At 41.5% G+C, this 142,336-nt stretch overlaps 3 protein-coding genes and 32 non-coding genes across 35 annotated transcripts in view; all 35 read left to right on the top strand.

Annotated features, from left to right (window-relative positions):
• The window catches only part of LOC149970637 (uncharacterized), an 11,772-nt gene extending 1,737 nt beyond the window's left edge, over nt 1–10,035 (top strand). Inside the window, exons 1-3 of the mRNA XM_090226273.1 lie at nt 1–1,915; nt 4,527–7,915; nt 9,805–10,035. The exon at nt 1–1,915 is cut by the window's left edge and continues 1,737 nt beyond it. Coding sequence (XP_090082399.1) covers nt 1–1,915; nt 4,527–7,915; nt 9,805–10,035 — 5,535 coding nt within the window. The remainder of the gene's footprint in view (nt 1,916–4,526; nt 7,916–9,804) is intronic.
• An 11,710-nt stretch (nt 10,036–21,745) lies between these two features.
• On the top strand, nt 21,746–21,817 carry trnat-ugu (transfer RNA threonine (anticodon UGU)). Its single transcript has one exon. It is a non-coding gene; the product is annotated as a tRNA-Thr (tRNA).
• Nucleotides 21,818–36,464: 14,647 nt separating this feature from the next.
• trnat-cgu (transfer RNA threonine (anticodon CGU)) lies at nt 36,465–36,536 on the top strand. Its single transcript has one exon. It is a non-coding gene; the product is annotated as a tRNA-Thr (tRNA).
• Nucleotides 36,537–38,725: 2,189 nt separating this feature from the next.
• trnat-cgu (transfer RNA threonine (anticodon CGU)) lies at nt 38,726–38,797 on the top strand. Its single transcript has one exon. It is a non-coding gene; the product is annotated as a tRNA-Thr (tRNA).
• A 2,190-nt stretch (nt 38,798–40,987) lies between these two features.
• On the top strand, nt 40,988–41,059 carry trnat-cgu (transfer RNA threonine (anticodon CGU)). Its single transcript has one exon. It is a non-coding gene; the product is annotated as a tRNA-Thr (tRNA).
• Nucleotides 41,060–43,250: 2,191 nt separating this feature from the next.
• Nucleotides 43,251–43,322, top strand: trnat-cgu (transfer RNA threonine (anticodon CGU)). Its single transcript has one exon. It is a non-coding gene; the product is annotated as a tRNA-Thr (tRNA).
• Nucleotides 43,323–44,996: 1,674 nt separating this feature from the next.
• trnaa-cgc (transfer RNA alanine (anticodon CGC)) lies at nt 44,997–45,068 on the top strand. The gene has a single exon. It is a non-coding gene; the product is annotated as a tRNA-Ala (tRNA).
• Nucleotides 45,069–46,253: 1,185 nt separating this feature from the next.
• On the top strand, nt 46,254–46,325 carry trnat-ugu (transfer RNA threonine (anticodon UGU)). Its single transcript has one exon. It is a non-coding gene; the product is annotated as a tRNA-Thr (tRNA).
• A 15,560-nt stretch (nt 46,326–61,885) lies between these two features.
• Nucleotides 61,886–61,957, top strand: trnaa-ugc (transfer RNA alanine (anticodon UGC)). The gene has a single exon. It is a non-coding gene; the product is annotated as a tRNA-Ala (tRNA).
• Nucleotides 61,958–62,398: 441 nt separating this feature from the next.
• Nucleotides 62,399–62,470, top strand: trnat-cgu (transfer RNA threonine (anticodon CGU)). The gene has a single exon. It is a non-coding gene; the product is annotated as a tRNA-Thr (tRNA).
• Nucleotides 62,471–64,121: 1,651 nt separating this feature from the next.
• trnaa-ugc (transfer RNA alanine (anticodon UGC)) lies at nt 64,122–64,193 on the top strand. The gene has a single exon. It is a non-coding gene; the product is annotated as a tRNA-Ala (tRNA).
• A 441-nt stretch (nt 64,194–64,634) lies between these two features.
• Nucleotides 64,635–64,706, top strand: trnat-cgu (transfer RNA threonine (anticodon CGU)). The gene has a single exon. It is a non-coding gene; the product is annotated as a tRNA-Thr (tRNA).
• A 2,167-nt stretch (nt 64,707–66,873) lies between these two features.
• trnat-cgu (transfer RNA threonine (anticodon CGU)) lies at nt 66,874–66,945 on the top strand. The gene has a single exon. It is a non-coding gene; the product is annotated as a tRNA-Thr (tRNA).
• Nucleotides 66,946–69,135: 2,190 nt separating this feature from the next.
• Nucleotides 69,136–69,207, top strand: trnat-cgu (transfer RNA threonine (anticodon CGU)). The gene has a single exon. It is a non-coding gene; the product is annotated as a tRNA-Thr (tRNA).
• Nucleotides 69,208–71,397: 2,190 nt separating this feature from the next.
• trnat-cgu (transfer RNA threonine (anticodon CGU)) lies at nt 71,398–71,469 on the top strand. The gene has a single exon. It is a non-coding gene; the product is annotated as a tRNA-Thr (tRNA).
• A 2,190-nt stretch (nt 71,470–73,659) lies between these two features.
• On the top strand, nt 73,660–73,731 carry trnat-cgu (transfer RNA threonine (anticodon CGU)). The gene has a single exon. It is a non-coding gene; the product is annotated as a tRNA-Thr (tRNA).
• A 2,190-nt stretch (nt 73,732–75,921) lies between these two features.
• On the top strand, nt 75,922–75,993 carry trnat-cgu (transfer RNA threonine (anticodon CGU)). Its single transcript has one exon. It is a non-coding gene; the product is annotated as a tRNA-Thr (tRNA).
• Nucleotides 75,994–78,183: 2,190 nt separating this feature from the next.
• Nucleotides 78,184–78,255, top strand: trnat-cgu (transfer RNA threonine (anticodon CGU)). The gene has a single exon. It is a non-coding gene; the product is annotated as a tRNA-Thr (tRNA).
• A 2,190-nt stretch (nt 78,256–80,445) lies between these two features.
• Nucleotides 80,446–80,517, top strand: trnat-cgu (transfer RNA threonine (anticodon CGU)). Its single transcript has one exon. It is a non-coding gene; the product is annotated as a tRNA-Thr (tRNA).
• Nucleotides 80,518–82,707: 2,190 nt separating this feature from the next.
• On the top strand, nt 82,708–82,779 carry trnat-cgu (transfer RNA threonine (anticodon CGU)). Its single transcript has one exon. It is a non-coding gene; the product is annotated as a tRNA-Thr (tRNA).
• Nucleotides 82,780–84,969: 2,190 nt separating this feature from the next.
• On the top strand, nt 84,970–85,041 carry trnat-cgu (transfer RNA threonine (anticodon CGU)). Its single transcript has one exon. It is a non-coding gene; the product is annotated as a tRNA-Thr (tRNA).
• Nucleotides 85,042–87,231: 2,190 nt separating this feature from the next.
• On the top strand, nt 87,232–87,303 carry trnat-cgu (transfer RNA threonine (anticodon CGU)). Its single transcript has one exon. It is a non-coding gene; the product is annotated as a tRNA-Thr (tRNA).
• A 2,190-nt stretch (nt 87,304–89,493) lies between these two features.
• trnat-cgu (transfer RNA threonine (anticodon CGU)) lies at nt 89,494–89,565 on the top strand. Its single transcript has one exon. It is a non-coding gene; the product is annotated as a tRNA-Thr (tRNA).
• Nucleotides 89,566–91,754: 2,189 nt separating this feature from the next.
• On the top strand, nt 91,755–91,826 carry trnat-cgu (transfer RNA threonine (anticodon CGU)). Its single transcript has one exon. It is a non-coding gene; the product is annotated as a tRNA-Thr (tRNA).
• A 2,193-nt stretch (nt 91,827–94,019) lies between these two features.
• trnat-cgu (transfer RNA threonine (anticodon CGU)) lies at nt 94,020–94,091 on the top strand. The gene has a single exon. It is a non-coding gene; the product is annotated as a tRNA-Thr (tRNA).
• Nucleotides 94,092–96,284: 2,193 nt separating this feature from the next.
• trnat-cgu (transfer RNA threonine (anticodon CGU)) lies at nt 96,285–96,356 on the top strand. The gene has a single exon. It is a non-coding gene; the product is annotated as a tRNA-Thr (tRNA).
• A 2,190-nt stretch (nt 96,357–98,546) lies between these two features.
• On the top strand, nt 98,547–98,618 carry trnat-cgu (transfer RNA threonine (anticodon CGU)). The gene has a single exon. It is a non-coding gene; the product is annotated as a tRNA-Thr (tRNA).
• A 2,190-nt stretch (nt 98,619–100,808) lies between these two features.
• trnat-cgu (transfer RNA threonine (anticodon CGU)) lies at nt 100,809–100,880 on the top strand. The gene has a single exon. It is a non-coding gene; the product is annotated as a tRNA-Thr (tRNA).
• Nucleotides 100,881–103,070: 2,190 nt separating this feature from the next.
• On the top strand, nt 103,071–103,142 carry trnat-cgu (transfer RNA threonine (anticodon CGU)). The gene has a single exon. It is a non-coding gene; the product is annotated as a tRNA-Thr (tRNA).
• A 2,183-nt stretch (nt 103,143–105,325) lies between these two features.
• trnat-cgu (transfer RNA threonine (anticodon CGU)) lies at nt 105,326–105,397 on the top strand. Its single transcript has one exon. It is a non-coding gene; the product is annotated as a tRNA-Thr (tRNA).
• Nucleotides 105,398–107,582: 2,185 nt separating this feature from the next.
• Nucleotides 107,583–107,654, top strand: trnat-cgu (transfer RNA threonine (anticodon CGU)). Its single transcript has one exon. It is a non-coding gene; the product is annotated as a tRNA-Thr (tRNA).
• A 2,189-nt stretch (nt 107,655–109,843) lies between these two features.
• On the top strand, nt 109,844–109,915 carry trnat-cgu (transfer RNA threonine (anticodon CGU)). The gene has a single exon. It is a non-coding gene; the product is annotated as a tRNA-Thr (tRNA).
• Nucleotides 109,916–119,784: 9,869 nt separating this feature from the next.
• On the top strand, nt 119,785–119,866 carry trnas-gga (transfer RNA serine (anticodon GGA)). Its single transcript has one exon. It is a non-coding gene; the product is annotated as a tRNA-Ser (tRNA).
• An 8,429-nt stretch (nt 119,867–128,295) lies between these two features.
• LOC118945330 (equistatin-like) lies at nt 128,296–130,106 on the top strand. Its single transcript, XM_036968112.2, has 5 exons — nt 128,296–128,375; nt 128,885–128,948; nt 129,584–129,715; nt 129,807–129,899; nt 129,983–130,106. The coding sequence occupies exons 2-4, from the start codon at nt 128,897–128,899 to the stop codon at nt 129,884–129,886; spliced, it is 264 nt and encodes an 87-aa protein (XP_036824007.1). The 5' UTR covers nt 128,296–128,375; nt 128,885–128,896; the 3' UTR covers nt 129,887–129,899; nt 129,983–130,106.
• Nucleotides 130,107–141,508: 11,402 nt separating this feature from the next.
• Nucleotides 141,509–142,336, top strand: part of LOC118936257 (equistatin-like) — a 1,835-nt gene continuing 1,007 nt past the window's right edge. The window contains exons 1-2 of the mRNA XM_036968111.2: nt 141,509–141,637; nt 142,147–142,210. Of these exons, the coding sequence (XP_036824006.1) occupies nt 141,524–141,637; nt 142,147–142,210 (178 nt within the window). The 5' untranslated portion in view covers nt 141,509–141,523. The remainder of the gene's footprint in view (nt 141,638–142,146; nt 142,211–142,336) is intronic.

Here is a 142,336-nt window from a genome sequence, read left to right as displayed (position 1 = left end):
ACCTTACTAGCTGAAGCCGACGCTGTGCGCCCAGACAGAGTGCAAGATGTGTTTCGCTGGTCCAGCCACCCCTTTGACAAAGCCTCTGACTCCAACAAAGTGGTCATTAGCTGTCAGGCTACTGTTGACCCCCCATCTGGTGCTTTATCAAGACATGAAGTTGCAGCTGTTCTTCATTCACACAGGTGCTGGGTGGGGGAAGTGGGCTCACATGCACTGCTGTTGCCACAGCTCCCACAGGCTGTTATGCCATCAGAGCAGACCGATGTCAATGTTCTGCCACACGACCTACTGATGAGTAAGCAGCGTGATGACAACGTGATCAGCAAAGTCATCTTCTTTGTGGAGAGGGGGAGAAGACCATCCCGGAGAGAGCGTGCCCATGAGAGTGTTGAGGTTTTGTGTCTTCTCAGAAGTTGGGACAAGTTGACCATGAAGATGGGTGTACTGTATCGTGTTTCGAAGAATGTGGTTACAAAGAGGAAAATGTATCTGTATGTGGTTCCAGCCTCCATGAAAGCAATGGTGTTGAAGGGTGTCCATGATGAAGCGGGCCACCAGGGCCAACAGAGAACAGTCTACCTGACAAGACAGAGGTTATTCTGGCATGGCCTGGAGAGGGAGGTAAAAGCTTATGTGAAGTGCTGCAGGAGATGCGTGGTGAGCAAGACTCCTGATCCGGAAGCAAGAGCTCCTCTTGAGAGCATAATAACAACTGAGCCTCTTGAACTAGTGTGCATAGACTTCTGGTCTGCAGAAGATTCTTCAAACAAATCCTTGGATGTGCTCGTTGTTACTGACCACTTTACCAAATTGGCTCATGCCTTCTTGTGTCCGAACCAGTCTGCTAAGTCAGTAGCTCATCAGTTGTGGAACAACTATTTCTGTGTCTATGGGATGCCTCGACGTATACACTCAGACCAGGGAGCCAACTTTGAGAGCGCTTTAATAGACGAACTGTTGAGTGTTGCAGGCGTTCAGAAGTCTCACACCACGCCGTACCATCCGATGGGGAACGGGTCCTGCGAAAGGATGAATAGGACTTTGGGAAATATGATCCGGGCCCTGCCAACGAGAGCAAAGCACAGATGGCCTCAGGCGCTGAAGTCCCTTACGTTTGCATACAATTGTACAATCCACGAGACCACAGGCTTTGCCCCTTTCCTGCTAATGTTTGGGAGGACGCCAAGACTGCCTGTTGACATAGTCTTTGGCTCTGTCATAGAGAACCCAGAAGTTGTCGACTATGACCAGTTTGTTCAGTCTTTGAGGAGAGATCTGAAAGAAGCCATGAATGCAGCACAGGCATCTGCAGCGAAGCAGTTGAAGAGGCATGCTGACCTTTATGACAGAAGAGTCAGAGGAGCACCAGTGGAGATTGGGGATCGAGTATTGCTGGCTAACAAGGGGGAGCGGGGAAAGCGGAAGCTCGCTGACCGTTGGGAGGATACTGTCTACCTTGTCACTGGATTGAATGCTGACAGTCACACTTTTAAGATTCAGAACAGCTCCACTGGACGGGAGAAGACGGTACATTGCAACCTGATAATGCCAGTCAACTTTCTTCCTCTTCCCCATGCTGCTGTTGAGGATGGAACAGACATGTCTGGATTAACAGAGTCTGAGGACATGAATGACAGCCTTGTGGTCTCAGCTGCCATGGACACTGCAGTGGATGATGGTGCTGAGTACAGAACCAGAGTGTGGGTGTCAGAGTTGTCTTCTGAAGGAACAGGTGACACAAGCTTGGAGGGTGATGTGCGATCCTTGGATGCTCAGGATATTCCACCTTTGGATTCCGTGGATGATATACTGCAGCTGGAAGGTCTGCCTCGATCAGAGAGTCTTCAAGAATCTGACCGAGACTGTAACAGTGTAGTGAGTGAGCTAATTGACCAGTCTGCTTACGATATCTGTACTGACCTACCAAACGCGGACCATTCCTTACCTGATCAGTTACGTACTGACTGTGTTGACGGACACACTATTGCAACAGTACACAACACTGTTACCCCTTATACAGTTGAAGGTAGTCGGGGTCATATTAGGTCAAGGGCAGGAAGGCTATTTAAACCAGTGTCAAGACTGATTGAGATTATGAATCAGCAGAAAGTTAGCTCTTGAAGGTTAAATATGTGAATAGAGGGGCAATGGTATTGACATCTTTTATTTGTTTTGCTTTTACATCATTGTGACCATGATTAGAGGTTGCAGGATGGTAATGTGACGGATATGATAAAGTCTCTTATGGTGGTTTATTTTATTACTTGGATGTTTTAAAGTCACAGAGTGTACTTAACATGTGACAGGCATGTTTACCTATGAGGGCTAAGGGGTTTGATCAACCGCTTTTCACTCTAATTCTCAAGGAGAATAGTCTAATGACTGGAATATTTAGTGACTGATTTAAAGCAGGGTCTGCATCCTTGATATACACAGCTTTACCTTTTAGTTTTCTCTATTAGGTAGTTTATATTTATATATTTTTTTCTTCTCTGGATTATTCTGTACATATGTTGAGTGTCTCTGTATCTGGTATATTTGCACAGTGCCGTTTTGTATTTTTTGTTATTTTTCTTGGCAAGTGGAATTCAGTAGGGGGGAGTGTAACAGGGTTATATTGGTGATTCCCCTTGCCACTTTATTGTTAAGCCAATGGGTTTTTGGTTTGAGTTTGTTTTGCCTTCACCTACTCAACATGGCATCTTATTGGCTGGTTTGCGAAGCTTGCTTACGAGGGGGGATGTTCCAGTTAGAATCGTCCCAGTGAACAAGCACCAAACCAGCGGTAAGTTGTTGGTTGCAAAGCACTGTACATCAAAAGTTATTTTTACACTCTCAAGTGATGATTTAAATGTACAATTTATATCAAATTGTTTGTAAATGTTATTCGAACATCACACATAAGATGCAGCGTTTTTTTAGAATATTTGTTGTGCATTTTGTTGTAGAGAATTCCTGCCAGTATTAGCTAGCAACTTACTGTGTCTGGTGGGGGGTTCATATATTTTGTACAGTGCGTGAGTGCAGAGTTGGAGGGTGAGACGTGCATTGCATGACGTGCAATTTTGTGTCGTTCTTATCAGGTACATTGTTAAAGATATTATATTGTATATTGTAATTGTATTATTTTGGTAACTAGCCCAGTGAACAAGCACCAAACCAGCGAATAAAGCTACATGACTGGTGCTACATGTTGGAGTTCCGTGTCGATGACTGATTGTACACAACGCAAGACGAGTACTGTTACAGTGGTGCCGTGACCGTTCTTCTGGATCAGATCATCCTTCACTGGATTTCCATCTCAGAACTTCGCCGTTCTGAGATGTAGCTGGCCACGCACGCTCTCAGTGCCCCAAGGCCACAGCTCTGAGCACAGCTGGTGGAGTCCCTACAGTAATCACTGCTCAGCTTCCGGAAAACTAGTAGGCCTGCATGTAGAAGGGGAGAGTGTTGGGCCTTTTGTAGAGTCCCCATCAGTGAGAGCTGTTGATTTGGAGTCTGTATATAAAAGTGTTTGTGACGAAATGGAGACTGAGAAGAGTATCATAATGCAGAACACACAGAGACTTACCCCGTATGATGATTTATTCTATGCCAAGGTGTTAATAGGAGGAGAAGTAGAAGTGAGAGCTATGCTTGACAGTGGATCCATGGCTTGTACCTTGAGCTCTAGGGTCTTACCTGAGCTGTTGCATGCAGGAGTGTTGAAAAGTCCATCATTGAGTCCTACAGAGGTAGTCTTGGTTGGTTGTGGTGGGTTGAAGACGAGGCCTTTGGGAGTATGTGAGCTGGAGATGGAGGTGTACGGATGTAGAGTTGCTGTGCCTACACTGGTGGTGGAAGGCCAGAGTGATGACCTCATCTTGGGCAGCAATCTCCTAAAGCACTTGATTCGCCACCTGAAGACGGATGGTGATCTCTGGAAGAGGGTTTATACTCCTGTGTGTGACGGGGCTGAGGAGAGCAAGCTAATCGATATGATGGCTAATGGCTAATGTGGAGAGACAGTGAAGTACCTGACAAAGTTGGAACTGTGAGACTAAAAGGGGCTGTGACTCTAGAGCCTATGCAGGAGCACTTAGTCTGGGGCAGACTACGAAACACTCAGAATCTATCAGCTGGCAGTGCTGTTGTCATTGAGCCCAGCAGTTCAAGGTCAACACCAAGGTCAATACTGGTAGGGAGGACAGTAGCTCTATTGCGGGGGGATGGGTGGCTCCCTGTTAGAGTGATAAACCCTTCTCAGAAGACAGTGACATTGAGACGTAACGCCACTTTAGCCGATGTCTTTCCTTGCATGGCTCTAGAGGACTTTGACTGTTCGTGTGTGAATGATGATTCATCAGCAGCTTTCCAGCAGCAAGTGCAGAGAATGGCTGATATACTCACTGACTGCCAAGATGACTTGACACTGACTGACGGTTCCAGCCAACTTCACGATACTGACGGACCTGACAGTTCAAGCGATCCTGAGGTCTTACGTGACTTAGGTTTGACTGATATTGATGTCTCCTCCTGTCAAGCGTCTCCTGCTGGTAAGAAGAAACTCATCCAGCTCATAGCTGAGTACCAGTCTATTTTTTCCAGGCACAAGTTGGATTGTGGAAAAGCTTCCGGATGTCTTCACCGCATTCAACTGAGTGATGAGAAACCCTTTCGGATGCCCTACCGACGCCTTTCACCAAATAATTATGAGAAGGTCAAACAAGCATTGAATGAGATGGAAGAACGTGATATCATAAGGAAGTCAAGTAGTGAGTTCGCCTCTCCCCTTGTCCTTGTATGGAAGAAGTCTGGAGACCTGAGACTCTGTACTGATTTTCGTTTGCTCAATGCTCGCACCATCAAAGACGCCCACCCACTCCCTCACCAGGCTGACGCGCTGGCTGCGTTAGGTGGAAATGCCTTTTTCTCGACAATGGACCTCACCTCTGGCTACTACAATGTGGAAGTGCATGAGGATGACCGGAGATTCACAGCTTTTACGTCGCCATTTGGATTGTACGAATACAATCGAATGCCACAGGGGTTATGTAATAGTCCGGCAACCTTTATGAGGATGATGCTAAACATCTTTGGGGATCAGAACTTTCTTAGCCTGCTGTGTTACCTTGACGATGTCTTGGTCTATGCGCCCACTGAAGATCTGGCTATACAGTGCCTGGAAATGGTTTTTGAGCGTCTCAAGGCTCACAACCTGAAGTTGGCGCCAAAAAAATGTAACTTTCTGCAGAGGTCTGTGAAGTTTCTGGGGCATATCATTAGTGCGGATGGTGTAGCTACAGACCCTGAGAAGGTGAGGGCCATTACAGGAGTAACAGAAGCTGATCTGATGAAAGATGGCACTGACATTCCATCTCAGAAGAAATTGAGGTCATTCCTTGGGATGGTGGTGTATTATCAACAGTTCATTGAAGATTGCTTGACCATTGCAAAGCCTCTCTTTGGATTGACTACTGGACACAAGGCTCCACGCTGGAAAAAGAAGCGAAGCTCACCTGTCAGGAAGTTGACGGCTGCCGACTGGACAACAGAATGCAGACAGGCCTTATTCCAGCTAAAGCAAGCCTTACTGGACCAGGTTTTGTTGGCCCACCCCAACTTCGAAAAACCATTTCTACTCTCGGTGGATGCATCCAGCAATGGCTTAGGTGCTGTGCTATCTCAGGTGCAGGAACCGGGAACTACAGCGAGACCTATAGCCTTCGCGAGCAAGTCCCTCAGTTATGCACAGTCAAGGTATCCTGCGCACAGGCTCGAGTTCTTTGCCATGAAATGGGCTATCTGTGACAAGTTCCACCACTGGCTACGGGGAAAGCAGTTCACGGTATGGACGGATAATAATCCCTTGACATACATTCTGACCAAAGCAAAGCTTGATGCTTGTGAACAGAGATGGGTCGCCAAGCTGGCACCGTACGAGTTTGACATCAAGTACATCCCTGGAAAAATAAATGTTGTTGCAGATGCTTTGAGCAGAGAGCCCTTCGTACGACCCAGTGCACTCCATCGCCTGACAAGGGTACCGTACGAGACCTTACTAGCTGAAGCCGACGCTGTGCGCCCAGACAGAGTGCAAGATGTGTTTCGCTGGTCCAGCCACCCCTTTGACAAAGCCTCTGACTCCAACGAAGTGGTCATTAGCTGTCAGGCTACTGTTGACCCCCCATCTGGTGCTTTATCAAGACATGAAGTTGCAGCTGTTCTTCATTCACACAGGTGCTGGGTGGGGGAAGTGGGCTCACATGCACTGCTGTTGCCACAGCTCCCACAGGCTGTTATGCCATCAGAGCAGACCGATGTCAATGTTCTGCCACACGACCTACTGATGAGTAAGCAGCGTGATGACAACGTGATCAGCAAAGTCATCTTCTTTGTGGAGAGGGGGAGAAGACCATCCCGGAGAGAGCGTGCCCATGAGAGTGTTGAGGTTTTGTGTCTTCTCAGAAGTTGGGACAAGTTGACCATGAAGATGGGTGTACTGTATCGTGTTTCGAAGAATGTGGTTACAAAGAGGAAAATGTATCTGTATGTGGTTCCAGCCTCCATGAAAGCAATGGTGTTGAAGGGTGTCCATGATGAAGCGGGCCACCAGGGCCAACAGAGAACAGTCTACCTGACAAGACAGAGGTTATTCTGGCATGGCCTGGAGAGGGAGGTAAAAGCTTATGTGAAGTGCTGCAGGAGATGCGTGGTGAGCAAGACTCCTGATCCGGAAGCAAGAGCTCCTCTTGAGAGCATAATAACAACTGAGCCTCTTGAACTAGTGTGCATAGACTTCTGGTCTGCAGAAGATTCTTCAAACAAATCCTTGGATGTGCTCGTTGTTACTGACCACTTTACCAAATTGGCTCATGCCTTCTTGTGTCCGAACCAGTCTGCTAAGTCAGTAGCTCATCAGTTGTGGAACAACTATTTCTGTGTCTATGGGATGCCTCGACGTATACACTCAGACCAGGGAGCCAACTTTGAGAGCGCTTTAATAGACGAACTGTTGAGTGTTGCAGGCGTTCAGAAGTCTCACACCACGCCGTACCATCCGATGGGGAACGGGTCCTGCGAAAGGATGAATAGGACTTTGGGAAATATGATCCGGGCCCTGCCAACGAGAGCAAAGCACAGATGGCCTCAGGCGCTGAAGTCCCTTACGTTTGCATACAATTGTACAATCCACGAGACCACAGGCTTTGCCCCTTTCCTGCTAATGTTTGGGAGGACGCCAAGACTGCCTGTTGACATAGTCTTTGGCTCTGTCATAGAGAACCCAGAAGTTGTCGACTATGACCAGTTTGTTCAGTCTTTGAGGAGAGATCTGAAAGAAGCCATGAATGCAGCACAGGCATCTGCAGCGAAGCAGTTGAAGAGGCATGCTGACCTTTATGACAGAAGAGTCAGAGGAGCACCAGTGGAGATTGGGGATCGAGTATTGCTGGCTAACAAGGGGGAGCGGGGAAAGCGGAAGCTCGCTGACCGTTGGGAGGATACTGTCTACCTTGTCACTGGATTGAATGCTGACAGTCACACTTTTAAGATTCAGAACAGCTCCACTGGACGGGAGAAGACGGTACATTGCAACCTGATAATGCCAGTCAACTTTCTTCCTCTTCCCCATGCTGCTGTTGAGGATGGAACAGACATGTCTGGATTAACAGAGTCTGAGGACATGAATGACAGCCTTGTGGTCTCAGCTGCCATGGACACTGCAGTGGATGATGGTGCTGAGTACAGAACCAGAGTGTGGGTGTCAGAGTTGTCTTCTGAAGGAACAGGTGACACAAGCTTGGAGGGTGATGTGCGATCCTTGGATGCTCAGGATATTCCACCTTTGGATTCCGTGGATGATATACTGCAGCTGGAAGGTCTGCCTCGATCAGAGAGTCTTCAAGAATCTGACCGAGACTGTAACAGTGTAGTGAGTGAGCTAATTGACCAGTCTGCTTACGATATCTGTACTGACCTACCAAACGCGGACCATTCCTTACCTGATCAGTTACGTACTGACTGTGTTGACGGACACACTATTGCAACAGTACACAACACTGTTACCCCTTATACAGTTGAAGGTAGTCGGGGTCATATTAGGTCAAGGGCAGGAAGGCTATTTAAACCAGTGTCAAGACTGATTGAGATTATGAATCAGCAGAAAGTTAGCTCTTGAAGGTTAAATATGTGAATAGAGGGGCAATGGTATTGACATCTTTTATTTGTTTTGCTTTTACATCATTGTGACCATGATTAGAGGTTGCAGGATGGTAATGTGACGGATATGATAAAGTCTCTTATGGTGGTTTATTTTATTACTTGGATGTTTTAAAGTCACAGAGTGTACTTAACATGTGACAGGCATGTTTACCTATGAGGGCTAAGGGGTTTGATCAACCGCTTTTCACTCTAATTCTCAAGGAGAATAGTCTAATGACTGGAATATTTAGTGACTGATTTAAAGCAGGGTCTGCATCCTTGATATACACAGCTTTACCTTTTAGTTTTCTCTATTAGGTAGTTTATATTTATATATTTTTTTCTTCTCTGGATTATTCTGTACATATGTTGAGTGTCTCTGTATCTGGTATATTTGCACAGTGCCGTTTTGTATTTTTTGTTATTTTTCTTGGCAAGTGGAATTCAGTAGGGGGGAGTGTAACAGGGTTATATTGGTGATTCCCCTTGCCACTTTATTGTTAAGCCAATGGGTTTTTGGTTTGAGTTTGTTTTGCCTTCACCTACTCAACATGGCATCTTATTGGCTGGTTTGCGAAGCTTGCTTACGAGGGGGGATGTTCCAGTTAGAATCGTCCCAGTGAACAAGCACCAAACCAGCGGTAAGTTGTTGGTTGCAAAGCACTGTACATCAAAAGTTATTTTTACACTCTCAAGTGATGATTTAAATGTACAATTTATATCAAATTGTTTGTAAATGTTATTCGAACATCACACATAAGATGCAGCGTTTTTTTAGAATATTTGTTGTGCATTTTGTTGTAGAGAATTCCTGCCAGTATTAGCTAGCAACTTACTGTGTCTGGTGGGGGGTTCATATATTTTGTACAGTGCGTGAGTGCAGAGTTGGAGGGTGAGACGTGCATTGCATGACGTGCAATTTTGTGTCGTTCTTATCAGGTACATTGTTAAAGATATTATATTGTATATTGTAATTGTATTATTTTGGTAACTAGCCCAGTGAACAAGCACCAAACCAGCGAATAAAGCTACATGACTGGTGCTACATGTTGGAGTTCCGTGTCGATGACTGATTGTACACAACGCAAGACGAGTACTGTTACAGTGGTGCCGTGACCGTTCTTCTGGATCAGATCATCCTTCACTGGATTTCCATCTCAGAACTTCGCCGTTCTGAGATGTAGCTGGCCACGCACGCTCTCAGTGCCCCAAGGCCACAGCTCTGAGCACAGCTGGTGGAGTCCCTACAGTAATCACTGCTCAGCTTCCGGAAAACTAGTAGGCCTGCATGTAGAAGGGGAGAGTGTTGGGCCTTTTGTAGAGTCCCCATCAGTGAGAGCTGTTGATTTGGAGTCTGTATATAAAAGTGTTTGTGACGAAATGGAGACTGAGAAGAGTATCATAATGCAGAACACACAGAGACTTACCCCGTATGATGATTTATTCTATGCCAAGGTGTTAATAGGAGGAGAAGTAGAAGTGAGAGCTATGCTTGACAGTGGATCCATGGCTTGTACCTTGAGCTCTAGGGTCTTACCTGAGCTGTTGCATGCAGGAGTGTTGAAAAGTCCATCATTGAGTCCTACAGAGGTAGTCTTGGTTGGTTGTGGTGGGTTGAAGACGAGGCCTTTGGGAGTATGTGAGCTGGAGATGGAGGTGTACGGATGTAGAGTTGCTGTGCCTACACTGGTGGTGGAAGGCCAGAGTGATGACCTCATCTTGGGCAGCAATCTCCTAAAGCACTTGATTCGCCACCTGAAGACGGATGGTGATCTCTGGAAGAGGGTTTATACTCCTGTGTGTGACGGGGCTGAGGAGAGCAAGCTAATCGATATGATGGCTAATGGCTAATGTGGAGAGACAGTGAAGTACCTGACAAAGTTGGAACTGTGAGACTAAAAGGGGCTGTGACTCTAGAGCCTATGCAGGAGCACTTAGTCTGGGGCAGACTACGAAACACTCAGAATCTATCAGCTGGCAGTGCTGTTGTCATTGAGCCCAGCAGTTCAAGGTCAACACCAAGGTCAATACTGGTAGGGAGGACAGTAGCTCTATTGCGGGGGGATGGGTGGCTCCCTGTTAGAGTGATAAACCCTTCTCAGAAGACAGTGACATTGAGACGTAACGCCACTTTAGCCGATGTCTTTCCTTGCATGGCTCTAGAGGACTTTGACTGTTCGTGTGTGAATGATGATTCATCAGCAGCTTTCCAGCAGCAAGTGCAGAGAATGGCTGATATACTCACTGACTGCCAAGATGACTTGACACTGACTGACGGTTCCAGCCAACTTCACGATACTGACGGACCTGACAGTTCAAGCGATCCTGAGGTCTTACGTGACTTAGGTTTGACTGATATTGATGTCTCCTCCTGTCAAGCGTCTCCTGCTGGTAAGAAGAAACTCATCCAGCTCATAGCTGAGTACCAGTCTATTTTTTCCAGGCACAAGTTGGATTGTGGAAAAGCTTCCGGATGTCTTCACCGCATTCAACTGAGTGATGAGAAACCCTTTCGGATGCCCTACCGACGCCTTTCACCAAATAATTATGAGAAGGTCAAACAAGCATTGAATGAGATGGAAGAACGTGATATCATAAGGAAGTCAAGTAGTGAGTTCGCCTCTCCCCTTGTCCTTGTATGGAAGAAGTCTGGAGACCTGAGACTCTGTACTGATTTTCGTTTGCTCAATGCTCGCACCATCAAAGACGCCCACCCACTCCCTCACCAGGCTGACGCGCTGGCTGCGTTAGGTGGAAATGCCTTTTTCTCGACAATGGACCTCACCTCTGGCTACTACAATGTGGAAGTGCATGAGGATGACCGGAGATTCACAGCTTTTACGTCGCCATTTGGATTGTACGAATACAATCGAATGCCACAGGGGTTATGTAATAGTCCGGCAACCTTTATGAGGATGATGCTAAACATCTTTGGGGATCAGAACTTTCTTAGCCTGCTGTGTTACCTTGACGATGTCTTGGTCTATGCGCCCACTGAAGATCTGGCTATACAGTGCCTGGAAATGGTTTTTGAGCGTCTCAAGGCTCACAACCTGAAGTTGGCGCCAAAAAAATGTAACTTTCTGCAGAGGTCTGTGAAGTTTCTGGGGCATATCATTAGTGCGGATGGTGTAGCTACAGACCCTGAGAAGGTGAGGGCCATTACAGGAGTAACAGAAGCTGATCTGATGAAAGATGGCACTGACATTCCATCTCAGAAGAAATTGAGGTCATTCCTTGGGATGGTGGTGTATTATCAACAGTTCATTGAAGATTGCTTGACCATTGCAAAGCCTCTCTTTGGATTGACTACTGGACACAAGGCTCCACGCTGGAAAAAGAAGCGAAGCTCACCTGTCAGGAAGTTGACGGCTGCCGACTGGACAACAGAATGCAGACAGGCCTTATTCCAGCTAAAGCAAGCCTTACTGGACCAGGTTTTGTTGGCCCACCCCAACTTCGAAAAACCATTTCTACTCTCGGTGGATGCATCCAGCAATGGCTTAGGTGCTGTGCTATCTCAGGTGCAGGAACCGGGAACTACAGCGAGACCTATAGCCTTCGCGAGCAAGTCCCTCAGTTATGCACAGTCAAGGTATCCTGCGCACAGGCTCGAGTTCTTTGCCATGAAATGGGCTATCTGTGACAAGTTCCACCACTGGCTACGGGGAAAGCAGTTCACGGTATGGACGGATAATAATCCCTTGACATACATTCTGACCAAAGCAAAGCTTGATGCTTGTGAACAGAGATGGGTCGCCAAGCTGGCACCGTACGAGTTTGACATCAAGTACATCCCTGGAAAAATAAATGTTGTTGCAGATGCTTTGAGCAGAGAGCCCTTCGTACGACCCAGTGCACTCCATCGCCTGACAAGGGTACCGTACGAGACCTTACTAGCTGAAGCCGACGCTGTGCGCCCAGACAGAGTGCAAGATGTGTTTCGCTGGTCCAGCCACCCCTTTGACAAAGCCTCTGACTCCAACGAAGTGGTCATTAGCTGTCAGGCTACTGTTGACCCCCCATCTGGTGCTTTATCAAGACATGAAGTTGCAGCTGTTCTTCATTCACACAGGTGCTGGGTGGGGGAAGTGGGCTCACATGCACTGCTGTTGCCACAGCTCCCACAGGCTGTTATGCCATCAGAGCAGACCGATGTCAATGTTCTGCCACACGACCTACTGATGAGTAAGCAGCGTGATGACAACGTGATCAGCAAAGTCATCTTCTTTGTGGAGAGGGGGAGAAGACCATCCCGGAGAGAGCGTGCCCATGAGAGTGTTGAGGTTTTGTGTCTTCTCAGAAGTTGGGACAAGTTGACCATGAAGATGGGTGTACTGTATCGTGTTTCGAAGAATGTGGTTACAAAGAGGAAAATGTATCTGTATGTGGTTCCAGCCTCCATGAAAGCAATGGTGTTGAAGGGTGTCCATGATGAAGCGGGCCACCAGGGCCAACAGAGAACAGTCTACCTGACAAGACAGAGGTTATTCTGGCATGGCCTGGAGAGGGAGGTAAAAGCTTATGTGAAGTGCTGCAGGAGATGCGTGGTGAGCAAGACTCCTGATCCGGAAGCAAGAGCTCCTCTTGAGAGCATAATAACAACTGAGCCTCTTGAACTAGTGTGCATAGACTTCTGGTCTGCAGAAGATTCTTCAAACAAATCCTTGGATGTGCTCGTTGTTACTGACCACTTTACCAAATTGGCTCATGCCTTCTTGTGTCCGAACCAGTCTGCTAAGTCAGTAGCTCATCAGTTGTGGAACAACTATTTCTGTGTCTATGGGATGCCTCGACGTATACACTCAGACCAGGGAGCCAACTTTGAGAGCGCTTTAATAGACGAACTGTTGAGTGTTGCAGGCGTTCAGAAGTCTCACACCACGCCGTACCATCCGATGGGGAACGGGTCCTGCGAAAGGATGAATAGGACTTTGGGAAATATGATCCGGGCCCTGCCAACGAGAGCAAAGCACAGATGGCCTCAGGCGCTGAAGTCCCTTACGTTTGCATACAATTGTACAATCCACGAGACCACAGGCTTTGCCCCTTTCCTGCTAATGTTTGGGAGGACGCCAAGACTGCCTGTTGACATAGTCTTTGGCTCTGTCATAGAGAACCCAGAAGTTGTCGACTATGACCAGTTTGTTCAGTCTTTGAGGAGAGATCTGAAAGAAGCCATGAATGCAGCACAGGCATCTGCAGCGAAGCAGTTGAAGAGGCATGCTGACCTTTATGACAGAAGAGTCAGAGGAGCACCAGTGGAGATTGGGGATCGAGTATTGCTGGCTAACAAGGGGGAGCGGGGAAAGCGGAAGCTCGCTGACCGTTGGGAGGATACTGTCTACCTTGTCACTGGATTGAATGCTGACAGTCACACTTTTAAGATTCAGAACAGCTCCACTGGACGGGAGAAGACGGTACATTGCAACCTGATAATGCCAGTCAACTTTCTTCCTCTTCCCCATGCTGCTGTTGAGGATGGAACAGACATGTCTGGATTAACAGAGTCTGAGGACATGAATGACAGCCTTGTGGTCTCAGCTGCCATGGACACTGCAGTGGATGATGGTGCTGAGTACAGAACCAGAGTGTGGGTGTCAGAGTTGTCTTCTGAAGGAACAGGTGACACAAGCTTGGAGGGTGATGTGCGATCCTTGGATGCTCAGGATATTCCACCTTTGGATTCCGTGGATGATATACTGCAGCTGGAAGGTCTGCCTCGATCAGAGAGTCTTCAAGAATCTGACCGAGACTGTAACAGTGTAGTGAGTGAGCTAATTGACCAGTCTGCTTACGATATCTGTACTGACCTACCAAACGCGGACCATTCCTTACCTGATCAGTTACGTACTGACTGTGTTGACGGACACACTATTGCAACAGTACACAACACTGTTACCCCTTATACAGTTGAAGGTAGTCGGGGTCATATTAGGTCAAGGGCAGGAAGGCTATTTAAACCAGTGTCAAGACTGATTGAGATTATGAATCAGCAGAAAGTTAGCTCTTGAAGGTTAAATATGTGAATAGAGGGGCAATGGTATTGACATCTTTTATTTGTTTTGCTTTTACATCATTGTGACCATGATTAGAGGTTGCAGGATGGTAATGTGACGGATATGATAAAGTCTCTTATGGTGGTTTATTTTATTACTTGGATGTTTTAAAGTCACAGAGTGTACTTAACATGTGACAGGCATGTTTACCTATGAGGGCTAAGGGGTTTGATCAACCGCTTTTCACTCTAATTCTCAAGGAGAATAGTCTAATGACTGGAATATTTAGTGACTGATTTAAAGCAGGGTCTGCATCCTTGATATACACAGCTTTACCTTTTAGTTTTCTCTATTAGGTAGTTTATATTTATATATTTTTTTCTTCTCTGGATTATTCTGTACATATGTTGAGTGTCTCTGTATCTGGTATATTTGCACAGTGCCGTTTTGTATTTTTTGTTATTTTTCTTGGCAAGTGGAATTCAGTAGGGGGGAGTGTAACAGGGTTATATTGGTGATTCCCCTTGCCACTTTATTGTTAAGCCAATGGGTTTTTGGTTTGAGTTTGTTTTGCCTTCACCTACTCAACATGGCATCTTATTGGCTGGTTTGCGAAGCTTGCTTACGAGGGGGGATGTTCCAGTTAGAATCGTCCCAGTGAACAAGCACCAAACCAGCGGTAAGTTGTTGGTTGCAAAGCACTGTACATCAAAAGTTATTTTTACACTCTCAAGTGATGATTTAAATGTACAATTTATATCAAATTGTTTGTAAATGTTATTCGAACATCACACATAAGATGCAGCGTTTTTTTAGAATATTTGTTGTGCATTTTGTTGTAGAGAATTCCTGCCAGTATTAGCTAGCAACTTACTGTGTCTGGTGGGGGGTTCATATATTTTGTACAGTGCGTGAGTGCAGAGTTGGAGGGTGAGACGTGCATTGCATGACGTGCAATTTTGTGTCGTTCTTATCAGGTACATTGTTAAAGATATTATATTGTATATTGTAATTGTATTATTTTGGTAACTAGCCCAGTGAACAAGCACCAAACCAGCGAATAAAGCTACATGACTGGTGCTACATGTTGGAGTTCCGTGTCGATGACTGATTGTACACAACGCAAGACGAGTACTGTTACAGTGGTGCCGTGACCGTTCTTCTGGATCAGATCATCCTTCACTGGATTTCCATCTCAGAACTTCGCCGTTCTGAGATGTAGCTGGCCACGCACGCTCTCAGTGCCCCAAGGCCACAGCTCTGAGCACAGCTGGTGGAGTCCCTACAGTAATCACTGCTCAGCTTCCGGAAAACTAGTAGGCCTGCATGTAGAAGGGGAGAGTGTTGGGCCTTTTGTAGAGTCCCCATCAGTGAGAGCTGTTGATTTGGAGTCTGTATATAAAAGTGTTTGTGACGAAATGGAGACTGAGAAGAGTATCATAATGCAGAACACACAGAGACTTACCCCGTATGATGATTTATTCTATGCCAAGGTGTTAATAGGAGGAGAAGTAGAAGTGAGAGCTATGCTTGACAGTGGATCCATGGCTTGTACCTTGAGCTCTAGGGTCTTACCTGAGCTGTTGCATGCAGGAGTGTTGAAAAGTCCATCATTGAGTCCTACAGAGGTAGTCTTGGTTGGTTGTGGTGGGTTGAAGACGAGGCCTTTGGGAGTATGTGAGCTGGAGATGGAGGTGTACGGATGTAGAGTTGCTGTGCCTACACTGGTGGTGGAAGGCCAGAGTGATGACCTCATCTTGGGCAGCAATCTCCTAAAGCACTTGATTCGCCACCTGAAGACGGATGGTGATCTCTGGAAGAGGGTTTATACTCCTGTGTGTGACGGGGCTGAGGAGAGCAAGCTAATCGATATGATGGCTAATGGCTAATGTGGAGAGACAGTGAAGTACCTGACAAAGTTGGAACTGTGAGACTAAAAGGGGCTGTGACTCTAGAGCCTATGCAGGAGCACTTAGTCTGGGGCAGACTACGAAACACTCAGAATCTATCAGCTGGCAGTGCTGTTGTCATTGAGCCCAGCAGTTCAAGGTCAACACCAAGGTCAATACTGGTAGGGAGGACAGTAGCTCTATTGCGGGGGGATGGGTGGCTCCCTGTTAGAGTGATAAACCCTTCTCAGAAGACAGTGACATTGAGACGTAACGCCACTTTAGCCGATGTCTTTCCTTGCATGGCTCTAGAGGACTTTGACTGTTCGTGTGTGAATGATGATTCATCAGCAGCTTTCCAGCAGCAAGTGCAGAGAATGGCTGATATACTCACTGACTGCCAAGATGACTTGACACTGACTGACGGTTCCAGCCAACTTCACGATACTGACGGACCTGACAGTTCAAGCGATCCTGAGGTCTTACGTGACTTAGGTTTGACTGATATTGATGTCTCCTCCTGTCAAGCGTCTCCTGCTGGTAAGAAGAAACTCATCCAGCTCATAGCTGAGTACCAGTCTATTTTTTCCAGGCACAAGTTGGATTGTGGAAAAGCTTCCGGATGTCTTCACCGCATTCAACTGAGTGATGAGAAACCCTTTCGGATGCCCTACCGACGCCTTTCACCAAATAATTATGAGAAGGTCAAACAAGCATTGAATGAGATGGAAGAACGTGATATCATAAGGAAGTCAAGTAGTGAGTTCGCCTCTCCCCTTGTCCTTGTATGGAAGAAGTCTGGAGACCTGAGACTCTGTACTGATTTTCGTTTGCTCAATGCTCGCACCATCAAAGACGCCCACCCACTCCCTCACCAGGCTGACGCGCTGGCTGCGTTAGGTGGAAATGCCTTTTTCTCGACAATGGACCTCACCTCTGGCTACTACAATGTGGAAGTGCATGAGGATGACCGGAGATTCACAGCTTTTACGTCGCCATTTGGATTGTACGAATACAATCGAATGCCACAGGGGTTATGTAATAGTCCGGCAACCTTTATGAGGATGATGCTAAACATCTTTGGGGATCAGAACTTTCTTAGCCTGCTGTGTTACCTTGACGATGTCTTGGTCTATGCGCCCACTGAAGATCTGGCTATACAGTGCCTGGAAATGGTTTTTGAGCGTCTCAAGGCTCACAACCTGAAGTTGGCGCCAAAAAAATGTAACTTTCTGCAGAGGTCTGTGAAGTTTCTGGGGCATATCATTAGTGCGGATGGTGTAGCTACAGACCCTGAGAAGGTGAGGGCCATTACAGGAGTAACAGAAGCTGATCTGATGAAAGATGGCACTGACATTCCATCTCAGAAGAAATTGAGGTCATTCCTTGGGATGGTGGTGTATTATCAACAGTTCATTGAAGATTGCTTGACCATTGCAAAGCCTCTCTTTGGATTGACTACTGGACACAAGGCTCCACGCTGGAAAAAGAAGCGAAGCTCACCTGTCAGGAAGTTGACGGCTGCCGACTGGACAACAGAATGCAGACAGGCCTTATTCCAGCTAAAGCAAGCCTTACTGGACCAGGTTTTGTTGGCCCACCCCAACTTCGAAAAACCATTTCTACTCTCGGTGGATGCATCCAGCAATGGCTTAGGTGCTGTGCTATCTCAGGTGCAGGAACCGGGAACTACAGCGAGACCTATAGCCTTCGCGAGCAAGTCCCTCAGTTATGCACAGTCAAGGTATCCTGCGCACAGGCTCGAGTTCTTTGCCATGAAATGGGCTATCTGTGACAAGTTCCACCACTGGCTACGGGGAAAGCAGTTCACGGTATGGACGGATAATAATCCCTTGACATACATTCTGACCAAAGCAAAGCTTGATGCTTGTGAACAGAGATGGGTCGCCAAGCTGGCACCGTACGAGTTTGACATCAAGTACATCCCTGGAAAAATAAATGTTGTTGCAGATGCTTTGAGCAGAGAGCCCTTCGTACGACCCAGTGCACTCCATCGCCTGACAAGGGTACCGTACGAGACCTTACTAGCTGAAGCCGACGCTGTGCGCCCAGACAGAGTGCAAGATGTGTTTCGCTGGTCCAGCCACCCCTTTGACAAAGCCTCTGACTCCAACGAAGTGGTCATTAGCTGTCAGGCTACTGTTGACCCCCCATCTGGTGCTTTATCAAGACATGAAGTTGCAGCTGTTCTTCATTCACACAGGTGCTGGGTGGGGGAAGTGGGCTCACATGCACTGCTGTTGCCACAGCTCCCACAGGCTGTTATGCCATCAGAGCAGACCGATGTCAATGTTCTGCCACACGACCTACTGATGAGTAAGCAGCGTGATGACAACGTGATCAGCAAAGTCATCTTCTTTGTGGAGAGGGGGAGAAGACCATCCCGGAGAGAGCGTGCCCATGAGAGTGTTGAGGTTTTGTGTCTTCTCAGAAGTTGGGACAAGTTGACCATGAAGATGGGTGTACTGTATCGTGTTTCGAAGAATGTGGTTACAAAGAGGAAAATGTATCTGTATGTGGTTCCAGCCTCCATGAAAGCAATGGTGTTGAAGGGTGTCCATGATGAAGCGGGCCACCAGGGCCAACAGAGAACAGTCTACCTGACAAGACAGAGGTTATTCTGGCATGGCCTGGAGAGGGAGGTAAAAGCTTATGTGAAGTGCTGCAGGAGATGCGTGGTGAGCAAGACTCCTGATCCGGAAGCAAGAGCTCCTCTTGAGAGCATAATAACAACTGAGCCTCTTGAACTAGTGTGCATAGACTTCTGGTCTGCAGAAGATTCTTCAAACAAATCCTTGGATGTGCTCGTTGTTACTGACCACTTTACCAAATTGGCTCATGCCTTCTTGTGTCCGAACCAGTCTGCTAAGTCAGTAGCTCATCAGTTGTGGAACAACTATTTCTGTGTCTATGGGATGCCTCGACGTATACACTCAGACCAGGGAGCCAACTTTGAGAGCGCTTTAATAGACGAACTGTTGAGTGTTGCAGGCGTTCAGAAGTCTCACACCACGCCGTACCATCCGATGGGGAACGGGTCCTGCGAAAGGATGAATAGGACTTTGGGAAATATGATCCGGGCCCTGCCAACGAGAGCAAAGCACAGATGGCCTCAGGCGCTGAAGTCCCTTACGTTTGCATACAATTGTACAATCCACGAGACCACAGGCTTTGCCCCTTTCCTGCTAATGTTTGGGAGGACGCCAAGACTGCCTGTTGACATAGTCTTTGGCTCTGTCATAGAGAACCCAGAAGTTGTCGACTATGACCAGTTTGTTCAGTCTTTGAGGAGAGATCTGAAAGAAGCCATGAATGCAGCACAGGCATCTGCAGCGAAGCAGTTGAAGAGGCATGCTGAGCTTTATGACAGAAGAGTCAGAGGAGCACCAGTGGAGATTGGGGATCGAGTATTGCTGGCTAACAAGGGGGAGCGGGGAAAGCGGAAGCTCGCTGACCGTTGGGAGGATACTGTCTACCTTGTCACTGGATTGAATGCTGACAGTCACACTTTTAAGATTCAGAACAGCTCCACTGGACGGGAGAAGACGGTACATTGCAACCTGATAATGCCAGTCAACTTTCTTCCTCTTCCCCATGCTGCTGTTGAGGATGGAACAGACATGTCTGGATTAACAGAGTCTGAGGACATGAATGACAGCCTTGTGGTCTCAGCTGCCATGGACACTGCAGTGGATGATGGTGCTGAGTACAGAACCAGAGTGTGGGTGTCAGAGTTGTCTTCTGAAGGAACAGGTGACACAAGCTTGGAGGGTGATGTGCGATCCTTGGATGCTCAGGATATTCCACCTTTGGATTCCGTGGATGATATACTGCAGCTGGAAGGTCTGCCTCGATCAGAGAGTCTTCAAGAATCTGACCGAGACTGTAACAGTGTAGTGAGTGAGCTAATTGACCAGTCTGCTTACGATATCTGTACTGACCTACCAAACGCGGACCATTCCTTACCTGATCAGTTACGTACTGACTGTGTTGACGGACACACTATTGCAACAGTACACAACACTGTTACCCCTTATACAGTTGAAGGTAGTCGGGGTCATATTAGGTCAAGGGCAGGAAGGCTATTTAAACCAGTGTCAAGACTGATTGAGATTATGAATCAGCAGAAAGTTAGCTCTTGAAGGTTAAATATGTGAATAGAGGGGCAATGGTATTGACATCTTTTATTTGTTTTGCTTTTACATCATTGTGACCATGATTAGAGGTTGCAGGATGGTAATGTGACGGATATGATAAAGTCTCTTATGGTGGTTTATTTTATTACTTGGATGTTTTAAAGTCACAGAGTGTACTTAACATGTGACAGGCATGTTTACCTATGAGGGCTAAGGGGTTTGATCAACCGCTTTTCACTCTAATTCTCAAGGAGAATAGTCTAATGACTGGAATATTTAGTGACTGATTTAAAGCAGGGTCTGCATCCTTGATATACACAGCTTTACCTTTTAGTTTTCTCTATTAGGTAGTTTATATTTATATATTTTTTTCTTCTCTGGATTATTCTGTACATATGTTGAGTGTCTCTGTATCTGGTATATTTGCACAGTGCCGTTTTGTATTTTTTGTTATTTTTCTTGGCAAGTGGAATTCAGTAGGGGGGAGTGTAACAGGGTTATATTGGTGATTCCCCTTGCCACTTTATTGTTAAGCCAATGGGTTTTTGGTTTGAGTTTGTTTTGCCTTCACCTACTCAACATGGCATCTTATTGGCTGGTTTGCGAAGCTTGCTTACGAGGGGGGATGTTCCAGTTAGAATCGTCCCAGTGAACAAGCACCAAACCAGCGGTAAGTTGTTGGTTGCAAAGCACTGTACATCAAAAGTTATTTTTACACTCTCAAGTGATGATTTAAATGTACAATTTATATCAAATTGTTTGTAAATGTTATTCGAACATCACACATAAGATGCAGCGTTTTTTTAGAATATTTGTTGTGCATTTTGTTGTAGAGAATTCCCGCCAGTATTAGCTAGCAACTTACTGTGTCTGGTGGGGGGTTCATATATTTTGTACAGTGCGTGAGTGCAGAGTTGGAGGGTGAGACGTGCATTGCATGACGTGCAATTTTGTGTCGTTCTTATCAGGTACATTGTTAAAGATATTATATTGTATATTGTAATTGTATTATTTTGGTAACTAGCCCAGTGAACAAGCACCAAACCAGCGAATAAAGCTACATGACTGGTGCTACATGTTGGAGTTCTGTGTCGATGACTGATTGTACACAACGCAAGACGAGTACTGTTACACCAACTTCAATTGCATCATTTTCAAAAACTGAAGTTCATGGGTTAGATGTCCATACTTGCTTGTATTTAGAATTGCTGCTATCATTTCACTGTAGCTTCAATGGAGTGGTGTATATAAAAAGTACATTGTATTAATATTGCATTTTATCTGCAAATAAAATGGGATCGAAGCTCAGAGGGGGAGTGCATGCTATTTTAGTATGACGTCCATGGTTCAATCCCAAGGTTCACTGAGTATTTGTGTGCCAAATTCACATTACACAACTCCTACTTTTCAGAATGTTAAAATTCTCACAGGAAACAGAGATGTTATTTGTGTGCCAAATTCACATTACACAACTACTACTTTCCAGAATGTTGATAAATATCTTGCAGCATAGAGTGGCATGGTGGCCAAGCGGTAAGGCGTCGGTCTTGTAAACCAAAGATCATGGGTTCAAATCCCATCTTTGCCTTACTGAAAGATAGCTGGTACCATGGGAAGGTTCTTTCACTGGAGGACTTTGAAACAAAAAACATTTTCTCAAAATGGCAACCCTGCCATTATATAGTAAGGGGATGTGCCTCTACGGTAGAGCTAATACTTGAAATGCATGCGCTCTGAAGTTAATCCCCAAATTCTCTGATGAGTATATTTAGTTGTGAAATTAGCTTTTGCACAACTCTACTTTCCAGAATGTTGACATTTTAAGAAGGAAATAGATGTGCTAAGTCATCTGTTTTTGTAAACTGAAGCACATGGGTTCAATCCTTGTTCGACGTTTATGGAAGCTAGATGATATTATGGAAATTTACTTTCATTAGAACAGTGTAAAGAAAGGCTCAATTGTATTGATATGGCCACTACGACCTGTATGCTCTAGTCGGCTGGCTCTCGCTACATATTCGTCGCCAGACCCACTGGCTCCAGGTCATCTTTTTAGTCTATGCTAGGTAAAGCTCCGCCTTATCTCCCGTAGTACGCGCTCCAGCAGGTATATCTCACTGGTCATCCCCAAAGCCAACACCTCCTTTGGCCGCCTTTCCTTCCAGTTCTCTGCTGTAGCCACTGTAGAGAACAAATCCCATGCTTTTGTTTGAGGTTAACATTTTGTGTAATTCCACTAAGATTTATAGGGTGAAAATGCAAGCTTGTATAAGTTAGTAACACACACTGTCCGCATTAGGGAAATTTGCGCAATATACAATTTACTATGGCAAAGAAATTCAACATGTCAATTTAAGATGATTGTATTTGTTGCCTACTCACAAAGTATTACCAAAAGTACAGTGTAGGATTGGAGGTGCTGGGGAATGGAATGGACGGACCCCGATCTGGACGTCCGCGGGTGGCCAACAGGTTATCCAGCTGGTCGAGGGTAAGGGTGGTGTCCCTGCAGGGCCCTCTCATTCCATCCCACGCTGGCAGCCAGGGTCCTGAAGTCCAGGTGACGGAGGAGTGGACAGCGGTGTGGGTCGTGGTGTTGGTTGGGGTGAAGTTGATGGAGGTGTGGGAGAACCCCCTCTCTCCCATCGTTCCTTGGTGAGCAGCACAGGTCGTGACACAACTAAACACCCTGGATTATTTACACACACATTGAAAGGCAAAACTTTTGAATCATAAGACCAAAGTACAGATTTCCACCAGTCTAAGGTCCATTGCTCGTGTTTCTTCGCCCAAGCAAGTCTCTTCTTATTATTGGTGTGCGTCCTTTAGTAGTGGTTTCAATGGAGCAATTCGACCATGAAGGCCTGATTCACGCAGTCTCCTCTGAACAGTGTATGTTGAGATGTGTGTTTCTTGAACTCTGTGAAACATTTATTTGGGCTCCAATCTGAGGTGCAGTTAACTCTACTGAACTTATCCTCTGCAGCAGAGGTTACTCTGGGTCTTCCTCATGAGAGCTAGTTTCATCATAGCACTTCATGGTTTTTGCGACTGCACTAGAAGAAACTTTCAAAGTTCTTGAAATGTTCCATATTGACTGACATTCATGTCTTAAGTAACGTTGGACTGTTGTTTCTCTTTGCTTATTTGAGCTATTCTTGGCATAATATGGACTTGGTCTTTTACCAAATAGGGTTGTCTCAACAAAACCTATTGGCTCAAACGCTTTAAGAAGGAATGAAATTCCACAAATTAACTTTTAAGAAGGTACACCTGTTAATTGAAAAACATTCCAGGTGACTACCCCATGAAAAGGGTTGAGAGAATGCCAAGAGTGTGCAAAGTGGTCAAGGAAAAGGATGGCTACTTCGAAGAATCTATATTTTGATTAGTTTAACACTTTTTTCTTACTACATGATTACAATTGTGCTATTTCATAGTTTTGATGTCTTCACTATTATTCTAAAATGTAAAAAATTGTAAAAAGAAAGAAAAACCCTTAAATGAGTAGGTGTGTCCAGACTTTTGACTGGTACTGTATATATTGTGATATTGCAAATATGGTACAATCCAAGGGTGCAAAGCTTTTGGAGACTTACCCAGAAAGACTCAGAGCTTTAATCGCTGCCAAAGGTTATTCTAACATGTATTGTGAATACTTAAATGTGAATACTGTGTGAATATTGTAAATGAGATATTTCTGTATTTAATTTAATACAATTGAGAAAAAATTAAAAACATATTTTCACTTTGTCATTATGGGGTATTGTCTGCAGCTGGGTGAGATGATAAAAAAACTATAATATAATCCATTTGGAATTCAGGCTGTAAGAAAACAAAATTAGGAATAAATTAAGGGGTATACTTTCTGAAGGCACTGTATATCTGCAAGAAAGTGATTAATGAGCGACTCTTTGAAAGGGGGTCATATAAACATTGCCTTATTTAAAAAGTATAAAAAATAGCAATCATGCTATAATCGGCATAGTTTCTCAGACCAAATCTTCATTCTGGTTTAAACAAAGCAATCTGATCATACTCCAGTAAAATACACGCTACAAGGAATGCAAAAAAAAACTGGAGAGATTGTGTATTTCAGGACTATGGACAGCAGCGATATTGGCAAAGCGATATCTGTCATCCAGCACCACATGACAGTAGACAGCGGCCATCTCATGTGAAGTTGGCACTGGGGAAATCCCATGTAATGAAAAACGAGGCCAAGGAGGAAAAAAGACTGAACTCTATGCTAAACTGTTCTGCCACATTCATTTAAAATGTTACATCTTTCAATTTGTAAATAATAGGGAATACATCTGCAAATAATTGAAACTGACTACTCAAACTACACTGTAGAGCTTTAGTGTGTCTGTGCATTATTTATTTTATTTAACCAGGAAGGGCTCATTGAGATTTTAAATCTTTTTTTCAAGAGCGTCCTGGCCAAGATAGGCAGCAACCAAGTCATTACAAAAATTACAGACAAACAACATGAAAAACTACAAGTAATCTAGTAAAAACCATATAATTCACAAGATTATAACAAAATCAAAAACAGCAAATTAAAAACATTGACAGGTCGGGGAATCAGTCTCAAGATCATTCATCAGTGATTTAAAAATACCAATCGGGACAGGTTCTTCCAGTTTAAAAGTATTTTGTAAGGCGTTCCAAGACGATGACACAGAGGACATAAAAGCCCTTTTACCAAATTCCGTTTGGACATTTGGAACAGTTAGCAGGATAAAGTCCAGCGAACGAAGAGAGTACCCACCACATTTCTGAACAATAAAAATGCCCAAATAAAAAGGTAGTAAATCCAAAATGGCTATGTAAATAAAAGTATACCAGTGACTGAGCCTACGAGTGACTAGAGAAGGCCAGCCAACCCTGTTATACAAAGTGCAGTGGTGGGTAAGGGTTTTGCAGTTTAAAATAAATCTCACAGTGCCATGGTAAAGGGTGTCAATTGATCTCAAACACTGAGCGGAAGCATTCATATATAAAATATCCCCATAGTCTAGTAAAGGCATAAATGTAGCTTATTACTAGCCTCCTCCTGGCTTCAACAGAAAAACAGGCCTTATTCCTAAAATAAAATCCCAATTTCAGCTTCAAGTTGTTGAATAACAATTTAAAAGAGAGGCCATCATCAATTAAAATTCCAAGTTATTTGTATGAGGTTACAACTTCAATCTCCTTGCCCTGACAGGTAGTAATAGTTGAAAGGTTCAGAGGTCTATTTCTTGCTTTAGAAAACACCATTAGTTTAGTCAGTATTGAGGATAAGCTTCAATTGACACAAGGTATGTTGAACAGTATAAAAAGCAGTTTGCAAGTTCTGGGAAGCTTTTGAAAGAGATGAGGCACAACAGTAAATAACAGTATCATCAGCATAAAAATGAAGTTGTGCATTTTGAACATTTTTGTCTAAATCATTTATATAAATAGTGAATAAGAGAGGACCAGGAAAAGAGCCTTGGGGCACACCATTAAAGACAGACAATTTAACAGACATAAGCCCATCACTGAGTTCTATCAGACAGATAGTTAGCAAACCATGCAACTGCATGCTCTGAAAGACCTACACTCGACAATCTCTGCCTTAGTATAGCATGATCAACTGTATCAAAAGCCTTAGAGAAATAAATAAAAAGTGAGACAGACACAGTGCTGTTTTTTGTCAAGGGCTTCAGTGGTATAATTTACAACCTTCATGGCTGCTGTAATTGTGCTATGCTTCTTCCTGAAGCCCGATTGGTACATTAATACAATAGAGTTAGAAAATAAAAACTAATTTAGCTGTTCACTCACAAGGGTTTCAAGTATTTTCACCAGGGGTGACAGCTTTGAGATTGGCCTATAATTATTTAAAATAGTTGGATCTCTCCCTTTTAAAAGTGGTAGGACAAATGCTGATTTCCAGATCTTTGGAATTTCATTACATTCCAGGGTTAGATTGAACAGATATGTAAGTGGTTCAGCTATGAAATCAGCTGCCAGATTTAAAAAGAAGGGATCCAAAAGATCAGGACCTGCAGGCTTTCTCTGATTTAAGGATTTCAGGGCTTAAAGTACCACCTGCACTGAGAATGGCAAAAAGCTAAAAGTTTGACCCGCTCTCACTGGTTCTTCCACACAGGGTTGTAGAGAGACAGAGGACACTGAATCAAACAGCCCACCAGATGATACAAAGTAAGTCATTGAAACTATTTAGTTTTGTCATATACAGCAACAGAGTCCTTCAAAAAACATGACGGTAATTAATTAACATTACTGTTACCAGACATAGACTTAATAACCTCCCAAAACATTCTAGGTTCTGTAACGATTGTCGTCGGGAGAAGGAGAAGAGGACCAAGGTGCAGCGTGGTAAGTATTCATAATACTTTTAGTAAATACGAATACTTGAACAAAAACAACAACACAACAAACGAACAGTTCTGCAAGGTGCAATACACACAAAACAGAAAACAACTACCCACAACCCATAGTGGGAAAACAGGCTGCCTAAGTATGGTTCTCAATCAGAGACAACGATTGACAGCTGCCTCTGATTGGGAACCATACCAGGCCAAACACATAGAAATCTAACACACAGAACAAAACATAGAATGCCCACCCCAACTCATGCCCTGACCAAACTAAAATAGAGACATAAAAAAAGGAACTAAGGTCAGGACGTGACAGGGTCATTCAGGTTATCAGTGGTAACAGACATCAAATATTCAGATTTAGCCTTCCTGAGAAGAAAATAACACTTGTTTCATAACTGCCTAAAAATAAGCCAATCAGCATCAGAACATGATTTCCTTACTTTAGCCCAGGCTAGATTACGGTTGTGAATAATACAAGACAGCTCAGAAGAAAACCATGGATTAACCCGCCCTTTAACCCTGAACCTGCGGAATGGGGCATGTTTGTTTACTATTTGGAAAAAACCACCATGAAAGAATTTCCCAGCAGTTTCCACATCAGGGATAAACTCAATCTGCTCCAGTCAAAATAAAACAAATCATGACAGAAAGCCTGCTCATTAAAACACTTCAAATTTCTCTTACGAATAAAACGTGGGTTTGTTTTAGGAACCTTAGTATTTCTAACAACAACAACAGCACAATGGTCACTTACATCATTACAAAAAACACCAACCGCAGAATATTTATGTGGAACATTTGTCAATATCAAATCAATCAGGGAAGATTGATCTGGGCATTTAAGATTTGGGCGAGTGGGTGAGTTAATCAATTGGGTAAGATTCATAGAATTACAAAACATTTTTAAATCATCAGACACAGGCTTTAACAAACACCAGTTGAGATCACCAATCAAGATAATTTCACTGTAAAGAAGTTTAGACATAAGGTGAGTCAAAGAAGAAAATGCATCACCAAGAGCACAGGGGGGTCTATAACAGCCAATCACAGTTATAGAGAGACCCTTTGAAACCTCAATATTCAAAGCAAGAAATTCCAACTGTTAACATATAGTTTCAGACTTTGCCACGCTTACAGGGAATGTGGTTTTTACATAAATAGCCACACCCCCACATTTCTTAACCTGATCAGTGCGATAAACATTGTAACCACTTATACATTTATCAAAAACAGACTTGCTGAGCCAGGTTTCAGAAAGCACAATTACATCAGCATCAGTTGATTTAGCCCAAATCCTAACCCCTTCAATGTTTGACAACAGGCTGCGTACATTTAAATGAAAAATACTTATCCGCTTGACTCAAGTCATTGCACGCACCCCTGTTCGAACAGGAAGCACCCTACCCCCAGCCATAAACTGCCAGTTTCAGTCCCTACCTCACGATCCCCTGACACACAAATACCTTCTTGCATAAACACACACACTCCATCCCCCCTCTACTGGTCGGGTGCCCAGAGCAGAAGGCTCTGCTGTGCACCATAGGGGCTCCTGCTCTGGCTGGAGCAGGTCCGCCTCCAACCCTTCGGGACCAGTCAGAAGACCACCACGACAAGACTCCACCTACATTATTCTATGTATAAAAACTGTTGTAACCTTTGTCTAAGACCTTTTTCAGCTAACTCCATTTTGAGTTATATGAATCAGGTCCGTGCACATTAAAACTGCAGGACAAGATATATTTTGACTCAATAAACTGCCTTTTTGTTACAACTGAAATCCACTCTGTCCAGCGTCCATGATTTGGTCTCACTCTCCTGTAAGTAAATTATCAACAATACCAAAACCAGATCTTGATTTAAAATCATAGGGGGTTTGGAGACATTGTATATCAGGGCCAGGGTTAGGTTGCACGTTACCTGATATCAACAAAAGAAGAATAACTAGGCACCTCGGTTTAATAACATTGTACGGCTTCTCTTTTTTAAGAGACCTACCTCAAGCGAATTCTACAAGTGAGTTTCCAGACAATACAAAACAGTCATTTAAAACCATTAGACCTTGGTAGTGACACAAATTCGTACTGTTCACATCATGCCACAAATACATTGCCACTTGGACGAGTGGACCGAGTGAAAAAGAGCGAGTTCCTGCAGACAAAATGTCTAATGGACGGGAGAGCACATTGTCAGATGTCCTCACCCAGCGGCAATGTTCGTTTTCTCCAGAGTTCAGTAAAGTCAGTGCACAAAGCAATCCCACGAAAGTTGTGATTTCCTCTGACAAATGTAAAAAATAGAGTCCAAAGAAGGTAAGGGGAGAGAAGGACAGCTGATGAGTCTGAATGTGAGTATTTGTGCGTGAGTAGATTGGGTGTTGAGGTCGTAGGTACAACTGTAAGCAATTCCGTTCTCAAATGTCTGTTTAATGTGAGAAACAAAATGAAAAACACCTGTTAGACCATTACAATGCGGACTGTCGTGCAGTTTTACTATTACCAACAAGACAACGAAGACGTGTCATGGAGACTTATAACGGACACTTTCCAACACCAAAAGTTCCCACGCTGAGCGATATTGGTTACTACACTATTATGCATACAATCCAAGTCATACGTTTATTGTCATTCATACTCTTATTTTTAACCGACTATCTTTGCAAAAGTGTTCATTGTGTCAATTCAGAGCTCGGAAATATTGGAATAATGTGTTTAAGGGGACTGACATTCAAGGCGCACAACAGGAGAACACAACAACTACATTTTCAATTGACAATCATTGCTTTAAATGGATGTGGTCGATAGATTTGTATAGGCATATATAAACAATGTATTTAACTTGTAAACCAAGGTTGGATTAGTAGGTCTAACCAACATGCACCTGGATAATCGCGTTATGAATCGGGACGGGCTCCCACGTCCTCAAAAACACATTATGACATAATAAAGAGTTTAATCTTTCACGAATAAAAGACATAGAAGCATACCCATTCATACAGGTTCTACACATTCCATTTCTCCATGGCAATAGAATGTAAACATTCTATTTTGCGCCAAACATCGCCTACAACTCAATTCTAAGTGCAGCATATTGGACGACTCCACAGTCATTGATCATTCGCGACTTTAAGTAATTCCTGTTATCTCTAGAGCATCCCGTGTATCTATAGCGCTGCATTTCTTCCTCATCTTACCATGGATAGGGTTTGGTGCATTCCGGAGTTCACTTATGGTCCCACAAAGGTAATCTTAGGAGAAATTAATTTTAGCATACTGTAAATGCCTGTGCATAATGTGCATAACAAAGCATCATTATTTTCATTATCTTCAAAGGAATTCTGTAGGAGCAGCCTTAATTTTCAGACTCTGCAGGCCTGCTGGAAGGAAAATATTACAATAAACAGGTAAGATTCATCCCACAAAAACATAAACAACAGAAAGAGAGTTGTATTTCAAGACAGTTTAGAGAAGGTGATCATAAGAGTTCTTAATATCACTTGCAAATTGTGAGGCATGAGCAGTTGTGAAATATTGCGTGAGGCCCTTCTGAAAGCACATGATATGGTATTTCGTGGCACGGTCTCACACCTTACCTCATCTTGCAGAAGAAGCTCATGGTCCACGATCTGCTGCTCCAGAGTCAAGGCAAGGTCCCGCCCCATGTCACAACGGAGCACATGAGCAACTGGCTGGTGTCTCAGGGCAAAAAATCCCTTAGGGAGAGGTGAGTACCACGTCAGCACTCACCTTCACTGCCATTCCCTGCCAACAGCAGCACTCCAGGAGGTGTGGGTAAAATAAACAACAGCAAAATCAGAAGCCAGGAAAGTTGAATTACTCTGTGTTTTATTTGAAGGGTGTGGAAGGAAACCCTGGAGGAAGGAAACAACCTCGCTCGGCTGGTAATAGAATGAGAGTTAGAGACATACTACAAGTTAGTGAGCTCTTTACTAGCCTTTCAACAACGAGTTAGCACAGCAGAAGACAGTGTTCTCTGTGAGCACATTGCACATCGTTTAGCTTTGTCTTCTCCTTTTTGTTGATTTCAGCGATCCTAAGGTCCACAGCGTCGTGGAAAGAGCTGTGAGGAGCATTCTGGGCGAGCAGTCCAATGAGCCCCATAGCAACCTGCTCAGCCCATCTCAGGTGGTGGTGGAGGTGGTGCCCAGGCTCCTCCTGGCCCTGTGGCTTCAGCCAGAGGAAGGCCATTCAGAGCACCCAATCCTAATAAGCGGGATTGCCGTGGGCATGGTGGCGGCCGTAGTGGAGAAGCTATCCTGCATGTTAAAAGACCCTTCCCCTCACATCCCTTTCTCCCGGGCTGCTGCTTTTGACTCTGTGCAGTCGATCCTTGGGAGAATCAGTCAGTCCTTCTCCACCGATGACCTGCAGAGCCCTTTTTATATGAGCTCTGTCTGTGCCTTTGTGGTGGACGAGGTGCAGAGCTGCTTCCAGCCCCCTGCAGCCACCCTACCAGTTCCCCCTGTTCTCGCGGTGGCCGTTTCCACCACACTACCAGCTGACATCCAAGCAAGTGAGTGGCAATGATAGAGAGCACTCTGACAGACGCCTGTTCTGATGACATCTTGCTGCCTTGTAGTAGTAGAGCTCATCAGGATTGTTGTTGTCACCCATAACACAGACCCGGCTTCTTCCCACCTGGAGGTTGTGGACATCACCCCTAACAGAGAGGCAGATCAGGATTCTTCCCACCTGGAGGTTGTGGACATCACCCGTAAGACAGAGGCAGATCCGGCTTCTTCCCAACTGAAGGTTGTAGACATCACCCCTAACACAGAGGCAGATCCGGCTTCTTTCCAACTGAATGTTGTAGACATCACCAGTAACACGGAGGCAGACCCAGGTTCTTCCCACCTGACAGTTGTGGACATCACCTCTAACACAGAGGCAGACCTGGCTTCTTCCCACCTGGAGGTTCAAGACATCACCCCTAACACAGAGGCAGATCCGGCTTCTTCCCACCTGAATGTTGTGGACATCACCCCTAATACAGAGGCAGAGCCCATCTCTTCCCTCTTGGAGGTTGTGGACGTCACACCTGAAGAAAGGACTCTCACGTTGGCCGTCTTCGCCACTCTGCCAGCTGACATCCAAGCAGGTGAGTAACACTTAGAGAGCACTCTGACAGGTGCCATTTGTCATGACATCTTAGTAGAACCTTTCAACTGGCCAGTGTTTAGAAGCTACGGTTTGCATTTGTTTACATTCTGGTCCTCTTTTTTCCCTTTCCAGAGGATGTTGCTGTGGTCATCCCGGATGTCACCCCACACGTCACCAAGGACGTGACACTGGATGTTCCATGCAGAGCTAGGAAAGGGGCAGTCCGGTGATTCTTTTGCAGGCTTTGGAGGGCAGTGTGCTGCTGCGCCTGCCACAATGAATAGGACGAACAATATGAATTATTCATCAGACCTTCAGAAATGGGTTGAACCATAGACCATTAAATTATTCGCATTATAATTGGACTCAATTCTGCTTTTCTTCTGTTTACTACTTAATTTCAGAACTTTTCTATAAACTTTCACTTTGCAAGTGTGGAGTAGGTTGTGTAAATAAGTGGGAAACATCCCTATTTTAATGCTTTTAATAATTTACTTTGTATATTTAAAAAAAATATGTATTATTTGACAACAAAAAAAACAGAGGGCACTCAACTAACGTTGAGTTGAGGTGCAACCAAACATTTTAATCATCATAGAAAAGGAAAAAGCCCAACTCTTGCTCACTATAAAAAAAATGCATTGTTTTATTCAGGCAAGGTTAAAAGATTAACGTTTCGGCCTAGTTTTTGACGATATGCAAGTTGTGTTTACCCAGTAAAAGGGTGACCCACACTCACCCTGGTTCTTGAGGGTTGAAGACAGTGAAATATGATCATTAAGTAAATGGGACTTTTCAATTCTTGAATAAAAATCTTTAATGAACATGAATTTAAATACAATTGACTTGAGGATCAGAGCAGGCAGGCTGACTGGCTAGCCCTGAAGGCCCTCTGCCTCTACCTCTGTGTGGTTCATCTCAACCAAGAGGTTGTGGGTTGTCTTTCTCTCTGTGGGTGTGAATCACTATGACCTCTCCCTCTGCCTGCCATTCGGCTGATCAGAAGCCTTCTGCTCTTTCTTGCTCACATGAACAGGAGGAATGGCCTCTGGGGTATCCTCCTCCTCTATCTAATGTCTCTTCCACCTCCTCTTTCTGACCGTGTTCGACTGAGGTTACTCGTTCTCTCTCCCTGGATGTTGGATAGTTCCTCCTCCTCTGTGTCTTTGTGAGTTTGGAGAGAGTTATCCTGTTCCGGCTCCCTCTAAGGGTGTGCACCGTAATCTCTTTCGGTGTGTTGAGGGGTTCAGTGGTTTTGGAGGGAGTCTGAAGTTCGATCTCTAGCGATGAGTGTGGGGGCTGTCCCGTGGTGGTGTCCCCCTCCCTCCTAAGGAGGAGCCACTGAGACATGTGATGAGGCCAAGGAAGATCCCTCTGCAAGGACGGGATAGGACACATCACAACACTGCTGCTCATTCATATTCAAACGCACCTCAGAGTATGGACACAAACATGGATGCCCCCCACACACAATGAACTTACCTGTACATATCAGAATCATACATTCGACAGACACCTCTTCCCCCACATGTATTGATCACCCACCTCAAACATGTTGAGTCAATTCCAGATGCTGGAATGGTGCTGGAATGCAGGTGCAGTAGGGCCAAGTATGTCATGATGTGATACCATGTGTACCCCATATCCTGTGTTTGTGTTGATGTTTTTTTTTTTATTGAACTTATCTTTAAACAGGGTTTAAGAGTCACACTGAGATGAAACATTTATTTTACAAGAGTACCCTGTAAAAGTTGAAGTCATATTGAACAACTACCAGAGAGAACCTTCTCTACATAGGAATTGCATACCATATATTTTCCATACATCAAAATAATACTTTGTCAATCAGCAATTACTAACTTAGATAAGGCCTCAACAAGGCCCCAGTTAATGGTTGAAAATAACTTATGCATATCAAGCATTGATCAATGACACTCTTAGGGATTTGTTGGATCGGTTCGTCTTTGTTTACCTGGACGACATCCTGATCTTCTCCAAAAACCCTTCCCTGTCCCACCTCACTCAAGCAGGTTTTTGCGGGAATCCCGAGACTGACAGGGCATTCATAGAGCTCAAGGGACGTTTCACCTCCGGACCCATCCTCGTTCATCCTGATTCTACTAGCCCCTTTGTGGTAGAGGTGGATGCCTCGGACACCGGAGCTGGTGCGGTACTTTCGCAGTGGAAGGAGGAGGACAAGGAACTGCACCCATGCGTCTTTCTCTCCAAACGGTTCTCGCCAGCGGACTGCAACTACGATGTAGGCAACCGGGAGCTCTTGGCAGTTAAATGGGCCCTTGAGGGATGGAGACACTGGTTGGAACCACTGCTTCATCATCTGGTCTCTTCACTGCACCTGGGTCCAACCTTACCATGTCAAAGTTATAGCATCTCTTAATTAATCCCTTCTCTTAACATGTATGGCCCCAAAACATAATCAAGCAGCTGACCAATTACGCAAGACTTTAGTTCTAAGTTAACTGATAATAATCAACAACTGGATAAATTTCTTAATTTCTAAAGTGAAACTATCCTCCGCATTGGAGTACCTCTAAAAGTACAAGTTTAACCAGTATTTCAGTTGTTGAAGTGTGGCAGGCCTGTGAGCCTGGGCCGGTGCAGCTTTGCCCCAAAATGGCTGACCACAGCCAGGAACAGCAGGTTACCTGCAAGAAACCACAACACTACAGTAGCCAGGAATCTCAAATTATAAACGCTGGGTTTTTTTAAAACTATAAATGGCATATCAGTTTGGATACTAGGCTGCAACTGGGACAACATTTCATTTTACAGGGGGGTGAATATGTAAGGGGCTTAATACAGTTGTATTCCAGCCACTAGGGGGTACTCTGGTGAAGCCCATGGGAAATAAAGAAATATAGTTGAAGTGAATTGGGAAGAGTAAGAATGAAAAACTAAAGAAAGACTGTAAACGGCTGTTACCTGTGCTAACATGATTTAAAGTAAAGTAAACCATACTTTTCGTATTGTAGTTTATATGATAAGCTCATTGGAAGGGTAACATATACAGGATGTACATAAATGGGCATAAACACGTGACACAGAAAATAAAAATATTGACATTTAGGAAATCAAAATGCATCTAAATATAGTTTGTTCTGTCTATGAAAAACTTTTTTTTTAATTGTTAAAAAAAAAATATGTATAAAATATACTTGTCTGTACAGTAAGTAAATGTTGGAAATCCAAAACGCACAAAAATATGTTTTTGTAAAGTCTAAAATAAAATATATGTGTATAATACACTGCTCAAAAAAATAAAGGGAACACTTAAACAACACAATGTAACTCCAAGTCAATCCCACTTCTGTGAAATCAAACTGTCCACTTAGGAAGCAACACTGATTGACAATTTTCACATGCTGTTGTGCAAATGGAATAGACAACAGGTGGAAATTATAGGCATTTAGCAAGACACCCCCAATAAAGTAGTGGTTCTGCAGGTGGGGACTTCTCAGTTCTTATGCTTCCTGGCTGATGTTTTGGTCACTTTCGAATACTGGCGGTGCTTTCACTCTAGTGGTAGCATGAGACGGAGTCTACAACCCACACAAGTGGCTCAGGTAGTGCAGCTCATCCAGGATGGCACATCAATGCGAGATGTGGCAAGAAGGTTTGCTGTGTCTGTCAGCGTAGTGTCCAGAGCATGGAGGCGCTACCAGGAGACAGGCCAGTACATCAGGAGACGTGGAGGCCGTAGGAGGGCAACAACCCAGCAGCAGGACCGCTACCACCGCCTTTGTTCCTTACTGAGGAGTTGGCAACACTGCTAACTTTAAACATCAGCTATCTGAGCAGCTAACCGATCGCTGCAGCTGTACATTGCCCATCTGTAAATAGCCCACCCAATCTACCTACCTCATCGCCATGTTGTTTTTATTTACTTTCTGCACTTTTGCACACCAGTATTTCTACTTGCACATCATCATCTGCTCATCTATCACTCCAGTGTTCATTTGCTAAAATGTGATTACTTCGCTACTATGGCCTATTATTGCCTTTTTAAAAAATGTCCCCTTCTATTTTGTTTTTGACTGTGCGCTTGTTTGTTCCATGTGTAACTCTGTGTTGTTGTTTGTGTTGCACTGCTTTGCTTTATCTTGGCCAGGTCGCAGTTGTGTATGAGAACTTGTTCTTAACTGGCTTACCTGGTATAATAAAGGAGAAATTTAAAAAAATAAGAAACCATTTTTTTTTTCCTAAGAAAGGGGTTGTAGCTTAGTGGTAGAGCGCATGCTTTGCATGTATGAGGTCCTGGGTTCAATCCTTAGCTTCTCCATGTTTTTTTTTGCAAAGACCCAACTTCTACTTTCCAGAATGTTGAAATTCTAAGCAGGAAACAGAGATGTGCTAAATCATTTGGTCTTGTAATCTGAAGAACATGTTTTCAATCCCTGTTAGTACATTTATAGAACAGAAGTGGCATGGTTGCCAACTTTTATGGCATCATTTTCAAAAACTGAAGTTCATGTTTTCGATCCCTGTCCGTACCTGTTTTAAGAATTGCTGCTATCATTTCATTGTAGTTTCAATGGAGTGGTGTATATATAAAGTACATTGTATTGATATTGCGTTTTATCTGCAAATGAAATGGGATGGAAGCTCAGAGGGGGAGTGCATGCTATATATGAGGTCCTTTCTCCTCTGAGTTTGTGTGCCAAATTCACATTTGCACAACTACTACTTTCCAGAATGTTGATGTATATATATAGCATAGGGTGGCATGGTGGCCAAGTGGTAAGGCATCGGTCTCGTAAACCGAAGATCATGGGTTCAAATCCCATCCGTGCCTCTATAGAAAAGACTTCAATTTCCCTGGAAATGTTCATTCATTGGTGGACTTTGTAGAAAAGTCATGTTGTATCAATATTTGAACACAACTATTATATTAAGGGGAAGTATCTCTACGATAGAGCCACTTTACATGTTTGCTGTCCTACAGTATTCCCCAACTTGTCTTGTGAGAGTATTCACTTGTTAAATTAGCTTTTGCACAACTCCCACTTTCCACAATGTTGACATTCTAAGAATGAAATAGATGTGCAAAGTCATCTGTTTTTGTTAACTGGAGCACATGGGTTCAATCCCTGTTCGACGTTTATGGTAGATAGCTGATATTATGGAAATTTACTTTCATCACAACAGTGTAAAGAAAAGGTCAATTGTCTTGATAGGGCCACTGCGACCTGTATGCTCTAGTCGGCTGGCCCTCGCTACATATTCGTCGCCAGAACCACTGGCTCCAGGTCATCTGTAAGTCTATGCTAGGTAAAGCTCCGCCTTATCAAAGCACTAACAAGCGGCTTAGTCCTCGCGCAGCAGTCCCTTCCAGCTGCAGTCAGAGCAGGAGATGTTCACCCCTCCGCTTCCAGACTGCAAATCAATCCCGCATGTGAGAAGCCGCCGCTGGCTGATCCCGCCCTATCCTACTTAAAAAAAACACAATTAATCTGAATTAGGGCCAGACTAGTTCCCATCATTTTCTCACATTGCCATTGAAAGTTTTTTCTATTGTCTCTTTTTGGTCCATTTAGATTGTTAATGTAGACTTGTATAGATTTTTTTTAATTTTAAATGTTATGGTTAAAATGTTAATGTTTTACTGTGACTTGTTGTAGGCTCCTAAGTGGACCATAAGGTTAAAAACCAAACCAAATTAAGAAAACTAAACTGAAAAACAAAAAAATACAATTAAAAATACAATTAAAAACTAAGTTGCTCCGCCAGAGTGTCTCTTTTGGGTCACTTTTGTTGGTCCCAAGCCCGGATAAAGGAGGAGGGTTGGAATTGTGACATTAAAAAAAAGAAGAATCGACAGAAGAAAGTTAATTTGTAGTTCTAAACATATTTAGGGTGTTTTTTACTCACTTCTTGTCTCTCCCACGGAGTTATTCCTCTCTCCAACAGCGTCCATCACAATTACATGATCATGGCCAATTATGCAAATTAGGTGATGACGTCATGTAGCGACTTCTAGCGTCTTTTAGGACAGCCAATAGCTACTTTCCTTACTGAGGATTTGGCAACACTGCTAACTTTAAACATCAGCTATCTGAGCAGCTAACCGATCGCTGCAGCTGTACATTGCCCATCTGTAAATAGCCCACCCAATCTACCTACCTCATCGCCATGTTGTTTTTATTTACTTTCTGCACTTTTGCACACCAGTATTTCTACTTGCACATCATCATCTGCTCATCTATCACTCCAGTGTTCATTTGCTAAAATGTGATTACTTCGCTACTATGGCCTATTATTGCCTTTTAAAAAAAATTCCCCTTCTATTTTGTTATTGACTGTGCGCTTGTTTGTTCCATGTGTAACTCTGTGTTGTTGTTTGTGTTGCACTGCTTTGTTTTATCTTGGCCAGGTCGCAGTTGTGTATGAGAACTTGTTCTTAACTGGCTTACCTGGTATAATAAAGGAGAAATTTAAAAAAATAAGAAACCATTTTTTTTTTCCTAAGAAAGGGGTTGTAGCTTAGTGGTAGAGCGCATGCTTTGCATGTATGAGGTCTTGGGTTCAATCCTCAGCTTCTCCATGTTTTTTTTTGCAAAGACCCAACTTCTACTTTCCAGAATGTTGAAATTCTAAGCAGGAAACAGAGATGTGCTAAATCATTTGGTATTGTAATCTGAAGAACATGTTTTCAATCCCTGTTAGTACATTTATAGAACAGAAGTGGCATGGTTGCCAACTTTTATGGCATCATTTTCAAAAACTGAAGTTCATGTTTTCGATCCCTGTCCGTACCTGTTTTAAGAATTGCTGCTATCATTTCATTGTAGTTTCAATGGAGTGGTGTATATATAAAGTACATTGTATTGATATTGCGTTTTATCTGCAAATGAAATGGGATGGAAGCTCAGAGGGGGAGTGCATGCTATATATGAGGTCCTTTCTCCTCTGAGTTTGTGTGCCAAATTCACATTTGCACAACTACTACTTTTCAGAATGTTGATGTATAGATATAGCATAGGGGGCATGGTGGCCAAGTGGTAAGGCGTCGGTCTCGTAAACCGAAGATCATGGGTTCAAATCCCATCCGTGCCTCTATAGAAAAGACTTCAATTTCCTTGGAAATTTTCATTCATTGGGGGACTTTGTAGAAAAGTCATGTTGTATCAATATTTGAACACAACTATTATATTAAGGGGAAGTATCTCTACGATAGAGCCACTTTACATGTTTGCTGTCCTACAGTATTCCCCAACTTGTCTTGTGAGAGTATTCACTTGTTAAATTAGCTTTTGCACAACTCCCACTTTCCACAATGTTGACATTCTAAGAATGAAATAGATGTGCAAAGTCATCTGTTTTTGTTAACTGGAGCACATGGGTTCAATCCCTGTTCGACGTTTATGGTAGATAGCTGATATTATGGAAATTTACTTTCATCACAACAGTGTAAAGAAAAGGTCAATTGTCTTGATAGGGCCACTGCGACCTGTATGCTCTAGTCGGCTGGCCCTCGCTACATATTCGTCGCCAGAACCACTGGCTCCAGGTCATTTGTAAGTCTATGCTAGGTAAAGCTCCGCCTTATCAAAGCACTAACAGGCGGCCTAGTCCTCGCGCAGCAGTCCCTTCCAGCTGCAGTCAGAGCAGGAGATGTTCACCCCTCCGCTTCCAGACTGCAAATCAATCCCGCATGTGGGAAGCCGCCGCTGGCTGATCCCGCCCTGGCCTACTTAAAAAAAACACAATTAATCTGAATTAGGGCCAGACTAGTTCCCATCATTTTCTCACATTGCCATTGAAAGTTTTTTCTATTGTCTCTTTTTGGTCCATTTAGATTGTTAATGTAGACTTGTATAGATTTTTTTAAATTTTAAATGTTATGGTTAAAATGTTAATGTTTTACTGTGACTTGTTGTAGGCTCCTAAGTGGACCATAAGGTTAAAAACCAAACCAAATTAAGAAAACTAAACTGAAAAACAAAAAAATACAATTAAAAATACAATTAAAAACTAAGTTGCTCCGCCAGAGTGTCTCTTTTGGGTCACTTTTGTTGGTCCCAAGCCCGGATAAAGGAGGAGGGTTGGAATTGTGACATTAAAAAAAAGAAGAATCGACAGAAGAAAGTTCATTTGTAGTTCTAAACATATTTAGGGTGTTTTTTACTCACTTCTTGTCTCTCCCACGGAGTTATTCCTCTCTCCAACAGCGTCCATCACAATTACATGATCATGGCCAATTATGCAAATTAGGTGATGACGTCATGTAGCGACTTCTAGCGTCTTTTAGGACAGCCAATAGCTACTTTCCTTACTGAGGAGTTGGCAACACTGCTAACTTTAAACATCAGCTATCTGAGCAGCTAACCGATCGCTGCAGCTGTACATTGCCCATCTGTAAATAGCCCACCCAATCTACCTACCTCATCGCCATGTTGTTTTTATTTACTTTCTGCACTTTTGCACACCAGTATTTCTACTTGCACATCATCATCTGCTCATCTATCACTCCAGTGTTCATTTGCTAAAATGTGATTACTTCGCTACTATGGCCTATTATTGCCTTTTAAAAAAAATTCCCCTTCTATTTTGTTATTGACTGTGCGCTTGTTTGTTCCATGTGTAACTCTGTGTTGTTGTTTGTGTTGCACTGCTTTGTTTTATCTTGGCCAGGTCGCAGTTGTGTATGAGAACTTGTTCTTAACTGGCTTACCTGGTATAATAAAGGAGAAATTTTAAAAAATAAGAAACCATTTTTTTTTTCCTAAGAAAGGGGTTGTAGCTTAGTGGTAGAGCGCATGCTTTGCATGTATGAGGTCCTGGGTTCAATCCTCAGCTTCTCCATGTTTTTTTTTGCAAAGACCCAACTTCTACTTTCCAGAATGTTGAAATTCTAAGCAGGAAACAGAGATGTGCTAAATCATTTGGTATTGTAATCTGAAGAACATGTTTTCAATCCCTGTTAGTACATTTATAGAACAGAAGTGGCATGGTTGCCAACTTTTATGGCATCATTTTCAAAAACTGAAGTTCATGTTTTCGATCCCTGTCCGTACCTGTTTTAAGAATTGCTGCTATCATTTCATTGTAGTTTCAATGGAGTGGTGTATATATAAAGTACATTGTATTGATATTGCGTTTTATCTGCAAATGAAATGGGATGGAAGCTCAGAGGGGGAGTGCATGCTATATATGAGGTCCTTTCTCCTCTGAGTTTGTGTGCCAAATTCACATTTGCACAACTACTACTTTCCAGAATGTTGATGTATAGATATAGCATAGGGTGGCATGGTGGCCAAGTGGTAAGGCGTCGGTCTCGTAAACCGAAGATCATGGGTTCAAATCCCATCCGTGCCTCTATAGAAAAGACTTCAATTTCCTTGGAAATTTTCATTCATTGGGGGACTTTGTAGCAAAGTCATGTTGTATCAATATTTGAACACAACTATTATATTAAGGGGAAGTATCTCTACGATAGAGCCACTTTACATGTTTGCTGTCCTACAGTATTCCCCAACTTGTCTTGTGAGAGTATTCACTTGTTAAATTAGCTTTTGCACAACTCCCACTTTCCACAATGTTGACATTCTAAGAATGAAATAGATGGGCAAAGTCATCTGTTTTTGTTAACTGGAGCACATGGGTTCAATCCCTGTTCGACGTTTATGGTAGATAGCTGATATTATGGAAATTTACTTTCATCACAACAGTGTAAAGAAAAGGTCAATTGTCTTGATAGGGCCACTGCGACCTGTATGCTCTAGTCGGCTGGCCCTCGCTACATATTCGTCGCCAGAACCACTGGCTCCAGGTCATCTGTAAGTCTATGCTAGGTAAAGCTCCGCCTTATCAAAGCACTAATAGGCGGCCTAGTCCTCGCGCAGCAGTCCCTTCCAGCTGCAGTCAGAGCAGGAGATGTTCACCCCTCCGCTTCCAGACTGCAAATCAATCCCGCATGTGGGAAGCCGCCGCTGGCTGATCCCGCCCTGGCCTACTTAAAAAAAACACAATTAATCTGAATTAGGGCCAGACTAGTTCCCATCATTTTCTCACATTGCCATTGAAAGTTTGTTCTATTGTCTCTTTTTGGTCCATTTAGATTGTTAATGTAGACTTGTATAGATTTTTTTTTATTTTAAATGTTATGGTTAAAATGTTAATGTTTTACTGTGACTTGTTGTAGGCTCCTAAGTGGACCATAAGGTTAAAAACCAAACCAAATTAAGAAAACTAAACTGAAAAACAAAAAAATACAATTAAAAATACAATTAAAAACTAAGTTGCTCCGCCAGAGTGTCTCTTTTGGGTCACTTTTGTTGGTCCCAAGCCCGGATAAAGGAGGAGGGTTGGAATTGTGACATAAAAAAAAAGAAGAATCGACAGAAGAAAGTTAATTTGTAGTTCTAAACATATTTAGGGTGTTTTTTACTCACTTCTTGTCTCTCCCACGGAGTTATTCCTCTCTCCAACAGCGTCCATCACAATTACATGATCATGGCCAATTATGCAAATTAGGTGATGACGTCATGTAGCGACTTCTAGCGTCTTTTAGGACAGCCAATAGCTACTTTCCTTACTGAGGAGTTGGCAACACTGCTAACTTTAAACATCAGCTATCTGAGCAGCTAACCGATCGCTGCAGCTGTACATTGCCCATCTGTAAATAGCCCACCCAATCTACCTACCTCATCGCCATGTTGTTTTTATTTACTTTCTGCACTTTTGCACACCAGTATTTCTACTTGCACATCATCATCTGCTCATCTATCACTCCAGTGTTCATTTGCTAAAATGTGATTACTTCGCTACTATGGCCTATTTATTGCCTTTTTAAAAAATGTCCCCTTCTATTTTGTTATTGACTGTGTGCTTGTTTGTTCCATGTGTAACTCTGTGTTGTTGTTTGTGTTGCACTGCTTTGTTTTATCTTGGCCAGGTCGCAGTTGTGTATGAGAACTTGTTCTTAACTGGCTTACCTGGTATAATAAAGGAGAAATTTAAAAAAATAAGAAACCATTTTTTTTTTCCTAAGAAAGGGGTTGAAGCTTAGTGGTAGAGCGCATGCTTTGCATGTATGAGGTCCTGGGTTCAATCCTTAGCTTCTCCATGTTTTTTTTTGCAAAGACCCAACTTCTACTTTCCAGAATGTTGAAATTCTAAGCAGGAAACAGAGATGTGCTAAATCATTTGGTCTTGTAATCTGAAGAACATGTTTTCAATCCCTGTTAGTACATTTATAGAACAGAAGTGGCATGGTTGCCAACTTTTATGGCATCATTTTCAAAAACTGAAGTTCATGTTTTCGATCCCTGTCCGTACCTGTTTTAAGAATTGCTGCTATCATTTCATTGTAGTTTCAATGGAGTGGTGTATATATAAAGTACATTGTATTGATATTGCGTTTTATCTGCAAATGAAATGGGATGGAAGCTCAGAGGGGGAGTGCATGCTATATATGAGGTCCTTTCTCCTCTGAGTTTGTGTGTCAAAATCACATTTGCACAACTACTACTTTCCAGAATGTTGATGTATATATATAGCATAGGGTGGCATGGTGGCCAAGTGGTAAGGCGTCGGTCTCGTAAACCGAAGATCATGGGTTCAAATCCCATCCGTGCCTCTATAGAAAAGACTTCAATTTCCCTGGAAATGTTCATTCATTGGGGGACTTTGTAGAAAAGTCATGTTGTATCAATATTTGAACACAACTATTATATTAAGGGGAAGTATCTCTACGATAGAGCCACTTTACATGCTTGCTGTCCTACAGTATTCCCCAACTTGTCTTGTGAGAGTATTCACTTGTTAAATTAGCTTTTGCACAACTCCCACTTTCCACAATGTTGACATTCTAAGAATGAAATAGATGTGCAAAGTCATCTGTTTTTGTTAACTGGAGCACATGGGTTCAATCCCTGTTCGACGTTTATGGTAGATAGCTGATATTATGGAAATTTACTTTCATCACAACAGTGTAAAGAAAAGGTCAATTGTCTTGATAGGGCCACTGCGACCTGTATGCTCTAGTCGGCTGGCCCTCGCTACATATTCGTCGCCAGAACCACTGGCTCCAGGTCATCTGTAAGTCTATGCTAGGTAAAGCTCCGCCTTATCAAAGCACTAACAAGCGGCTTAGTCCTCGCGCAGCAGTCCCTTCCAGCTGCAGTCAGAGCAGGAGATGTTCACCCCTCCGCTTCCAGACTGCAAATCAATCCCGCATGTGAGAAGCCGCCGCTGGCTGATCCCGCCCTGGCCTACTTAAAAAAAACACAATTAATCTGAATTAGGGCCAGACTAGTTCCCATCATTTTCTCACATTGCCATTGAAAGTTTTTTCTATTGTCTCTTTTTGGTACATTTAGATTGTTAATGTAGACTTGTATAGATTTTTTTAAATTTTAAATGTTATGGTTAAAATGTTAATGTTTTACTGTGACTTGTTGTAGGCTCCTAAGTGGACCATAAGGTTAAAAACCAAACCAAATTAAGAAAACTAAACTGAAAAACAAAAAAATACATTTAAAAATACAATTAAAAACTAAGTTGCTCCGCCAGAGTGTCTCTTTTGGGTCACTTTTGTTGGTCCCAAGCCCGGATAAAGGAGGAGGGTTGGAATTGTGACATAAAAAAAAAGAAGAATCGACAGAAGAAAGTTAATTTGTAGTTCTAAACATATTTAGGGTGTTTTTTACTCACTTCTTGTCTCTCCCACGGAGTTATTCCTCTCTCCAACAGCGTCCATCACAATTACATGATCATGGCCAATTATGCAAATTAGGTGATGACGTCATGTAGCGACTTCTAGCGTCTTTTAGGACAGCCAATAGCTACTTTCCTTACTGAGGAGTTGGCAACACTGCTAACTTTAAACATCAGCTATCTGAGCAGCTAACCGATCGCTGCAGCTGTACATTGCCCATCTGTAAATAGCCCACCTAATCTACCTACCTCATCGCCATGTTGTTTTTATATACTTTCTGCACTTTTGCACACCAGTATTTCTACTTGCACATCATCATCTGCTCATCTATCACTCCAGTGTTCATTTGCTAAAATGTGATTACTTCGCTACTATGGCCTATTATTGCCTTTTTAAAAAATGTCCCCTTCTATTTTGTTATTGACTGTGCGCTTGTTTGTTCCATGTGTAACTCTGTGTTGTTGTTTGTGTTGCACTGCTTTGCTTTATCTTGGCCAGGTCGCAGTTGTGTATGAGAACTTGTTCTCAACTAGCTTACCTGGTTAATTATAGGTGAAATAAAAAAAAAAGAAACATTTTTTTATTTCCCAGAAAGGGGTTGTAGCTCAGTGGGAGAGTGCATGCTTCGCATGGATGAGGTCCTGGGTTCAATCCCCAGCTTCTCCATTGAAATTTTTGCAATGGCCCATCTCCTACTTTCCAGAATGTTGAAATTCTCAGCAGGAAACAGAGATGTGCTAAATAATTTGCTCTTGTAATCTGAAGAACGTGCGTTCAATCCCTGTTCGTACATTTATGGAACAGAAGTGGCATGGTTGCCAATGTAACAGGGTTATATTGGTGATTCCCCTTGCCACTTTATTGTTAAGCCAATGGGTTTTTGGTTTGAGTTTGTTTTGCCTTCACCTACTCAACATGGCATCTTATTGGCTGGTTTGCGAAGCTTGCTTACGAGGGGGGATGTTCCAGTTAGAATCGTCCCAGTGAACAAGCACCAAACCAGCGGTAAGTTGTTGGTTGCAAAGCACTGTACATCAAAAGTTATTTTTACACTCTCAAGTGATGATTTAAATGTACAATTTATATCAAATTGTTTGTAAATGTTATTCGAACATCACACATAAGATGCAGCGTTTTTTTAGAATATTTGTTGTGCATTTTGTTGTAGAGAATTCCCGCCAGTATTAGCTAGCAACTTACTGTGTCTGGTGGGGGGTTCATATATTTTGTACAGTGCGTGAGTGCAGAGTTGGAGGGTGAGACGTGCATTGCATGACGTGCAATTTTGTGTCGTTCTTATCAGGTACATTGTTAAAGATATTATATTGTATATTGTAATTGTATTATTTTGGTAACTAGCCCAGTGAACAAGCACCAAACCAGCGAATAAAGCTACATGACTGGTGCTACATGTTGGAGTTCTGTGTCGATGACTGATTGTACACAACGCAAGACGAGTACTGTTACACCAACTTCAATTGCATCATTTTCAAAAACTGAAGTTCATGGGTTAGATGTCCATACTTGCTTGTATTTAGAATTGCTGCTATCATTTCACTGTAGCTTCAATGGAGTGGTGTATATAAAAAGTACATTGTATTAATATTGCATTTTATCTGCAAATAAAATGGGATCGAAGCTCAGAGGGGGAGTGCATGCTATTTTAGTATGACGTCCATGGTTCAATCCCAAGGTTCACTGAGTATTTGTGTGCCAAATTCACATTACACAACTCCTACTTTTCAGAATGTTAAAATTCTCACAGGAAACAGAGATGTTATTTGTGTGCCAAATTCACATTACACAACTACTACTTTCCAGAATGTTGATAAATATCTTGCAGCATAGAGTGGCATGGTGGCCAAGCGGTAAGGCGTCGGTCTTGTAAACCGAAGATCATGGGTTCAAATCCCATCTTTGCCTTACTGAAAGATAGCTGGTACCATGGGAAGGTTCTTTCACTGGAGGACTTTGAAACAAAAAACATTTTCTCAAAATGGCAACCCTGCCATTATATAGTAAGGGGATGTGCCTCTACGGTAGAGCTAATACTTGAAATGCATGCGCTCTGAAGTTAATCCCCAAATTCTCTGATGAGTATATTTAGTTGTGAAATTAGCTTTTGCACAACTCTACTTTCCAGAATGTTGACATTTTAAGAAGGAAATAGATGTGCTAAGTCATCTGTTTTTGTAAACTGAAGCACATGGGTTCAATCCTTGTTCGACGTTTATGGAAGCTAGATGATATTATGGAAATTTACTTTCATTAGAACAGTGTAAAGAAAGGCTCAATTGTATTGATATGGCCACTACGACCTGTATGCTCTAGTCGGCTGGCTCTCGCTACATATTCGTCGCCAGACCCACTGGCTCCAGGTCATCTTTTTAGTCTATGCTAGGTAAAGCTCCGCCTTATCTCCCGTAGTACGCGCTCCAGCAGGTATATCTCACTGGTCATCCCCAAAGCCAACACCTCCTTTGGCCGCCTTTCCTTCCAGTTCTCTGCTGTAGCCACTGTAGACAACAAATCCCATGCTTTTGTTTGAGGTTAACATTTTGTGTAATTCCACTAAGATTTATAGGGTGAAAATGCAAGCTTGTATAAGTTAGTAACACACACTGTCCGCATTAGGGAAATTTGCGCAATATACAATTTACTATGGCAAAGAAATTCAACATGTCAATTTAAGATGATTGTATTTGTTGCCTACTCACAAAGTATTACCAAAAGTACAGTGTAGGATTGGAGGTGCTGGGGAATGGAATGGACGGACCCCGATCTGGACGTCCGCGGGTGGCCAACAGGTTATCCAGCTGGTCGAGGGTAAGGGTGGTGTCCCTGCAGGGCCCTCTCATTCCATCCCACGCTGGCAGCCAGGGTCCTGAAGTCCAGGTGACGGAGGAGTGGACAGCGGTGTGGGTCGTGGTGTTGGTTGGGGTGAAGTTGATGGAGGTGTGGGAGAACCCCCTCTCTCCCATCGTTCCTTGGTGAGCAGCACAAGTCGTGACACAACTAAACACCCTGGATTCTTTACACACACATTGAAAGGCAAAACTTTTGACTCATAAGACCAAAGTACAGATTTCCACCAGTCTAAGGTCCATTGCTCGTGTTTCTTCGCCCAAGCAAGTCTCTTCTTATTATTGGTGTGCGTCCTTTAGTAGTGGTTTCAATGGAGCAATTTGACCATGAAGGCCTGATTCACGCAGTCTCCTCTGAACAGTGTATGTTGAGATGTGTGTTTCTTGAACTCTGTGAAACATTTATTTGGGCTCCAATCTGAGGTGCAGTTAACTCTACTGAACTTATCCTCTGCAGCAGAGGTTACTCTGGGTCTTCCTCATGAGAGCTAGTTTCATCATAGCACTTCATGGTTTTTGCGACTGCACTAGAAGAAACTTTCAAAGTTCTTGAAATGTTCCATATTGACTGACATTCATGTCTTAAGTAACGTTGGACTGTTGTTTCTCTTTGCTTATTTGAGCTATTCTTGGCATAATATGGACTTGGTCTTTTACCAAATAGGGTTGTCTCAACACAACCTATTGGCTCAAACGCTTTAAGAAGGAATGAAATTCCACAAATGAACTTTTAAGAAGGTACACCTGTTAATTGAAAAACATTCCAGGTGACTACCCCATGAAAAGGGTTGAGAGAATGCCAAGAGTGTGCAAAGTGGTCAAGGAAAAGGATGGCTACTTCGAAGAATCTATATTTGGATTTGTTTAACACTTTTTTCTTACTACATGATTACAATTGTGCTATTTCATAGTTTTGATGTCTTCACTATTATTCTAAAATGTAAAAAATTGTAAAAAGAAAGAAAAACCCTTAAATGAGTAGGTGTGTCCAGACTTTTGACTGGTACTGTATATATTGTGATATTGCAAATATGGTACAATCCAAGGGTGCAAAGCTTTTGGAGACTTACCCAGAAAGACTCAGAGCTTTAATCGCTGCCAAAGGTTATTCTAACATGTATTGTGAATACTTAAATGTGAATACTGTGTGAATATTGTAAATGAGATATTTCTGTATTTAATTTAATACAATTGAGAAAAAATTAAAAACATATTTTCACTTTGTCATTATGGGGTATTGTCTGCAGCTGGGTGAGATGATAAAAAACTATAATTTAATCCATTTGGAATTCAGGCTGTAAGAAAACAAAATTAGGAATAAATTAAGGGGTATACTTTCTGAAGGCACTGTATATCTGCAAGAAAGTGATTAATGAGCGACTCTTTGAAAGGGGGTCATATAAACATTGCCTTATTTAAAAAGTATAAAAAATAGCAATCATGCTATAATCGGCATAGTTTCTCAGACCAAATCTTCATTCTGGTTTAAACAAAGCAATCTGATCATACTCCAGTAAAATACACGCTACAAGGAATGCAAAAAAAAAACTGGAGAGATTGTGTATTTCAGGACTTTGGACAGCAGCGATATTGGCAAAGCGATATCTGTCATCCAGCACCACATGACAGTAGACAGCGGCCATCTCATGTGAAGTTGGCACTGGGGAAATCCCATGTAATGAAAAACGAGGCCAAGGAGGAAAAAAGACTGAACTCTATGCTAAACTGTTCTGCCACATTCATTTAAAATGTTACATCTTTCAATTTGTAAATAATAGGGAATACATCTGCAAATAATTGAAACTGACTACTCAAACTACACTGTAGAGCTTTAGTGTGTCTGTGCATTATTTATTTTATTTAACCAGGAAGGGCTCATTGAGATTTTAAATCTTTTTTTCAAGAGCGTCCTGGCCAAGATAGGCAGCAACCAAGTCATTACAAAAATTACAGACAAACAACATGAAAAACTACAAGTAATCTAGTAAAAACCATATAATTCACAAGATTATAACAAAATCAAAAACAGCAAATTAAAAACATTGACAGGTCGGGGAATCAGTCTCAAGATCATTCATCAGTGATTTAAAAATACCAATCGGGACAGGTTCTTCCAGTTTAAAAGTATTTTGTAAGGCGTTCCAAGACGATGACACAGAGGACATAAAAGCCCTTTTACCAAATTCCGTTTGGACATTTGGAACAGTTAGCAGGATAAAGTCCAGCGAACGAAGAGAGTACCCACCACATTTCTGAACAATAAAAATGCCCAAATAAAAAGGTAGTAAATCCAAAATGGCTATGTAAATAAAAGTATACCAGTGACTGAGCCTACGAGTGACTAGAGAAGGCCGGCCAACCCTGTTATACAAAGTGCAGTGGTGGGTAAGGGTTTTGCAGTTTAAAATAAATCTCACAGTGCCATGGTAAAGGGTGTCAATTGATCTCAAACACTGAGCGGAAGCATTCATATATAAAATATCCCCATAGTCTAGTAAAGGCATAAATGTAGCTTATTACTAGCCTCCTCCTGGCTTCAACAGAAAAACAGGCCTTATTCCTAAAATAAAATCCCAATTTCAGCTTCAAGTTGTTGAATAACAATTTAAAAGAGAGGCCATCATCAATTAAAATTCCAAGTTATTTGTATGAGGTTACAACTTCAATCTCCTTGCCCTGACAGGTAGTAATAGTTGAAAGGTTCAGAGGTATATTTCTTGCTTTAGAAAACACCATTAGTTTAGTCAGTATTGAGGATAAGCTTCAATTGACACAAGGTATGTTGAACAGTATAAAAAGCAGTTTGCAAGTTCTGGGAAGCTTTTGAAAGAGATGAGGCACAACAGTAAATAACAGTATCATCAGCATAAAAATGAAGTTGTGCATTTTGGACATTTTTGTCTAAATCATTTATATAAATAGTGAATAAGAGAGGACCAGGAAAAGAGCCTTGGGGCACACCATTAAAGACAGACAATTTAACAGACATAAGCCCATCAAATTGAGAGCACTGAGTTCTATCAGACAGATAGTTAGCAAACCATGCAACTGCATGCTCTGAAAGACCTACACTCGACAATCTCTGCCTTAGTATAGCATGATCAACTGTATCAAAAGCCTTAGAGAAATAAATAAAAAGTGAGACAGACACAGTGCTGTTTTTTGTCAAGGGCTTCAGTGGTATAATTTACAACCTTCATGGCTGCTGTAATTGTGCTATGCTTCTTCCTGAAGCCCGATTGGTACATTAATACAATAGAGTTAGAAAATAAAAACTAATTTAGCTGTTCACTCACAAGGGTTTCAAGTATTTTCACCAGGGGTGACAGCTTTGAGATTGGCCTATAATTATTTAAAATAGTTGGATCTCTCCCTTTTAAAAGTGGTAGGACAAATGCTGATTTCCAGATCTTTGGAATTTCATTACATTCCAGGGTTAGATTGAACAGATATGTAAGTGGTTCAGCTATGAAATCAGCTGCCAGATTTAAAAAGAAGGGATCCAAAAGATCAGGACCTGCAGGCTTTCTCTGATTTAAGGATTTCAGGGCTTAAAGTACCACCTGCACTGAGAATGGCAAAAAGCTAAAAGTTTGACCCGCTCTCACTGGTTCTTCCACACAGGGTTGTAGAGAGACAGAGGACACTGAATCAAACAGCCCACCAGATGATACAAAGTAAGTCATTGAAACTATTTAGTTTTGTCATATACAGCAACAGAGTCCTTCAAAAAACATGACGGTAATTAATTAACATTACTGTTACCAGACATAGACTTAATAACCTCCCAAAACATTCTAGGTTCTGTAACGATTGTCGTCGGGAGAAGGAGAAGAGGACCAAGGTGCAGCGTGGTAAGTATTCATAATACTTTTAGTAAATACGAATACTTGAACAAAAACAACAACACAACAAACGAACAGTTCTGCAAGGTGCAATACACACAAAACAGAAAACAACTACCCACAACCCATAGTGGGAAAACAGGCTGCCTAAGTATGGTTCTCAATCAGAGACAACGATTGACAGCTGCCTCTGATTGGGAACCATACCAGGCCAAACACATAGAAATCTAACACACAGAACAAAACATAGAATGCCCACCCCAACTCATGCCCTGACCAAACTAAAATAGAGACATAAAAAAAGGAACTAAGGTCAGGACGTGACAGGGTCATTCAGGTTATCAGTGGTAACAGACATCAAATATTCAGATTTAGCCTTCCTGAGAAGAAAATAACACTTGTTTCATAACTGCCTAAAAATAAGCCAATCAGCATCAGAACATGATTTCCTTACTTTAGCCCAGGCTAGATTACGGTTGTGAATAATACAAGACAGCTCAGAAGAAAACCATGGATTAACCCGCCCTTTAACCCTGAACCTGCGGAATGGGGCATGTTTGTTTACTATTTGGAAAAAACCACCATGAAAGAATTTCCCAGCAGTTTCCACATCAGGGATAAACTCAATCTGCTCCAGTCAAAATAAAACAAATCATGACAGAAAGCCTGCTCATTAAAACACTTCAAATTTCTCTTACGAATAAAACGTGGGTTTGTTTTAGGAACCTTAGTATTTCTAACAACAACAACAGCACAATGGTCACTTACATCATTACAAAAAACACCAACCGCAGAATATTTATGTGGAACATTTGTCAATATCAAATCAATCAGGGAAGATTGATCTGGGCATTTAAGATTTGGGCGAGTGGGTGAGTTAATCAATTGGGTAAGATTCATAGAATTACAAAACATTTTTAAATCATCAGACACAGGCTTTAACAAACACCAGTTGAGATCACCAATCAAGATAATTTCACTGTAAAGAAGTTTAGACATAAGGTGAGTCAAAGAAGAAAATGCATCACCAAGAGCACAGGGGGGTCTATAACAGCCAATCACAGTTATAGAGAGACCCTTTGAAACCTCAATATTCAAAGCAAGAAATTCCAACTGTTAACATATAGTTTCAGACTTTGCCACGCTTACAGGGAATGTGGTTTTTACATAAATAGCCACACCCCCACATTTCTTAACCTGATCAGTGCGATAAACATTGTAACCACTTATACATTTATCAAAAACAGACTTGCTGAGCCAGGTTTCAGAAAGCACAATTACATCAGCATCAGTTGATTTAGCCCAAATCCTAACCCCTTCAATGTTTGACAACAGGCTGCGTACATTTAAATGAAAAATACTTATCCGCTTGACTCAAGTCATTGCACGCACCCCTGTTCGAACAGGAAGCACCCTACCCCCAGCCATAAACTGCCAGTTTCAGTCCCTACCTCACGATCCCCTGACACACAAATACCTTCTTGCATAAACACACACACTCCATCCCCCCTCTACTGGTCGGGTGCCCAGAGCAGAAGGCTCTGCTGTGCACCATAGGGGCTCCTGCTCTGGCTGGAGCAGGTCCGCCTCCAACCCTTCGGGACCAGTCAGAAGACCACCACGACAAGACTCCACCTACATTATTCTATGTATAAAAACTGTTGTAACCTTTGTCTAAGACCTTTTTCAGCTAACTCCATTTTGAGTTATATGAATCAGGTCCGTGCACATTAAAACTGCAGGACAAGATATATTTTGACTCAATAAACTGCCTTTTTGTTACAACTGAAATCCACTCTGTCCAGCGTCCATGATTTGGTCTCACTCTCCTGTAAGTAAATTATCAACAATACCAAAACCAGATCTTGATTTAAAATCATAGGGGGTTTGGAGACATTGTATATCAGGGCCAGGGTTAGGTTGCACGTTACCTGATATCAACAAAAGAAGAATAACTAGGCACCTCGGTTTAATAACATTGTACGGCTTCTCTTTTTTAAGAGACCTACCGCAAGCGAATTCTACAAGTGAGTTTCCAGACAATACAAAACAGTCATTTAAAACCATTAGACCTTGGTAGTGACACAAATTCGTACTGTTCACATCATGCCACAAATACATTGCCACTTGGACGAGTGGACCGAGTGAAAAAGAGCGAGTTCCTGCAGACAAAATGTCTAATGGACGGGAGAGCACATTGTCAGATGTCCTCACCCAGCGGCAATGTTCGTTTTCTCCAGAGTTCAGTAAAGTCAGTGCACAAAGCAATCCCACGAAAGTTGTGATTTCCTCTGACAAATGTAAAAAATAGAGTCCAAAGAAGGTAAGGGGAGAGAAGGACAGCTGATGAGTCTGAATGTGAGTATTTGTGCGTGAGTAGATTGGGTGTTGAGGTCGTAGGTACAACTGTAAGCAATTCCGTTCTCAAATGTCTGTTTAATGTGAGAAACAAAATGAAAAACACCTGTTAGACCATTACAATGCGGACTGTCGTGCAGTTTTACTATTACCAACAAGACAACGAAGACGTGTCATGGAGACTTATAACGGACACTTTCCAACACCAAAAGTTCCCACGCTGAGCGATATTGGTTACTACACTATTATGCATACAATCCAAGTCATACGTTTATTGTCATTCATACTCTTATTTTTAACCGACTATCTTTGCAAAAGTGTTCATTGTGTCAATTCAGAGCTCGGAAATATTGGAATAATGTGTTTAAGGGGACTGACATTCAAGGCGCACAACAGGAGAACACAACAACTACATTTTCAATTGACAATCATTGCTTTAAATGGATGTGGTCGATAGATTTGTATAGGCATATATAAACAATGTATTTAACTTGTAAACCAAGGTTGGATTAGTAGGTCTAACCAACATGCACCTGGATAATCGCGTTATGAATCGGGACGGGCTCCCACGTCCTCAAAAACACATTATGACATAATAAAGAGTTTAATCTTTCACGAATAAAAGACATAGAAGCATACCCATTCATACAGGTTCTACACATTCCATTTCTCCATGGCAATAGAATGTAAACATTCTATTTTGCGCCAAACTTCGCCTACAACTCAATTCTAAGTGCAGCATATTGGACGACTCCACAGTCATTGATCATTCGCGACTTTAAGTAATTCCTGTTATCTCTAGAGCATCCCGTGTATCTATAGCGCTGCATTTCTTCCTCATCTTACCATGGATAGGGTTTGGTGCATTCCGGAGTTCACTTATGGTCCCACAAAGGTAATCTTAGGAGAAATTAATTTTAGCATACTGTAAATGCCTGTGCATAATGTGCATAACAAAGCATCATTATTTTCATTATCTTCAAAGGAATTCTGTAGGAGCAGCCTTAATTTTCAGACTCTGCAGGCCTGCTGGAAGGAAAATATTACAATAAACAGGTAAGATTCATCCCACAAAAACATAAACAACAGAAAGAGAGTTGTATTTCAAGACAGTTTAGAGAAGGTGATCATAAGAGTTCTTAATATCACTTGCAAATTGTGAGGCATGAGCAGTTGTGAAATATTGCGTGAGGCCCTTCTGAAAGCACATGATATGGTATTTCGTGGCACGGTCTCACACCTTACCTCATCTTGCAGAAGAAGCTCATGGTCCACGATCTGCTGCTCCAGAGTCAAGGCAAGGTCCCGCCCCATGTCACAACGGAGCACATGAGCAACTGGCTGGTGTCTCAGGGCAAAAAATCCCTTAGGGAGAGGTGAGTACCACGTCAGCACTCACCTTCACTGCCATTCCCTGCCAACAGCAGCACTCCAGGAGGTGTGGGTAAAATAAACAACAGCAAAATCAGAAGCCAGGAAAGTTGAATTACTCTGTGTTTTATTTGAAGGGTGTGGAAGGAAACCCTGGAGGAAGGAAACAACCTCGCTCGGCTGGTAATAGAATGAGAGTTAGAGACATACTACAAGTTAGTGAGCTCTTTACTAGCCTTTCAACAACGAGTTAGCACAGCAGAAGACAGTGTTCTCTGTGAGCACATTGCACATCGTTTAGCTTTGTCTTCTCCTTTTTGTTGATTTCAGCGATCCTAAGGTCCACAGCGTCGTGGAAAGAGCTGTGAGGAGCATTCTGGGCGAGCAGTCCAATGAGCCCCATAGCAACCTGCTCAGCCCATCTCAGGTGGTGGTGGAGGTGGTGCCCAGGCTCCTCCTGGCCCTGTGGCTTCAGCCAGAGGAAGGCCATTCAGAGCACCCAATCCTAATAAGCGGGATTGCCGTGGGCATGGTGGCGGCCGTAGTGGAGAAGCTATCCTGCATGTTAAAGGACCCTTCCCCTCACATCCCTTTCTCCCGGGCTGCTGCTTTTGACTCTGTGCAGTCGATCCTTGGGAGAATCAGTCAGTCCTTCTCCACCGATGACCTGCAGAGCCCTTTTTATATGAGCTCTGTCTGTGCCTTTGTGGTGGACGAGGTGCAGAGCTGCTTCCAGCCCCCTGCAGCCACCCTACCAGTTCCCCCTGTTCTCGCGGTGGCCGTTTCCACCACACTACCAGCTGACATCCAAGCAAGTGAGTGGCAATGATAGAGAGCACTCTGACAGACGCCTGTTCTGATGACATCTTGCTGCCTTGTAGTAGTAGAGCTCATCAGGATTGTTGTTGTCACCCATAACACAGACCCGGCTTCTTCCCACCTGGAGGTTGTGGACATCACCCTTAACAGAGAGGCAGATCAGGATTCTTCCCACCTGGAGGTTGTGGACATCACCCGTAAGACAGAGGCAGATCCGGCTTCTTCCCAACTGAAGGTTGTAGACATCACCCCTAACACAGAGGCAGATCCGGCTTCTTTCCAACTGAATGTTGTAGACATCACCAGTAACACGGAGGCAGACCCAGGTTCTTCCCACCTGACAGTTGTGGACATCACCTCTAACACAGAGGCAGACCTGGCTTCTTCCCACCTGGAGGTTCAAGACATCACCCCTAACACAGAGGCAGATCCGGCTTCTTCCCACCTGAATGTTGTGGACATCACCCCTAATACAGAGGCAGAGCCCATCTCTTCCCTCTTGGAGGTTGTGGACGTCACACCTGAAGAAAGGACTCTCACGTTGGCCGTCTTCGCCACTCTGCCAGCTGACATCCAAGCAGGTGAGTAACACTTAGAGAGCACTCTGACAGGTGCCATTTGTCATGACATCTTAGTAGAACCTTTCAACTGGCCAGTGTTTAGAAGCTACGGTTTGCATTTGTTTACATTCTGGTCCTCTTTTTTCCCTTTCCAGAGGATGTTGCTGTGGTCATCCCGGATGTCACCCCACACGTCACCAAGGACGTGACACTGGATGTTCCATGCAGAGCTAGGAAAGGGGCAGTCCGGTGATTCTTTTGCAGGCTTTGGAGGGCAGTGTGCTGCTGCGCCTGCCACAATGAATAGGACGAACAATATGAATTATTCATCAGACCTTCAGAAATGGGTTGAACCATAGACCATTAAATTATTCGCATTATAATTGGACTCAATTCTGCTTTTCTTCTGTTTACTACTTAATTTCAGAACTTTTCTATAAACTTTCACTTTGCAAGTGTGGAGTAGGTTGTGTAAATAAGTGGGAAACATCCCTATTTTAATGCTTTTAATAATTTACTTTGTATATTTAAAAAAAATATGTATTATTTGACAACAAAAAAAACAGAGGGCGCTCAACTAACGTTGAGTTGAGGTGCAACCAAACATTTTAATCATCATAGAAAAGGAAAAAGCCCAACTCTTGCTCACTATAAAAAAAATGCATTGTTTTATTCAGGCAAGGTTAAAAGATTAACGTTTCGGCCTAGTTTTTGACGATATGCAAGTTGTGTTTACCCAGTAAAAGGGTGACCCACACTCACCCTGGTTCTTGAGGGTTGAAGACAGTGAAATATGATCATTAAGTAAATGGGACTTTTCAATTCTTGAATAAAAATCTTTAATGAACATGAATTTAAATACAATTGACTTGAGGATCAGAGCAGGCAGGCTGACTGGCTAGCCCTGAAGGCCCTCTGCCTCTACCTCTGTGTGGTTCATCTCAACCAAGAGGTTGTGGGTTGTCTTTCTCTCTGTGGGTGTGAATCACTATGACCTCTCCCTCTGCCTGCCATTCGGCTGATCAGAAGCCTTCTGCTCTTTCTTGCTCACATGAACAGGAGGAATGGCCTCTGGGGTATCCTCCTCCTCTATCTAATGTCTCTTCCACCTCCTCTTTCTGACCGTGTTCGACTGAGGTTACTCGTTCTCTCTCCCTGGATGTTGGATAGTTCCTCCTCCTCTGTGTCTTTGTGAGTTTGGAGAGAGTTATCCTGTTCCGGCTCCCTCTAAGGGTGTGCACCGTAATCTCTTTCGGTGTGTTGAGGGGTTCAGTGGTTTTGGAGGGAGTCTGAAGTTCGATCTCTAGCGATGAGTGTGGGGGCTGTCCCGTGGTGGTGTCCCCCTCCCTCCTAAGGAGGAGCCACTGAGACATGTGATGAGGCCAAGGAAGATCCCTCTGCAAGGACGGGATAGGACACATCACAACACTGCTGCTCATTCATATTCAAACGCACCTCAGAGTATGAACACAAACATGGATGCCCCCCACACACAATGAACTTACCTGTACATATCAGAATCATACATTCGACAGACACCTCTTCCCCCACATGTATTGATCACCCACCTCAAACATGTTGAGTCAATTCCAGATGCTGGAATGGTGCTGGAATGCAGGTGCAGTAGGGCCAAGTATGTCATGATGTGATACCATGTGTACCCCATATCCTGTGTTTGTGTTGATGTTTTTTTTTTATTGAACTTATCTTTAAACAGGGTTTAAGAGTCACACTGAGATGAAACATTTATTTTACAAGAGTACCCTGTAAAAGTTGAAGTCATATTGAACAACTACCAGAGAGAACCTTCTCTACATAGGAATTGCATACCATATATTTTCCATACATCAAAATAATACTTTGTCAATCAGCAATTACTAACTTAGATAAGGCCTCAACAAGGCCCCAGTTAATGGTTGAAAATAACTTATGCATATCAAGCATTGATCAATGACACTCTTAGGGATTTGTTGGATCGGTTCGTCTTTGTTTACCTGGACGACATCCTGATCTTCTCCAAAAACCCTTCCCTGTCCCACCTCACTCAAGCAGGTTTTTGCGGGAATCCCGAGACTGACAGGGCATTCATAGAGCTCAAGGGACGTTTCACCTCCGGACCCATCCTCGTTCATCCTGATTCTACTAGCCCCTTTGTGGTAGAGGTGGATGCCTCGGACACCGGAGCTGGTGCGGTACTTTCGCAGTGGAAGGAGGAGGACAAGGAACTGCACCCATGCGTCTTTCTCTCCAAACGGTTCTCACCAGCGGACTGCAACTACGATGTAGGCAACCGGGAGCTCTTGGCTGTTAAATGGGCCCTTGAGGGATGGAGACACTGGTTGGAACCACTGCTTCATCATCTGGTCTCTTCACTGCACCTGGGTCCAACCTTACCATGTCAAAGTTATAGCATCTCTTAATTAATCCCTTCTCTTAACATGTATGGCCCCAAAACATAATCAAGCAGCTGACCAATTACGCAAGACTTTAGTTCTAAGTTAACTGATAATAATCAACAACTGGATAAATTTCTTAATTTCTAAAGTGAAACTATCCTCCGCATTGGAGTACCTCTAAAAGTACAAGTTTAACCAGTATTTCAGTTGTTGAAGTGTGGCAGGCCTGTGAGCCTGGGCCGGTGCAGCTTTGCCCCAAAATGGCTGACCACAGCCAGGAACAGCAGGTTACCTGCAAGAAACCACAACACTACAGTAGCCAGGAATCTCAAATTATAAACGCTGGGTTTTTTTAAAACTATAAATGGCATATCAGTTTGGATACTAGGCTGCAACTGGGACAACATTTTGTTTTACAGGGGGGTGAATATGTAAGGGGCTTAATACAGTTGTATTCCAGCCACTAGGGGGTACTCTGGTGAAGCCCATGGGAAATAAAGAAATATAGTTGAAGTGAATTGGGAAGAGTAAGAATGAAAAACTAAAGAAAGACTGTAAACGGCTGTTACCTGTGCTAACATGATTTAAAGTAAAGTAAACCATACTTTTCGTATTGTAGTTTATATGATAAGCTCATTGGAAGGGTAACATATACAGGATGTACATAAATGGGCATAAACACGTGACACAGAAAATAAAAATATTGACATTTAGGAAATCAAAATGCATCTAAATATAGTTTGTTCTGTCTATGAAAAACTTTTTTTTTAATTGTTAAAAAAAAATATGTATAAAATATACTTGTCTGTACAGTAAGTAAATGTTGGAAATCCAAAACGCACAAAAATATGTTTTTGTAAAGTCTAAAATAAAATATATGTGTATAATACACTGCTCAAAAAAATAAAGGGAACACTTAAACAACACAATGTAACTCCAAGTCAATCCCACTTCTGTGAAATCAAACTGTCCACTTAGGAAGCAACACTGATTGACAATTTTCACATGCTGTTGTGCAAATGGAATAGACAACAGGTGGAAATTATAGGCATTTAGCAAGACACCCCCAACAAAGTAGTGGTTCTGCAGGTGGGGACTTCTCAGTTCTTATCCTTCCTGGCTGATGTTTTGGTCACTTTCGAATACTGGCGGTGCTTTCACTCTAGTGGTAGCATGAGACGGAGTCTACAACCCACACAAGTGGCTCAGGTAGTGCAGCTCATCCAGGATGGCACATCAATGCGAGATGTGGCAAGAAGGTTTGCTGTGTCTGTCAGCGTAGTGTCCAGAGCATGGAGGCGCTACCAGGAGACAGGCCAGTACATCAGGAGACGTGGAGGCCGTAGGAGGGCAACAACCCAGCAGCAGGACCGCTACCTCCGCCTTTGTTCCTTACTGAGGAGTTGGCAACACTGCTAACTTTAAACATCAGCTATCTGAGCAGCTAACCGATCGCTGCAGCTGTACATTGCCCATCTGTAAATAGCCCACCCAATCTACCTACCTCATCGCCATGTTGTTTTTATTTACTTTCTGCACTTTTGCACACCAGTATTTCTACTTGCACATCATCATCTGCTCATCTATCACTCCAGTGTTCATTTGCTAAAATGTGATTACTTCGCTACTATGGCCTATTATTGCCTTTTTAAAAAATGTCCCCTTCTATTTTGTTTTTGACTGTGCGCTTGTTTGTTCCATGTGTAACTCTGTGTTGTTGTTTGTGTTGCACTGCTTTGCTTTATCTTGGCCAGGTCGCAGTTGTGTATGAGAACTTGTTCTTAACTGGCTTTACTGGCTTTTGCACAACTCCCACTTTCCACAATGTTGACATTCTAAGAATGAAATAGATGTGCAAAGTCATCTGTTTTTGTTAACTGGAGCACATGGGTTCAATCCCTGTTCGACGTTTATGGTAGATAGCTGATATTATGGAAATTTACTTTCATCACAACAGTGTAAAGAAAAGGTCAATTGTCTTGATAGGGCCACTGCGACCTGTATGCTCTAGTCGGCTGGCCCTCGCTACATATTCGTCGCCAGAACCACTGGCTCCAGGTCATCTGTAAGTCTATGCTAGGTAAAGCTCCGCCTTATCAAAGCACTAACAGGCGGCCTAGTCCTCGCGCAGCAGTCCCTTCCAGCTGCAGTCAGAGCAGGAGATGTTCACCCCTCCGCTTCCAGACTGCAAATCAATCCCGCATGTGGGAAGCCGCCGCTGGCTGATCCCGCCCTGGCCTACTTAAAAAAAACACAATTAATCTGAATTAGGGCCAGACTAGTTCCCATCATTTTCTCACATTGCCATTGAAAGTTTTTTCTATTGTCTCGTTTTGGTCCATTTAGATTGTTAATGTAGACTTGTATAGATTTTTTTTTATTTTAAATGTTATGGTTAAAATGTTAATGTTTTACTGTGACTTGTTGTAGGCTCCTAAGTGGACCATAAGGTTAAAAACCAAACCAAATTAAGAAAACTAAACTGAAAAACAAAAAAATACAATTAAAAACTAAGTTGCTCCGCCAGAGTGTCTCTTTTGGGTCACTTTTGTTGGTCCCAAGCCCGGATAAAGGAGGAGGGTTGGAATTGTGACATTAAAAAAAAGAAGAATCGACAGAAGAAAGTTAATTTGTAGTTCTAAACATATTTAGGGTGTTTTTTACTCACTTCTTGTCTCTCCCACGGAGTTATTCCTCTCTCCAACAGCGTCCATCACAATTACATGATCATGGCCAATTATGCAAATTAGGTGATGACGTCATGTAGCGACTTCTAGCGTCTTTTAGGACAGCCAATAGCTACTTTCCTTACTGAGGAGTTGGCAACACTGCTAACTTTAAACATCAGCTATCTGAGCAGCTAACCGATCGCTGCAGCTGTACATTGCCCATCTGTAAATAGCCCACCTAATCTACCTACCTCATCGCCATGTTGTTTTTATTTACTTTCTGCACTTTTGCACACCAGTATTTCTACTTGCACATCATCATCTGCTCATCTATCACTCCAGTGTTCATTTGCTAAAATGTGATTACTTCGCTACTATGGCCTATTATTGCCTTTTTTTAAAATGTCCCCTTCTATTTTGTTATTGACTGTGCGCTTGTTTGTTCCATGTGTAACTCTGTGTTGTTGTTTGTGTTGCACTGCTTTGCTTTATCTTGGCCAGGTCGCAGTTGTGTATGAGAACTTGTTCTTAACTGGCTTACCTGGTATAATAAAGGAGAAATTTAAAAAAATGAGAAACCATTTTTTTTTTTCCTAAGAAAGGGGGTGTAGCTCAGTGGTAGAGCGCATGCTTTGCATGTATGAGGTCCTGGGTTCAATCCTCAGCTTCTCCATATTTTTTTTTGCAAAGACCCAACTTCTACTTTCCAGAATGTTGAAATTCTAAGCAGGAAACAGAGATGTGCTAAATCATTTGGTCTTGTAATCTGAAGAACATGTTTTCAATCCCTGTTAGTACATTTATACAACAGAAGTGGCATGGTTGCCAACTTTTATGGCATCATTTTCAAAAACTGAAGTTCATGTTTTCGATCCCTGTCCGTACCTGTTTTAAGAATTGCTGCTATCATTTCATTGTAGTTTCAATGGAGTGGTGTATATATAAAGTACATTGTATTGATATTGCGTTTTATCTGCAAATGAAATGGGATGGAAGCTCAGAGGGGGAGTGCATGCTATATATGAGGTCCTTTCTCCTCTGAGTTTGTGTGCCAAATTCACATTTGCACAACTACTACTTTCCAGAATGTTGATGTATATATAAAGCATAGGGTGGCATGGTGGCCAAGTGGTAAGGCGTCGGTCTCGTAAACCGAAGATCATGGGTTCAAATCCCATCCGTGCCTCTATAGAAAATACTTCAATTTCCCTGGAAATGTTCATTCATTGGGGGACTTTGTAGAAAAGTCATTATATTAAGGGGAAGTATCTCTAGGATAGAGCCACTTTACATGTTTGCTGTCCTACAGTATTCCCCAACTTGTCTTGTGAGAGTATTCACTTGTTAAATTAGCTTTTGCACAACTCCCACTTTCCACAATGTTGACATTCTAAGAATGAAATAGATGTGCAAAGTCATCTGTTTTTGTTAACTGGAGCACATGGGTTCAATCCCTGTTCGACATTTATGGTAGATAGCTGATATTATGGAAATTTACTTTCATCACAACAGTGTAAAGAAAAGGTCAATTGTCTTGATAGGGCCACTGCGACCTGTATGCTCTAGTCGGCTGGCCCTCGCTACATATTCGTCGCCAGAACCACTGGCTCCAGGTCATCTGTAAGTCTATGCTAGGTAAAGCTCCGCCTTATCAAAGCACTAACAGGCGGCCTAGTCCTCGCGCAGCAGTCCCTTCCAGCTGCAGTCAGAGCAGGAGATGTTCACCCCTCCGCTTCCAGACTGCAAATCAATCCCGCATGTGGGAAGCCGCCGCTGGCTGATCCCGCCCTGGCCTACTTAAAAAAAACACAATTAATCTGAATTAGGGCCAGACTAGTTCCCATCATTTTCTCACATTGCCATTGAAAGTTTTTTCTATTGTCTCGTTTTGGTCCATTTAGATTGTTAATGTAGACTTGTATAGATTTTTTTTAATTTTAAATGTTATGGTTAAAATGTTAATGTTTTACTGTGACTTGTTGTAGGCTCCTAAGTGGACCATAAGGTTAAAAACCAAACCAAATTAAGAAAACTAAACTGAAAAACAAAAAAATACAATTAAAAATACAATTAAAAACTAAGTTGCTCCGCCAGAGTGTCTCTTTTGGGTCACTTTTGTTGGTCCCAAGCCCGGATAAAGGAGGAGGGTTGGAATTGTGACATTAAAAAAAAGAAGAATCGACAGAAGAAAGTTAATTTGTAGTTCTAAACATATTTAGGGTGTTTTTTACTCACTTCTTGTCTCTCCCACGGAGTTATTCCTCTCTCCAACAGCGTCCATCACAATTACATGATCATGGCCAATTATGCAAATTAGGTGATGACGTCATGTAGCGACTTCTAGCGTCTTTTAGGACAGCCAATAGCTACTTTCCTTACTGAGGAGTTGGCAACACTGCTAACTTTAAACATCAGCTATCTGAGCAGCTAACCGATCGCTGCAGCTGTACATTGCCCATCTGTAAATAGCCCACCTAATCTACCTACCTCATCGCCATGTTGTTTTTATTTACTTTCTGCACTTTTGCACACCAGTATTTCTACTTGCACATCATCATCTGCTCATCTATCACTCCAGTGTTCATTTGCTAAAATGTGATTACTTCGCTACTATGGCCTATTATTGCCTTTTTTAAAAATGTCCCCTTCTATTTTGTTATTGACTGTGCGCTTGTTTGTTCCATGTGTAACTCTGTGTTGTTGTTTGTGTTGCACTGCTTTGCTTTATCTTGGCCAGGTCGCAGTTGTGTATGAGAACTTGTTCTTAACTGGCTTACCTGGTATAATAAAGGAGAAATTTAAAAAAATAAGAAACCATTTTTTTTTTTCCTAAGAAAGGGGGTGTAGCTCAGTGGTAGAGCGCATGCTTTGCATGTATGAGGTCCTGGGTTCAATCCTCAGCTTCTCCATGTTTTTTTTTGCAAAGACCCAACTTCTACTTTCCAGAATGTTGAAATTCTAAGCAGGAAACAGAGATGTGCTAAATCATTTGGTCTTGTAATCTGAAGAACATGTTTTCAATCCCTGTTAGTACATTTATACAACAGAAGTGGCATGTTTGCCAACTTTTATGGCATCATTTTCAAAAACTGAAGTTCATGTTTTCGATCCCTGTCCGTACCTGTTTTAAGAATTGCTGCTATCATTTCATTGTAGTTTCAATGGAGTGGTGTATATATAAAGTACATTGTATTGATATTGCGTTTTATCTGCAAATGAAATGGGAAGGAAGCTCAGAGGGGGAGTGCATGCTATATATGAGGTCCTTTCTCCTCTGAGTTTGTGTGCCAAATTCACATTTGCACAACTACTACTTTCCAGAATGTTGATGTATATATAAAGCATAGGGTGGCATGGTGGCCAAGTGGTAAGGCGTCGGTCTCGTAAACCGAAGATCATGGGTTCAAATCCCATCCGTGCCTCTATAGAAAATACTTCAATTTCCCTGGAAATGTTCATTCATTGGGGGACTTTGTAGAAAAGTCATTATATTAAGGGGAAGTATCTCTAGGATAGAGCCACTTTACATGTTTGCTGTCCTACAGTATTCCCCAACTTGTCTTGTTAAAGTTGTTGTTAACTTGTTAAATTAGCTTTTGCACAACTCCCACTTTCCACAATGTTGACATTCTAAGAATGAAATAGATGTGCAAAGTCATCTGTTTTTGTTAACTGGAGCACATGGGTTCAATCCCTGTTCGACGTTTATGGTAGATAGCTGATATTATGGAAATTTACTTTCATCACAACAGTGTAAAGAAAAGGTCAATTGTCTTGATAGGGCCACTGCGACCTGTATGCTCTAGTCGGCTGGCCCTCGCTACATATTCGTCGCCAGAACCACTGGCTCCAGGTCATCTGTAAGTCTATGCTAGGTAAAGCTCCGCCTTATCAAAGCACTAACAGGCGGCCTAGTCCACGCGCAGCAGTCCTTTCCAGCTGCAGTCAGATTAGGAGATGTTCACCCCTCCGCTTCCAGACTGCAAATCAATCCCGCATGTGAGAAGCCGCCGCTGGCTGATCCCGCCCTGGCCTACTTAAAAAAAACACAATTAATCTGAATTAGGGCCAGACTAGTTCCCATCATTTTCTCACATTGCCATTGAAAGTTTTTTCTATTGTCTCTTTTTGGTCCATTTAGATTGTTAATGTAGACTTGTATAGATTTTTTTTAATTTTAAATGTTATGGTTAAAATGTTAATGTTTTACTGTGACTTGTTGTAGGCTCCTAAGTGGACCATAAGGTTAAAAACCAAACCAAATTAAGAAAACTAAACTGAAAAACAAAAAAATACAATTAAAAATACAATTAAAAACTAAGTTGCTCCGCCAGAGTGTCTCTTTTGGGTCACTTTTGTTGGTCCCAAGCCCGGATAAAGGAGGAGGGTTGGAATTGTGACATAAAAAAAAAGAAGAATCGACAGAAGAAAGTTAATTTGTAGTTCTAAACATATTTAGGGTGTTTTTTACTCACTTCTTGTCTCTCCCACGGAGTTATTCCTCTCTCCAACAGCGTCCATCACAATTACATGATCATGGCCAATTATGCAAATTAGGTGATGACGTCATGTAGCGACTTCTAGCGTATTTTAGGACAGCCAATAGCTACTTTCCTTACTGAGGAGTTGGCAACACTGCTAACTTTAAACATCAGCTATCTGAGCAGCTAACCGATCGCTGCAGCTGTACATTGCCCATCTGTAAATAGCCCACCCAATCTACCTACCTCATCGCCATGTTGTTTTTATTTACTTTCTGCACTTTTGCACACCAGTATTTCTACTTGCACATCATCATCTGCTCATCTATCACTCCAGTGTTCATTTGCTAAAATGTGATTACTTCGCTACTATGGCCTATTATTGCCTTTTTTTTAAATGTCCCCTTCTATTTTGTTATTGACTGTGCGCTTGTTTGTTCCATGTGTAACTCTGTGTTGTTGTTTGTGTTGCACTGCTTTGCTTTATCTTGGCCAGGTCGCAGTTGTGTATGAGAACTTGTTCTTAACTGGCTTACCTGGTATAATAAAGGAGAAATTTAAAAAAATATGAAACCATTTTTTTTTTCCTAAGAAAGTTGGTGTAGCTCAGTGGTGGAGCGCATGCTTTGCATGTATGAGGTCCTGGGTTCAATCCTCAGCTTCTCCATGTTTTTTTTTGCAAAGACCCAACTTCTACTTTCCAGAATGTTGAAATTCTAAGCAGGAAACAGAGATGTGCTAAATCATTTGGTCTTGTAATCTGAAGAACATGTTTTCAATCCCTGTTAGTACATTTATAGAACAGAAGTGGCATGGTTGCCAACTTTTATGGCATCATTTTCAAAAACTGAAGTTCATGTTTTCGATCCCTGTCCGTACCTGTTTTAAGAATTGCTGCTATCATTTCATTGTAGTTTCAATGGAGTGGTGTATATATAAAGTACATTGTATTGATATTGCGTTTTATCTGCAAATGAAATGGGATGGAAGCTCAGAGGGGGAGTGCATGCTATATATGAGGTCCTTTCTCCTCTGAGTTTGTGTGCCAAATTCACATTTGCACAACTACTACTTTCCAGAATGTTGATGTATATATAAAGCATAGGGTGGCATGGTGGCCAAGTGGTAAGGCGTCGGTCTCGTAAACCGAAGATCATGGGTTCAAATCCCATCCGTGCCTCTATAGAAAAGACTTCAATTTCCCTGGAAATTTTCATTCATTGGGGGACTTTGTAGAAAAGTCATGTTGTATCAATATTTGAACACAACTATTATATTAAGGGGAAGTATCTCTAGGATAGAGCCACTTTACATGTTTGCTGTCCTACAGTATTCCCCAACTTGTCTTGTGAGAGTATTCACTTGTTAAATTAGCTTTTGCACAACTCCCACTTTCCACAATGTTGACATTCTAAGAATGAAATAGATGTGCAAAGTCATCTGTTTTTGTTAACTGGAGCACATGGGTTCAATCCCTGTTCGACGTTTATGGTAGATAGCTGATATTATGGAAATTTACTTTCATCACAACAGTGTAAAGAAAAGGTCAATTGTCTTGATAGGGCCACTGCGACCTGTATGCTCTAGTCGGCTGGCCCTCGCTACATATTCGTCGCCAGAACCACTGGCTCCAGGTCATCTGTAAGTCTATGCTAGGTAAAGCTCCGCCTTATCAAAGCACTAACAGGCGGCCTAGTCCACGCGCAGCAGTCCTTTCCAGCTGCAGTCAGATTAGGAGATGTTCACCCCTCCGCTTCCAGACTGCAAATCAATCCCGCATGTGAGAAGCCGCCGCTGGCTGATCCCGCCCTGGCCTACTTAAAAAAAACACAATTAATCTGAATTAGGGCCAGACTAGTTCCCATCATTTTCTCACATTGCCATTGAAAGTTTTTTCTATTGTCTCTTTTTGGTCCATTTAGATTGTTAATGTAGACTTGTATAGATTTTTTTTAATTTTAAATGTTATGGTTAAAATGTTAATGTTTTACTGTGACTTGTTGTAGGCTCCTAAGTGGACCATAAGGTTAAAAACCAAACCAAATTAAGAAAACTAAACTGAAAAACAAAAAAATACAATTAAAAATACAATTAAAAACTAAGTTGCTCCGCCAGAGTGTCTCTTTTGGGTCACTTTTGTTGGTCCCAAGCCCGGATAAAGGAGGAGGGTTGGAATTGTGACATAAAAAAAAAGAAGAATCGACAGAAGAAAGTTAATTTGTAGTTCTAAACATATTTAGGGTGTTTTTTACTCACTTCTTGTCTCTCCCACAGAGTTATTCCTCTCTCCAACAGCGTCCATCACAATTACATGATCATGGCCAATTATGCAAATTAGGTGATGACGTCATGTAGCGACTTCTAGCGTATTTTAGGACAGCCAATAGCTACTTTCCTTACTGAGGAGTTGGCAACACTGCTAACTTTAAACATCAGCTATCTGAGTAGCTAACCGATCGCTGCAGCTGTACATTGCCCATCTGTAAATAGCCCACCCAATCTACCTACCTCATCGCCATGTTGTTTTTATTTACTTTCTGCACTTTTGCACACCAGTATTTCTACTTGCACATCATCATCTGCTCATCTATCACTCCAGTGTTCATTTGCTAAAATGTGATTACTTCGCTACTATGGCCTATTATTGCCTTTTTTTTAAATGTCCCCTTCTATTTTGTTATTGACTGTGCGCTTGTTTGTTCCATGTGTAACTCTGTGTTGTTGTTTGTGTTGCACTGCTTTGCTTTATCTTGGCCAGGTCGCAGTTGTGTATGAGAACTTGTTCTTAACTGGCTTACCTGGTATAATAAAGGAGAAATTTAAAAAAATAAGAAACCATTTTTTTTTTCCTAAGAAAGTTGGTGTAGCTCAGTGGTGGAGCGCATGCTTTGCATGTATGAGGTCCTGGGTTCAATCCTCAGCTTCTCCATGTTTTTTTTTGCAAAGACCCAACTTCTACTTTCCAGAATGTTGAAATTCTAAGCAGGAAACAGAGATGTGCTAAATCATTTGGTCTTGTAATCTGAAGAACATGTTTTCAATCCCTGTTAGTACATTTATAGAACAGAAGTGGCATGGTTGCCAACTTTTATGGCATCATTTTCAAAAACTGAAGTTCATGTTTTCGATCCCTGTCCGTACCTGTTTTAAGAATTGCTGCTATCATTTCATTGTAGTTTCAATGGAGTGGTGTATATATAAAGTACATTGTATTGATATTGCGTTTTATCTGCAAATGAAATGGGATGGAAGCTCAGAGGGGGAGTGCATGCTATATATGAGGTCCTTTCTCCTCTGAGTTTGTGTGCCAAATTCACATTTGCACAACTACTACTTTCCAGAATGTTGATGTATATATAAAGCATAGGGTGGCATGGTGGCCAAGTGGTAAGGCGTCGGTCTCGTAAACCGAAGATCATGGGTTCAAATCCCATCCGTGCCTCTATAGAAAAGACTTCAATTTCCCTGGAAATTTTCATTCATTGGGGGACTTTGTAGAAAAGTCATGTTGTATCAATATTTGAACACAACTATTATATTAAGGGGAAGTATCTCTAGGATAGAGCCACTTTACATGTTTGCTGTCCTACAGTATTCCCCAACTTGTCTTGTGAGAGTATTCACTTGTTAAATTAGCTTTTGCACAACTCCCACTTTCCACAATGTTGACATTCTAAGAATGAAATAGATGTGCAAAGTCATCTGTTTTTGTTAACTGGAGCACATGGGTTCAATCCCTGTTCGACGTTTATGGTAGATAGCTGATATTATGGAAATTTACTTTCATCACAACAGTGTAAAGAAAAGGTCAATTGTCTTGATAGGGCCACTGCGACCTGTATGCTCTAGTCGGCTGGCCCTCGCTACATATTCGTCGCCAGAACCACTGGCTCCAGGTCATCTGTAAGTCTATGCTAGGTAAAGCTCCGCCTTATCAAAGCACTAACAGGCGGCCTAGTCCACGCGCAGCAGTCCTTTCCAGCTGCAGTCAGATTAGGAGATGTTCACCCCTCCGCTTCCAGACTGCAAATCAATCCCGCATGTGAGAAGCCGCCGCTGGCTGATCCCGCCCTGGCCTACTTAAAAAAAACACAATTAATCTGAATTAGGGCCAGACTAGTTCCCATCATTTTCTCACATTGCCATTGAAAGTTTTTTCTATTGTCTCTTTTTGGTCCATTTAGATTGTTAATGTAGACTTGTATAGATTTTTTTTAATTTTAAATGTTATGGTTAAAATGTTAATGTTTTACTGTGACTTGTTGTAGGCTCCTAAGTGGACCATAAGGTTAAAAACCAAACCAAATTAAGAAAACTAAACTGAAAAACAAAAAAATACAATTAAAAATACAATTAAAAACTAAGTTGCTCCGCCAGAGTGTCTCTTTTGGGTCACTTTTGTTGGTCCCAAGCCCGGATAAAGGAGGAGGGTTGGAATTGTGACATAAAAAAAAAGAAGAATCGACAGAAGAAAGTTAATTTGTAGTTCTAAACATATTTAGGGTGTTTTTTACTCACTTCTTGTCTCTCCCACGGAGTTATTCCTCTCTCCAACAGCGTCCATCACAATTACATGATCATGGCCAATTATGCAAATTAGGTGATGACGTCATGTAGCGACTTCTAGCGTATTTTAGGACAGCCAATAGCTACTTTCCTTACTGAGGAGTTGGCAACACTGCTAACTTTAAACATCAGCTATCTGAGCAGCTAACCGATCGCTGCAGCTGTACATTGCCCATCTGTAAATAGCCCACCCAATCTACCTACCTCATCGCCATGTTGTTTTTATTTACTTTCTGCACTTTTGCACACCAGTATTTCTACTTGCACATCATCATCTGCTCATCTATCACTCCAGTGTTCATTTGCTAAAATGTGATTACTTCGCTACTATGGCCTATTATTGCCTTTTTTTTAAATGTCCCCTTCTATTTTGTTATTGACTGTGCGCTTGTTTGTTCCATGTGTAACTCTGTGTTGTTGTTTGTGTTGCACTGCTTTGCTTTATCTTGGCCAGGTCGCAGTTGTGTATGAGAACTTGTTCTTAACTGGCTTACCTGGTATAATAAAGGAGAAATTTAAAAAAATAAGAAACCATTTTTTTTTTCCTAAGAAAGTTGGTGTAGCTCAGTGGTGGAGCGCATGCTTTGCATGTATGAGGTCCTGGGTTCAATCCTCAGCTTCTCCATGTTTTTTTTTGCAAAGACCCAACTTCTACTTTCCAGAATGTTGAAATTCTAAGCAGGAAACAGAGATGTGCTAAATCATTTGGTATTGTAATCTGAAGAACATGTTTTCAATCCCTGTTAGTACATTTATAGAACAGAAGTGGCATGGTTGCCAACTTTTATGGCATCATTTTCAAAAACTGAAGTTCATGTTTTCGATCCCTGTCCGTACCTGTTTTAAGAATTGCTGCTATCATTTCATTGTAGTTTCAATGGAGTGGTGTATATATAAAGTACATTGTATTGATATTGCGTTTTATCTGCAAATGAAATGGGATGGAAGCTCAGAGGGGGAGTGCATGCTATATATGAGGTCCTTTCTCCTCTGAGTTTGTGTGCCAAATTCACATTTGCACAACTACTACTTTCCAGAATGTTGATGTATATATAAAGCATAGGGTGGCATGGTGGCCAAGTGGTAAGGCGTCGGTCTCGTAAACCGAAGATCATGGGTTCAAATCCCATCCGTGCCTCTATAGAAAAGACTTCAATTTCCCTGGAAATTTTCATTCATTGGGGGACTTTGTAGAAAAGTCATGTTGTATCAATATTTGAACACAACTATTATATTAAGGGGAAGTATCTCTAGGATAGAGCCACTTTACATGTTTGCTGTCCTACAGTATTCCCCAACTTGTCTTGTGAGAGTATTCACTTGTTAAATTAGCTTTTGCACAACTCCCACTTTCCACAATGTTGACATTCTAAGAATGAAATAGATGTGCAAAGTCATCTGTTTTTGTTAACTGGAGCACATGGGTTCAATCCCTGTTCGACGTTTATGGTAGATAGCTGATATTATGGAAATTTACTTTCATCACAACAGTGTAAAGAAAAGGTCAATTGTCTTGATAGGGCCACTGCGACCTGTATGCTCTAGTCGGCTGGCCCTCGCTACATATTCGTCGCCAGAACCACTGGCTCCAGGTCATCTGTAAGTCTATGCTAGGTAAAGCTCCGCCTTATCAAAGCACTAACAGGCGGCCTAGTCCACGCGCAGCAGTCCTTTCCAGCTGCAGTCAGATTAGGAGATGTTCACCCCTCCGCTTCCAGACTGCAAATCAATCCCGCATGTGAGAAGCCGCCGCTGGCTGATCCCGCCCTGGCCTACTTAAAAAAAACACAATTAATCTGAATTAGGGCCAGACTAGTTCCCATCATTTTCTCACATTGCCATTGAAAGTTTTTTCTATTGTCTCTTTTTGGTCCATTTAGATTGTTAATGTAGACTTGTATAGATTTTTTTTAATTTTAAATGTTATGGTTAAAATGTTAATGTTTTACTGTGACTTGTTGTAGGCTCCTAAGTGGACCATAAGGTTAAAAACCAAACCAAATTAAGAAAACTAAACTGAAAAACAAAAAAATACAATTAAAAATACAATTAAAAACTAAGTTGCTCCGCCAGAGTGTCTCTTTTGGGTCACTTTTGTTGGTCCCAAGCCCGGATAAAGGAGGAGGGTTGGAATTGTGACATAAAAAAAAAGAAGAATCGACAGAAGAAAGTTAATTTGTAGTTCTAAACATATTTAGGGTGTTTTTTACTCACTTCTTGTCTCTCCCACAGAGTTATTCCTCTCTCCAACAGCGTCCATCACAATTACATGATCATGGCCAATTATGCAAATTAGGTGATGACGTCATGTAGCGACTTCTAGCGTATTTTAGGACAGCCAATAGCTACTTTCCTTACTGAGGAGTTGGCAACACTGCTAACTTTAAACATCAGCTATCTGAGTAGCTAACCGATCGCTGCAGCTGTACATTGCCCATCTGTAAATAGCCCACCCAATCTACCTACCTCATCGCCATGTTGTTTTTATTTACTTTCTGCACTTTTGCACACCAGTATTTCTACTTGCACATCATCATCTGCTCATCTATCACTCCAGTGTTCATTTGCTAAAATGTGATTACTTCGCTACTATGGCCTATTATTGCCTTTTTTTTAAATGTCCCCTTCTATTTTGTTATTGACTGTGCGCTTGTTTGTTCCATGTGTAACTCTGTGTTGTTGTTTGTGTTGCACTGCTTTGCTTTATCTTGGCCAGGTCGCAGTTGTGTATGAGAACTTGTTCTTAACTGGCTTACCTGGTATAATAAAGGAGAAATTTAAAAAAATAAGAAACCATTTTTTTTTTCCTAAGAAAGTTGGTGTAGCTCAGTGGTGGAGCGCATGCTTTGCATGTATGAGGTCCTGGGTTCAATCCTCAGCTTCTCCATGTTTTTTTTTGCAAAGACCCAACTTCTACTTTCCAGAATGTTGAAATTCTAAGCAGGAAACAGAGATGTGCTAAATCATTTGGTCTTGTAATCTGAAGAACATGTTTTCAATCCCTGTTAGTACATTTATAGAACAGAAGTGGCATGGTTGCCAACTTTTATGGCATCATTTTCAAAAACTGAAGTTCATGTTTTCGATCCCTGTCCGTACCTGTTTTAAGAATTGCTGCTATCATTTCATTGTAGTTTCAATGGAGTGGTGTATATATAAAGTACATTGTATTGATATTGCGTTTTATCTGCAAATGAAATGGGATGGAAGCTCAGAGGGGGAGTGCATGCTATATATGAGGTCCTTTCTCCTCTGAGTTTGTGTGCCAAATTCACATTTGCACAACTACTACTTTCCAGAATGTTGATGTATATATAAAGCATAGGGTGGCATGGTGGCCAAGTGGTAAGGCGTCGGTCTCGTAAACCGAAGATCATGGGTTCAAATCCCATCCGTGCCTCTATAGAAAAGACTTCAATTTCCCTGGAAATTTTCATTCATTGGGGGACTTTGTAGAAAAGTCATGTTGTATCAATATTTGAACACAACTATTATATTAAGGGGAAGTATCTCTAGGATAGAGCCACTTTACATGTTTGCTGTCCTACAGTATTCCCCAACTTGTCTTGTGAGAGTATTCACTTGTTAAATTAGCTTTTGCACAACTCCCACTTTCCACAATGTTGACATTCTAAGAATGAAATAGATGTGCAAAGTCATCTGTTTTTGTTAACTGGAGCACATGGGTTCAATCCCTGTTCGACGTTTATGGTAGATAGCTGATATTATGGAAATTTACTTTCATCACAACAGTGTAAAGAAAAGGTCAATTGTCTTGATAGGGCCACTGCGACCTGTATGCTCTAGTCGGCTGGCCCTCGCTACATATTCGTCGCCAGAACCACTGGCTCCAGGTCATCTGTAAGTCTATGCTAGGTAAAGCTCCGCCTTATCAAAGCACTAACAGGCGGCCTAGTCCACGCGCAGCAGTCCTTTCCAGCTGCAGTCAGATTAGGAGATGTTCACCCCTCCGCTTCCAGACTGCAAATCAATCCCGCATGTGAGAAGCCGCCGCTGGCTGATCCCGCCCTGGCCTACTTAAAAAAAACACAATTAATCTGAATTAGGGCCAGACTAGTTCCCATCATTTTCTCACATTGCCATTGAAAGTTTTTTCTATTGTCTCTTTTTGGTCCATTTAGATTGTTAATGTAGACTTGTATAGATTTTTTTTAATTTTAAATGTTATGGTTAAAATGTTAATGTTTTACTGTGACTTGTTGTAGGCTCCTAAGTGGACCATAAGGTTAAAAACCAAACCAAATTAAGAAAACTAAACTGAAAAACAAAAAAATACAATTAAAAATACAATTAAAAACTAAGTTGCTCCGCCAGAGTGTCTCTTTTGGGTCACTTTTGTTGGTCCCAAGCCCGGATAAAGGAGGAGGGTTGGAATTGTGACATAAAAAAAAAGAAGAATCGACAGAAGAAAGTTAATTTGTAGTTCTAAACATATTTAGGGTGTTTTTTACTCACTTCTTGTCTCTCCCACGGAGTTATTCCTCTCTCCAACAGCGTCCATCACAATTACATGATCATGGCCAATTATGCAAATTAGGTGATGACGTCATGTAGCGACTTCTAGCGTATTTTAGGACAGCCAATAGCTACTTTCCTTACTGAGGAGTTGGCAACACTGCTAACTTTAAACATCAGCTATCTGAGCAGCTAACCGATCGCTGCAGCTGTACATTGCCCATCTGTAAATAGCCCACCCAATCTACCTACCTCATCGCCATGTTGTTTTTATTTACTTTCTGCACTTTTGCACACCAGTATTTCTACTTGCACATCATCATCTGCTCATCTATCACTCCAGTGTTCATTTGCTAAAATGTGATTACTTCGCTACTATGGCCTATTATTGCCTTTTTTTTAAATGTCCCCTTCTATTTTGTTATTGACTGTGCGCTTGTTTGTTCCATGTGTAACTCTGTGTTGTTGTTTGTGTTGCACTGCTTTGCTTTATCTTGGCCAGGTCGCAGTTGTGTATGAGAACTTGTTCTTAACTGGCTTACCTGGTATAATAAAGGAGAAATTTAAAAAAATAAGAAACCATTTTTTTTTTCCTAAGAAAGTTGGTGTAGCTCAGTGGTGGAGCGCATGCTTTGCATGTATGAGGTCCTGGGTTCAATCCTCAGCTTCTCCATGTTTTTTTTTGCAAAGACCCAACTTCTACTTTCCAGAATGTTGAAATTCTAAGCAGGAAACAGAGATGTGCTAAATCATTTGGTATTGTAATCTGAAGAACATGTTTTCAATCCCTGTTAGTACATTTATAGAACAGAAGTGGCATGGTTGCCAACTTTTATGGCATCATTTTCAAAAACTGAAGTTCATGTTTTCGATCCCTGTCCGTACCTGTTTTAAGAATTGCTGCTATCATTTCATTGTAGTTTCAATGGAGTGGTGTATATATAAAGTACATTGTATTGATATTGCGTTTTATCTGCAAATGAAATGGGATGGAAGCTCAGAGGGGGAGTGCATGCTATATATGAGGTCCTTTCTCCTCTGAGTTTGTGTGCCAAATTCACATTTGCACAACTACTACTTTCCAGAATGTTGATGTATATATAAAGCATAGGGTGGCATGGTGGCCAAGTGGTAAGGCGTCGGTCTCGTAAACCGAAGATCATGGGTTCAAATCCCATCCGTGCCTCTATAGAAAAGACTTCAATTTCCCTGGAAATTTTCATTCATTGGGGGACTTTGTAGAAAAGTCATGTTGTATCAATATTTGAACACAACTATTATATTAAGGGGAAGTATCTCTAGGATAGAGCCACTTTACATGTTTGCTGTCCTACAGTATTCCCCAACTTGTCTTGTGAGAGTATTCACTTGTTAAATTAGCTTTTGCACAACTCCCACTTTCCACAATGTTGACATTCTAAGAATGAAATAGATGTGCAAAGTCATCTGTTTTTGTTAACTGGAGCACATGGGTTCAATCCCTGTTCGACGTTTATGGTAGATAGCTGATATTATGGAAATTTACTTTCATCACAACAGTGTAAAGAAAAGGTCAATTGTCTTGATAGGGCCACTGCGACCTGTATGCTCTAGTCGGCTGGCCCTCGCTACATATTCGTCGCCAGAACCACTGGCTCCAGGTCATCTGTAAGTCTATGCTAGGTAAAGCTCCGCCTTATCAAAGCACTAACAGGCGGCCTAGTCCACGCGCAGCAGTCCTTTCCAGCTGCAGTCAGATTAGGAGATGTTCACCCCTCCGCTTCCAGACTGCAAATCAATCCCGCATGTGAGAAGCCGCCGCTGGCTGATCCCGCCCTGGCCTACTTAAAAAAAACACAATTAATCTGAATTAGGGCCAGACTAGTTCCCATCATTTTCTCACATTGCCATTGAAAGTTTTTTCTATTGTCTCTTTTTGGTCCATTTAGATTGTTAATGTAGACTTGTATAGATTTTTTTTAATTTTAAATGTTATGGTTAAAATGTTAATGTTTTACTGTGACTTGTTGTAGGCTCCTAAGTGGACCATAAGGTTAAAAACCAAACCAAATTAAGAAAACTAAACTGAAAAACAAAAAAATACAATTAAAAATACAATTAAAAACTAAGTTGCTCCGCCAGAGTGTCTCTTTTGGGTCACTTTTGTTGGTCCCAAGCCCGGATAAAGGAGGAGGGTTGGAATTGTGACATAAAAAAAAAGAAGAATCGACAGAAGAAAGTTAATTTGTAGTTCTAAACATATTTAGGGTGTTTTTTACTCACTTCTTGTCTCTCCCACGGAGTTATTCCTCTCTCCAACAGCGTCCATCACAATTACATGATCATGGCCAATTATGCAAATTAGGTGATGACGTCATGTAGCGACTTCTAGCGTATTTTAGGACAGCCAATAGCTACTTTCCTTACTGAGGAGTTGGCAACACTGCTAACTTTAAACATCAGCTATCTGAGCAGCTAACCGATCGCTGCAGCTGTACATTGCCCATCTGTAAATAGCCCACCCAATCTACCTACCTCATCGCCATGTTGTTTTTATTTACTTTCTGCACTTTTGCACACCAGTATTTCTACTTGCACATCATCATCTGCTCATCTATCACTCCAGTGTTCATTTGCTAAAATGTGATTACTTCGCTACTATGGCCTATTATTGCCTTTTTTTTAAATGTCCCCTTCTATTTTGTTATTGACTGTGCGCTTGTTTGTTCCATGTGTAACTCTGTGTTGTTGTTTGTGTTGCACTGCTTTGCTTTATCTTGGCCAGGTCGCAGTTGTGTATGAGAACTTGTTCTTAACTGGCTTACCTGGTATAATAAAGGAGAAATTTAAAAAAATAAGAAACCATTTTTTTTTTCCTAAGAAAGTTGGTGTAGCTCAGTGGTGGAGCGCATGCTTTGCATGTATGAGGTCCTGGGTTCAATCCTCAGCTTCTCCATGTTTTTTTTTGCAAAGACCCAACTTCTACTTTCCAGAATGTTGAAATTCTAAGCAGGAAACAGAGATGTGCTAAATCATTTGGTATTGTAATCTGAAGAACATGTTTTCAATCCCTGTTAGTACATTTATAGAACAGAAGTGGCATGGTTGCCAACTTTTATGGCATCATTTTCAAAAACTGAAGTTCATGTTTTCGATCCCTGTCCGTACCTGTTTTAAGAATTGCTGCTATCATTTCATTGTAGTTTCAATGGAGTGGTGTATATATAAAGTACATTGTATTGATATTGCGTTTTATCTGCAAATGAAATGGGATGGAAGCTCAGAGGGGGAGTGCATGCTATATATGAGGTCCTTTCTCCTCTGAGTTTGTGTGCCAAATTCACATTTGCACAACTACTACTTTCCAGAATGTTGATGTATATATAAAGCATAGGGTGGCATGGTGGCCAAGTGGTAAGGCGTCGGTCTCGTAAACCGAAGATCATGGGTTCAAATCCCATCCGTGCCTCTATAGAAAAGACTTCAATTTCCCTGGAAATTTTCATTCATTGGGGGACTTTGTAGAAAAGTCATGTTGTATCAATATTTGAACACAACTATTATATTAAGGGGAAGTATCTCTAGGATAGAGCCACTTTACATGTTTGCTGTCCTACAGTATTCCCCAACTTGTCTTGTGAGAGTATTCACTTGTTAAATTAGCTTTTGCACAACTCCCACTTTCCACAATGTTGACATTCTAAGAATGAAATAGATGTGCAAAGTCATCTGTTTTTGTTAACTGGAGCACATGGGTTCAATCCCTGTTCGACGTTTATGGTAGATAGCTGATATTATGGAAATTTACTTTCATCACAACAGTGTAAAGAAAAGGTCAATTGTCTTGATAGGGCCACTGCGACCTGTATGCTCTAGTCGGCTGGCCCTCGCTACATATTCGTCGCCAGAACCACTGGCTCCAGGTCATCTGTAAGTCTATGCTAGGTAAAGCTCCGCCTTATCAAAGCACTAACAGGCGGCCTAGTCCACGCGCAGCAGTCCTTTCCAGCTGCAGTCAGATTAGGAGATGTTCACCCCTCCGCTTCCAGACTGCAAATCAATCCCGCATGTGAGAAGCCGCCGCTGGCTGATCCCGCCCTGGCCTACTTAAAAAAAACACAATTAATCTGAATTAGGGCCAGACTAGTTCCCATCATTTTCTCACATTGCCATTGAAAGTTTTTTCTATTGTCTCTTTTTGGTCCATTTAGATTGTTAATGTAGACTTGTATAGATTTTTTTTAATTTTAAATGTTATGGTTAAAATGTTAATGTTTTACTGTGACTTGTTGTAGGCTCCTAAGTGGACCATAAGGTTAAAAACCAAACCAAATTAAGAAAACTAAACTGAAAAACAAAAAAATACAATTAAAAATACAATTAAAAACTAAGTTGCTCCGCCAGAGTGTCTCTTTTGGGTCACTTTTGTTGGTCCCAAGCCCGGATAAAGGAGGAGGGTTGGAATTGTGACATAAAAAAAAAGAAGAATCGACAGAAGAAAGTTAATTTGTAGTTCTAAACATATTTAGGGTGTTTTTTACTCACTTCTTGTCTCTCCCACGGAGTTATTCCTCTCTCCAACAGCGTCCATCACAATTACATGATCATGGCCAATTATGCAAATTAGGTGATGACGTCATGTAGCGACTTCTAGCGTCTTTTAGGACAGCCAATAGCTACTTTCCTTACTGAGGAGTTGGCAACACTGCTAACTTTAAACATCAGCTATCTGAGCAGCTAACCGATCGCTGCAGCTGTACATTGCCCATCTGTAAATAGCCCACCCAATCTACCTACCTCATCGCCATGTTGTTTTTATTTACTTTCTGCACTTTTGCACACCAGTATTTCTACTTGCACATCATCATCTGCTCATCTATCACTCCAGTGTTCATTTGCTAAAATGTGATTACTTCGCTACTATGGCCTATTATTGCCTTTTTTTTAAATGTCCCCTTCTATTTTGTTATTGACTGTGCGCTTGTTTGTTCCATGTGTAACTCTGTGTTGTTGTTTGTGTTGCACTGCTTTGCTTTATCTTGGCCAGGTCGCAGTTGTGTATGAGAACTTGTTCTTAACTGGCTTACCTGGTATAATAAAGGAGAAATTTAAAAAAATAAGAAACCATTTTTTTTTTCCTAAGAAAGTTGGTGTAGCTCAGTGGTGGAGCGCATGCTTTGCATGTATGAGGTCCTGGGTTCAATCCTCAGCTTCTCCATGTTTTTTTTTGCAAAGACCCAACTTCTACTTTCCAGAATGTTGAAATTCTAAGCAGGAAACAGAGATGTGCTAAATCATTTGGTCTTGTAATCTGAAGAACATGTTTTCAATCCCTGTTAGTACATTTATAGAACAGAAGTGGCATGGTTGCCAACTTTTATGGCATCATTTTCAAAAACTGAAGTTCATGTTTTCGATCCCTGTCCGTACCTGTTTTAAGAATTGCTGCTATCATTTCATTGTAGTTTCAATGGAGTGGTGTATATATAAAGTACATTGTATTGATATTGCGTTTTATCTGCAAATGAAATGGGATGGAAGCTCAGAGGGGGTGTGCATGCTATATATGAGGTCCTTTCTCCTCTGAGTTTGTGTGCCAAATTCACATTTGCACAACTACTACTTTCCAGAATGTTGATGTATATATAAAGCATAGGGTGGCATGGTGGCCAAGTGGTAAGGCGTCGGTCTCGTAAACCGAAGATCATGGGTTCAAATCCCATCCGTGCCTCTATAGAAAAGACTTCAATTTCCCTGGAAATTTTCATTCATTGGGGGACTTTGTAGAAAAGTCATGTTGTATCAATATTTGAACACAACTATTATATTAAGGGGAAGTATCTCTACGATAGAGCCACTTTACATGTTTGCTGTCCTACAGTATTCCCCAACTTGTCTTGTGAGAGTATTCACTTGTTAAATTAGCTTTTGCACAACTCCCACTTTCCACAATGTTGACATTCTAAGAATGAAATAGATGTGCAAAGTCATCTGTTTTTGTTAACTGGAGCACATGGGTTCAATCCCTGTTCGACGTTTATGGTAGATAGCTGATATTATGGAAATTTACTTTCATCACAACAGTGTAAAGAAAAGGTCAATTGTCTTGATAGGGCCACTGCGACCTGTATGCTCTAGTCGGCTGGCCCTCGCTACATATTCGTCGCCAGAACCACTGGCTCCAGGTCATCTGTAAGTCTATGCTAGGTAAAGCTCCGCCTTATCAAAGCACTAACAGGCGGCCTAGTCCACGCGCAGCAGTCCCTTCCAGCTGCAGTCAGAGCAGGAAATGTTCACCCCTCCGCTTCCAGACTGCAAATCAATCCCGCATGTGAGAAGCCGCCGCTGGCTGATCCCGCCCTGGCCTACTTAAAAAAAACACAATTAATCTGAATTAGGGCCAGACTAGTTCCCATCATTTTCTCACATTGCCATTGAAAGTTTTTTCTATTGTCTCTTTTTGGTCCATTTAGATTGTTAATGTAGACTTGTATAGATTTTTTTTAATTTTAAATGTTATGGTTAAAATGTTAATGTTTTACTGTGACTTGTTGTAGGCTCCTAAGTGGACCATAAGGTTAAAAACCAAACCAAATTAAGAAAACTAAACTGAAAAACAAAAAAATACAATTAAAAATACAATTAAAAACTAAGTTGCTCCGCCAGAGTGTCTCTTTTGGGTCACTTTTGTTGGTCCCAAGCCCGGATAAAGGAGGAGGGTTGGAATTGTGACATAAAAAAAAAGAAGAATCGACAGAAGAAAGTTAATTTGTAGTTCTAAACATATTTAGGGTGTTTTTTACTCACTTCTTGTCTCTCCCACGGAGTTATTCCTCTCTCCAACAGCGTCCATCACAATTACATGATCATGGCCAATTATGCAAATTAGGTGATGACGTCATGTAGCGACTTCTAGCGTATTTTAGGACAGCCAATAGCTACTTTCCTTACTGAGGAGTTGGCAACACTGCTAACTTTAAACATCAGCTATCTGAGCAGCTAACCGATCGCTGCAGCTGTACATTGCCCATCTGTAAATAGCCCACCCAATCTACCTACCTCATCGCCATGTTGTTTTTATTTACTTTCTGCACTTTTGCACACCAGTATTTCTACTTGCACATCATCATCTGCTCATCTATCACTCCAGTGTTCATTTGCTAAAATGTGATTACTTCGCTACTATGGCCTATTATTGCCTTTTTTTTAAATGTCCCCTTCTTTTTTGTTATTGACTGTGCGCTTGTTTGTTCCATGTGTAACTCTGTGTTGTTGTTTGTGTTGCACTGCTTTGCTTTATCTTGGCCAGGTTGCAGTTGTGTATGAGAACTTGTTCTTAACTGGCTTACCTGGTATAATAAAGGAGAAATTTAAAAAAATAAGAAACCATTTTTTTTTTCCTAAGAAAGTTGGTGTAGCTCAGTGGTGGAGCGCATGCTTTGCATGTATGAGGTCCTGGGTTCAATCCTCAGCTTCTCCATGTTTTTTTTTGCAAAGACCCAACTTCTACTTTCCAGAATGTTGAAATTCTAAGCAGGAAACAGAGATGTGCTAAATCATTTGGTCTTGTAATCTGAAGAACATGTTTTCAATCCCTGTTAGTACATTTATAGAACAGAAGTGGCATGGTTGCCAACTTTTATGGCATCATTTTCAAAAACTGAAGTTCATGTTTTCGATCCCTGTCCGTACCTGTTTTAAGAATTGCTGCTATCATTTCATTGTAGTTTCAATGGAGTGGTGTATATATAAAGTACATTGTATTGATATTGCGTTTTATCTGCAAATGAAATGGGATGGAAGCTCAGAGGGGGAGTGCATGCTATATATGAGGTCCTTTCTCCTCTGAGTTTGTGTGCCAAATTCACATTTGCACAACTACTACTTTCCAGAATGTTGATGTATATATAAAGCATAGGGTGGCATGGTGGCCAAGTGGTAAGGCGTCGGTCTCGTAAACCGAAGATCATGGGTTCAAATCCCATCCGTGCCTCTATAGAAAAGACTTCAATTTCCCTGGAAATTTTCATTCATTGGGGGACTTTGTAGAAAAGTCATGTTGTATCAAAATTTGAACACAACTATTATATTAAGGGGAAGTATCTCTAGGATAGAGCCACTTTACATGTTTGCTGTCCTACAGTATTCCCCAACTTGTCTTGTGAGAGTATTCACTTGTTAAATTAGCTTTTGCACAACTCCCACTTTCCACAATGTTGACATTCTAAGAATGAAATAGATGTGCAAAGTCATCTGTTTTTGTTAACTGGAGCACATGGGTTCAATCCCTGTTCGACGTTTATGGTAGATAGCTGATATTATGGAAATTTACTTTCATCACAACAGTGTAAAGAAAAGGTCAATTGTCTTGATAGGGCCACTGCGACCTGTATGCTCTAGTCGGCTGGCCCTCGCTACATATTCGTCGCCAGAACCACTGGCTCCAGGTCATCTGTAAGTCTATGCTAGGTAAAGCTCCGCCTTATCAAAGCACTAACAGGCGGCCTAGTCCACGCGCAGCAGTCCCTTCCAGCTGCAGTCAGAGCAGGAGATGTTCACCCCTCCGCTTCCAGACTGCAAATCAATCCCGCATGTGAGAAGCCGCCGCTGGCTGATCCCGCCCTGGCCTACTTAAAAAAAACACAATTAATCTGAATTAGGGCCAGACTAGTTCCCATCATTTTCTCACATTGCCATTGAAAGTTTTTTCTATTGTCTCTTTTTGGTCCATTTAGATTGTTAATGTAGACTTGTATAGATTTTTTTTAATTTTAAATGTTATGGTTAAAATGTTAATGTTTTACTGTGACTTGTTGTAGGCTCCTAAGTGGACCATAAGGTTAAAAACCAAACCAAATTAAGAAAACTAAACTGAAAAACAAAAAAATACAATTAAAAATACAATTAAAAACTAAGTTGCTCCGCCAGAGTGTCTCTTTTGGGTCACTTTTGTTGGTCCCAAGCCCGGATAAAGGAGGAGGGTTGGAATTGTGACATAAAAAAAAAGAAGAATCGACAGAAGAAAGTTAATTTGTAGTTCTAAACATATTTAGGGTGTTTTTTACTCACTTCTTGTCTCTCCCACGGAGTTATTCCTCTCTCCAACAGCGTCCATCACAATTACATGATCATGGCCAATTATGCAAATTAGGTGATGACGTCATGTAGCGACTTCTAGCGTATTTTAGGACAGCCAATAGCTACTTTCCTTACTGAGGAGTTGGCAACACTGCTAACTTTAAACATCAGCTATCTGAGCAGCTAACCGATCGCTGCAGCTGTACATTGCCCATCTGTAAATAGCCCACCCAATCTACCTACCTCATCACCATGTTGTTTTTATTTACTTTCTGCACTTTTGCACACCAGTATTTCTACTTGCACATCATCATCTGCTCATCTATCACTCCAGTGTTCATTTGCTAAAATGTGATTACTTCGCTACTATGGCCTATTATTGCCTTTTTTAAAAATGTCCCCTTCTATTTTGTTATTGACTGTGCGCTTGTTTGTTCCATGTGTAACTCTGTGTTGTTGTTTGTGTTGCACTGCTTTGCTTTATCTTGGCCAGGTCGCAGTTGTGTATGAGAACTTGTTCTTAACTGGCTTACCTGGTATAATAAAGGAGAAATTTAAAAAAATAAGAAACCATTTTTTTTTTCCTAAGAAAGTTGGTGTAGCTCAGTGGTGGAGCGCATGCTTTGCATGTATGAGGTCCTGGGTTCAATCCTCAGCTTCTCCATGTTTTTTTTTGCAAAGACCCAACTTCTACTTTCCAGAATGTTGAAATTCTAAGCAGGAAACAGAGATGTGCTAAATCATTTGGTCTTGTAATCTGAAGAACATTTTTTCAATCCCTGTTAGTACATTTATAGAACAGAAGTGGCATGGTTGCCAACTTTTATGGCATCATTTTCAAAAACTGAAGTTCATGTTTTCGATCCCTGTCCGTACCTGTTTTAAGAATTGCTGCTATCATTTCATTGTAGTTTCAATGGAGTGGTGTATATATAAAGTACATTGTATTGATATTGCGTTTTATCTGCAAATGAAATGGGATGGAAGCTCAGAGGGGGAGTGCATGCTATATATGAGGTCCTTTCTCCTCTGAGTTTGTGTGCCAAATTCACATTTGCACAACTACTACTTTCCAGAATGTTGATGTATATATAAAGCATAGGGTGGCATGGTGGCCAAGTGGTAAGGCGTCGGTCTCGTAAACCGAAGATCATGGGTTCAAATCCCATCCGTGCCTCTATAGAAAAGACTTCAATTTCCCTGGAAATTTTCATTCATTGGGGGACTTTGTAGAAAAGTCATGTTGTATCAATATTTGAACACAACTATTATATTAAGGGGAAGTATCTCTACGATAGAGCCACTTTACATGTTTGCTGTCCTACAGTATTCCCCAACTTGTCTTGTGAGAGTATTCACTTGTTAAATTAGCTTTTGCACAACTCCCACTTTCCACAATGTTGACATTCTAAGAATGAAATAGATGTGCAAAGTCATCTGTTTTTGTTAACTGGAGCACATGGGTTCAATCCCTGTTCGACGTTTATGGTAGATAGCTGATATTATGGAAATTTACTTTCATCACAACAGTGTAAAGAAAAGGTCAATTGTCTTGATAGGGCCACTGCGACCTGTATGCTCTAGTCGGCTGGCCCTCGCTACATATTCGTCGCCAGAACCACTGGCTCCAGGTCATCTGTAAGTCTATGCTAGGTAAAGCTCCGCCTTATCAAAGCACTAACAGGCGGCCTAGTCCACGCGCAGCAGTCCCTTCCAGCTGCAGTCAGAGCAGGAGATGTTCACCCCTCCGCTTCCAGACTGCAAATCAATCCCGCATGTGAGAAGCCGCCGCTGGCTGATCCCGCCCTGGCCTACTTAAAAAAAACACAATTAATCTGAATTAGGGCCAGACTAGTTCCCATCATTTTCTCACATTGCCATTGAAAGTTTTTTCTATTGTCTCTTTTTGGTCCATTTAGATTGTTAATGTAGACTTGTATAGATTTTTTTTAATTTTAAATGTTATGGTTAAAATGTTAATGTTTTACTGTGACTTGTTGTAGGCTCCTAAGTGGACCATAAGGTTAAAAACCAAACCAAATTAAGAAAACTAAACTGAAAAACAAAAAAATACAATTAAAAATACAATTAAAAACTAAGTTGCTCCGCCAGAGTGTCTCTTTTGGGTCACTTTTGTTGGTCCCAAGCCCGGATAAAGGAGGAGGGTTGGAATTGTGACATAAAAAAAAAGAAGAATCGACAGAAGAAAGTTAATTTGTAGTTCTAAACATATTTAGGGTGTTTTTTACTCACTTCTTGTCTCTCCCACGGAGTTATTCCTCTCTCCAACAGCGTCCATCACAATTACATGATCATGGCCAATTATGCAAATTAGGTGATGACGTCATGTAGCGACTTCTAGCGTATTTTAGGACAGCCAATAGCTACTTTCCTTACTGAGGAGTTGGCAACACTGCTAACTTTAAACATCAGCTATCTGAGCAGCTAACCGATCGCTGCAGCTGTACATTGCCCATCTGTAAATAGCCCACCCAATCTACCTACCTCATCACCATGTTGTTTTTATTTACTTTCTGCACTTTTGCACACCAGTATTTCTACTTGCACATCATCATCTGCTCATCTATCACTCCAGTGTTCATTTGCTAAAATGTGATTACTTCGCTACTATGGCCTATTATTGCCTTTTTTAAAAATGTCCCCTTCTATTTTGTTATTGACTGTGCGCTTGTTTGTTCCATGTGTAACTCTGTGTTGTTGTTTGTGTTGCACTGCTTTGCTTTATCTTGGCCAGGTCGCAGTTGTGTATGAGAACTTGTTCTTAACTGGCTTACCTGGTATAATAAAGGAGAAATTTAAAAAAATAAGAAACCATTTTTTTTTTCCTAAGAAAGTTGGTGTAGCTCAGTGGTGGAGCGCATGCTTTGCATGTATGAGGTCCTGGGTTCAATCCTCAGCTTCTCCATGTTTTTTTTTGCAAAGACCCAACTTCTACTTTCCAGAATGTTGAAATTCTAAGCAGGAAACAGAGATGTGCTAAATCATTTGGTCTTGTAATCTGAAGAACATTTTTTCAATCCCTGTTAGTACATTTATAGAACAGAAGTGGCATGGTTGCCAACTTTTATGGCATCATTTTCAAAAACTGAAGTTCATGTTTTCGATCCCTGTCCGTACCTGTTTTAAGAATTGCTGCTATCATTTCATTGTAGTTTCAATGGAGTGGTGTATATATAAAGTACATTGTATTGATATTGCGTTTTATCTGCAAATGAAATGGGAAGGAAGCTCAGAGGGGGAGTGCATGCTATATATGAGGTCCTTTCTCCTCTGAGTTTGTGTGCCAAATTCACATTTGCACAACTACTACTTTCCAGAATGTTGATGTATATATAAAGCATAGGGTGGCATGGTGGCCAAGTGGTAAGGCGTCGGTCTCGTAAACCGAAGATCATGGGTTCAAATCCCATCCGTGCCTCTATAGAAAAGACTTCAATTTCCCTGGAAATTTTCATTCATTGGGGGACTTTGTAGAAAAGTCATGTTGTATCAATATTTGAACACAACTATTATATTAAGGGGAAGTATCTCTACGATAGAGCCACTTTACATGTTTGCTGTCCTACAGTATTCCCCAACTTGTCTTGTGAGAGTATTCACTTGTTAAATTAGCTTTTGCACAACTCCCACTTTCCACAATGTTGACATTCTAAGAATGAAATAGATGTGCAAAGTCATCTGTTTTTGTTAACTGGAGCACATGGGTTCAATCCCTGTTCGACGTTTATGGTAGATAGCTGATATTATGGAAATTTACTTTCATCACAACAGTGTAAAGAAAAGGTCAATTGTCTTGATAGGGCCACTGCGACCTGTATGCTCTAGTCGGCTGGCCCTCGCTACATATTCGTCGCCAGAACCACTGGCTCCAGGTCATCTGTAAGTCTATGCTAGGTAAAGCTCCGCCTTATCAAAGCACTAACAGGCGGCCTAGTCCACGCGCAGCAGTCCCTTCCAGCTGCAGTCAGAGCAGGAAATGTTCACCCCTCCGCTTCCAGACTGCAAATCAATCCCGCATGTGAGAAGCCGCCGCTGGCTGATCCCGCCCTGGCCTACTTAAAAAAAACACAATTAATCTGAATTAGGGCCAGACTAGTTCCCATCATTTTCTCACATTGCCATTGAAAGTTTTTTCTATTGTCTCTTTTTGGTCCATTTAGATTGTTAATGTAGACTTGTATAGATTTTTTTTAATTTTAAATGTTATGGTTAAAATGTTAATGTTTTACTGTGACTTGTTGTAGGCTCCTAAGTGGACCATAAGGTTAAAAACCAAACCAAATTAAGAAAACTAAACTGAAAAACAAAAAAATACAATTAAAAATACAATTAAAAACTAAGTTGCTCCGCCAGAGTGTCTCTTTTGGGTCACTTTTGTTGGTCCCAAGCCCGGATAAAGGAGGAGGGTTGGAATTGTGACATAAAAAAAAAGAAGAATCGACAGAAGAAAGTTAATTTGTAGTTCTAAACATATTTAGGGTGTTTTTTACTCACTTCTTGTCTCTCCCACGGAGTTATTCCTCTCTCCAACAGCGTCCATCACAATTACATGATCATGGCCAATTATGCAAATTAGGTGATGACGTCATGTAGCGACTTCTAGCGTATTTTAGGACAGCCAATAGCTACTTTCCTTACTGAGGAGTTGGCAACACTGCTAACTTTAAACATCAGCTATCTGAGCAGCTAACCGATCGCTGCAGCTGTACATTGCCCATCTGTAAATAGCCCACCCAATCTACCTACCTCATCGCCATGTTGTTTTTATTTACTTTCTGCACTTTTGCACACCAGTATTTCTACTTGCACATCATCATCTGCTCATCTATCACTCCAGTGTTCATTTGCTAAAATGTGATTACTTCGCTACTATGGCCTATTATTGCCTTTTTTTTAAATGTCCCCTTCTTTTTTGTTATTGACTGTGCGCTTGTTTGTTCCATGTGTAACTCTGTGTTGTTGTTTGTGTTGCACTGCTTTGCTTTATCTTGGCCAGGTTGCAGTTGTGTATGAGAACTTGTTCTTAACTGGCTTACCTGGTATAATAAAGGAGAAATTTAAAAAAATAAGAAACCATTTTTTTTTTCCTAAGAAAGTTGGTGTAGCTCAGTGGTGGAGCGCATGCTTTGCATGTATGAGGTCCTGGGTTCAATCCTCAGCTTCTCCATGTTTTTTTTTGCAAAGACCCAACTTCTACTTTCCAGAATGTTGAAATTCTAAGCAGGAAACAGAGATGTGCTAAATCATTTGGTCTTGTAATCTGAAGAACATGTTTTCAATCCCTGTTAGTACATTTATAGAACAGAAGTGGCATGGTTGCCAACTTTTATGGCATCATTTTCAAAAACTGAAGTTCATGTTTTCGATCCCTGTCCGTACCTGTTTTAAGAATTGCTGCTATCATTTCATTGTAGTTTCAATGGAGTGGTGTATATATAAAGTACATTGTATTGATATTGCGTTTTATCTGCAAATGAAATGGGATGGAAGCTCAGAGGGGGAGTGCATGCTATATATGAGGTCCTTTCTCCTCTGAGTTTGTGTGCCAAATTCACATTTGCACAACTACTACTTTCCAGAATGTTGATGTATATATAAAGCATAGGGTGGCATGGTGGCCAAGTGGTAAGGCGTCGGTCTCGTAAACCGAAGATCATGGGTTCAAATCCCATCCGTGCCTCTATAGAAAAGACTTCAATTTCCCTGGAAATTTTCATTCATTGGGGGACTTTGTAGAAAAGTCATGTTGTATCAAAATTTGAACACAACTATTATATTAAGGGGAAGTATCTCTAGGATAGAGCCACTTTACATGTTTGCTGTCCTACAGTATTCCCCAACTTGTCTTGTGAGAGTATTCACTTGTTAAATTAGCTTTTGCACAACTCCCACTTTCCACAATGTTGACATTCTAAGAATGAAATAGATGTGCAAAGTCATCTGTTTTTGTTAACTGGAGCACATGGGTTCAATCCCTGTTCGACGTTTATGGTAGATAGCTGATATTATGGAAATTTACTTTCATCACAACAGTGTAAAGAAAAGGTCAATTGTCTTGATAGGGCCACTGCGACCTGTATGCTCTAGTCGGCTGGCCCTCGCTACATATTCGTCGCCAGAACCACTGGCTCCAGGTCATCTGTAAGTCTATGCTAGGTAAAGCTCCGCCTTATCAAAGCACTAACAGGCGGCCTAGTCCACGCGCAGCAGTCCCTTCCAGCTGCAGTCAGAGCAGGAGATGTTCACCCCTCCGCTTCCAGACTGCAAATCAATCCCGCATGTGAGAAGCCGCCGCTGGCTGATCCCGCCCTGGCCTACTTAAAAAAAACACAATTAATCTGAATTAGGGCCAGACTAGTTCCCATCATTTTCTCACATTGCCATTGAAAGTTTTTTCTATTGTCTCTTTTTGGTCCATTTAGATTGTTAATGTAGACTTGTATAGATTTTTTTTTATTTTAAATGTTATGGTTAAAATGTTAATGTTTTACTGTGACTTGTTGTAGGCTCCTAAGTGGACCATAAGGTTAAAAACCAAACCAAATTAAGAAAACTAAACTGAAAAACAAAAAAATACAATTAAAAATACAATTAAAAACTAAGTTGCTCCGCCAGAGTGTCTCTTTTGGGTCACTTTTGTTGGTCCCAAGCCCGGATGAAGGAGGAGGGTTGGAATTGTGACATAAAAAAAAAGAAGAATCGACAGAAGAAAGTTAATTTGTAGTTCTAAACATATTTAGGGTGTTTTTTACTCACTTCTTGTCTCTCCCACGGAGTTATTCCTCTCTCCAACAGCGTCCATCACAATTACATGATCATGGTCAATTATGCAAATTAGGTGATGACGTCATGTAGCGACTTCTAGCGTCTTTTAGGACAGCCAATAGCTACTTTCCTTACTGAGGAGTTGGCAACACTGCTAACTTTAAACATCAGCTATCTGAGCAGCTAACCGATCGCTGCAGCTGTACATTGCCCATCTGTAAATAGCCCACCCAATCTACCTACCTCATCGCCATGTTGTTTTTATTTACTTTCTGCACTTTTGCACACCAGTATTTCTACTTGCACATCATCATCTGCTCATCTATCACTCCAGTGTTCATTTGCTAAAATGTGATTACTTCGCTACTATGGCCTATTATTGCCTTTTTTAAAAATGTCCCCTTCTTTTTTGTTATTGACTGTGCGCTTGTTTGTTCCATGTGTAACTCTGTGTTGTTGTTTGTGTTGCACTGCTTTGCTTTATCTTGGCCAGGTTGCAGTTGTGTATGAGAACTTGTTCTTAACTGGCTTACCTGGTATAATAAAGGAGAAATTTAAAAAAATAAGAAACCATTTTTTTTTTCCTAAGAAAGTTGGTGTAGCTCAGTGGTGGAGCGCATGCTTTGCATGTATGAGGTCCTGGGTTCAATCCTCAGCTTCTCCGTGTTTTTTTTTGCAAAGACCCAACTTCTACTTTCCAGAATGTTGAAATTCTAAGCAGGAAACAGAGATGTGCTAAATCATTTGGTCTTGTAATCTGAAGAACATGTTTTCAATCCCTGTTAGTACATTTATAGAACAGAAGTGGCATGGTTGCCAACTTTTATGGCATCATTTTCAAAAACTGAAGTTCATGTTTTCGATCCCTGTCCGTACCTGTTTTAAGAATTGCTGCTATCATTTCATTGTAGTTTCAATGGAGTGGTGTATATATAAAGTACATTGTATTGATATTGCGTTTTATCTGCAAATGAAATGGGATGGAAGCTCAGAGGGGGAGTGCATGCTATATATGAGGTCCTTTCTCCTCTGAGTTTGTGTGCCAAATTCACATTTGCACAACTACTACTTTCCAGAATGTTGATGTATAGATATAGCATAGGGGGCATGGTGGCCAAGTGGTAAGGCGTCGGTCTCGTAAACCGAAGATCATGGGTTCAAATCCCATCCGTGCCTCTATAGAAAAGACTTCAATTTCCTTGGAAATTTTCATTCATTGGGGGACTTTGTAGAAAAGTCATGTTGTATCAATATTTGAACACAACTATTATATTAAGGGGAAGTATCTCTACGATAGAGCCACTTTACATATTTGCTGTCCTACAGTATTCCCCAACTTGTCTTGTGAGAGTATTCACTTGTTAAATTAGCTTTTGCACAACTCCCACTTTCCACAATGTTGACATTCTAAGAATGAAATAGATGTGCAAAGTCATCTGTTTTTGTTAACTGGAGCACATGGGTTCAATCCCTGTTCGACGTTTATGGTAGATAGCTGATATTATGGAAATTTACTTTCATCACAACAGTGTAAAGAAAAGGTCAATTGTCTTGATAGGGCCACTGCGACCTGTATGCTCTAGTCGGCTGGCCCTCGCTACATATTCGTCGCCAGAACCACTGGCTCCAGGTCATCTGTAAGTCTATGCTAGGTAAAGCTCCGCCTTATCAAAGCACTAACAGGCGGCCTAGTCCTCGCGCAGCAGTCCCTTCCAGCTGCAGTCAGAGCAGGAGATGTTCACCCCTCCGCTTCCAGACTGCAAATCAATCCCGCATGTGGGAAGCCGCCGCTGGCTGATCCCGCCCTGGCCTACTTAAAAAAAACACAATTAATCTGAATTAGGGCCAGACTAGTTCCCATCATTTTCTCACATTGCCATTGAAAGTTTTTTCTATTGTCTCTTTTTGGTCCATTTAGATTGTTAATGTAGACTTGTATAGATTTTTTTTTATTTTAAATGTTATGGTTAAAATGTTAATGTTTTACTGTGACTTGTTGTAGGCTCCTAAGTGGACCATAAGGTTAAAAACCAAACCAAATTAAGAAAACTAAACTGAAAAACAAAAAAATACAATTAAAAATACAATTAAAAACTAAGTTGCTCCGCCAGAGTGTCTCTTTTGGGTCACTTTTGTTGGTCCCAAGCCCGGATAAAGGAGGAGGGTTGGAATTGTGACATTAAAAAAAAGAAGAATCGACAGAAGAAAGTTAATTTGTAGTTCTAAACATATTTAGGGTGTTTTTTTACTCACTTCTTGTCTCTCCCACGGAGTTATTCCTCTCTCCAACAGCGTCCATCACAATTACATGATCATGGCCAATTATGCAAATTAGGTGATGACGTCATGTAGCGACTTCTAGCGTCTTTTAGGACAGCCAATAGCTACTTTCCTTACTGAGGAGTTGGCAACACTGCTAACTTTAAACATCAGCTATCTGAGCAGCTAACCGATCGCTGCAGCTGTACATTGCCCATCTGTAAATAGCCCACCCAATCTACCTACCTCATCGCCATGTTGTTTTTATTTACTTTCTGCACTTTTGCACACCAGTATTTCTACTTGCACATCATCATCTGCTCATCTATCACTCCAGTGTTCATTTGCTAAAATGTGATTACTTCGCTACTAAGGCCTATTTATTGCCTTTTTAAAAAATGTCCCCTTCTTTTTTGTTATTGACTGTGCGCTTGTTTGTTCCTTGTGTAACTCTGTGTTGTTGTTTGTGTTGCACTGTTTTGCTTTATCTTGGCCAGGTCGCAGTTGTGTATGAGAACTTGTTCTTAACTGGCTTACCTGATATAATAAAGGAGAAATTTAAAAAAATAAGAAACCATTTTTTTTTTTCCTAAGAAAGGGGTTGTAGCTTAGTGGTAGAGCGCATGCTTTGCATGTATGAGGTCCTGGGTTCAATCCTCAGCTTCTCCATGTTTTTTTTTGCAAAGACCCAACTTCTACTTTCCAGAATGTTGAAATTCTAAGCAGGAAACAGAGATGTGCTAAATCATTTGGTCTTGTAATCTGAAGAACATGTTTTCAATCCCTGTTAGTACATTTATAGAACAGAAGTGGCATGGTTGCCAACTTTTATGGCATCATTTTCAAAAACTGAAGTTCATGTTTTCGATCCCTGTCCGTACCTGTTTTAAGAATTGCTGCTATCATTTCATTGTAGTTTCAATGGAGTGGTGTATATATAAAGTACATTGTATTGATATTGCGTTTTATCTGCAAATGAAATGGGATGGAAGCTCAGAGGGGGAGTGCATGCTATATATGAGGTCCTTTCTCCTCTGAGTTTGTGTGTCAAATTCACATTTGCACAACTACTACTTTCCAGAATGTTGATGTATATATATAGCATAGGGTGGCATGGTGGCCAAGTGGTAAGGCGTCGGGCTTGTAAACCGAAGATCATGGGTTCAAATCCCATCCGCGCCTCTATAGAAAAGACTTCAATTTCCTTGGAAATTTTCATTCATTGGGGGACTTTGTAGAAAAGTCATGTTGTATCAATATTTGAACACAACTATTATATTAAGGGGAAGTATCTCTACGATAGAGCCACTTTACATATTTGCTGTCCTACAGTATTCCCCAACTTGTCTTGTGAGAGTATTCACTTTTTAAATTAGCTTTTGCACAACTCCCACTTTCCACAATGTTGACATTCTAAGAATGAAATAGATGTGCAAAGTCATCTGTTTTTGTTAACTGGAGCACATGGGTTCAATCCCTGTTCGACGTTTATGGTAGATAGCTGATATTATGGAAATTTACTTTCATCACAACAGTGTAAAGAAAAGGTCAATTGTCTTGATAGGGCCACTGCGACCTGTATGCTCTAGTCGGCTGGCCCTCGCTACATATTCGTCGCCAGAACCACTGGCTCCAGGTCATCTGTAAGTCTATGCTAGGTAAAGCTCCGCCTTATCAAAGCACTAACAGGCGGCCTAGTCCTCGCGCAGCAGTCCCTTCCAGCTGCAGTCAGAGCAGGAGATGTTCACCCCTCCGCTTCCAGACTGCAAATCAATCCCGCATGTGGGAAGCCGCCGCTGGCTGATCCCGCCCTGGCCTACTTAAAAAAAACACAATTAATCTGAATTAGGGCCAGACTAGTTCCCATCATTTTCTCACATTGCCATTGAAAGTTTGTTCTATTGTCTCTTTTTGGTCCATTTAGATTGTTAATGTAGACTTGTATATATTTTTTTTTATTTTAAATGTTATGGTTAAAATGTTAATGTTTTACTGTGACTTGTTGTAGGCTCCTAAGTGGACCATAAGGTTAAAAACCAAACCAAATTAAGAAAACTAAACTGAAAAACAAAAAAATACAATTAAAAATACAATTAAAAACTAAGTTGCTCCGCCAGAGTGTCTCTTTTGGGTCACTTTTGTTGGTCCCAAGCCCGGATAAAGGAGGAGGGTTGGAATTGTGACATTAAAAAAAAGAAGAATCGACAGAAGAAAGTTAATTTGTAGTTCTAAACATATTTAGGGTGTTTTTTTACTCACTTCTTGTCTCTCCCACGGAGTTATTCCTCTCTCCAACAGCGTCCATCACAATTACATGATCATGGCCAATTATGCAAATTAGGTGATGACGTCATGTAGCGACTTCTAGCGTCTTTTAGGACAGCCAATAGCTACTTTCCTTACTGAGGAGTTGGCAACACTGCTAACTTTAAACATCAGCTATCTGAGCAGCTAACCGATCGCTGCAGCTGTACATTGCCCATCTGTAAATAGCCCACCCAATCTACCTACCTCATCGCCATGTTGTTTTTATTTACTTTCTGCACTTTTGCACACCAGTATTTCTACTTGCACATCATCATCTGCTCATCTATCACTCCAGTGTTCATTTGCTAAAATGTGATTACTTCGCTACTAAGGCCTATTTATTGCCTTTTTAAAAAATGTCCCCTTCTTTTTTGTTATTGACTGTGCGCTTGTTTGTTCCTTGTGTAACTCTGTGTTGTTGTTTGTGTTGCACTGCTTTGCTTTATCTTGGCCAGGTCGCAGTTGTGTATGAGAACTTGTTCTTAACTGGCTTACCTGATATAATAAAGGAGAAATTTAAAAAAATAAGAAACCATTTTTTTTTTTCCTAAGAAAGGGGTTGTAGCTTAGTGGTAGAGCGCATGCTTTGCATGTATGAGGTCCTGGGTTCAATCCTCAGCTTCTCCATGTTTTTTTTTGCAAAGACCCAACTTCTACTTTCCAGAATGTTGAAATTCTAAGCAGGAAACAGAGATGTGCTAAATCATTTGGTCTTGTAATCTGAAGAACATGTTTTCAATCCCTGTTAGTACATTTATAGAACAGAAGTGGCATGGTTGCCAACTTTTATGGCATCATTTTCAAAAACTGAAGTTCATGTTTTCGATCCCTGTCCGTACCTGTTTTAAGAATTGCTGCTATCATTTCATTGTAGTTTCAATGGAGTGGTGTATATATAAAGTACATTGTATTGATATTGCGTTTTATCTGCAAATGAAATGGGATGGAAGCTCAGAGGGGGAGTGCATGCTATATATGAGGTCCTTTCTCCACTGAGTTTGTGTGTCAAAATCACATTTGCACAACTACTACTTTCCAGAATGTTGATGTATATATATAGCATAGGGTGGCATGGTGGCCAAGTGGTAAGGCGTCGGTCTCGTAAACCGAAGATCATGGGTTCAAATCCCATCCGCGCCTCTATAGAAAAGACTTCAATTTCCCTGGAAATTTTCATTCATTGGGGGACTTTGTAGAAAAGTCATGTTGTATCAATATTTGAACACAACTATTATATTAAGGGGAAGTATCTCTACGATAGAGCCACTTCACATGTTTGCTGTCCTACAGTATTCCCCAACTTGTCTTGTGAGAGTATTCACTTGTTAAATTAGCTTTTGCACAACTCCCACTTTCCACAATGTTGACATTCTAAGAATGAAATAGATGTGCAAAGTCATCTGTTTTTGTTAACTGGAGCACATGGGTTCAATCCCTGTTCGACGTTTATGGTAGATAGCTGATATTATGGAAATTTACTTTCATCACAACAGTGTAAAGAAAAGGTAAATTGTCTTGATAGGGCCACTGCGACCTGTATGCTCTAGTCGGCTGGCCCTCGCTACATATTCGTCGCCAGAACCACTGGCTCCAGGTCATCTGTAAGTCTATGCTAGGTAAAGCTCCGCCTTATCAAAGCACTAACAGGCGGCCTAGTCCACGCGCAGCAGTCCCTTCCAGCTGCAGTCAGAGCAGGAGATGTTCACCCCTCCGCTTCCAGACTGCAAATCAATCCCGCATGTGGGAAGCCGCCGCTGGCTGATCCCGCCCTGGCCTACTTAAAAAAAACACAATTAATCTGAATTAGGGCCAGACTAGTTCCCATCATTTTCTCACATTGCCATTGAAAGTTTTTTCTATTGTCTCTTTTTGGTCCATTTATATTGTTAATGTAGACTTGTATAGATTTTTTTTTATTTTAAATGTTATGGTTAAAATGTTAATGTTTTACTGTGACTTGTTGTAGGCTCCTAAGTGGACCATAAGGTTAAAAACCAAACCAAATTAAGAAAACTAAACTGAAAAACAAAAAAATACAATTAAAAATACAATTAAAAACTAAGTTGCTCCGCCAGAGTGTCTCTTTTGGGTCACTTTTGTTGGTCCCAAGCCCGGATAAAGGAGGAGGGTTGGAATTGTGACATAAAAAAAAGAAGAATCGACAGAAGAAAGTTAATTTGTAGTTCTAAACATATTTAGGGTGTTTTTTACTCACTTCTTGTCTCTCCCACGGAGTTATTCCTCTCTCCAACAGCGTCCATCACAATTACATGATCATGGCCAATTATGCAAATTAGGTGATGACGTCATGTAGCGACTTCTAGCGTCTTTTAGGACAGCCAATAGCTACTTTCCTTACTGAGGAGTTGGCAACACTGCTAACTTTAAACATCAGCTATCTGAGCAGCTAACCGATCGCTGCAGCTGTACATTGCCCATCTGTAAATAGCCCACCCAATCTACCTACCTCATCGCCATATTGTTTTTATTTACTTTCTGCACTTTTGCACACCAGTATTTCTACTTGCACATCATCATCTGCTCATCTATCACTCCAGTGTTCATTTGCTAAATTGTGATTACTTTGCTACTATGGCCTATTAATTGCCTTTTTAAAAAATGTCCCCTTCTATTTTGTTATTGACTGTGCGCTTGTTTGTTCCTTGTGTAACTCTGTGTTGTTGTTTGTGTTGCACTGCTTTGCTTTATCTTGGCCAGGTCGCAGTTGTGTATGAGAACTTGTTCTTAACTGGCTTACCTGGTATAATAAAGGAGAAATTTAAAAAAATAAGAAACCATTTTTTTTTTCCTAAGAAAGGGGTTGTAGCTTAGTGGTAGAGCGCATGCTTTGCATGTATGAGGTCCTGGGTTCAATCCTCAGCTTCTCCATGTTTTTTTTTGCAAAGACCCAACTTCTACTTTCCAGAATGTTGAAATTCTAAGCAGGAAACAGAGATGTGCTAAATCATTTGGTCTTGTAATCTGAAGAACATGTTTTCAATCCCTGTTAGTACATTTATAGAACAGAAGTGGCATGGTTGCCAACTTTTATGGCATAATTTTCAAAAACTGAAGTTCATGTTTTCGATCCCTGTCCGTACCTGTTTTAAGAATTGCTGCTATCATTTCATTGTAGTTTCAATGGAGTGGTGTATATATAAAGTACATTGTATTGATATTGCGTTTTATCTGCAAATGAAATGGGATGGAAGCTCAGAGGGGGAGTGCATGCTATATATGAGGTCCTTTCTCCTCTGAGTTTGTGTGCCAAATTCACATTTGCACAACTACTACTTTCCAGAATGTTGATGTATATATAAAGCATAGGGTGGCATGGTGGCCAAGTGGTACGGCGTCGGTCTCGTAAACCGAAGATCATGGGTTCAAATCCCATCCGCGCCTCTATAGAAAAGACTTCAATTTCCCTGGAAATTTTCATTCATTGGGGGACTTTGTAGAAAAGTCATGTTGTATCAATATTTGAACACAACTATTATATTAAGGGGAAGTATCTCTACGATAGAGCCACTTCACATGTTTGCTGTCCTACAGTATTCCCCAACTTGTCTTGTGAGAGTATTCACTTGTTAAATTAGCTTTTGCACAACTCCCACTTTCCACAATGTTGACATTCTAAGAATGAAATAGATGTGCAAAGTCATCTGTTTTTGTTAACTGGAGCACATGGGTTCAATCCCTGTTCGACGTTTATGGTAGATAGCTGATATTATGGAAATTTACTTTCATCACAACAGTGTAAAGAAAAGGTAAATTGTCTTGATAGGGCCACTGCGACCTGTATGCTCTAGTCGGCTGGCCCTCGCTACATATTCGTCGCCAGAACCACTGGCTCCAGGTCATCTGTAAGTCTATGCTAGGTAAAGCTCCGCCTTATCAAAGCACTAACAGGCGGCCTAGTCCACGCGCAGCAGTCCCTTCCAGCTGCAGTCAGAGCAGGAGATGTTCACCCCTCCGCTTCCAGACTGCAAATCAATCCCGCATGTGGGAAGCCGCCGCTGGCTGATCCCGCCCTGGCCTACTTAAAAAAAACACAATTAATCTGAATTAGGGCCAGACTAGTACCCATCATTTTCTCACATTGCCATTGAAAGTTTTTTCTATTGTCTCTTTTTGGTCCATTTATATTGTTAATGTAGACTTGTATAGATTTTTTTTTATTTTAAATGTTATGGTTAAAATGTTAATGTTTTACTGTGACTTGTTGTAGGCTCCTAAGTGGACCATAAGGTTAAAAACCAAACCAAATTAAGAAAACTAAACTGAAAAACAAAAAAATACAATTAAAAATACAATTAAAAACTAAGTTGCTCCGCCAGAGTGTCTCTTTTGGGTCACTTTTGTTGGTCCCAAGCCCGGATAAAGGAGGAGGGTTGGAATTGTGACATAAAAAAAAGAAGAATCGACAGAAGAAAGTTAATTTGTAGTTCTAAACATATTTAGGGTGTTTTTTACTCACTTCTTGTCTCTCCCACGGAGTTATTCCTCTCTCCAACAGCGTCCATCACAATTACATGATCATGGCCAATTATGCAAATTAGGTGATGACGTCATGTAGCGACTTCTAGCGTCTTTTAGGACAGCCAATAGCTACTTTCCTTACTGAGGAGTTGGCAACACTGCTAACTTTAAACATCAGCTATCTGAGCAGCTAACCGATCGCTGCAGCTGTACATTGCCCATCTGTAAATAGCCCACCCAATCTACCTACCTCATCGCCATATTGTTTTTATTTACTTTCTGCACTTTTGCACACCAGTATTTCTACTTGCACATCATCATCTGCTCATCTATCACTCCAGTGTTCATTTGCTAAATTGTGATTACTTTGCTACTATGGCCTATTAATTGCCTTTTTAAAAAATGTCCCCTTCTATTTTGTTATTGACTGTGCGCTTGTTTGTTCCTTGTGTAACTCTGTGTTGTTGTTTGTGTTGCACTGCTTTGCTTTATCTTGGCCAGGTCGCAGTTGTGTATGAGAACTTGTTCTTAACTGGCTTACCTGGTATAATAAAGGAGAAATTTAAAAAAATAAGAAACCATTTTTTTTTTCCTAAGAAAGGGGTTGTAGCTTAGTGGTAGAGCGCATGCTTTGCATGTATGAGGTCCTGGGTTCAATCCTCAGCTTCTCCATGTTTTTTTTTGCAAAGACCCAACTTCTACTTTCCAGAATGTTGAAATTCTAAGCAGGAAACAGAGATGTGCTAAATCATTTGGTCTTGTAATCTGAAGAACATGTTTTCAATCCCTGTTAGTACATTTATAGAACAGAAGTGGCATGGTTGCCAACTTTTATGGCATAATTTTCAAAAACTGAAGTTCATGTTTTCGATCCCTGTCCGTACCTGTTTTAAGAATTGCTGCTATCATTTCATTGTAGTTTCAATGGAGTGGTGTATATATAAAGTACATTGTATTGATATTGCGTTTTATCTGCAAATGAAATGGGATGGAAGCTCAGAGGGGGAGTGCATGCTATATATGAGGTCCTTTCTCCTCTGAGTTTGTGTGCCAAATTCACATTTGCACAACTACTACTTTCCAGAATGTTGATGTATATATAAAGCATAGGGTGGCATGGTGGCCAAGTGGTACGGCGTCGGTCTCGTAAACCGAAGATCATGGGTTCAAATCCCATCCGCGCCTCTATAGAAAAGACTTCAATTTCCCTGGAAATTTTCATTCATTGGGGGACTTTGTAGAAAAGTCATGTTGTATCAATATTTGAACACAACTATTATATTAAGGGGAAGTATCTCTACGATAGAGCCACTTCACATGTTTGCTGTCCTACAGTATTCCCCAACTTGTCTTGTGAGAGTATTCACTTGTTAAATTAGCTTTTGCACAACTCCCACTTTCCACAATGTTGACATTCTAAGAATGAAATAGATGTGCAAAGTCATCTGTTTTTGTTAACTGGAGCACATGGGTTCAATCCCTGTTCGACGTTTATGGTAGATAGCTGATATTATGGAAATTTACTTTCATCACAACAGTGTAAAGAAAAGGTAAATTGTCTTGATAGGGCCACTGCGACCTGTATGCTCTAGTCGGCTGGCCCTCGCTACATATTCGTCGCCAGAACCACTGGCTCCAGGTCATCTGTAAGTCTATGCTAGGTAAAGCTCCGCCTTATCAAAGCACTAACAGGCGGCCTAGTCCACGCGCAGCAGTCCCTTCCAGCTGCAGTCAGAGCAGGAGATGTTCACCCCTCCGCTTCCAGACTGCAAATCAATCCCGCATGTGGGAAGCCGCCGCTGGCTGATCCCGCCCTGGCCTACTTAAAAAAAACACAATTAATCTGAATTAGGGCCAGACTAGTACCCATCATTTTCTCACATTGCCATTGAAAGTTTTTTCTATTGTCTCTTTTTGGTCCATTTATATTGTTAATGTAGACTTGTATAGATTTTTTTTTATTTTAAATGTTATGGTTAAAATGTTAATGTTTTACTGTGACTTGTTGTAGGCTCCTAAGTGGACCATAAGGTTAAAAACCAAACCAAATTAAGAAAACTAAACTGAAAAACAAAAAAATACAATTAAAAATACAATTAAAAACTAAGTTGCTCCGCCAGAGTGTCTCTTTTGGGTCACTTTTGTTGGTCCCAAGCCCGGATAAAGGAGGAGGGTTGGAATTGTGACATAAAAAAAAGAAGAATCGACAGAAGAAAGTTAATTTGTAGTTCTAAACATATTTAGGGTGTTTTTTACTCACTTCTTGTCTCTCCCACGGAGTTATTCCTCTCTCCAACAGCGTCCATCACAATTACATGATCATGGCCAATTATGCAAATTAGGTGATGACGTCATGTAGCGACTTCTAGCGTCTTTTAGGACAGCCAATAGCTACTTTCCTTACTGAGGAGTTGGCAACACTGCTAACTTTAAACATCAGCTATCTGAGCAGCTAACCGATCGCTGCAGCTGTACATTGCCCATCTGTAAATAGCCCACCCAATCTACCTACCTCATCGCCATATTGTTTTTATTTACTTTCTGCACTTTTGCACACCAGTATTTCTACTTGCACATCATCATCTGCTCATCTATCACTCCAGTGTTCATTTGCTAAATTGTGATTACTTTGCTACTATGGCCTATTAATTGCCTTTTTAAAAAATGTCCCCTTCTATTTTGTTATTGACTGTGCGCTTGTTTGTTCCTTGTGTAACTCTGTGTTGTTGTTTGTGTTGCACTGCTTTGCTTTATCTTGGCCAGGTCGCAGTTGTGTATGAGAACTTGTTCTTAACTGGCTTACCTGGTATAATAAAGGAGAAATTTAAAAAAATAAGAAACCATTTTTTTTTTCCTAAGAAAGGGGTTGTAGCTTAGTGGTAGAGCGCATGCTTTGCATGTATGAGGTCCTGGGTTCAATCCTCAGCTTCTCCATGTTTTTTTTTGCAAAGACCCAACTTCTACTTTCCAGAATGTTGAAATTCTAAGCAGGAAACAGAGATGTGCTAAATCATTTGGTCTTGTAATCTGAAGAACATGTTTTCAATCCCTGTTAGTACATTTATAGAACAGAAGTGGCATGGTTGCCAACTTTTATGGCATAATTTTCAAAAACTGAAGTTCATGTTTTCGATCCCTGTCCGTACCTGTTTTAAGAATTGCTGCTATCATTTCATTGTAGTTTCAATGGAGTGGTGTATATATAAAGTACATTGTATTGATATTGCGTTTTATCTGCAAATGAAATGGGATGGAAGCTCAGAGGGGGAGTGCATGCTATATATGAGGTCCTTTCTCCTCTGAGTTTGTGTGCCAAATTCACATTTGCACAACTACTACTTTCCAGAATGTTGATGTATATATAAAGCATAGGGTGGCATGGTGGCCAAGTGGTACGGCGTCGGTCTCGTAAACCGAACATCATGGGTTCAAATCCCATCCGTGCCTCTATAGAAAAGACTTCAATTTCCCTGGAAATTTTCATTCATTGGGGGACTGTAGAAAAGTCATGTTGTATCAATGTTTGAACACAACTATTATATTAAGGGGAAGTATCTCTACGATAGAGCCACTTAACATGTTTGCTGTCCTACAGTATTCCCCAACTTGGGGAGTATTCACTTGTTAAATTAGCTTTTGCACAACTCCCACTTTCCACAATGTTGACATTCTAAGAATGAAATAGATGTGCAAAGTCATCTGTTTTTGTTAACTGGAGCACATGGGTTCAATCCCTGTTCGACGTTTATGGTAGATAGCTGGTATTATGGAAATTTACTTTCATCACAACAGTGTAAAGAAAAGGTCAATTGTCTTGATAGGGCCACTGCGACCTGTATGCTCTAGTCGGCTGGCCCTCGCTACATATTCGTCGCCAGAACCACTGGCTCCAGGTCATCTGTAAGTCTATGCTAGGTAAAGCTCCGCCTTATCAATGCACTAACAGGCGGCCTAGTCCACGCGCAGCAGTCCCTTCCAGCTGCAGTCAGAGCAGGAGATGTTCACCCCTCCGCTTCCAGACTGCAAATCAATCCCGCATGTGGGAAGCCGCCGCTGGCTGATCCCGCCCTGGCCTACTTAAAAAAAACACAATTAATCTGAATTAGGGCCAGACTAGTTCCCATCATTTTCTCACATTGCCATTGAAAGTTTGTTCTATTGTCTCTTTTTGGTCCATTTAGATTGTTAATGTAGACTTGTATAGATTGTTTTTTATTTAAAATGTTATGGTTAAAATGTTAATGTTTTACTGTGACTTGTTGTAGGCTCCTAAGTGGACCATAAGGTTAAAAACCAAACCAAATTAAGAAAACTAAACTGAAAAACAAAAAAATACAATTAAAAATACAATTAAAAACTAAGTTGCTCCGCCAGAGTGTCTCTTTTGGGTCACTTTTGTTGGTCCCAAGCCCGGATAAAGGAGGAGGGTTGGAATTGTGACATTAAAAAAAAGAAGAATCAACAGAAGAAAGTTAATTTGTAGTTCTAAACATATTTAGGGTGTTTTTTACTCACTTCTTGTCTCTCCCACGGAGTTATTCCTCTCTCCAACAGCGTCCATCACAATTACATGATCATGGCCAATTATGCAAATTAGGTGATGACGTCATGTAGCGACTTCTAGCGTATTTTAGGACAGCCAATAGCTACTTTCCTTACTGAGGAGTTGGCAACACTGCTAACTTTAAACATCAGCTATCTGAGCAGCTAACCGATCGCTGCAGCTGTACATTGCCCATCTGTAAATAGCCCACCCAATCTACCTACCTCATCGCCATGTTGTTTTTATTTACTTTCTGCACTTTTGCACACCAGGATTTCTACTTGCACATCATCATCTGCTCATCTATCACTCCAGTGTTCATTTGCTAAAATGTGATTACTTCGCTACTATGGCCTATTTATTGCCTTTTTAAAAAATGTCCCCTTCTATTTTGTTATTGACTGTGCGCTTGTTTGTTCCTTGTGTAACTCTGTGTTGTTGTTTGTGTTGCACTGCTTTGCTTTATCTTGGCCAGGTCGCAGTTGTGTATGAGAACTTGTTCTTAACTGGCTTACCTGGTATAATAAAGGAGAAATTTAAAAAAATAAGAAACCATTTTTTTTTTCCTAAGAAAGGCGTTATAGCTTAGTGGTAGAGCGCATGCTTTGCATGTATGAGGTCCTGGGTTCAATCCTCAGCTTCTCCATGGTTTTTTTTGCAAAGACCCAACTTCTACTTTCCAGAATGTTGAAATTCTAAGCAGGAAACAGAGATGTGCTAAATCATTTGGTATTGTAATCTGAAGAACATGTTTTCAATCCCTGTTAGTACATTTATAGAACAGAAGTGGCATGGTTGCCAACTTTTATGGCATCATTTTCAAAAACTGAAGTTCATGTTTTCGATCCCTGTCCGTACCTGTTTTAAGAATTGCTGCTATCATTTCATTGTAGTTTCAATGGAGTGGTGTATATATAAAGTACATTGTATTGATATTGCGTTTTATCTGCAAATGAAATGGGATGGAAGCTCAGAGGGGGAGTGCATGCTATATATGAGGTCCTTTCTCCACTGAGTTTGTGTGTCAAAATCACATTTGCACAACTACTACTTTCCAGAATGTTGATGTATATATATAGCATAGGGTGGCATGGTGGCCAAGTGGTAAGGCGTCGGTCTCGTAAACCGAAGATCATGGGTTCAAATCCCATCCGTGCCTCTATAGAAAAGACTTCACATTCCTTGGAAATTTTCATTCATTGGGGGACTTTGTAAAAAAGTCATGTTGTATCAATATTTGAACACAACTATTATATTAAGGGGAAGTATCTCTTCGATAGAGCCACTTCACATTTTTGCTGTCCTACAGTATTCCCCAACTTGGGGAGTATTCACTTGTTAAATTAGCTTTTGCACAACTCCCACTTTCCACAATGTTGACATTCTAAGAATGAAATAGATGTGCAAAGTCATCTGTTTTTGTTAACTGGAGCACATGGGTTCAATCCCTGTTCGACGTTTATGGTAGATAGCTGATATTATGGAAATTTACTTTCATCACAACAGTGTAAAGAAAAGGTCAATTGTCTTGATAGGGCCACTGCGACCTGTATGCTCTAGTCGGCTGGCCCTCGCTACATATTCGTCGCCAGAACCACTGGCTCCAGGTCATCTGTAAGTCTATGCTAGGTAAAGCTCCACCTTATCAAAGCACTAACAGGCGGCCTAGTCCACGCGCAGCAGTCCCTTCCAGCTGCAGTCAGAGCAGGAGATGTTCACCCCTCCGCTTCCAGACTGCAAATCAATCCCACATGTGGGAAGCCGCCGCTGGCTGATCCCGCCCTGGCCTACTTAAAAAAAACACAATTAATCTGAATTAGGGCCAGACTAGTTCCCATCATTTTCTCACATTGCCATTGAAAGTTTGTTCTATTGTCTCTTTTTGGTCCATTTAGATTGTTAATGTAGACTTGTATAGATTGTTTTTTATTTTAAATGTTATGGTTAAAATGTGTATGTTTTACTGTGACTTGTTGTAGGCTCCTAAGTGGACCATAAGGTTAAAAACCAAACCAAATTAAGAAAACTAAACTGAAAAACAAAAAAATACAATTAAAAATACAATTAAAAACTAAGTTGCTCCGCCAGAGTGTCTCTTTTGGGTCACTTTTGTTGGTCCCAAGCCCGGATAAAGGAGGAGGGTTGGAATTGTGACATTAAAAAAAAGAAGAATCAACAGAAGAAAGTTAATTTGTAGTTCTAAACATATTTAGGGTGTTTTTTACTCACTTCTTGTCTCTCCCACGGAGTTATTCCTCTCTCCAACAGCGTCCATCACAATTACATGATCATGGCCAATTATGCAAATTAGGTGATGACGTCATGTAGCGACTTCTAGCGTATTTTAGGACAGCCAATAGCTACTTTCCTTACTGAGGAGTTGGCAACACTGCTAACTTTAAACATCAGCTATCTGAGCAGCTAACCGATCGCTGCAGCTGTACATTGCCCATCTGTAAATAGCCCACCCAATCTACCTACCTCATCGCCATGTTGTTTTTATTTACTTTCTGCACTTTTGCACACCAGGATTTCTACTTGCACATCATCATCTGCTCATCTATCACTCCAGTGTTCATTTGCTAAAATGTGATTACTTCGCTACTATGGCCTATTTATTGCCTTTTTAAAAAATGTCCCCTTCTATTTTGTTATTGACTGTGCGCTTGTTTGTTCCTTGTGTAACTCTGTGTTGTTGTTTGTGTTGCACTGCTTTGCTTTATCTTGGCCAGGTCGCAGTTGTGTATGAGAACTTGTTCTTAACTGGCTTACCTGGTATAATAAAGGAGAAATTTAAAAAAATAAGAAACCATTTTTTTTTTCCTAAGAAAGGCGTTATAGCTTAGTGGTAGAGCGCATGCTTTGCATGTATGAGGTCCTGGGTTCAATCCTCAGCTTCTCCATGGTTTTTTTTGCAAAGACCCAACTTCTACTTTCCAGAATGTTGAAATTCTAAGCAGGAAACAGAGATGTGCTAAATCATTTGGTATTGTAATCTGAAGAACATGTTTTCAATCCCTGTTAGTACATTTATAGAACAGAAGTGGCATGGTTGCCAACTTTTATGGCATCATTTTCAAAAACTGAAGTTCATGTTTTCGATCCCTGTCCGTACCTGTTTTAAGAATTGCTGCTATCATTTCATTGTAGTTTCAATGGAGTGGTGTATATATAAAGTACATTGTATTGATATTGCGTTTTATCTGCAAATGAAATGGGATGGAAGCTCAGAGGGGGAGTGCATGCTATATATGAGGTCCTTTCTCCACTGAGTTTGTGTGTCAAAATCACATTTGCACAACTACTACTTTCCAGAATGTTGATGTATATATATAGCATAGGGTGGCATGGTGGCCAAGTGGTAAGGCGTCGGTCTCGTAAACCGAAGATCATGGGTTCAAATCCCATCCGTGCCTCTATAGAAAAGACTTCACATTCCTTGGAAATTTTCATTCATTGGGGGACTTTGTAAAAAAGTCATGTTGTATCAATATTTGAACACAACTATTATATTAAGGGGAAGTATCTCTTCGATAGAGCCACTTCACATTTTTGCTGTCCTACAGTATTCCCCAACTTGGGGAGTATTCACTTGTTAAATTAGCTTTTGCACAACTCCCACTTTCCACAATGTTGACATTCTAAGAATGAAATAGATGTGCAAAGTCATCTGTTTTTGTTAACTGGAGCACATGGGTTCAATCCCTGTTCGACGTTTATGGTAGATAGCTGATATTATGGAAATTTACTTTCATCACAACAGTGTAAAGAAAAGGTCAATTGTCTTGATAGGGCCACTGCGACCTGTATGCTCTAGTCGGCTGGCCCTCGCTACATATTCGTCGCCAGAACCACTGGCTCCAGGTCATCTGTAAGTCTATGCTAGGTAAAGCTCCACCTTATCAAAGCACTAACAGGCGGCCTAGTCCACGCGCAGCAGTCCCTTCCAGCTGCAGTCAGAGCAGGAGATGTTCACCCCTCCGCTTCCAGACTGCAAATCAATCCCACATGTGGGAAGCCGCCGCTGGCTGATCCCGCCCTGGCCTACTTAAAAAAAACACAATTAATCTGAATTAGGGCCAGACTAGTTCCCATCATTTTCTCACATTGCCATTGAAAGTTTGTTCTATTGTCTCTTTTTGGTCCATTTAGATTGTTAATGTAGACTTGTATAGATTGTTTTTTATTTTAAATGTTATGGTTAAAATGTGTATGTTTTACTGTGACTTGTTGTAGGCTCCTAAGTGGACCATAAGGTTAAAAACCAAACCAAATTAAGAAAACTAAACTGAAAAACAAAAAAATACAATTAAAAATACAATTAAAAACTAAGTTGCTCCGCCAGAGTGTCTCTTTTGGGTCACTTTTGTTGGTCCCAAGCCCGGATAAAGGAGGAGGGTTGGAATTGTGACATTAAAAAAAAGAAGAATCAACAGAAGAAAGTTAATTTGTAGTTCTAAACATATTTAGGGTGTTTTTTACTCACTTCTTGTCTCTCCCACGGAGTTATTCCTCTCTCCAACAGCGTCCATCACAATTACATGATCATGGCCAATTATGCAAATTAGGTGATGACGTCATGTAGCGACTTCTAGCGTCTTTTAGGACAGCCAATAGCTACTTTCCTTACTGAGGAGTTGGCAACACTGCTAACTTTAAACATCAGCTATCTGAGCAGCTAACCGATCGCTGCAGCTGTACATTGCCCATCTGTAAATAGCCCACCCAATCTACCTACCTCATCGCCATGTTGTTTTTATTTACTTTCTGCACTTTTGCACACCAGGATTTCTACTTGCACATCATCATCTGCTCATCTATCACTCCAGTGTTCATTTGCTAAAATGTGATTACTTCGCTACTATGGCCTATTTATTGCCTTTTTAAAAAATGTCCCCTTCTATTTTGTTATTGACTGTGCGCTTGTTTGTTCCTTGTGTAACTCTGTGTTGTTGTTTGTGTTGCACTGCTTTGCTTTATCTTGGCCAGGTCGCAGTTGTGTATGAGAACTTGTTCTTAACTGGCTTACCTGGTATAATAAAGGAGAAATTTAAAAAAATAAGAAACCATTTTTTTTTTCCTAAGAAAGGGGTTGTAGCTTAGTGGTAGAGCGCATGCTTTGCATGTATGAGGTCCTGGGTTCAATCCTCAGCTTCTCCATGTTTTTTTTTGCAAAGACCCAACTTCTACTTTCCAGAATGTTGAAATTCTAAGCAGGAAACAGAGATGTGCTAAATCATTTGGTATTGTAATCTGAAGAACATGTTTTCAATCCCTGTTAGTACATTTATAGAACAGAAGTGGCATGGTTGCCAACTTTTATGGCATCATTTTCAAAAACTGAAGTTCATGTTTTCGATCCCTGTCCATACCTGTTTTAAGAATTGCTGCTATCATTTCATTGTAGTTTCAATGGAGTGGTGTATATATAAAGTACATTGTATTGATATTGCGTTTTATCTGCAAATGAAATGGGATGGAAGCTCAGAGGGGGAGTGCATGCTATATATGTATGAGGTCCTTTCTCCACTGAGTTTGTGTGTCAAAATCACATTTGCACAACTACTACTTTCCAGAATGTTGATGTATTTATATAGCATAGGGTGGCATGGTGGCCAAGTGGTAAGGCGTCGGTCTCGTAAACCGAAGATCATGGGTTCAAATCCCATCCGTGCCTCTATAGAAAAGACTTCACATTCCACATTTTCATTCATTGGGGGACTTTGTAAAAAAGTCATGTTGTATCAATATTTGAACACAACTATTATATTAAGGGGAAGTATCTCTTCGATAGAGCCACTTCACATTTTTGCTGTCCTACAGTATTCCCCAACTTGGGGAGTATTCACTTGTTAAATTAGCTTTTGCACAACTCCCACTTTCCACAATGTTGACATTCTAAGAATGAAATAGATGTGCAAAGTCATCTGTTTTTGTTAACTGGAGCACATGGGTTCAATCCCTGTTCAACGTTTATGGTAGATAGCTGATATTATGGAAATGTACTTTCATCACAACAGTGTAAAGAAAAGGTAAATTGTCTTGATAGGGCCACTGCGACCTGTATGCTCTAGTCGGCTGGCCCTCGCTACATATTCGTCGCCAGAACCACTGGCTCCAGGTCATCTGTAAGTCTATGCTAGGTAAAGCTCCGCCTTATCAAAGCACTAACAGGCGGCCTAGTCCTCGCGCAGCAGTCCCTTCCAGCTGCAGTCAGAGCAGGAGATGTTCACCCCTCCGCTTCCAGACTGCAAATCAATCCCGCATGTGGGAAGCCGCCGCTGGCTGATCCCACCCTGGCCTACTTAAAAAAAACACAATTAATCTGATTTAGGGCCAGACTAGTTCCCATCATTTTCTCACATTGCCATTGAAAGTTTGTTCTATTGTCTCTTTTTGGTCCATTTAGATTGTAAATGACACCTAGTTAATATGAGTAGAGAATAACTATCGTATTTTTAATATTCTGCGAAAACAGCTAGTTGATGAGAGGCTTAAAGAGAATTGCAAGAATCGCGCAATATCAGATGCGGGCCACAAACAGGCAAATAACAAAAAGTATCTCGGAACGCACAACTCGTCGGTCGTTGTCAGTGGATTGTATTGGCGGGAAGAACAAAAATATCGTCTGCAGGGTAATCGAAGTCGCCGCATCTAATGTCAAGTCACAGGTGAGCAGCCTTGTTAAACCCTAAAAATAAATAATAACACGATTGCGTTGAAATGACCCATTAAGCCATTTGTTAAGATTTCCCCCATGTGGACATGTTGTCACTCTTACCCTGATTGTTGCTGATATTTCCAGACACTTTTTCGGTCTTATCTGAGGAATTTTATCATTTATATCAGAATGGCCATATTCTGAGGCCAGTTTAGCGCTCATTCAATGACGATTTACTACTCTTTCCCATTGAAGGCCATATTGAGGTTAAATCAATGACTGGACTTTTTAATTGATAAAAACAAATGACTATTGAAAGTGCAAGTCAGTATCGTGCATAATTGTACTGGTCTCTGTGGTGATTTTAGAGCGTTGTCCATATTTTTACTTTTACCGCATACTCTTTAACCCGATTCCCAGTTGCTGTGCTGTAGTCAGGATGGCCGAGTGGTCTAAGGCGCTGCGTTCAGGTCGCAGTCGCCGATGTAGGCGTGGGTTCAAATCCCACTTCTGACAGTTGTTTAGTGCCTATCAGGAGTCATGCTGCTTAGCAGTAATAATAAGAATGATGAAATGACAACTTCACACAGTGAAATAACAATTCATAATGAACACTCTCAAATGCAGACCTTCTGGAGGTGAGCGAAGATCAAGGTTAAATAAGAAAACAGCTGTACTTAATAACGAATGAATGAGGGTAACATTTTGTGTTATTGTATTATAATGAGTTACTGCATTATCTTTCAGTTGTTAAATTATCACTTTCTGTAGGCTATGCCTTTTGGCCCATTCACTCCTAACAAGCCTGTTTTCTTCTGTCAACGTTGTCGTTGCCGAGTGGTTAAGGCGATGGACTAGAAATCCATTAGGATCTTTCTGCGCTGGTTCGAATCCTGCGTACAACGAAAATCCATTTTCTTGACCCCTCCGGAGGTGGAAGTTTAGTCGTGTTTCTTATACCAATCGCATCCTCTCAGATCTCCACAAGTACATAGGGATTAGTTGTCCATTTGGGATAGGAGTGCAGGCCATCTATCCCACTTCACACCTTTACACACCTGGTTATCCAGCCTTCTAGCTCTATAGGCCACAGTAGCATAGGTTACAGGTTTGTAGTCAAGCCACAGATTTCAGGTGAGATCCCATGATACACTCAACAATACAACAACATGATTCTCATGAATAACCATTAAGCCATTTGCTAAGATTTCCCCCATTTTGAAATGTGGAAACCTGTTGTCACTCTTACCCTGACGGGAAGCTCCAGACACTTTTTTGGTCCTATCTGAGGCATTTTTAAATTCATGTCAAAATGGCCATATTCTGAAGACACTCTTATAGTCTGCAGGGTAATCGAACTGGCCACATCTAAAGTCAAGCCACAGGTAACAGGTGAGAAACCTTGTTAAACTTTAAAATAAAAATAAAAAACATGATTGCATTGAAAATAACCATTAAGTCATTCAGAACGCAGACTCCCCTATAGGCATGGTTTGAAACCCACTCCTGACAACTTTTTAGCGCCTGCATGTCATGCACCTTTGTAAAATCCAGTTGAAAAATAAATGACTTAAGGTAATGTAAATGACACCTAGTTAATATGAGTAGAGAATAACTATCGTATTTTTTATATTCTGCGAAAACAGCTAGTTGATGAGAGGCTTAAAGAGAATTGCAAGAATCGCGTAATTTCACATGCGGGCCACAAACAGGCAAATAACAAAAAGCATCTCGGAACGCACAACTCGTCGGTCGTTGTCAGTGGATTGTATTGGCGGGAAGAACAAAAATATTGTCTATAGGGTAATCGAAGTCGCCGCATCTAATGTCAAGTCACAGGTGAGCTGCCTTGTTAAACCCTAAAAATAAATAATATCACGATTGCATTGAAATGACCCATTAAGCCATTTGTTAAGATTTCCCCCATGTGGACCTGTTGTCACTCTTACCCTGATGGTTGCTGATATTTCCAGACACTTTTTCGGTCTTATCTGAGGAATTGTATCATTTATATCAGAATGGCCATATTCTGAGGCCAGTTTAGCGCTCATTCAATGACGATTTACTACTCTTTCCATTGAAGGCCATGTTGAGGTTGAATCAATGACTGGACTTTTTAATTGATAAAAACAAATTACTATTGAAAGTGCAAGTTCAGTTCGCAGTCTCCCATGGAGGCATGGGTTCAAATCCCACTTCTGACAGTTGTTTAGTGCCTCTCAGGAGTCATGCTGCTTAGCAGTAATAATAAGAATGATGAAATGACAACTTCACACAGTGAAATAACAATTCATAATAAACACTCTCAAATGCAGACCTTCTGGAGGTGAGCGAAGATCAAGGTTAAATAAGAAAACAGCTGTACTTAATAACGAATGAATGAGGGTAACATTTTGTGTTATTGCATTATAATGAGTTACTGCATTATCTTTCAGTTGTTAAATTGTCACTTTCTGTAGGCTATGCCTTTTGGCCCATTCACTCCTAACAAGCCTGTTTTCTTCTGTCAACGTTGTCGTGGCCGAGTGGTTAAGGCGATGGACTAGAAATCAATTAGGATCTTCCTGCGCAGGTTCGAATCCTGCCGACAACGAAAATGCATTTTTTTGACCCCTCCGGTGGTGGAAGTTTAGTCGTGTTTCTTATACCAATCGCATCCTCTCAGATCTCCACAAGTACATAGGGATTAGTTGTCCATTTGGGATAGGACTGCAGGCCATCTATCCCACTTCACACCTTTACACACCTGGTTATCCAGCCTTCTAGCTCTATAGGCCACAGTAGCATAGGTTATAGGTTTGTAGTCAAGCCACAGATTTCAGGGAATACCCCCCTGAAATGGACAAAAATGAATGGCAACATATTGGCATTGGACAAACCATATACACGATGTCCAATACCACCCGATGTGGCGTTGATTCATGCAAAGTATATTGCAAATGCCATATGGCAATTGCCAGTTGTAACACTTCAAAAATCCAACAGGGGGCGAGTGCGCTCCACCTGGGTTTTTCATATTGGAAATGCAACCCAAGTCAACATCCAAAAGCAAAATTTTGAAAAAATGATTTTTTTGTCAAAAACGTATCACCCCTTAAAAAAGTGCTTTCTGGACCGTTTTTCGAAATTCTTTCGATTTTTTTGTCAATGACACATGTGTAAGAACTGTATGAATATACTTTTGTCCAATTTTGTTATCATACATTTTTTTTTTAATTACATGCACATAAGGCATATGTTTTGTCCATTTGCAATATGATTTCATAGGAAGTCAAAAGTCAAAAGTCAAAAATGTCAACATTTTATAAAAAACTTCACACACCCTTAAAAAAGTGCTTTCTGGACCGTTTTTCAAAATTCTTTCGAATTTTGTGTCAATTACACACGTATAAGAACTGTATCAACATACTTTATTCGTATTTTATTATCATTATTTTTTTATTTTTTTTTACTTGTGCATAAGGCATATGTTTTGTCCATTTGAAAATGTGATTTTTTTTTTTAAACTTTAAAAACTAAAAAAAGTGCTTTCTGGACCGTTTTCCGAAATTGTTTCGATTTTAAGACAATTAATCAAATGTAAGAACTGTATGAATATACTTTTGTAAAATGTTATTATCATAATTTATTTTTTTACTTGTACATAAGGAACATGATTTGTCCATTTGCAATATGATTTCATAGGAAGTCAAAAGTCAAAGTCAAAGGTCAATTTTTTGGGGGGCCAAAATTGACTGAACTGATGAACTCGGGATGGCCGGGCAGTGATAGTTGTTCATTTCCATCACTCGTTGTGTTGATTTCATCATGTCCATTTGGTGATGTTTTTTTCACCATTGAATCATATTGCAAATGCGCGTGCATTGTTGTGCAACTGGTAACCCAAAAATAAAAATATGGTGATTTCATTATGTCGATTTGTTTATGTTTTCTTACTTTTGCAAAGTCACTGTGCATTTGCAATATGGTTCAATGGGCATGTACCATCACAAATTTGGCATGATCAAAATTCAAACTATACTTTGCTCAAACTATACTTTTGTCAACTTGTATTATCATAATTTTTATTTTTTTACTTGTGCATAAGGCACATGTTTTGTCCATTTGCAAAATGATTTCATAGGAAGTCAAAAGTCAAAGTCAAAAGTAAATTTTTTGGGGGGCCAAAATTGACTGAACTGATGAACTCGGGATGGCCGGGCAGTGATAGTTGTTCATTTCCATCACTCGTTGTGTTGATTTCATCATGTCCATTTGGTGATGTTTTTTCACTATAGAATCATATTGCAAATGCACGTGCATTTGCAATATGTTTCAATGGGCATTTACCATCACGAATTTGTCATGCTATAAAAATCCTGCAGGAAGGTGAAATGGACTGGCCAGATGAATTCGCGATGGCTGGGCAGTGATTCTGGTTCATCTCAATCGCTCGTTAGTGTTGATTTCAGAATGTCCATTTGGTGATGTTTTTTCACTATAGAATCATATTGCAAATGCACGTGCATTGTTGTGCAACTGGTAACCCAAAAATAAAAAAATTGTGATTTCATCATGTCCATTTGTTTATGTTTTCTTACTTTTTCAAAGTCACTGTGCATTTGCAATATGTTTTAATGGGCAGGTACCATCACGAATTTGTCATGCTCAAAATTCAAACTATACTTTGCTCAAACTATACCTTTGTCAACTTGTATTATCATATTTTTTTTTTTACTTGTGCATAAGGCATATGTTTTGTCCATTTGCAATATGATTTCATAGGAAGTCAAAAGTCAAAGTCAAAAGTCAATTTTTGGGGGGGCCAAAATTGACTGAACTGATGAACTCGGGATGGCCGGGCAGTGATAGTTGTTCATTTCCATCACTCGTTGTGTTGATTTCATCATGTCCATTTGGTGATGTTTTTTCACTATAGAATCATATTGCAAATGCACGTGCATTTGCAATATGTTTCAATGGGCATTTACCATCACGAATTTGTCATGCTATAAAAATCCTGCAGGAATGTGAAATTGACTGGCCCGATGAACTCGGGATGGCAATGCAGTGATTCTGGTTCATCTAAATTGTTCGTTAGGGTTGATTTCAGAATGTCACTTTGGTGATGTTTTTCACTATAGAATCATATTGCAAATGCACATGCATTGTTGTGCAACTGGTAACCGAAAAATAAAAAAATGGTGATTTCATTATGTCCATTTGTTTATGTTTACTTACTTTTTCAAAGTCACTGTGCATTTGCAATATGTTTTAATGGGCAGGTACCATCACGAATTTGTCATGCTATAAAAATCCTGCAGGAATGTGAAATTGACTGGCCCGATGAACTCGGGATGGCTTTGCAGTTATTCTGGTTCATCTCAATCGCTCGTTAGGGTAGATTTCAGAATGTCGCTTTTGGTGATGGTACCTCACTGTTTAAACATATTGCAAATGGACAAGAGTCAAGTGGACAAGAGTCCATCAGTCAATTAGATATCATTATGACACCAAACTGATACAAACTGACACCAAACCCACTTTTTCCAACTCGTTTAGTAGCCAACTATTACATACGTCAGAGCTGGCCCAAAATTCACAACGCCTTCGGTTCAAACCATAAAAAAAACATAAAACACGTAGTTACGTTCTAGCTGCGGGTCCATTTCTTATGTTATGTGTTGGCCTAGCTGAGGCGACCCCGAATCCCAAGTTTCGGCTCGATAGGTCATTTGGTGTCCGAGAAAAACCCTAATTGGAGATGAAAATCCACTATTTTCCATGACTTGCTATGGGGTCCTTGAATGAGCTATCGGACAGAAACGTTGGGGTCTGTCTATATGGGCCGAGACGTTCACAATGCACCTAGTCTTGCGACTCTGGGACATTTCTAAATGTCGTCATTTTCGTGATGCAAAAATGAATTGAAGGTATTGCAAATGTACGAGGCTGTTTCTCGGTCCGAGAACCTTCTAGAACCACCTAACTCACCACGCACCATCGACATGAGGTCTAGAACAAGATTCTAAAGTTTCGGAACTCTAGGTCTGACGGTTCTTTTTTAGCTCGAACAAAAATAACTATTGTAGCCACTGTCTGTCTCTACGCACCCCAATACGTCCCTCCTTCCAAGTTGTGTTTTAGTGTGATTAATTTTTCCTTTGAATTTTTTGGGGAAAAATGACTGATTTACAGTTCATAGGGGTTGCCTAATCACATATATGAAGTTTTGGACAGATCTGACTTTTTTAACCCTTCGAAACAGCCCCTGAGACACCAATTATGGCACTTCCGGTTGGCACAGGAAGCTATAAGTCAACACATATCCTCATTGGGGTATGCTTTTACAGAATCCTGAGTTTTAAGTCTTTACGTTAAGAATTGACTGATTTACACAGGGTTGAATGCACTATGTCTATCAAACTGCAGGCAGGGTATGGATATACACTTTTAGGGTGATTTGAACCACTTCCGGTTGGTCCAGGAAGCTTAGAATCAACACAGGTAGACCTCATAGTGGCCTGATGGACTGGTACCGAAGACAGGTTCATACGGCATTCATAACCCACATAGGCCTCAGGTTGAATTTAGGGGTGCAGGCAATGTATTCCTATGGGGAGAGATGTCACTGTAATCTGTGAGATCAAAAAACCCTGTTTTACTGTTAAGGGTTAATGTCACATGGTCAAGGTTAGGCTTGCACAGATCGGGAGGACCTTAGGAACATTCCTGTGGTGGAATTTTTATTCTCACCCTAACGGTTCTCCCACTGTCACCCAAAAGCAAATGACATTGTGGGGCAGGCTTCATTTTGGGCCTACTATTCTAATGGTCGCTGCGCCTAGACCGAGCGAGCTACGGTCAAGCGGGATATCTCGTTGAACTCGGCACGGCCTAGGGATTATGGTAATGCCATTGCCTGCTCTCTGTGTCTTTAAGCACTGCACTTTGTCACTCCATCCTTTCTGTGTGTGTGTGTGTGAGAGCTTTTCTTTGACATCTGTTGGGAGAAATGACTGACTTACAGTTTATGGGGGTTGCCTAATCACACATATGAAGTTTTGAAAAGATCTGACCTTTTTAACCCTTGGAAACAGCCACTATGACACCATTTAAGGCACTTCTGGTTGGCACAGGAAGCTATAAATAAACTCATATCCTGATTGGGGAGTTATTTACGGAGGGTTTAGTATGTGTGTGTTATTTCAGAAAATCATAGAAAATCACAGAAATCTCGCAGAGCTCCGCAGCACACTTTAAAAAGATTTGTATGAACACCCTGCAACTGGATCTGTAACCGTTGGGGAAAAAAACGCCTATTTGTGAACATCACCAATTTGTCATTGTTCCGTTTCTCTTAAATGATGATAGATAAATGGCTGGTTCTTTTTTTATTGACACCGGAGGCTCCTTGACTTTGACCTGAAGTAGAAAAATAATTTCTCTATTTCCATTTTGGACCTTTAATCCCAGAAAAATGGCCATAACTCAAAAACCGTTGAGGCCTAGACGCCATCTTGTTCGGGGCCAACTGCCCATTATGCCAAACCTACGCTCACCAAGTTGCCCCGTCGTGATTCGTGATGTTTTGCCAAATTGCCATATGATTCCTTATGCCCTCTTGTGGGAATTTCCGGGATAGCGGAAAAATGGTCCAAAACTTGTTTATTTTATAAAACGGAAACCGAATGTCCGACAAAGTTCATTCGATGACTTCCCGGTAGGTCCGGCCCTACCGCACGGCCCGACTCCGACCGCGAATTTTACAAACGTTTTCGGACGTCTAGTAAGGGACAGTACATTTGCAATATGGACTTTCTCACTAACCATACACGAAATGTCAAAATGTTCCCTTAAGGTATGTAAATGACACCTAGTTAATATGAGTAGAGAATAACTATCGTATTTTTAATATTCTGCGAAAACAGCTAGTTGATGAGAGGCTTAAAGAGAATTGCAAGAATCGCGTAATTTCACATGCGGGCCACAAACAGGCAAATAACAAAAAGCATCTCGGAACGCACAACTCGTCGGTCGTTGTCAGTGGATTGTATTGGCGGGAAGAACAAAAATATCGTCTATAGGGTAATCGAAGTCGCCGCATCTAATGTCAAGCCACAGGTGAGCTGCCTTGTTAATCCCTAAAAATAAATAATAACACGATTGCGTTGAAAATACCCATTAAGCCATTTGTTAGTATTTGCCCCATGTGGACCTGTTGTCACTCTTACCCTGATGGTTGCTGATATTTACAGACACTTTTTCGGTCTTATCTGAGGAATTGTATCATTTATATCAGAACGGCCATATTCTGAGGCCAGTTTAGCGTTCATTCAATTACGATTTTCTACTCTTTTCCCATTGAAGGCCATATTGAGGTTAAATCAATGACTGGAGTTTTTAATTGATAAAAACAAATTACTATTGAAAGTGCAAGTCAGTATCGTGCATAAATTTACTGGTCTCTGTGGTGATTTTAGTAGGCATTGCCTATTTCTACTTTTACCCCATACTCTTTAACCTGATACCTAGTCAGGATGGCCGAGCGGTATTAGGCGCTGCGTTCAGGTTGCAGTCTCCCATGGAGGCTTGTGTTCAAATCCCACTTCTGACAGTCTCAGGACGCATGCTGCTTAGCAGTAATAAGATGATGAAATAACAACTTCACACAGTGAAATAAAATGTATAATAAACACTCTCAAATGCAAACCTTCTGGAGCTGAGCAAAGATCAAGGAAAATAAGAAAAAAGCTCTAGTTAATAACAAATGAATGAGGGGAACATTTCATGTTATTGCATTATAATGAGGTACTGCATTATAATCAGTTACTGCATTATATTTCAGTTGTAGGCTTTGCCTGGTGGCCCATTCACTCCTAACAAGCCTGTTTTCTTCTGCCAACGTTGTCGTGGCTGAGTGATTAAGGCGATGGACTGGAAATCCATTAGGATCTTCCAGTGCAGGTTTGAATCCTGCCGACAACGGGAATTAATTTTTTTGACCCCTCTGGAGGTGGAAGTTTAGTCGTGTTTCTTATACCAATCGCATCCTCTCAGATCTCCACAAGTACATAGGGATTAGTTGTCCATTTGGGATAGGACTGCAGGCCATCTATCCCACTTCACACCTTTACACACCTGGTTATCCAGCCTTCTAGCTCTATAGGCCACAGTAGCATAGGTTACAGGTTTGTAGTCAAGCCACAGATTTCAGGTGAGATCCCATGATACACTCAACAATACAACAACATGATTCTCATGAATAACCATTAAGCCATTTGCTAAGATTTCCCCCATTTTGACATGTGGAAACCTGTTGTCACTCTTACCCTGACGGATAGCTCCAGACACTTTTTTGGTCCTATCTGAGGCATTTTTAAATTCATGTCAAAATGGCCATATTCTGAAGACACTCTTATAGTCTGCAGGGTAATCGAACTGGCCACATCTAAAGTCAAGCCACAGGTCATATGTAAGAAACCTTGTCAAACCCTAAAAGAAAAAGAAAACTTGATTGCATTGAAAATAACCATTAGGTCATTCAGGTCACAGACTCCCCTATAGGCATGGTTTGAAACCCACTCCTGACAATTTGTCACGGTTAGGCTTGCACAGATCGGGAGGACCTCAGGAATGTTCCTGGGGTCGAATTGTGTTTCTAACCCTAACTGTTCTCCCATTGTCACCCAACAGCACCTGCAATTTAGCGCCAGGCTTCATTATGGGCGTACTTTTGTCACGCTGTGCTCAGACCGAGCAAGCTACGGTCTAGCGGGGCGTTCAAGGAAACTGCCACAGCTTTGTTTGTGGGCATCAATGATGTGTGCTACGCTGCTCCTCTGAAAGTAAGTAATGTCTTTCTTTTTCATCTGACATTGTGACATCAGTGTTACATGAAAGTTGCTTGTCATTGTTACATGACAGTAGGTTGTCGTACGACAAGGCTGCATGAAGAGTGAACTGGAGCTTTTTTGGATCCACAAAAACAAAGTGTTTTTGGAGAACGCGTGCATCGATCCCACTACCTCTCGCATGCTAAGCAAGCACTCTACCACTTGAGCTAATTCCCCAGCCGGTATGAATGGCTACAAGGAGCATCCAAGAGTGTCCAGTCTTGTCAGGCTATGCTGTTGGTGGACTTGTTAGTTTCCGCGCCAGCACTTGCAGAGGCTCGGTGCATCTCAACAATTGTGCTTCATAGCCAGTGGCTGGTTAGCTCAGTTGGTTAGAGAGTGGTGCTAATAACTCCAAGGTGATGTGTTTGATCCCTGTACTGGCTATGAGGTACATTTTAAGTGTCAAATTGTGACTCACATGCATGTGTTTCGTCAAGAGTGCCACAGAAATAAGTTCAGCTTCTTGCAGAAATATCTCAGTTGGGACAGAGTAAGACGGAATGACTTAATGTCCCTGGTTTGATCCCGGGTGTCGGCATTAGTTGTTGTTCTTTCTTTTTGCACTGCTTCGGCTTCAAAGAAACTGCCACAGCTTTGTTTGTGGGCCTCAATGACGTGTGCTACGCTGCTCCTCTGAAATTAAGTAATGTCTCCCTTTTTCATCTGACATTGTGACATTAGTGTTACATGAAAGTTGCTTGTCATTGTTACATGACAGTAGGTTGTCGTAAGACACGGCTGCATGAAGTGTGAACTGGAGCTTTCTTGGATCCACAAAATCAAAGTGTTTTTATGGCGAATGCAGGGATCGATCCCACTTCCTCTTGCATGCTAAGCAAGCACTCTACCATTTTAGCTAATTCCTCAGCCGATAGAATTAGCCACAAGGAGCAACCAAGAGTGTTCATTCTTGTCAGGCTATGCTGTTGGTGGACTTGTTAGTTTCCGCGCCAGCACTTGCAGAGGCTCGGTGCATCTCAACAATTGTACTCCACAGCCAGCGGATGGTTAGCTCAGTTGGTTAGAGCGTTGTGCTAATTACGCCAATGGTGTGAGTTTCGATCCCCGTACTGGCCATGAGGTACATTTTGAGTATCAATATTGAAAATCACATGCGTGTGCATCGTCAAGGGTGCCACTAAGTTTATTTCAGTGGCTTCCCGAAATGATTAAGTTGGGAGAACGTTAGACTGAAGATCTAAAGGTCCGTGTTCCGATCCTAGGTTTCGGCATTGGTTGTTCTTTCTTCATGCTTTGCTTTGGCTTCCAGGAAACTGCCCACAGCTTTGTTTGTGGTCCTCAATCGTGTGCGCTTCGTTGCTCCTCTGAAAGTAAGTAATGTCTTGCTTTTTCATCTGACATTTTGACATCAGTGTTTCAGGAAAGTTGCTTGTCATTGTTACATGACAGTAGGTTGTCGTACGACAAGGCTGCATGAAGTGTGAACTGGAGCTTTCTTGGATCCACAAAGAAATGTATTTTTGGGGAATGTGGGCATCGACCCCACTACCTATAGCATGCTAAGTTGGTTAGAGTGTGGTGCTAGTAACTCCAAGGTCATGGGTTCGACCCCCGTACTGGCTATGATGTCCATTTTGAGTGTCAAAATTGTGAGTCACATGCTTGTGAATTGTAAAGGGTGCCACAGAATTAAGTTTAGTGAATTGCCGAAATAGCTCAGTTGGGACTGCGTTAGACTGAAGATCTAAAGGTTGTTCTTTCTTTATGCTCTGTCTTCAAGGAACTGGAAGTGTGAACTGGAGCTTTCTTGGATCCACAAAAAAAGTTGTTTTTGGGGAATGCGGGCATCGATCCCACTACTGACAGCATGCTAAGCAAACATAATACCAATTGATCAAATGCCCCAGCTGTTTGGAATTGCCACAAGGAGCAACCAAGAGTGTCCAGTCTTGTCAGGCTATGCTGTTGGTGGACTTGTTAGTTTATGCTCCAGCACTTGCAGAGGCTCGGTGCATCTCAACAATTGTGCTCTGTAGCCAGCGGCCGGTTAGCTCAGTTTGTTAGAGTGTGGTGCTAATAACGCCAAGGTCATGGGTTCGAACCCGTACTGGCTATGATGTCCATTTTGAGTGTCAATTGTGAGTCACATGCTTGTGAATTGTAAAGGGTGCCACAGAATTAAGTTTAGTGAATTGCCGAAATAGCTCAGTTGGGACTGCGTTAGACTGAAGATCTAAAGGTTGTTCTTTCTTTATGCTCTGGCTTCAAGGAAACTATACACAGCTTTGTTTGTGGGCCTCAATGGTGTGTGCTACGCTGCTCCTCTGAAAGTAAGTAATGTCTTGCTTTTTCATCTGACATTTTGACATCAGTGTTACAGGAAAGTTGCTTTTCATTGTTACATGACAGTAGGTTGTCGTACGAGAAGGCTGCATGAAGTGTGAACTGGAGCTTTCTTGTATCCACAAAAAATGTATTTTTGGGGAATGCGGGCATCGATCCCACTACCTATAGCATGCTAAGCAAACACAATACCAATTGATCAAATTCCCCAGCTGTTTGGAATTGCCACAAGGAGCAACCAAGAGTGTCCAGTCTTGTCAGACTATGCTGTTGGTGGACTTGTTAGTTTGCGCTCCAGCACTTGCAGAGGCTCGGTGTATCTCAACAATTGTGCTCTGTAGCCAGCGGCCGGTTAGCTCAGTTTGTTAGAGTGTGATGCTAATAACGCCAAGGTCATGGGTTCGATCCCTGTACTGGCTATGATGTCCATTTTGAGTGTCAAAATTGTGAGTCACATGCTTGTGAATTGTAAAGGGTGCCACAGAATTAAGTTTAGTGAATTGCCGAAATAGCTCAGTTGGGACTGCGTTAGACTGAAGATCTAAAGGTTGTTCTTTCTTTATGCTCTGGCTTCAAGGAAACTATACACAGCTTTGTTTGTGGGCCTCAATGGTTTGTGCTACGCTGCTCCTCTGAAAGTAAGTAATGTCTTAATCTTTCATTTGACATTTTGACATCAGTGTTACAGGAAAGTTGCTTGTCATTGTTACATGACAGTAGGTTGTCGTACAAAAAGGGTGCATGAAGTTTGAACTGGAGCTTTCTTGTATCCACAAAAAAATGTATTTTTGGGGAATGTGGGCATCGATCCCACTACCTATAGCATGCTTAGTTGGTTAGAGTGTGGTGCTAATAACTCCAAGGTAATGGGTTCAATCCCTGTAATTGCTATGATGTCCATTTTGAGTGTCAAAATTGTGAGTCACATGCTTGTGAATTGTAAAGGGTGCCACAGAATTAAGTTTAGTGAATTGCCGAAATAGCTCAGTTGGGACTGCGTTAGACTGAAGATCTAAAGGTTGTTCTTTCTTTATGCTCTGGCTTCAAGGAAACTATACACAGCTTTGTTTGTGGGCCTCAATGGTGTGTGCTACGCTGCTCCTCTGAAAGTAAGTAATGTCTTGCTTTTTCATCTGACATTTTGACATCAGTGTTACAGGAAAGTTGCTTGTCATTGTTACATGACAGTAGGTTGTCGTACGACAAGGGTGCATGAAGTGTGAACTGGAGCTTTCTTGGATCCACAGAAAAAGTTGTTTTTGGGGAATGCGGGCATCGATCCCACTACCCTGTAAGTCCCTTAACCTTGAAAATGATTCATAAATATATGAATAGATGTTTCAAGTATATTAGATACAAGCCTTTTATCTATCTACAGTATCATCCACACTATCACAAACAGTTACATTCAAAGAGCTTTTTAGTAGCCTACTGCTTTTCATGATTTCCAATGTATGCCACTTTCATGATTCTCATGAACATATGTAAGATGGTTGGTATCTCTTCGAGGAGCTTGGTTTCAGAGCCCGGCTATGAGTAATCTACCTACACTGTTTCGGTCCTACATGTGATGAGGGCACTGCTTGCAGAGATGTGCCTGGAGATTGTGCGGTTTGTATCTGAGGCCATCCTGAAGGTCATCATCCCTGCAATTTTCCGTTTTGTACGGACATACAGCCATGTGTCTCCAGTATCCGGCAAGTCTCTGACAGAATCAGAGAGATCCTCTAGCACAAACCTGAAGGTTCGCAAGAGAGGCAGCAGCAAATCCTCAAGGTCTTGCACGGCAAAATCAAGCTCCTCTCGTAATGGGTATCTTCAGTCATTCCTAAAGAAACTGGTTTCACCTAACTATTCATAACCCATTTTGTGAAAATATGTTTTGTTATCTGTGTAAGAGTTTACCCTTAATGACCAATTTAATTGATTACTGAATTATGTATTAATGTGACTACAGTATCGACTTTCGAATATGGAATGCTGTATTGTTTGCTTTGTATTCTCAAAGGTCTCAGACAGTGTTGCCAAATACTCAGGGAGATGGTGAGTCTAAATCATCTGAGCCACTCTGGGACTTTTTTGGGATCACTGAGGACAGTCTCCTCACTGGTGTCCAGGATTCCTTCAAAGAGTCGCTGAACAATGTCCTCTGTATACAAAGAGAGGGCCAGGTAGACACTCAAAGTCTATCCCGGGTTATTGTTGGAGAAGTGTTAAAGAAGGTCAATTCCATAATCTCTGTGGCCATCAGAACTCCCATCTCTGGGAGAATGTCCCCTGTCATTTTTGCCAGTGGTGGTGTCTCCAGCACCAAGGTGGTTGAGGAGATGGTGTCTGGCATTTCCAACATACTTCAGATGTATATTAACGGGAAGAGTGTTGAGCAGAATGTTGTTCTCAGAGAGGATGGTGTTGAGGTGGATATGACACATTTAACAGGACAGGTGATGACAGCCCTCAGTGGCACTGTTTTGAACTTCAGCAATAAGGAGGAAAATGACCCCGACAAGAGGGAACTGCTTTGTGTTGTTGCTGACCATATGAAGATGCTTGAATCTTCTAAAAGTTCTGAGGAGATGCTAAAACAAGGAGAGAGCAACCTCAATATCAAAGGTGCCAAATCTAGTCTTCATCTGTCAACACAAAGTATGGACAGACTACTCACTGAGGAGTTTCAGACCAAGGCCACTGAATCGATCCGGGAGATCGTTAAAAGATTCAGGGGTTGTACATCATGTTGTTCTGGCACTACATCATCTTGTCCAACTCCTAGGATAGGTGAGATCAGAGACCTTATGATTGACCCTGAGGCCTCTGAGTTGGTAAGTACCTTTGTTTCAGACATGGACAATCTTACCCAGTCTATCAGGGCATCCTGCTCTCCTGCACAGGGTGAGCAGATCCTTCTTGAAAACCATCAGAGTAAGATCTGGTCTTACACTGTTGGCTTTTACTACGATACGCTGAAGAGGATTCTTACCTGTCCAGAAAAAGGGGATCTCACAAGTACATTTGTGGAGAGCACAAAAGATTCTTTCACAATGGTTCCAACTTTGTGCCTGGACGTCGGTCATTCCAGTAATGGTGAGGCTGACACATCGGACTCCATTTCTTGTAAACCACTTTTAATAACCCCCTCATCTATGAATGAACACAAAGGACAAAGTGAGACCCCAAAACCTCTCTTGGCTCTCAAAAAGTATTTGCAAGACCAAGTCCTCCTTGACACCACAAAAGCGATTGCCAGCCAGGTTCTTGTCTTGTATAAGACTGAGGTGATGGAGAAGTTATCATCTTCTGTTGGAGAGTGTGATTCTGAAGAGTCTCTCTCCTATTTTATAGGAGCTATTTCATAGTTTTGATTTGTTGTTTTATTCTACAATGTAGGAAATAGTAAAAATGCAGAAAAACTCTTGAATGAGTAGATGTGTCAACTTTTGACTGGTACTGTATTTCTCAACTTTCCTAATATTAAGCACATTGCTTATATTTACAAAAGGTGTACAGCCTGCCTGGCTGTCATGAAAATTAACGAGTAAGTGTGATTCACGATTATTAGCGTCCTCCATTCGCTATTTAAGTGCATAGATTAAATTCTTTTTTTACCCCTGCCTGTTTCAAGTCAGGTGCATGATAATTGTCCATTCTAAATCAAAACAAATTTCACATATTATTTAGTACATGTAAAGACAAGATTAAATCAAGAATAGTCTGATGGGTGACAATATTAGCCCATCACTTGTGAATGATGCCCAGTCGAAGGCAAGAAACAATGCAGACCTTTTTTTGGCAACTTTTTCAAATTATAGTGCGACACCTCATGTAGCCTAGCCCATAGGCCTATATGTTTTGATAAGGTTTGTGTAGACTGGCGAAAGTCAACCCAGCACAGGACCCAAAAATGATTTGGGGTTGTTCATACTGTCGAAGCTTACAGTTAAAATTGAATAATGTCGGAGGGAAATCACCACAAGAGGAAGTCACCATGAAGTTAAATTCAGTCCAAATCACAATCAAGTTAAATGAATCTGTATTAAAGTGCATAAAATCAATCTGAGTAGTGTCTCTGCTTTAAACACACTGCCCACGTGACACCCTAACCCCACATGGAACAGTAGATCGTCACCCACACAGCAGCTTTAAATAATGTAATGATTAACTCCACAACATGTCTCTGAGAGCACTGGTATTCAGCTAGCAAGAAGCTAACATCCCCATGTCAATCCAAAGGAACGTTGGACCCACGATGTATTTCAGTAGCTCTCCAGTGTAATTGCTTACTCTTCCACACAATCCCATAACTGCTTGCACACCTTATTCATGAATCTCTTAAAGGGACAGTGCCATCTAGTGGATATAAATGAATAAAACTATGCCGTTTAACCACCTGGCTGCATTTGAATTACAACTGAAGTGACCAAATAACCTTTTTACAATGGGTGTAGAGCCTAACTGGCATGAACATGCAGCGCATGAGTTTCAAGTTTGGGGAAGATCATTTTCAAAATAAAAATATCATTTCATAACAAAAGCATTACATGAATAATCATACTATGAGGTTGGCTGAGTCCTACTGCGTGGGCTTTGTCCTGCAGCAGGCCGGCAGCCTGGGAGAACGAGACACTATCGTTCATCACACCTTGTAACTCTTTTGCAGTAAAATCTCATAACCCAAGGAGTTCTCTGCAGCTACAACAACAACATCTATTTTCTGTGATTTATGTTCTATTTCTGCAGTACAGTTGATAAACATGGCTATGAATGCTAAGAAACCAACCTTGCTGAAACACATCGTATTCCTGTCACTCTCTATTGGCCTCGTCATACTCACGGGAGCCTATCAGGATCCCTCGAAACTGGACCCATCTTCCTCTACTACTCTCTTCCCTGCCTGTGAAGATTTCTTCAGAGAAAATGACTCAAGTAAAAGTGAAAGTCACCCAGTAAAATATTTATTGAGAAAAGGTCTGAAAGTTTCAACAAATATCTTGAAGTATCAAAATTAAATTATATTTCAAATTAAATATAATCTTTGGGAATGTAGTTAAGTGAAAGTTGTCAAACATATAAATAGTAAGGACACCCCCAATAAAACTACTTTATTAGTACTTTCAAATATTTTTACTTTAGTACTTTACACCACTGGCTAATGGCCGACATCGGCAACTCTCGTTGGGTTAATGAGGCAACTAGTCACACCTGTGACAGGTCCTTTAAAAGGAGAGGTGGAAAAAGTAGACCATAACTCACAGACAACAGAGACACCCAGTCAATCCCTTGGAAGAGTGCAGAAGGTGAGATTGTGTCATTATTTAATAGACTATCTGCATCTCAAATGGCAACTTAATTTTATGTGACCCTGGTCAAATGTAGTGCACTATTATAGGGTGCCATTTTGTGGAGTGACCCCCTGAATTTAAGAGCATAGACTAATAGTTACCTTTGCAGTAAAGAGGTAGTCTATGACTCGCTCTAGGATGCTCCCCCTTCCCTATCTAGTGCACTGTGGGCCTTTGTCAAAGCTGGTTCACTACAACAGGAATGAGGAGCCATTTGGGAAGGATAGATTTTCCTGTGTGCCAGGCTCTTCAACCACATACAATAGATTAGATACCTGAATTTTGGCGGAAGAATTGTAGCGCCGTGTTGCCAATACTCGGTTCTTGAGGTCCTCAGGACTGGGTTTAGCAATTGTTGCATAAGTTTTGTACTTAACACAGGGTTTCCTTAACCTCTCCTCTAGTACCCACAGCCATTCCAAATGTTTTAAAATGCTCAACTAATCTCTCTCGTTCTCTCTCAGGAGACTATCACCATGGTGACATTAACCATCATTCTGCTTGTCAGCACAGCTTTTGCTCTGGGAGGTAAGAGTGATGTACCTCACACTTACTCCCAAAATGTTAATAAAAACATTAGTGGGTGTTGATCTGTCCTCTACACACACGTATGTATTAATGTTTCGTTTCAAAACGAGTTGTCCCTTGGCCAGCCATTATCAACTGACACTGGAGAGAGGTTTGTCTTGCTCAAGGGCACATGGACAGATATTTTAACTTGTCATCTCAGGGATTAAAACTAGGAACCTTTTGTGTTACTGGCCAAATTCTCTAATAATCTAGTTCCAGAAATGTATATTGGTGTCTAGATGCTGGACTGCGGTATTCTGATATGAATGGTTTGATCATTCAACTGGCTGTATGATTGGATTGTCTACCAACTATCAGAAAATAACACTGCTACAATTTACCCCCACTTTCAGTCTTGGTTTCATCAGCTGTTTTCAAATGACAGAAACTGAATTTTGGCTGCACAGGACTTTTAAACAAGGAGCAGAATTTCAATATTTAGCCAGGAAGTACCTAGGTTACATCTGAAATGGAACCCTATTCCGTATATAAACTACTTCTGACCAGGGCACATATGGGACGCAACAGAAGATTACGGCATGCATGTGCTGCAATGTTATATCCACATTACAATGCATGTTACTTGTGTCCAGATGCTACGATACGACCCATGACCCCCTGTGAGCGTGCTAGATATGCTGCCACACATGGCCCAATTGGAGCCTACATCCCCATGTGCGACGCCGCTGGACGATACACCCCTAAGCAATGTTCGGGCTCTACAGGTTAACACGGACGCACATACACATTTAATTCAGTTGAATGTTACACATACAATATTTACCCATTTTACTGTAACATGTCTATTTCTGGTAGGTTACTGTTGGTGTGTGACCACTACTGGACAGAAGATCCAGGGTACGGACACTCCACCAGGCACTGCTATCAACTGCTAGCAACTGTTCCAAGGTGTGTGTTTGTACATACTCATTCACTAAATGTTCATTCTTTGCAGCTGATTCTGGATGTTAATGTTTTTTGTCTAATTTTAGATGAAGGGCATTGGAATGGAGTCGTTGAAAAGATGGACATTTGTCTTTACTGTACTACAGGAACTGATTCACATCCCATTTAAATACATGAAGAAATCCAGAGATTAAACTGTTGATTTACTTACTTTATTGTTGGTGTGATATGCTGAACAATATATCTGAACCAGTCCATTTCTGGGAAATGGAGGAAGGAGTAGGACACTATTACCGGCAGTTACAAGAATTGAAGGTAGTCAAATTCCACGTGACCATTTAGTAATTAGGCTTCTCCAAGCTCTGATGCTGGTGATGGTCATTAGTAGTCTACCGCACTTGCTAACTGCCTGGTACTCAGCACTCTATTGTCCCTCTAATCACTCTGTCATCAATGCAAATGTAATTTGAAAATCAAAATCGCTTAATGAGCTCTATAACCTATGCAATTGCGGGAGAACAGCCTGATGGCTTGACTTTAAAAGAGGATCCCATCAGCTTCTACAGGCTAGATCTACTATATTTACAGTACCAGGCAAAGTTTGAACACACCGACTCATTCCAGGGTGTCAGTAAAAATATTTTCTGCAGTGTATAATAGTGATGACATCGAGTATGAAATAACACGTATGTCTTAAACAAATCAAAATATTTTGATATTCTTCAAAGAAGCCACCCTTTGCACACTCTTGGCGTTCTGTCACGATGATTTTCAATCCCAATGATGACTAATCAATTGCTTTGACCAATCCGAGGTTTGTAAAACAATGGGCTTAATTAGGCAAAAGATTAACACATTTTATGCAGAACTTTCTGAAGTCCATTATACAAAGACATCCATTTTGTACTGGCTCCTTACTTACAGTTGAATTGTTCTTGGTATTTTCTTAGGCACATTTTGCTCTCTCCCAGTCCAACCTAGTTGGCGTTGTTTAATGTTACACCTCCATATCTGCAGTGGAAGATGGTGGACCTAGAGCGGTGTTTGTCAAACCATGAGTCATACCTATGATCGGTCTTCTCACAACGTCTCTAGCTTCTGTACAGTTTGACCTACAAATTCGTATGACCACTCTCTGGAAAGGGGAGACCCTCACGAACAGGGTGGTATACTCGATTTTTCTCTACATCCTCCACAAGTGTCAGGGGACTCGTCAGAACGTCTGTGCCAACTTCTGTTTGTACAATCTTTGGGCTACAAACTAATGTGAGGGGAGGAGGCCCTGGTGCAATCCACCGTGCGCCCAGCGGGAGGCCCTGAACTGCCCATGGCCAAAGCCACAGGTGCCGGGCGCCGCTCGAGAGGTCTCTTGTCTAGCTGGAGGGTCCATTTGGAACGCCATCAACCGGGAAACAAGAACCACAACTTTGGCCAGACCACTTGGGTCAGCCGGGTAGGTCCACTTTAAAGACAGGGTTTGAGAATATGTGTCTCTGGCGCCGATGCATTACGGGATGACCACCACATGCATCGCAGCCTGGGTGTGTCACTCCCCGCACCGGAACACCAATGTAGGGCCACTGGGTCGGCTGGATCTCGCACGAACGGTGCGCGGCTGGAGCGTTTCGAAATAGGGGTCAACCGTCTCCAAAAGGGGCTCCCCTGATAGAGGCCAATCCACATGGGGCGGGAGGAACCGTCCATCAGAACACCAGCCGATAGGGGCCCTCCCAGGTGGAAAACAAATGCAAATCGGTCAGAGGAAATTAAACTGTCTGGACAACAGAGGAGAACCATGGAGACGCACCGTGAACCAAGCGGGGGCTCAATATCCTCCCACCACCAAGCTGGGAAACATGGATCATAAGTTAAGACAAATCGGGCGCCGATTTTCAAATAATATTTTTGCAGGAATCTCATTGCGAATGAGCTGAATGAACCTGAGCTTTTATCTTATCCGCCATGGCGCTAGACGTTGGTCTAGACGTGGGGCTTGTTAAACCACCAAATCGGTCACCGGCGGAAAAGGTCCAAAGTACCATGGTTCAGAGGAGCTCACATCCCTCAAGTGTCCGTTTCTCATTTTCTATCCGGGCTGAGCAGTTTGGCACCGCTCCCGTCTCTCTTGGACATGGAACTCTTGTTGTCAAAAACCAGGTTTCTGATTTTGCGCCGGTACCTGTCTGGTCCACCTGCTACTGAGTGTGTCATCACCGGACAGGCCTAATTGTTGACATAAGCACCGTGTGCACCGGGTGATTGGATTTCGGCAACTGGTAACCTAAACTGAAAAACGGTTCTCAATGCATTTACCGGTGTTCCTAATCTTCATTCCCGCTATGGGAGCACCCCACTACGGCCCTTTATCAATGGGGGCCGGCCTGAGTGTTTTATGGAAGGTTTCAAAAAAAGTTCCCACACATCTCAGAAATTGCACTATGTTTTCTGTGCAAATGGTGATTGAACGGGTTACCAGTTGACCTTGGGGGGGGGGGAGGCGGCGGCTCCTGGTGCCACCAGAGCTGTACTGGGTGTCCATACACGGGTTAGGGAGACCCCATAGGGGGGCCCCACACCCCTCACCAAGGTCACCTGGTAACCCAATGTAATTCAATGACAGATTCATACTTCTCTCTCATTGCACTAAGTGCAGCATGTGTACCTGGTGATTGAACTGGTTACCAAGGGAGCTCCATATATCCATGCCTCTGGGCTTACTCTCTCTACCCTGCCTGCCTGCCCTCTATCTTGGCCTGTCACTTCAGCTCTGTGCACCTGGTAACCCATAACACCCTGGTTATTCAGATCCCCAGGCCTCCATACATTCTCAACTGTGACCAAATGACACACAAAGACAAGGGTGAATTTTAAATAAATGTTCTTTATTTATCAGTGAATCATGGATTGATTTGTCCCTCAATTAGTGACTGCGCCCGGCTGGCGTTATGAGGCAAACTATGGTACCGGTAGTACCGTGCCTGCGTTTCCAGAGAGTGACACATATGGTCAGCCACAGTTCCCCGGTCTGTAACCGACCCTTGGTTAAAGTTCAATGTGGCAACGCTTCGTCGAATTGTACCGAAGTCACTTTACTTCCAATGCCGAAATCTGCAAATATCTGGCCCACATACTCACAGAGATTACAGTACGGTTGACCGCGGGATGTGAAAAAAAAGAGTTCTGTGTCTGAGGTCATTCCACTCAGATGAGGCCTGATCTGATGGAATCGTTTAAGCTTTTGCGACTAGCAAACCCGTATCCGGGAGCGTAATCATAGCCTCAAATGCATTAGCATAACGCAGCGGACATAAATACCACTAGAAACTTTTCCTATTCATGAAAATCGCAAATGAAATGAATAAAATATATTCAAACAGAAGCTTAGCCTTTTGTTAACAACACTGTCATCTCAGATTTTCAAAATATGCGTTACAGCCAACGCTAGACAAGCATTCCTTGTTGGAACTTTTAAAGAACCGTCAGACCTAGAGTTCAGAAACCTGTTCTAGACCTCAGGTCGATAGTGCGTGGTGAGTTAGGTGGCCCATATAGACAGGCCCCAACGTTTCTGTCCGATAGCTCATTCAAGGACCCCGTAGCAAGTCATGGAAAAAAGTGGACCAATTCAGCACCAATTAGGGTTTTGCTCGGACACCAAATGACCTATCGAGCCGACACTTGGGATTCGGGGTCGCCTCAGCTAGGCCTACACATAACATAAGAATTGGACCCGCAGCTAGAACGTAACTACGTGTTTTATGGTTTTTATATGGTTTGAACCGAAGGCGTTGTGAATTTTGGGCCAGCTCTGAATTATGTAATAGTTGGCTACTAAACGAGTTGGAAAAAGTGGGTTTGGTGTCAGAATGATATCTAATTGACTGATGGACTCTTGTCCACTTGACTCTTGTCCATTTGCAATATGTTTAAACAGTGAGGTACCATCACCAAAGTGACATTCTGAAATCAACCCTAACGAGCGATTGAGATGAACCAGAATCACTGCCCAGCCATCCCGAGTTCATCGGGCCAGTCAATTTCACATTCCTGCAGAATTTTTATAGCATGACAAATTCGTGATGGTACCTGCCCATTGAACCATATTGCAAATGCACAGTGACTTTTCAAAAGTGAGAAAACATAAACAAATGGACATAATGAAATCATGAAAACAATGCGTATCCATCAGAATATTTTAAACAGTCAATTGTTACTTAATTTTTTTATTTTACCTTTATTTAACCAGGTAGGCAAGTTGAGAACAAGTTCTCATTTACAATTGCGACCTGGCCAAGATAAAGCAAAGCAGTTCGACAGATACAACGACACAGAGTTACACATGGAGTAAAACAAACATACAGTCAATAATACAGTATAAACAAGTCTATATACAATGTGAGCAAATGAGGTGAGAAGGGAGGTAAAGGCAAAAAAGGCCATGGTGGCAAAGTAAATACAATATAGCAAGTAAAACACTGGAATGGTAGTTTTGCAATGGAAGAATGTGCAAAGTAGAAATAAAAATAATGGGGTAAAAATGAGCATAATTCATTAATTAAATACAGTTGGGAAAGAGGTAGTTGTTTGGGCTAAATTATAGATGGGCTATGTACAGGATGCAGTAATCTGTGAGCTGCTCTGACAGTTGGTGCTTAAAGCTAGTGAGGGAGATAAGTGTTTCCAGTTTCAGAGATTTTTGTAGTTCGTTCCAGTCATTGGCAGCAGAGAACTGGAAGGAGAGGCGGCCAAAGAAATAATTGGTTTTGGGGGTGACTAGAGATATACCTGCTGGAGCGTGTGCTACAGGTGGGAGATGCTATGGCGACCAGCGAGCTGAGATAAGGGGGGACTTTACCTAGCAGGGTCTTGTAGATGACATGGAGCCAGTGGGTTTGGCGACGAGTATGAAGCGAGGGCCAGCCAACGAGAGCGTACAGGTCGCAATGGTGGGTAGTATATGGGGCTTTGGTGACAAAACGGATTGCACTGTGATAGACTGCATCCAATTTGTTGAGTAGGGTATTGGAGGCTATTTTGTAAATGACATCGCCAAAGTCGAGGATTGGTAGAATGGTCAGTTTTACAAGGGTATGTTTGGCAGCATGAGTGAAGGATGCTTTGTTGCGAAATAGGAAGCCAATTCTAGATTTAACTTTGGATTGGAGATGTTTGATATGGGTCTGGAAGGAGAGTACAGTCTAACCAGACACCTAAGTATTTGTCCACGTATTCTAAGTCAGAGCCGTCCAGAGTAGTGATGTTGGACAGGCGGGTAGGTGCAGGTAGCGATCGGTTGAAGAGCATGCATTTAGTTTTACTTGTATTTAAGAGCAATTGGAGGCCACGGAAGGAGAGTTGCATGGCATTGAAGCTTGCCTGGAGGGTTGTTAACACAGTGTCCAAAGAAGGGCCGGAAGTATACAGAATGGCACTCAGGACGGCCCCCACTGATAGAGGGCCGTAGTAGGGTACTCCCATAGCGGGCATGGATGACAGGAGTACCGGTAAATGTATTTAAAACACTATTTTTAATTTTTGGGTTACCAGATGCACATTTCAAATCACCAGTTGCACGGAGGAAAATCACAATCTGCATCCATCGTCATATTTTAAACTGTCCATAAAGCACTCAGGACGGCCCCCATGGATAGAGGGCCGTAGTAGGGTACTCCCATAGCGGGCATGGACAATAAGAGTCCCGGTAAATGCATTTACAACCATATTTTTATTTTTGGGTTACCAGTTGCACAACAATGCACGTGCATTTGCAATATGATTCAATAGTGAAAAAAACATCACCAAATGGATATGATGAAATCAACACAACGAGTGATGGAAATGAACAACTATCACTACCCGGCCATCCCGAGTTCATCAGTTCAGTCAATTTTGGCCCCAAAAAAAGTGACTTTTGACTTCCTATGAAATCATATTGCAAATGGACAAATCATGTTCCTTATGCACAAGTAAAAAAAAATAAAAAATATATGCTAATATCATTTTACAAAAGTATATTCATACAGTTCTTATACATGTGTAATTGACAAAAAAATCGAAAGAATTTCGAAAAACGGTCCAGAAAGCCCTTTTTTAAGGGGTGATAAGTGTTTGACAAAAAAATATTTTTTTCAAAATTTTGCTTTTGGATGTTGACTTGGGTTGCATTTCCAATATGAAAAACCCCGGTGGAGCGCACTCGCCACCTGTTGGATTTTTGAAGTGTTACAACTGGCACTTGCCATATGGCATTTGCAATCAACTTTGCACGAATCAACGCCACATTGGGTGGTATTGGACATCGTGTACATGGTTTGTCCAATGCCAATGTTTTGCCATTCATTTTTGTCCATTTCAGGGGGGTATTCCCTTACACCGATCTGACTTCCCCTTTCCCTCCTAAGCAACTAGTAAACATTCACCCGTTTGGTGTTTATTTTTCACATCCTCCGCATCCATTTAGCTGTCGATATTACTGTGTTCGGAGTTTGTTATAACCAATTTATTGATTTGATTATGATAGGCTATAGGTCAGTCCCTATTTGTCACATGCATGTGATGCTTACATGTTTCACAATAAGAGAGCAAGGCTGAGGAAATAGGTCCTGCTTTTTGTTTACAAGTTAGGGATTTCGCTAACAGAACTTTTCAGTCAGAAACGAGGAAGAAACTAAATGGCTGAAATTATGTTGCGTCTTCAGCATGGACAGCACAATAAACACTTGCTTGTGGTGCCTTTTCGCTGCAGTAGGGAGGAGAGCGAGACAACGTGCGCCTGTCACACAGGCACTCGCTGTCATTTCTTTTAATACAGTGTCACCATCGGGCTCTTTCTTGAGTCGTTTGTGTGTCTTAATTATTTAATCAAACAGTGTGCTTAAAGCATCAGACAAGCTCAGTGCCTATGTAGGTGATTGTATTCAAACACATAGGGTGTGTCTGATATGGAAAAATATATTTTAACATTACAACAGGATGACTCTCGGTCGACAAAGATTGTTTGTTGTCGGGGACAGCCCTACAACCAGTCTTACCCTTGCTCTACTCAAAGGGCTGTATTGGAATGGCTTCATACAGTATCTACGTGTTAATCATTGACTAAATTGTCTTATTAGACCAAGAGGACAAAGAGAAACAAAGTGGAGCAGATCACTGATACAGATGCAGGTCATAAATGAAACTCTAATTTCACTGAATGTAATCCTTTTGCATGTAAATGTAATTTATCTATTTATCTATTGAGCAGAGGACTAATAGCAGAGTGCACACGTTATCCTTTCTTGGGTACTTAACTTCACAAAGTACACAAAATTGGCTAATACATACTTGCCTCAGAAGGTTACATGTTTTCTGACTTCTTTACCTTGGTGAATGCTGCTTTGCAAACAGGTCCCTCTACATCTGTGGAATTCTCTGAGATGGCAGTTCAGGGGACATCTCACCAGGGACAATCTAATGAAAAGATCCTAAGTGAGTGTGTCTCCGGGGCCTGTCAGACCAGGGCTCTTGACCTCCCGCCAATCAATCTGGATGCTTTCAACCCGATTATCATCCGGTTTCTGGAAAAACTTACTGAGGAGTATGTCCAAACTTCTATTGTAGTATTTGAATGCAATGTCACCTGGAGGATTTTATAAATTGTATGTGTGTTGGTGTGCTTTTTGGTGCTAAAAACATCTAATTATCTCCTATAGGCAATGGAGGCAGTAAAGCATTGTCAGGATGGACCCTGTAAGTCCCTTAACCTTGAAAATGATTCATAAATATATGAATAGATGTTTCAAGTATATTAGATACAAGCCTTTTATCTATCTACAGTATCATCCACACTATCACAAACAGTTACATTCAAAGAGCTTTTTAGTAGCCTACTGCTTTTCATGATTTCCAATGTATGCCACTTTCATGATTCTCATGAACATATGTAAGATGGTTGGTATCTCTTCGAGGAGCTTGGTTTCAGAGCCCGGCTATGAGTAATCTACCTACACTGTTTCGGTCCTACATGTGATGAGGGCACTGCTTGCAGAGATGTGCCTGGAGATTGTGCGGTTTGTATCTGAGGCCATCCTGAAGGTCATCATCCCTGCAATTTTCCGTTTTGTACGGACATACAGCCATGTGTCTCCAGTATCCGGCAAGTCTCTGACAGAATCAGAGAGATCCTCTAGCACAAACCTGAAGGTTCGCAAGAGAGGCAGCAGCAAATCCTCAAGGTCTTGCACGGCAAAATCAAGCTCCTCTCGTAATGGGTATCTTCAGTCATTCCTAAAGAAACCGGTTTCACCTAACTATTCATAACCCATTTTGTGAAAATATGTTTTGTTATCTGTGTAAGAGTTTACCCTTAATGACCAATTTAATTGATTACTGAATTATGTATTAATGTGACTACAGTATCGACTTTCGAATATGGAATGCTGTATTGTTTGCTTTGTATTCTCAAAGGTCTCAGACAGTGTTGCCAAATACTCAGGGAGATGGTGAGTCTAAATCATCTGAGCCACTCTGGGACTTTTTTGGGATCACTGAGGACAGTCTCCTCACTGGTGTCCAGGATTCCTTCAAAGAGTCGCTGAACAATGTCCTCTGTATACAAAGAGAGGGCCAGGTAGACACTCAAAGTCTATCCCGGGTTATTGTTGGAGAAGTGTTAAAGAAGGTCAATTCCATAATCTCTGTGGCCATCAGAACTCCCATCTCTGGGAGAATGTCCCCTGTCATTTTTGCCAGTGGTGGTGTCTCCAGCACCAAGGTGGTTGAGGAGATGGTGTCTGGCATTTCCAACATACTTCAGATGTATATTAACGGGAAGAGTGTTGAGCAGAATGTTGTTCTCAGAGAGGATGGTGTTGAGGTGGATATGACACATTTAACAGGACAGGTGATGACAGCCCTCAGTGGCACTGTTTTGAACTTCAGCAATAAGGAGGAAAATGACCCCGACAAGAGGGAACTGCTTTGTGTTGTTGCTGACCATATGAAGATGCTTGAATCTTCTAAAAGTTCTGAGGAGATGCTAAAACAAGGAGAGAGCAACCTCAATATCAAAGGTGCCAAATCTAGTCTTCATCTGTCAACACAAAGTATGGACAGACTACTCACTGAGGAGTTTCAGACCAAGGCCACTGAATCGATCCGGGAGATCGTTAAAAAATTCAGGGGTTGTACATCATGTTGTTCTGGCACTACATCATCTTGTCCAACTCCTAGGATAGGTGAGATCAGAGACCTTATGATTGACCCTGAGGCCTCTGAGTTGGTAAGTACCTTTGTTTCAGACATGGACAATCTTACCCAGTCTATCAGGGCATCCTGCTCTCCTGCACAGGGTGAGCAGATCCTTCTTGAAAACCATCAGAGTAAGATCTGGTCTTACACTGTTGGCTTTTACTACGACATGAAAAATACGCTGAAGAGGATTCTTACCTGTCCAGAAAAAGGGGATCTCACAAGTACATTTGTGGAGAGCACAAAAGATTCTTTCACAATGGTTCCAACTTTGTGCCTGGACGTCGGTCATTCCAGTAATGGTGAGGCTGACACATCGGACTCCATTTCTTGTAAACCACTTTTAATAACCCCCTCATCTATGAATGAACACAAAGGACAAAGTGAGACCCCAAAACCTCTCTTGGCTCTCAAAAAGTATTTGCAAGACCAAGTCCTCCTTGACACCACAAAAGCGATTGCCAGCCAGGTTCTTGTCTTGTATAAGACTGAGGTGATGGAGAAGTTATCATCTTCTGTTGGAGAGTGTGATTCTGAAGAGTCTCTCTCCTATTTTATAGGAGCTATTTCATAGTTTTGATTTGTTGTTTTATTCTACAATGTAGAAAATAGTAAAAATGCAGAAAAACTCTTGAATGAGTAGATGTGTCAACTTTTGACTGGTACTGTATTTCTCAACTTTCCTAATATTAAGCACATTGCTTGTATTTACAACAGGTGTACAGCCTGCCTGGCTGTCATGAAAATTAACGAGTAAGTGTGATTCACGATTATTAGCGTCCTCCATTCGCTATTTAAGTGCATAGATTAAATTCTTTTTTTACCCCTGCCTGTTTCAAGTCAGGTGCATGATAATTGTCCATTCTAAATCAAAACAAATTTCACATATTATTTAGTACATGTAAAGACAAGATTAAATCAAGAATAGTCTGATGGGTGACAATATTAGCCCATCACTTGTGAATGATGCCCAGTCGAAGGCAAGAAACAATGCAGACCTTTTTTTTGGCAACTTTTTCAAATTATAGTGCGACACCTCATGTAGCCTAGCCCATAGGCCTATATGTTTTGATAAGGTTTGTGTAGACTGGCGAAAGTCAACCCAGCACAGGACACAAAAATGATTTGGGGTTGTTCATACTGTCGAAGCTTACAGTTAAAATTGAATAATGTCGGAGGGAAATCACCACAAGAGGAAGTCACCATGAAGTTAAATTCAGTCCAAATCACAATCAAGTTAAATGAATCTGTATTAAAGTGCATAAAATCAATCTGAGTAGTGTCTCTGCTTTAAACACACTGCCCACGTGACACCCTAACCCCACATGGAACAGTAGATCGTCACCCACACAGCAGCTTTAAATAATGTAATGATTAACTCCACAACATGTCTCTGAGAGCACTGGTATTCAGCTAGCAAGAAGCTAACATCCCCATGTCAATCCAAAGGAACGTTGGACCCACGATGTATTTCAGTAGCTCTCCAGTGTAATTGCTTACTCTTCCACACAATCCCATAACTGCTTGCACACCTTATTCATGAATCTCTTAAAGGGACAGTGCCATCTAGTGGATATAAATGAATAAAACTATGCCGTTTAACCACCTGGCTGCATTTGAATTACAACTGAAGTGACCAAATAACCTTTTTACAATGGGTGTAGAGCCTAACTGGCATGAACATGCAGCGCATGAGTTTCAAGTTTGGGGAAGATCATTTTCAAAATAAAAATATCATTTCATAACAAAAGCATTACATGAATAATCATACTATGAGGTTGGCTGAGTCCTACTGCGTGGGCTTTGTCCTGCAGCAGGCCGGCAGCCTGGGAGAACGAGACACTATCGTTCATCACACCTTGTAACTCTTTTGCAGTAAAATCTCATAACCCAAGGAGTTCTCTGCAGCTACAACAACAACATCTATTTTCTGTGATTTATGTTCTATTTCTGCAGTACAGTTGATAAACATGGCTATGAATGCTAAGAAACCAACCTTGCTGAAACACATCGTATTCCTGTCACTCTCTATTGGCCTCGTCATACTCACGGGAGCCTATCAGGATCCCTCGAAACTGGACCCATCTTCCTCTACTACTCTCTTCCCTGCCTGTGAAGATTTCTTCAGAGAAAATGACTCAAGTAAAAGTGAAAGTCACCCAGTAAAATATTTATTGAGAAAAGGTCTGAAAGTTTCAACAAATATCTTGAAGTATCAAAATTAAATTATATTTCAAATTAAATATAATCTTTGGGAATGTAGTTAAGTGAAAGTTGTCAAACATATAAATAGTAAGGACACCCCCAATAAAACGACTTTATTAGTACTTTCAAATATTTTTACTTTAGTACTTTACACCACTGGCTAATGGCCGACATCGGCAACTCTCGTTGGGTTAATGAGGCAACTAGTCACACCTGTGACAGGTCCTTTAAAAGGAGAGGTGGAAGAAGTAGACCATAACTCACAGACAACAGAGACACCCAGTCAATCCCTTGGAAGAGTGCAGAAGGTGAGATTGTGTCATTATTTAATAGACTATCTGCATCTCAAATGGCAACTTAATTTTATGTGACCCTGGTCAAATGTAGTGCACTATTATAGGGTGCCATTTTGTGGAGTGACCCCCTGAATTTAAGAGCATAGACTAATAGTTACCTTTGCAGTAAAGAGGTAGTCTATGACTCGCTCTAGGATGCTTCCCCTTCCCTATCTAGTGCACTGTGGGCCTTTGTCAAAGCTGGTTCACTACAACAGGAATGAGGAGCCATTTGGGAAGGATAGATTTTCCTGTGTGCCAGGCTCTTCAACCACATACAATAGATTTGATACCTGAATTTTGGCGGAAGAATTGTAGCGCCGTGTTGCCAATACTCGGTTCTTGAGGTCCTCAGGACTGGGTTTAGCAATTGTTGCATAAGTTTTGTACTTAACACAGGGTTTCCTTAACCTCTCCTCTAGTACCCACAGCCATTCCAAATGTTTTAAAATGCTCAACTAATCTCTCTCGTTCTCTCTCAGGAGACTATCACCATGGCGACATTAACCATCATTCTGCTTGTCAGCACAGCTTTTGCTCTGGGAGGTAAGACCTCACACTTACTCCCAAAATGTTAATAAAAACATTAGTGGGTGTTGATCTGTCCTCTACACACACGTATGTATTAATGTTTCGTTTCATAACGAGTTGTCCCTTGGCCAGCCATTATCA

The sequence above is a fragment of the Oncorhynchus mykiss genome, chromosome 29 (genome assembly GCF_057628025.1).
Source record: "Oncorhynchus mykiss isolate SJ-2025 chromosome 29, ASM5762802v1, whole genome shotgun sequence".
Classification (NCBI taxonomy): Eukaryota; Metazoa; Chordata; class Actinopteri; order Salmoniformes; family Salmonidae; genus Oncorhynchus; species Oncorhynchus mykiss.
This window is presented reverse-complemented; position numbering and strand designations above follow the sequence as displayed.

Excerpts from the sequence above, each read along its gene's own strand:
- LOC118945330 (XM_036968112.2), top strand. The coding sequence starts at position 128,897 with ATGGTGACATTAACCATCATTCTGCTTGTCAGCACAGCTTTTGCTCTG. Across the intron at positions 128,949-129,583 it reads CACAGCTTTTGCTCTGGGAG|ATGCTACGATACGACCCATG; the intron begins GTAAGAGTGATG and ends ACTTGTGTCCAG. Across the intron at positions 129,716-129,806 it reads GCAATGTTCGGGCTCTACAG|GTTACTGTTGGTGTGTGACC; the intron begins GTTAACACGGAC and ends TATTTCTGGTAG.